Below are 137,469 nucleotides of genomic sequence, written 5' to 3' on the forward strand. Positions count from 1 at the left end.
CCTGTAGCTCTGCTTGGGGTTGTTGCGCCCCAGGTGCAGGACCCGGCACTTGGCCTTGTTGAACTTCATACAGTTGACCTCAGCCCATCGCTCCAGCCTATCCAGATCCTCCTGCAGAGCCTTCCTGCCCTCGAGCAGATCGACACACGCACTTAGCTTGGTGTCATCTGCAAACTTACTGAGGGTGCACTGGACGCCCTCATCCAGATCATCGATAAAGATATTAAAGAGGACCGGCCCCAGTACCGAGCCCTGGGGGACACCACTTGTGACCAGCCTCCAACCAGATTTGACTCCATTCACCACAACTCTCTGGGCCCGGCTATCCAGCCAGTTTCTAACCCAGCGAAGCGTACGCCAGTCCAAGCTCCGAGCAGCCAGTTTCTTGAGGAGAATGTTGTGGGGAACGGTGTCAAAAGCCTTACTGAGGTCAAGGTAAACCACATCCACAGCCCTTCCCTCATCCACCAAGCGCGTCACTTTGTCATAGAAGGAGATCAGGTTCGTCAAGCAGGACCTGCCTTTCATAAACCCATGCTGACTGGGCCTGATCGCCTGCTTGCCCTGCAAGTGCCGCGTGATGACCCTCAAGATAATCTGCTCCATGAGCTTTCCTGGCACTGAGGTCAAACTGACAGGCCTATAGTTCCCCGGGTCTGCCCTCCGGCCCTTCTTATAGATGGGCGTCACATTGGCTAGCCGCCAGTCAACTGGGACCTCCCCCGATAGCCAGGACTGCCGATAAATGATGGAAAGCGGCTCGGCCAGCTCCTCCGCCAGTTCTTTCAGTACCCTCGGGTGCATCCCATCCGGCCCCATCGACTTGCGCACATCCAAGCTCCTTAGCAGGTCGCCAACCATTTCCTCATGAATAGCAAAGGCCACATCCTGCTCCCCATCCCCTTCCGCCAGCTCAGGGCACTGGGTATCCAGAGAACAACCGGTATTGCCGCTAAAGACTGAGGCAAAGGCGGCATTAAGCACCTCAGCCTTTTCTTCATCCTTAGTAACTAGGTTTCCCCTCGCATCCAGTAAAGGATGGAGATTCTCCTTAGTCCTCCGTTTCGCATTGATATATTTGTAAAAGGATTTTTTGTTGTCTTTAACGGCAGTAGCCAGGTTGAGCTCCAGATGAGCTTTGGCCTTTCTAATTTTCTCCCTGCACAGCCTCGCTACATCCTTGTAGTCCTCCTCAGCGGCCCGCCCTTTTTTCCAAAGATTATAAACCCTCTTTTTTCTGCTAAGCACAAGCCGCAACTCTCTGTTGAGCCAGGCCGGTCTTCTTCCACGCCGGCTCGTCTTTGGGCACGTGGGGACAGACCGCTCCTGTGCCGTTAAGATTTCCTTCTTGAGGAGCGTCCAGCCTTCCTGGACTCCTCTGCCCTTCAGAACCGCCTCCCAAGGGACTCGGCCAACCAGCGTCCTGAGCAGCTCAAAGTCAGCCCTCCGGAAGTCCAATACAGCAGTTTTACTGGTCCCCTTCCTGGCCTCGCCAAGAATAGAGAACTTTACCATTTCATGGTCACTCTGTCCAAGACAGTTTCCGACCACCACATCTCCCACCAGTCCTTCTCTGTTTGTGAAGAGAAGGTCTAGCGGGGCACCACCCCTGGTGGGTTCACTGACCAGCTGCGTCAGGAAGCTATCTCCCATGCTCTCCAGAAACCTCCTAGACTGCTTTCTCCGTGCCGTGTTGTGTTTCCAGGATATATCCGGGAAGTTGAAGTCCCCCACGAGGACAAGCGCCGACGATTTTGCAACTTCTGTCAGTTGCCTATAAAACTCCTCATCCGTCTCCTCATCCTGGTTCGGCGGTCTATAACAGACCCCGACCAGGACGCTAGCCTTGCCGGCCTTCCCACGGATCCTAACCCACAGGGATTCAACCTTATCATTCCCAGCCTGGAGTTCCACAACATCAAAAGATTCTCTAATGTAGAGAGCCACGCCACCACCCCCTCTGTGCTGCCTGTCCCTCCTGAAGAGCCGATAGCCAGGCATTGCAGCACTCCAGTCATGGGAGCGGTCCCACCACGTCTCTGTGATGGCAACCAAGTCGTAGCCTTCCTGCTGCACGATGGCTTCCAGCTCCTCCTGTTTGTTACCCATGCTGCGTGCATTAGTGTAGATGCACTTCAGCTGGGCCATCGCCTTCTTCCCCAGCCTAGCCATTGTTTCCCCCGGCACGGCTCCAACAAGCCTTGTTTGAGCCCCGTCCCCCTTCTCGCCTAGTTTAAAGCTCTCTCTATGAGCCCCGCCAGCTCCTGGCCTAGGATCCGTTTTCCCCTTGGAGATAGGGACCCATCTGAGGCCATCAGGCCGGGTGCCGAGTAAAGCTCCCCATGGTGAAAAAACCCAAAATTTCTGTGCCGGCACCAGTCTCTGAGCCACCTATTAACCACGTGAGCTTTCCATGTCCTCTCCGTGCCTCTCCCTCCCCCCGTAGGGATAGACGAAAACACCACCTGCACTCCCGCTCCCTCCACCAATCGTCCCAGCCCCCTATAGTCCTGTTTGATAGCCTTGAGGCTTCTCTTTTCAAGATCATCACTGCCAGCCTGGACTATCAAAAGCGGGTAATAGTCAGAGGGGCGAACCAGGTTTGGAAGCTTCCTGGTAACGTCTCTGACCCTGGCCCCAGGGAGGCAGCAGACTTCCCTATGCGTGGGGTCAGGCCGACAAATAGGGCCCTCCGTTCCCCTGAGTAGGGAGTCGCCCACAACAATCACCCTTCTTTCTTTCTTGGTGGAGGCAGTCCTGAGGCATGGAGTCAACTTCCTCACCTCAGGCATCCTCCTGGGCAGGCTTCCTACCTCGTCCTCACCCACCGGTAAGTGGAGTCTTACCGGTGTCTGGAGTCACAGCTGATACGTTTGGCTTTAGGTTGAGGTTGAAGAATTTGGGGGGTGGAGGGGTTATGGATTGCCCATAGCTAAGTGTGGGAGTTTGGGTGCTTTCTCCTGTAAGCATTTAAGGAAGTCTAGAGCCCGCAACTAAAGAATTGGGAAATACCTGAGGCTGGAAGGGACCTCCAGAGGTCTTCCAGCTCAGAGGTGGAGCAGGTGTGGTCGAATGTTCTGTGTGCAGACTGCAGCACATCCAGCAAAGGCCACGAAGCAGCTTTAGGGTGTTGAGGTATGGGATGCATGAGGAGAGGCTAAAAGAACTGGATTGCTCAGCCCAGAGAAAAGAAGGTGAAGGGGTGATCAAATAGGATTTTTCACAAGTTGATGGTTACAGAAAAGATGGATTCAGGTGCACAGTGAAAGGATGAAAATAGTAAGTGCAAGTTGCAGAAAGGGAAATTGTGCCTGGCTAGAACAAGAAAATACAATCTTACAGCTGGGGTAGATAAGCACTGGAAAATGGACCCAGAGGAGCTGTGAAACCTTCATCTTTGGGGACATGGAAAATTGAGCCAGAATATGAGGGTACAGGGACAGGAAATTGGGGGCTGGGGATATGAGTTCATGGAGAGGGAACATGCACTAGGGGAAACAAGGTTGGAGAGGGGAGCGCTGAAAGATGGGAGGGTGTCAGGACAGCAGACATGGAGATTTGGGGATCCAAGGACAGAAGAGGTGGGGATGGAGCAGCATGGGGTGGGGACATGGTCATGGCCATGGTAGGCTGTGCTACTCTCGGTGCACGTGGGGGCCCCAGGGGTCGTGTCCCTGTTGGTGTCCCTGTGTGCCCCCTGGTGTGGGCTGGAGAACCCTGGCTCTTCTATGGGGGGGTTGGCAGGGCTGGGCAGCAGCTTGGGAGAACAGTGGGGGTGTCTCCCTGCCATACAGCTGGGGGTGCAGGGGGGGTGGTTGCTCTGACACAAGGACTTTTTTGGGGTGAGGGGTGCTGGTGGGGGCTGTGGAGGGGGCTCCAGAAGCATGAGCAAGGTTTGGGGGGGAATCTGATGGGCCAGAGGCTGGCACTGCCTGCTGGGGATAAGCCCAGGGTTTACGGCCCTGCCTGCACCCTCCTGCCTGAGAAGGGGGGGGTGGAAATCCCAGCGGTGTCCTCCTGCCCTGCTGTCCTCAGGGAACCCCAGTGTCTGACCGCCCCATCCCGGGGACAGGGGCCACGGCCCTCCCTCTGCCTGGGCCCATCCCAGCTCCGTTGCTGGGGCCACGTGTCTAGGCTGGGCTATAATTACCCGGACGCATTCCTGGGGGGTCACAGGAGCGTCCTGGAGCTGCGGCAGGCGGTAAGGGGGGACGGGCGCGCCGTTGCCGCACACCGCGCAGCATGGCAGCGCAGGATGCAGCACACGGCACGTGCCACGCGGCAGGCAGCGCTGCAAAGGACACTTGACACCCTGCGACAACGCGATCGATGCGCGGGGTGCCACGGGGCGACGGGGCATGCAGTGTGATGTGCCATGCCAGGGTCAGCACGATGCAGCACGGCAAACGGTGTGAGAGGACGCACGATGCATGGCGTCACGCACGGTTTATGGGGCAATGCGTGCCCGCATGCGGTGGGCACAAAAGGCGTGGGCATCGTGTCTTCAAGGAGAGGCAGGCCAGGGGTCAGCAGCTTTGGTGGTGGTGGAGCTCCGGTAGTTTTGAATGTGGGGCAACGGCTGGGCCAGAACTTCATGGCTTCTACTATGGGGCAGAAACTTTGATGGGGGACACTCAGCTATAGGGCTGTGGCTTTCAGTTGGCTTTGGTGACGGGTCAGTAGCTTCATCTCATGCTATAGAGCAGAGGGTTGAGTGATGAGGCAGATAGGGGGCATCACATTCATCTATGGGGCTGCAGTTTCGGCAAGGGGCATCAAATTCAGCTATGGGGCAGTAGCAGAGCCTGGTGGTGGTCTCTAGAGCCTTTGGCAATGGACCCAGTGGCTTTCACTATGGGGCAGCGCCAGCAGCAGCACCCCATATCCCCATCCAAGACTCCTGCTATTGGCCAGAGGCTCTGGTTGTGGGAATGGCACCCTGACCCCTGCTCCCTATGTTCCCACAGGCAAGATGTGGGTTGCAGAGGGGCCAGCCCCATCCCAGTGGCAACTGCGGGATGGGACCCACGCCGGACAGTTCCTGGCTGTCGCCAATGACCTCCGCACCGCAGGACAGCTGGTGGACGTGGCTGTGGGTCCAGAGGGCGATGTGGCCCATGCCGTGGTCCTAGCATCCATCAGCTCCTTCTTCCTACGCTTTCTGGAGGGCAGGACCAGAGAGCTGAGCCAGGGACCCCCTTCCCACGTCACCCTTCCACCCGGTGTCACACTATGGGGCTGGCGAGCCATGCTGGCCTTTGCCTATGAGGGAACCATGCCCCGTGGCAGAGAGAGGGAGGTGGAGGAGGCTGCAAGGGCTCTGGGGGCCCCCCGGGTGGTGGCTGCCTGTGCCTCCCGGCTGGAGAATGACCGCCAGGAGGGGGGTCCTGAGGCCCTGGAGGAGCAGTGGGAGACTCTCAGAGCCATGGAGAAGCTCCATGCCTGCGGCTTGGGTTGTGACCTCCAGCTGCAGGCTGGGGATGAGGTTATCCCAGGTGAGCCGGGGGGGGTGGGGCTTGCAGGGGTTGCAGGGGAAGGGAGGGAATTGAGGAGGCGGCAGGGCACACTGGGACCCCTAGGTCCCCGGGAAGGGAGGGTGGGTGCACAGGGTCAGTGCCAGGGTCTCCAGTGCCTGTCTTGAAGTGGGGGGGGGAGCATGAGGTGCCCCATGGCTGGTCCTGTCGGGTTGGCAGGAGGACCATCAGGGGATGCCCGAGCTTCTGGGGGGCTGCAAGGTGCAAAGGGCAGTACCCAGACACTGGGTCCCCTTCCTGCCCCCATCGTTTTCCCTCCTTTCACCTAGTTCAGCGCCTGGCCCTGAGCTGCTCCTGTGACTTCTTCCGGGCCCTCTTCACTTGCCCCATGCGGGAGGCAACCCATGACCCTGCTGCCCCACTGGCCACGGGACTGTCCCCAGAGGAGCTGCGCCTCCTCCTCTCCTTCGCCTACACAGGAGCTGTGGCCGGACCATGGCCTGTAGTCTTGGAGGCAGCCGAGACCTCCCTGCGCTACCAGGCCTGGGGGCTCCTCACCCTCTGCCTGGATGTTTTCACCCATGGCCTGACCCCAGAAACTGGTCTGGACGTGCTGGCCTTTGCTGTGGCCTATGGGCTGGCCCAGGTGAGCCGCATAGCAGAGGACTACATCTTGGCCACCTTTCCCACTGTGGTGGCCACACCAGCCTTCCTGGATCTTCCTGCACACCTCCTGATCCGCCTCCTCCGCTCTGATGGTCTCAATGTCCTCCATGAACTGGAGGCTTTGGAAGCAGCATCCCGATGGCTCGTGGCCAATGGAGATGGCCAAGAGGATCTAGCCAAGGAAGTCTTGTCATGTGTTCGCTTTGCCCTCATGTCTGGTCAGGAGCTGAAGAAGGTCCAGTCAGTGGCTGCAGGGGCAGCTGACCCAGGGCTCCTCCGCCAGCTCATGATAGCAAGTTTGGACCCCGTGGCCCAGCTGCCGTGCCGGGTGCGTTCCTTGCAAGAGGTGCTGGTGGTCTGTGGTGGAGACAAACTGACAACCAACATGGCTGCCCGGAAGCCCAGCAGGCAGCTCTGGTTTGCCCACCGCTACCTCAGTGCTGTGGGGCTGGTGAAGCGTGTGGAGTGGAGGGCGCTGGGGCACTTTCCTGACGGTCCACGCTTCCGCCATGCTGTAGCTGTGGTAGGCAACATCCTCTACGTCCTGGGTGGAAAGCGCTACTATGGGGTCCATGACACCCTGGCCAGTGTTTACAGGTGAGGGCTACAGAGGACCAAGAGGTAGCCTGTGGGATTGGAACTACTGGGGGAGCAAGAGCTACCACATGGACCCAAGGCTCTGTGGTATTTTGGTTGTCTGTTGGACTGGGAGCTTCCTGTCCCTGCGGAGCTATCCCACCTGGGGATGTTACAGGATTTGTAGGGAACAGGGCAGGGAGGCCCCCACCCAGAGATGTAGCCTTACAGCCTTATGGGATCAGTATTGCTGGAGGGGGGAGGATGTTTCCATGCAACGGTCTCCAGGGCATTATGGGGTTGGTTGCCTGTGGGTGGTTTGCTGCCCTCAGCAGTGCCAACACCACCTCATGCCGCTGTGGGTAATGGCTAGTCTCTTGCCCCCATGTCCTCTCAACACCAGGTATCGGCCCATGGACGACTCCTGGGAGTGCCTGGCAAGCATGACCTGCGGGCGGAGCTACTTCGCTGCTGTGGCACTTGGGGGCTTCATCTATGCCCTGGGGGGCAGCTCAGGTGACCTCTACTGCACAGACACCGTGGAGTGCTATGACCTGTCCGCTGACACCTGGAGGTGAGACCGCTCCTCCCAGACACCTGCTTTCCTCTGCCCTCGTAGCCCCTTGCATTAGCCAGTGGTGCCCAGTGAGTGGTCTTTGGGTCACTGATGCTCCCATGGAGAAGTCACTGGCCTGCAGCTGGCATTTGTGGAAGTGTCCCTTGGGACACTGGGTGCTGGCCAGTGATGCCTATTGGTAGTGAATGGGTTGGCCAGTAGTGTTCACTGAGGTTCTGCTGGCCATCTGCCAATGACGGGAATCATTTAAATGCCTTCCAGCTATGTTCCTTGGGTGCTCCACCAGGTGTTGACCAACACTGCCTACTGGGGGAGTCCCTTGTGGGTCGACTAAGGGTGTCGTTTGTTGAACAGCGATGCCCCTTGTGCATCCATTACATGCAGCTAATGCTGCCTGCTGGGGCTTGGCCAGCAGTGCCTGCTGAGTGATCAAAGGATCCATGGCCAGCACTGCTCAGCAGGGACCTGCTGGCCAGGCAGCCACCGAGGGGCAGCCCTGCTTTACCTGCCCTTCACTATTCCCTCTCTCCTTGCCCAGGACGTGCCAGCCCCTGCCGACGGCTCTGTGTGGGCATGCGGCATGTGCCCTGGATGGTGCCCTCTACGTTTCAGGGGGCTGTGATGAGGCGTACCAGTGCCAGACGGCCCTTCTGCGCTACGTCCCGGGTGCACCTGCCATGTTCCTGGCCCCCATGAATGGCCAGCGAGCTGGCCACGTCATGGAGGAGGCAGGCGGGCAGCTCTATGTGGCGGGGGGACTTTGCCAGCGGGATGGGCAGAGTGGCTACAAGGACCAGCTGGCCTTTGAGGTCTACAGCCCCAAGCTAAATATCTGGGTCCTGCTCAGCCCCCTGCCCCAAGCCCATGTAGTGGGGGGTGCGGCTGTGCTGGGAGGGGAGCTGCTCGTACTAGGTGGGTACAGTCATGAAACCTACCGGGATACTCATTTGATCCATGCCTACCAGCCAGGCACTCGGCGCTGGATCACCCGGGGCACCTTGCCCCATGCCTATACTGACCTCCAGGTGTGTGTCCTCACTGTGCCCTCAGCCTTACGTGGCCCCAGCTGCCTTGAGGTTTCCTCTAGATCATCTGACACCCACCGTAACACTTAGTGGACCTTAAAAGCTCTGTACCCCATATTGGTCTCCCAACGGGCATCTCTACAGGGCATAATTGACCCCATATCCCTCCTCAGCCCCCATGGTACTTTGCCCTAGATTGTGGGGACCCCGTGGGACACAAAGACCCCCCGCACTGCAAAATTGTTCCTCCAGGAATGCTCAGGAGGTTGCTCCACCACCTCAATTCCCCCCACATGCTTGGATTGAATAAACATGGTTCCTGAACAGCTCGTCTGGGTCTTTTTTGTTCTGCTGGGGAACCCAGGCATCCAGAGGCTTCTCACAAGGAACAGGAGGACAGCAGGTGACTAGAGGGCTGAGTGTCCTGGATGGGTGATGGTGGGGACCAGGCTTGCCTGTATTCTGGGGTCTGCTGGGGAGTGGTTATGGAGGGCACTGGGGCTCTGAATGTTCATTGGGCATAAAGCAGGGGTCTTGGGATTTACAGGCATCTTGGAGTTCATGTGGGATTCTGAGGGAATAAGGGAGTCCTGGGGTGCCAGGGTTTTGGGGTAGATCGTAGAATCATAGAATGATTAAGGTTGGAAAAAGCCTCCGAGGTCATCTGGTCCAACTATCCCCCTATCACCAATATCACCCACTAAACCATGTCCCCAAGCACCATGTCCAACCTCTCCTTAAACACCGCCAGGGATGGTGACTCCACCTACACAGGGCTGTTGGAGGGTTTGAGGTTCCTGGGAGGTCTTGGCTTCCTGGAGTTACCTGGAGGGTTACCTGGAGGTGGGGGACATCCTAGGGAAGTCTTGCAGGGAGAGGCTGAGGTAGTGGGGTTTCTGGGATTAATTGGGGTACTGGTGACAGCCTGAGGAAGGGAATTGAGGGTCCTGGGTGAAGAAGGCAGGGGGAAAGGGATTACAAAAAACAAAAAACAACAAAAAAAAAAACAAGCGACTGAGTATATTGGGAGCTCATGTGAAAGGAAATATTCCAGCTTCAGGAACAAAGATAACTGTAATCCTTATAAGCCTCACCAATTCATGACACAAGCGATCTTGATATTTCACTGAGTGTTATTCCTGGCTGGGAATGGCAGACTGGGAAACCAAACTCCTGCCTGGAGGAAACGTACTGCTCTTTACCCCACTGGCTGCCTGCTGGCACCTTGGCTTGGTGCCTTGTTAGAACAGCAGACTATGAGAGAAATGTGTGTCTCTAGGACTTCAGCTGGCACAAGTGCTGTGGCAGAGACAAAGATATGCTTCCCCGTTTTGTCCAACCGCTACAGACAGACCAGTGAGTTAGTTATGGGTCACAGGAAAAAATGGTGGAGGAAATGTTTTGGAAGGGCAGGACCTTTCCACTTTCCAGCACATGGGGAAAAACTTACACCTGCTGCTCTCATCACCAATGATCACAAGGTATTCATAGCACATAAAAAAAAAAAAAGGGGGGGGGCAATGGGGAGGAGGGAGAAGGAGTTTTGAAAGATCATATTCATTACTATGCCAAGAAGATATTCTTAGCATAGTAATAAACCTGCAGTTCCTGGGGACAATACCCAGAAGTGGTGATCAAAGATGTATAATATTTTGAGTGGACAGAACAATACAGCACACGTACACTTCTGATTGAATACACTTTCATCAAATAGTCTTTTAGGATCAAGCAGTGGTCACAATGAGTTCATGACATACTGGGATTGGCCATTTTTTCAGCAATTCCAGTGTTTCAGCAATTGTACAATAATTGTCCAGGTGACAACTACACTCCACCCCTTGATGGACATGGATGTGATCACCTGCATGCCAGTCTGGTACTCATATCTGCAGCTCGTCATAGTAGACGTAATTTTGATGCACAGCATGCTTGCAGTGCTTACTAACGGCACAGTAGCCAGGAATCAGAGCTAGCTACTTGCCTTGCAGTCTGAACGATGTGTTGATTCTGATGTAAAACTTGTATTCCTACAACATATTGCTGTTTTTCAGTTCCATCAATGACTGCATGTCATTTAAAGCCCATGCTATCCAATTTCCAATGTGCCCTATCCCCTGCCACATGTTGACGTTATTCAGCATGTCTTGTGGCAACCAAGATGAGAGAATTATCTTTTGGTATTGCTATTTTCACCTGTTCTACAGGTAATACTTTGCATATGGAACTCGTAGTCTGATCAATTGATTCATTTACCAGCTGAAATGTATTGAACAGTACTCACATCTAGATTTAATGGTTTTACTTCTTATCTTTAACATTTTTGTAAGCTTCAGTGTATGATATTCCACCCTTTGTCTACAGAGCAAAATCTTAAATTTCTTGTGAGGGCAGGGGCCAGCTCTGCAGATGCCCATCTCCTTGATCACCTGCAGCAATAGACCTGGCACTTAAGAGCCCACGCTGAGGCGATACCTGCAGGTGTCCTGCACATGCCCCTGGAGCACTGTTCCCTGACAGGACCTTATATCCTACACGCATCTACATGAAATTACACAATACTTAGTATTAAAAAAGTATATGCATTATAATCTGATATGTTTGCTTGTGTAACAGCCCTTGTGTCCAAGAGAACACTATTCTGAGATATTTTTTTTAAATGTACAACAGGCTTACAATTAGAGGAATTTAGACTGTTCTGAACCTAGATGATCTCTTAAACCTTCTGTAGTTGTTTACCTTTTTCCCCGTTTGTCAACTGTTTTACTAATTCCCATGTTACTCTTGCTGGCTGTGGCACATTAACCTTGTCTGGCTGTCAGACACCCACCCAGCTGCTCTCCCACTTCCCCTCCTCAACAGGGCAGGGGGAAAAAATAAGATGAAAACATCTGTGGGTTGATACAAAGATAGGGAGATCACTCACCAACTACCCTCATGAGTAAAACAGACTCAACTTGGGGAAAATTGATTTATTTGCAATTAAAATAGTGTTGGGTGGTGAGAAACAAGGACCAAAACTAGACCGTCTTCTGACGCGCCTTCTCTCCCGACACCTCCACCTTGAGCAGTGCAGGGCGATGGGTTGTGGGGGATGCGGCCAGTCTGTAACAGCTCCTCTCTGCCGCTCCTCAATAACAAAGCTCAGCAAGTCACCCCTAAACATAGAAATTGCAGCTGTCTTCACCACGAGGCCGTGACCCTCAGTGCTTTGTCAGCAAAGCTTTCAGCAGCTGACAAGGGACCACAGTGCTTGTGAAGATGGAAATTGCTCCCTCCTGCTTGACCTTTCTCTAAGTGCTTGGGTAGGCAGCAAGGAGAAGAAGGAATCCTCCTGTCATTCATATCAATCTATATATTTTTATAAACATATTTTTATTATTGCAGAGAACTGGTATTACCTGCGTGACCTGTTGCAGACTCCTGGTATAAAAGAGTAGGCCCAAATACAGCAGAAGCAAGACCGAACTTTGGAAAGAAACATGGAATGATGGAATTGCTGTAGAAGCAGAGAACATCACCTGTAAGTAGAACCACTGGTGAATTTGCCAGCAGTGGTGTCTCAGGGTGTTTTCAAATGCTACAACCAACTGAAAGTTGCAAACACAACCTAGCAATATTAAGATTTTCTTAAACATTTTATTTTTTTTTCTAATTGAAAAGTGCATAGTTATTCGCTTTCCTTGAGCACACAAACACTTTTCTCTGTAGTAAATACATACAGAAGTTCAGCCTCTATGCCTGATAGTTTCCCCTTATGTATGCTTGCTAGCACATTTCAAAGTTGCATATGACCACTGCTTCAGAGCTGGGAGCAGCCAGGAGTATTTCCCTGCCCTTGCCAAAGCATGCTGGAATGGTCCATCAGTCCTGCATGGACTTCTGCTTTGGGGGCAAAAACAAGTACAGAGTAGGTAAATGGACAATGAAGTGGATTGAAATGTCTTCTCAGTGGTGCCTGGACAGGATCAGATCACATGTAACTTCATCTGAACTCAAGAAAAAAACTGTTTTACTGTGAGGGCAGTCAAACACTGAAACAGGTTGTGGAGTCTCCATCTATGGAGATATTATAACCCAACTAGACACGGTCCTGGGCAACCTGCTCTGGCTGTCCTGTTTGACTAGATGATCTCCAGAACTCCTCTCCAACCTAAGCCATTCTGTGATTGCTGCTCCTCAGAAAACTCAGACAATTTTGAAGTCCTGTGGTTTTTACTCTGCTAGAAGTAGTAAGAAAGTGAAAAAGAAAATTTCCTTGGAATGTTGTCCTGCTGTTTGTGTAAGATGTGCAAGATTCATATCAATGAATGTTCTTTTCTGAGCCCTTTTTCTTATCATTGCAGAGGACAAGTAGCAGCTAATACTAATACAGCTTATCAAAAACAAGATGCAAACACCAAAGAAGGCAGAGCTAGTTCAGGTAGAGAAATAAGAATGGGCGAGAATGACATAGAGACTGAGAACATCGGCAGCTACAGTCTACTACAGGTGAATTTACTCATAGAGTTGCCCATGTTATCTGACACTGTCAATAGAAATAGTTCACCCCAGCCTTGATGTAGCTGCAAATCACACCCTGGTGATGACTGTTTTTCTGGATGTGTGCTTTCGATTGGATTCATCAGAAAATAGAATCAGTTGATAATATCTGAATCTGGTTGGTCCAAACACATGAGTACTCGGTACCAACAGGGATTTTGCATTGCAGCTTCCTCTTCTGAATATATGGCAACTGAATGCACGGACTCTTATTGTGATCAAGTAAGAAAGAGTCTTTACCTGGCTATGCTCCTTTTATACACTTTCCTTCCAGAGGCTTTCCCCGCAATTTAAACAATTGGCCTTTTGTGCCACCCCCACCGTGATATACGAGGTTAAAGCGTCAGCCAACAGCGACATCTTATGGCTTTCTGTTCCTCCATCCTGTCAGGCTTTGATCATATCGGTTATAGTAGGGTTAGCAGTTTTAATAGATCGCAAAATTTTCCTACAGTCTGCATTAGCGTTTTCAATTGCCAGTTGTCACAACAGACTCTCCCATGTGGCAGGATTCTCCACCTGACATTCTAAAACATTGTGCAACCGAGCCAGAAACTTTATATAGGGGCTCGGTGGCTCCCTGCTTTATAGTTGCAAATGAAGCATCTGAATGGACAGGATGGACACTTGGTCTCCAGTCAGGACCACCAGCTCATGACTTCAGGCAGCACTGGACACCACTAAGAGGTCTCCTCACTCCAGACATCAACAGCGTCCTGGTTAGAGTCATCATGCATGAAAGGAAAAGTGACTTTTATTTCCCTGATGCAGTTCTCAAGGCCTTTTGGGTCATGCATGGGTGACACCAAAGATGAGGACTGGTGTCTATAGGGCCACATCACATTTATTCTGCATCTATACAGTCTCTTCTTGTATAGAGATTGCTCTTGTCCATTTACTTTGAGGATACAGGAAAGAATGGGTTAACATTGAAGCATCACTTAAACAAAGTTTAAGACTATCGGAGGTCCAGTGAAATGAAACTAGCACCCATTTGAAAGTTAGGCAAAGAGAATATTTATTCTGTGATTAGCAACCTGACACTGAGTTGAAAGCATAGCACATCTTTATGTGCACCATTCAGACAGAAGCGATTAGGACACAGTGTACAAAGCAAGCTCTTCTCAAAAGAAGAAAAAAAAAAGCTCAAAAAGCTCTTCTCACCTCAAAATCAGGCAGTGTCAGCCCCACACTCTGCTCTAGGATGACTTCTACCCCTGCCAAGTACCAAAGTAATTATTGCAGATTCAGCAACCACAATGAGTGTGAGTGGTGCTAGGGGGAGGAATGGGATGACTTCCCCTTCTGTAGCAAGCAGATCTTCCCCTCATGCAACAAGGGTATATGAGGCAGAGCCATGACCCTCCATGCCTCACTCTGAACATACAGGAGTATTTACAAGGTGTTGCCAGCATACTTCACTCTGACAGTGCCGATGGCCTTGACACCCCTATCCAGGCTGTAAGCAGAAGGGGCCCTCAGGGAGCCAAGGTTTGTGGCTGTCAGCTTCCTGGAGAAAGACTTGAATGAAGCATTCGGGGGACGGTGGCAGACCCACAGCTCCTTTGTTGTGCAGAAGGAGGACTTTGCAGGAGGACTGCGCTGTATTCCCAGGTCTTTAATTGTGCAGTAGGTGTGGGATGTAGTGACTTCAGGGCACAGCTCTATTTCCTTGATGGTGCAGAATGTGGAGTGTTGGAGGGGGCTTTGGAAGCTGCTGAGATGCCTCACAGGACTTTCTGTTGACTCCCTCCACCTCAACAGTGGGTACTGCACCTCTTGGGTCTGCAGTGATTTGCGTGAGGAAGGCCATCCCACCAGACACATCCACAGCAGCCAGCAAGCTAAAGCCAGCATGGACAGGAGCAGAAGAACCAAGGAGGCCAGGTAGAGCACCCAGTGCAACAGGCAGCAGTGGCTCAGCATCCACTGCACCCACTGCGGACCCTCCCCACCTGCCCGCAAGAGCAGCATGGGCACAGTCTGTGCTGTGGTGGAGCAAGGACAGAGAGGGTGAGGTGGGGGCAGAGGGGATGGCTGGAGGAAGTGTGTGGTGTTCAGGGGAGCCAGCAACTTTGGGGCATGAGGAGAAAGCGTGGTGGTGGAGACCACCGGTGTGGTTGACATCAGAGGAGATGAAGATTTGATGACCGAAGAGGCCCCTGACGTGTTAGTGGAAGGCAATGCTGTGGGACTGCTGGTGGAAAACATGCCAGTGGACATTGGGAGAGTGCTGGTGGCTGTGCTGGTGGTAAGGCTGGTTTGGGGATGGTTGCTGGTGCTGGGGAGTCTGGTGCTCACAGCAGTTGTCAGTGAGGTGGTGGAGATGAAGGTGGTGGGGGGAGCAGAAGTTAGAAGAGGGGTAGTGCTGGGGGGCTGTAGAGTGGATGTGATGGTGGAACTGACTGGTGCAGGAGCGGCGGTGCTGGGAGTGCTGGTGCTTGCAGGAACCGCATGGGAAGTGCTTGGGGCAAGGCTGGAGCTAGAAGGGGAGCTGATGGGAGAACTTGTAGTAGTGAGAGGAGGCTGGGTAAGAGCGTGTGGGGTAGTAGTGTGCTCTTTGGGGACAGCTGGATGTGTCGTGGGGGAAGGGGACATGGTAGTTTCTTGGGGTGTTCCTTCCTCATCGTAGTCATACGCATCCCCATCTGTGTCTCCCACATTGCCACAGTCAGACTTGAAGCGGATGACAGGCTGATGCTGATGCTCGGGGGGGCTGTGGCACAGCACCTTCTCCGGGGCCACCTCCACCTTCGTCTTCTCCAGGCCCCGCTCTGGCTGGTAGACGCTCCCCTCATTGCTCAGGATCCACTTCCGCAGGTAGAACAGGTTGCAGTCACAGTGCCAGGGATTCTCGGTGAGAAAGACATAGGCGAAGAGGTGCCCCTCAACGAAGAAGTCGGTGGGCAGGGTGCGGAGGAGGTTCCCTGAGAGCCAGAGGGTCTCCAGTGCTTCCAAGTCCTGCAGCAGCTCCCTGGGGAGCTCCTCCAAAAGGTTGTCTGAGAGGTCCAATTCCTTGAGCGCCCGCAGCCCTGCAAAGGTGTCCTGGGGAAGTGTCTGCAGCCGGTTCCCTCGCAGGTCCAGGTCCTGCAGCAGCGGCACGGCACGGAAAGCCTCCGGGGCCAGATTCTGCAGGGTGTTGTGAGCCAGGGTCAGGCGGGTGAGCGCAGGCAGGCCCTGCAGGTTGGGCAGGGCCACCAGCGCATTGCGGGACAGCAGCAGCTCCCTGAGGGATGGCAGCGGGGACTCGGTGTGCATGGCCACCATCCCGTTTTCAGACAGGTCGAGGTCCTGCAGTGCGGCCAGGGGCAAGAAGGCGGCAGTGGAGACAGATGTCAGGCGGTTGGCGTTGAGCAGCAGGATGCCCGTGTCCTCGGGCAGGCCAGAGGGCACTGCGCTGAGAGCCTGTCCCGTGCAGTTCACCTCCAGGATGTCCTTCACCTTGTTCATCTCCGATGGGCAGGGCAGCTGCAGGTCAGTGGCACCGGCCAGGGGCAGCAGGGCCGGGAGGATCAACGTGAGCAGTGCAGGGAACCGCATGGCCTGCAGGGGAGAGCCCCAAGGCATGGAGACACACGGGTACAGCCCCAGCTTTGCTCCCCACCATTGGCAGCAGTGCCACCAGCCCACATGAAGCCATCTGGAAGCCCCCTGAGCCTGCCCAGGAGCCCCCTGAGCCCCACAGCTCCACCCTGGCATGTGGGGAGAAGGAGCAGACCCAAAGGAGGGTGCAGAGCTCTTGCATGTGCTGTGGCTGCACCCACTCCTCCAGCTGCCCTGGAGAGGCATGTGCCCTCCCCCCCCCACCTCCCATCTCATGGCTTTGTGCCAAGGGGACAGAGGGGTCCTGCAGCCTTGGCCAGTGTCCACCCCATCCTCCTGTCCTCACCCTCCCCTGAGGAAAGCCGGCTCTTGCCCAGTGAAGCCCTCTGCAAGACTTGTGCTCCTGGGGCAGAAGCACAAATCACCAGAAGAGCTTCCTCTACACAGGTATAACTGTCCCAAGCACCCCTGAGGGCCACCGCTCCCCTGGCACTCACCGTGAACCCCTCAATGTCTGCTCTCCTGCTGCTTTGCCTCCCTCCTGCCCCAGCACTGGGAGCTGCCCTGGCAGCAACACTCCCAGCAGGGCTGGCCAGGCCCTCTATCAGCACCCCCAGCTGCTGGGAAGGGAGCTGTGGTTTCCGGAGAAGCCAAACTCATCTGCTGTCCTTCAGTATAGCCCCTGCTTTAATTGCACTGCCACACCATGGCTCTTTGCAAACGCCTCCATCTCATGTTTCCATAAGAAATTGTGGATCATACTGGCTACATAATTCCTTGCTTAAGGTCCCTTGACCTGGGGACTGCAGCCTGGTTGGCGTACCAGAGAGGAGCAGCTTTTGCACATCACCTCAGCTGGTTAGTGGTGGTGTCCAGGAGGGCTCCTTTCTTTCTGGCTTCCCAGAAGAGAGAGGGATGGCTCTTCTAGAGAGCTGTAAGGCAGCTTTAACGTTAGTGGGAGAAGCCACAGCACAGTGCAGGCAAGGAGATTAGGAACAGAGGAAGGAACTGTGTTTTGCAATTCTTCCTGCTCTCCATTCCCGCGGCCAAGCCATCTCCACTTCCCCGGCCCATAGGTCACCACCAAGCATTTTGGGCACCAGGGCTGGGGGTCACCCAAAATCTACAACTGCAGGTGCTTCAGAGGAGGGGAGATACTGATTTTGTACTGTTTCTACATTCTGTGGAACATGGCGGGTTAATGCCAGTCAGCAGATGAAGACCCAGCAGCCGCTTGCCCACTGCCCCCCCAAAGCAGGATGAGGGAGAGAACTGGAAGAGCAAAAGGGAGAAAAAAATACCTCATGTGTTGAGATAATGAGAGTTTAATAACAGAAGGGAAGGGAGAAAAAAAACAAGCAATGCAAAGGCAATCACTCACTGCTTCCCACCAGCAGACCAATGCTCAGTCAGACCCTGACCCACAGTACCTAGGGAAGATACCCCAAAGTTTATTGCTGAGCATGCTGTTGTAGAACGATAGAATAGAAACACAGAATGATTTGGGTTAGAAGGGACCTTTAAAGATCATTCTGTTTAATCCCCTGCCATGCGCAGGGACACCTTCCACTAAATCAGGTTGCTCAGCACAGGCTCATGTCTCAAGCCTGTCTAGGTCCCTCTGGATGGCATCCTATCCTTCCACCGTGTCGACCACACAACACAGCTTGGTGTTGTCTGCACACATGCTGAGGATGCACTCAATCCCACTGTCCATGTCGCTGACAAAGATGTTAAATAGTGCTGGTCCCAGTACAGACCCCTAAGGGACACCACTCATCCCTGCTCTCCACCTGGACCTGGAGCCACTAACTGCAACTCTTTGAGTGCAGCCATCCAGACAATTCCTTACCCACCGAGTGGTCCCTCCGTGTTCTAGTTAGATTCCGGGGGCTGAAGCTGATTAGTTCAGCCCAGCAAGGATCAGACAACAGTATATATATATAAAGCAAGGGAGCTATTCAGGCATATCAAATACACTCGCACATACACACACACACCTGAGCAGCGATAGAAAAACAAAGAATTTATTAACGAGTTAGCTTGTTAACATACCGATCCCAGGGTGATGGCAAGGGTACCGACGAGCGTGATGCTTTTCCCAGTCATTGATGTCCGTTACCGAGATCCAATAGGTCGTAGATACTTAGCCAGGTTGCGGTTGGCACCCCATCGGTATGGTAGTTATCAACATCTTGTGTTGTGTCCCCGCAGAGGCAACGTTGACCTCAGTTGATGTTCCTGCCTCTCCGATGCAAAGCAACTTGCTCTGTTTATATGTTTTGCCCCTGCATGCTCTAAAACCCTATAGGTTGCTAGTTGATAGGCTGCTGCGATCACGCACAGCTGCATGGCCAGCGCGTGCTGTGCAGATGGCAGCATTGTCTCGTACCGGATGACTTGTGGCCTGGTGCCATATTGCTGAGCTAGCAATATGTGCTCTCACAAGGTCAGTGTTCCGCCTTGCTAGTTTCACAACAATGCCTGTTTCACATTGGACCTACCTAAAGGTTTTTAGTCCTAACACTCTCTGTCAGATCCATGTCTCTCCAATTTAGAGACAAGGATATCATGGGGGACAGTGTCAAATGCTTTGCACAGTCCAGGTAGATGATGTCTGCTGCTCTTCCCCCATCCACCAAGGCTGCAACCCCGTTGTAGAAGGCCACCAGATTTGTCAGGCACAAACTGCCCTTAGTGAGGCCATGTTGGCTGTCACCAATCACTTCCTTATTTTCCATGTCCCTTAGCAGAGTTTCCAGGAGGATCTGCCCCATGATCTTGCCAGGCACAGAGGTGAGACTGACTGGCCTGTAGTTCCCCAGTCTTGGGGTGTGGGACATCCCTTTGGTCAGTTGGGGTCAGCTGTCCCTGCTGCATCACCTTGTAGACTCTCACCCACTCTCAGCTTAAGTAGCACTTTATTTTGTCTGAAAAGAAGTCAGCTTCTTAAACCTAAAATTGTTTCTAAGGAAAACTTCCTAATGTCTACTTAATTTACAGTCCAAATGTTTTGATACTTACAGCTGTCTTACTCCAAATACTCTTACAGACAAAATGATTATAATAAACCTGCTGGGATTATAAGCAGGGTTTTAAACTAGATGCAGCTGGGGAAGGGGATGTACATGTGAGTGATGGAAATGAACCTAGGAACACTGTCCCTTTAGGAAATACTTGTGAACTATCCCAAAGCAATTCGGAAGGGTTCCTCTGAAAAGGTGATGACACCAACAGCCCAGCTGAAGTGCCTCTACATCAATGCACGCAGCATGGGAAACAAGCAGAAGGAGTTGGAAACCATGGTGCAATTGAAGAGACTTGGGGAGAATGGTCAAGGGTTTGAGAGCACAAGTCGTGTTCTCCTCTATCCCTCCAGTTATAGGAAATAATGAGGGACTGGACATGATGAGCCAGAAGATTAATAATTGGCTCTGAGCCTGGTGTCACCGGCAGGTGACCAGCAGAAAAGGGTTTTAGGATGGGAGTTGGCAGGGTTCATTAATAGAGCTTTACACTAGGTATGAAGGGGGGTGGGGGTAGAACTGGGGTCACTAGAAAGGAGCCTGAATGTAACATGCCAGTTCTTGTGGGTGAGGAATGTGCTAGCAAGACCTTGCAGTCCTGTGTTTTGGTGAAGGATGAGGATGACATAGCAATTTGCAGGAAGGACACAAGGTTTGGTGAGAGGTTGGTAACTATGAAAAGCACCTGAGTATGGTCAAGAGGGTATTAGGTCTTCTCCGTCCCAAAAGGCGGACCAGCTGAGGTGCATTTACACTAATGCACGCAGTATGGGTAACAAACAGGAGGAGCTGGAGGCCACCATGCTAGTAGGAAACTATGATATAGTTGCCATCACGGAAACCTGGTGGGATGATACCCATGACTGGAGTGTGGCTGTTGATGGTTACAAACTGTTCAGAAGGGATAGGCAAGGAAGGAGGGGAGGTGGAGTTGCCTTCTATGTTAGGAAGTGGATAGATGAGCTAGTCGCCTGGACTTGTGTTGTGGCCAGGGGACTGCATAAGCACAGCCTGGACAAGTTCTACTGGTGTGCTTTCATAGCCTTCTGCAGGGTGAGGTGACTTGTGTCTCAGAAGTGTCTGCCTAAAGGATGTGGATGCAATAGCTGCAGGCACAGACATCTAGTGCTGACTCACACATAGACAAATCCCACTAAAATAACTTTATTCTGTACTTTTTACAAACAGTCCCCGCTGAGGGAGTGTCTCTTTTCACTGGAAGTGTTGCTCAACAGGTAGAGAAAGAGGATGAAAGGCCAGAGTTACAAGCTGCAATCAGGGAAAGTCATCTTGTATAAAGGATTCTGTCTTCCCCATGAGGGAGGTGCAGCCCTGGGTCCACAGAGGTAACACAATCTCCACCCTTGGAGATACTAAATTCATCTGAACAAAGCCCAAAGCTACCTAAAGTAGCTTTGAAGTTAGCTCTGCTGTGAGCAGGAGATTGCAGTGGAAACCTCTACAAGTTCCTTCCAACCTCCATCTTGCTATGAGTCTATGAACTATGGCAGTGCCATATGAAGTCTTCTCTTTCTCCCTTCCCTTCATCAGGGACACATTTTGAGCCACGTACCAGGACCCAGCCAGACCCATGGGTGGACTTTGAACCCATCGAATGATACCAGTGGAAATGTGAAGATAGGATTCTTCTCATCAACACTGAAAAATGCCACCCGGCCCATTTCATAATCCAGAGAGACCCGGACCCGTGTGGGAGCCTGGCTTTCATGAAGAAGAGTGTGCTCAGGGAACGTGAAAGCTTCGAACTGCCCTGCCCAGTTCCCCACTGCCCAGATGCCCTCCTCTGGGCTGAACTGAATCTCGCCCTTCCTCTTCACATCTTCTCGAGAGACCCCTACGGCCCATCCTCCTCCATCCTCCACCTCCACCTCCCAGTAGTACCTCCCTGAGGTGTAGCCCTTGCAGCCCAGCACGCAGCGCCACGGGTCAAATCTCTGAGGGAGGCTGGGGATGTTCTGCAGCTTGTCTGCTCGCTTCACGCTTTTGCAGTCATCAGAGAGGACAAGGTCGCAGTGGGCTGTGTCTGAATCCAGAACCACCATCACTGTGGGACAGAGGGAGTCAACACGTCAGGGCAGAGCTCGCCCTGGGAGAGGCCTTTGCTGAGGCTGCCTCAGGAAGAAGAAAAAGGGTGCAGGCGATAGTTGGCTGGCTGTGGTATGGGAAGATGCACAAGCGATGGCATTAGTATGAGGAGCAGAAAATGAACCAGAGAGATGACCCTGAGCACACAGGGAAGAGGACCATCAGCACACCTCCAGGCTGAAGAAGTCCTTGCGTCTTTAAAGCATGGCCAGCGCTGCTCACTAAGGACCAGGACCCTTCAGATTTGTCTGAGAGTGGGACATGCACCAAGTGAATGAGGGGACTGAGTGCTGCACTGCAAAGTAAGCATCCCTGGTGCCACCAGCATCACTGCAGGAGGGGAGCCATCAGGAAGAGAAAGAAAAGCAGGGAAGATGATTCAGCCCCCTGGAAGACAGAACCTCAATTACCATTTTCAATAGGCACTGAGTATCTTCTCCATTCTTAAAACAAAAACAAAAGACAAAAACAAAAACAAACAAAAGAAAAATACAAATGAGAAGTAATCTGAACACACTCGTGGTACTGCAATAGCTCAACATAATGATATGCCGGTGTAATTGCACATTTCCTGAATTGTAGCTGTATTTGTAAAAGTCATCTCATAGTGTGTAATTTCAAAACTTCAATGTCTAGTTACGTGGAAGTGCTTCATCCATTTTCATAAATATAATCCCTTTGCCTGGCCTCACACACATACTTATGCTCTGTTCGTACTTTGTAAAATGAAAGCAATTTTTTCTTGGTATAGAAAAGTAACTTAAAAACACATACAGTGCAAAGGAAAATAATGTTTCTGAAATGAGTTCAGCATTTGCCACCTCTTCCTTTCCCAAAAGAAAAAAACAAAACCAGGCCATAAATGCAACACCCAAATGAGAAAATGACCCAAGAAAAGTCTCTTACTAAGGAAGGAGAATGATACTCACCAAGCTCCTCAGCTTGTCTCCCTGCAAAACAAAATAAATCAGCACAAATGGGTTGTGGGATGTCAGTTTGGATATCACCTCTTCTGCAACCACCTGCCTGTGCAGGAGGCTGTACTTCTGGTGACCCCAGCAATGCAAAGCCCTCGGCGGGTGACGGTGCAGGTCCTGCTTCAGCCCAGGGCAGGGAGAGGTCCCTCTCTGGCCAGGGGATGCACCCCACAGCGCTGCCATCAGCTCACGGTGTGTGCAGGGAGCCCCTGGCATGCTCACCCTGCCACTGTTGTCAGCCACACCCCAACCCCAGATACCATTTTCAATCATCTTTCATTTTTGGGGTCTTAAATTCCCTCACTCTCTCTTTTCCCCACATTCTCAGTTGCTCTTAGGTTCACTTCACATCTTAAAAATATACAGTCAGTAAAAAGTCCTTTTTAAGGAACGGAAAAAGAGTCACCGATTTCAGCAGCACGGTTCCCTAAACAGCAAACAGAAGCACATCCCAGTTACTCTTTCCAATCACTTCCCTGGGATCCCAGCTAAGGGGCTGCATAGGTGAAGGGAGCTGTGCTAAAGAGGCAGATGCATGGATTTGTTCTCTCCTTGCAAGGACTCCTAATTCCCCAGTGAGCTGAACTGTATTTCTTTTCCCTATCAAACTGCAATGGCACCACTTTAGCAATGAGCAAGAGCTCAGTTTTAATAGCCAAAGGACTATTTATTGGTAATGAGCTGAAAACAAACAAACAAATATATATTTATATTCCCTCTTCAAATGTTTTCTTATTTTTTAATTCCTTGGTAATCAAACCATCCTCCTCTTGATAACAAAATTCTCAAGGGCTTATGTTTCCATAGTCTTCCCTTAAAAAGCACAAACTTTTCAGTGCTACTTCACTGATTAAGTTAAAATGAGAGTGTTAAAAAGCACTGACAGTCGCTGAGGAAGAAAATTCCTACAATTGAATAGAACGAATATTCATATTATTGGGTGGTTGGGGGAGTAAAGTCTTTGCCTAAAAGGAACATTTGGACATAACGACAGGGTGAATAACAAGTTTTTGCAGAGGATTTCACCAGGGAAGACAGGGAGTGAGACTTACGCAGTGCTGCTGCTTGCATTGCTGAAAAGCAAAACCAGAAAAGTGCATTACCACCAAAGTCAATTCCTTTTTCACTGATACACCTGTTGGGGCAGGGAGGGGCCTAAAATTGTTTCATGGTGGAAAAGCTGCAGCCCAAGAGCTCCTCCAAGTCCCTAGGGCAGAGGCCATTGCTGCATTGCTAGACACCAGCAGGTTTGCACGTGCACGGGCAGGGGAGGAGCAGGGGTGAAATTTCACTCATTGCTGTGATGCTGTGTTATCATTCTGTTCCCACGTGTTTTTTTGTTTTTTGTTTCTTTTTTTGTTTTGTTTTTTGTTTTAGTGCTGAGACAAAGCTGTGCTCCTACAACATGAAATGCATGATCCCCGAGAGCTTCCACTAGCATTGGGAAGAACCTGGAGAGCCCTTTGCGAAGCAAAGATCACTGTTGATACAATATCTGTTCATGCTCTTTTTGGTTCCGCCATGATTTTTCTTAAAATTACAACACCATTTCACAGCTTTGTAGTTTCATCATTCCAGAAATTAGTTTCATAATTTTCTATAGCTGCTAGGCAACCCATTTGCCTCCACCACTACTACCCCTAAAATATGTCCCATCAAGTCTTCAATTGAAGGGAATTCTCCCATTTTCCAATTTCTGGAAAACGGAAAGTGAAGCTTACCTATTTTTTTCTCATGCCGTCCTATGGAAGAGAGAAAGAAAGAAATGTCAATCATTTAAAAAATCACCACTTCCAATGAGCTCTGATTAACTACAGCTGCATTACAACCACACACAAGGCAGCAAGGCAGCGGTGTCTAAAAGTGCTGCAGTGCCTTTGGTGACCCACAGGCTCCCTGCCCCTTCTGCAAGACATCAGGACTTCCACGTCCTTTATCCCTCTGTATGATTTATGTGCTGGGGCACAGCCCAGAGGGGTCACTGAGCTCCAGGCTCAGGACCATCCTCATAGCCCAAACCTACCCATGAGCCAGGACCAGAGGGGCTGAATAAGACGGGTTACAGAACTCCCAGCCCCAAACACTGTATCAAGACTATACCTTTCATTCTAAATAGATAAACGGCGATGATGAAGAGAGTGAACACAGCAACCAGGACCACACCCAGGCCAATTTTCCAAGGATGGGCATTTTGGAAAAAGGGATCTGAAAAATAAAAGCCTCAAAGGGCTTAGGTTACTCTGCAAGCAGCAAGAGAAAGCAGATTATTTCCATTTCATACAAGCCTATTCCAAGCAGCTCTGAATCTTATCTATACATATATTTAATCGGTCAATATAGGAGCAGAAAAAGCCTGGGCTAACATAGGTGTTAACAGAAACACTCCAGCAGAGAGCACTGCCATCAGGGGAAGGGTATTGGCCTGCCAGGGAAATAAATTCTCCAAAATTGTTCATCCCCAATATAAGAATGAACCAAAATACAGCTGAAAGCCACATGATCTTGTGAAAATCTTACCAAATCAGCAGACCAGGATTTTACAGCAGGTGAGATGAAGGTTTCACAAATGCTGCCCAAAGCTACAGGGGGAAGGAAGCTGTTTGCACTGGCAGTATGCAAAATGCACTCGATGCGCCTCACACCCGGTGTGCAAGTAATCCTCAAATTTTCTGCCTACTGCACCTCCAGGAGCACCGCTCCCCTGGAAACATCACCAGGATGACGCTCCTGTCCTCTGCTTACCTGATATGTACAAAGAGGACTCCTTCTCCTGGCTCTGCAGGGCAGGTCTGACCACACAAGCCAGCTCCTGGCTTGCACTCCTGGTGAGGATGAGGATGCTCTCTGTTGCAAAGAGGCCGTTCTCGTCCTCGGTAATGATTTCTGAGAGGGAGGGCAGGTGCTGCCCGCGGGGGTCCTGCCACAGCACCTGGGGCTGTGGGAACCAGCCGGCCGAGCGGCACGCCACACGGATGCCCCCGTCCTGGTAGCGCTCCAGCACGATGCGTGGAGCAGAGCCACTGGCTGCAGGAAAAAAGAGAACCCGGGTTATTGTGCAGATGGAGCTGTTCCACGGGATGCCAGGTCTGGGGGAAATAATGGGGTCTGCTTGATCCTCTACTGGCAAGAAGGGATGAGCCTCAACACAGGCAAATGCATATTTTATTTAGGGCCATAGCAGCAGTTTAACCAGTATCACCAGCTGTCAGAGAGATGCACAGAGACCCCTCTTGCAGTCTTTTTCATATTACCCAAAACTCTGCCCTGGAAGCTGCCACTTCAACAAAACAACCCTTAGGCCTGAATACTAAAATATAAAAGCATTAAACAAGGCATTCCTACCTTATTACCTGCTGACTTTTTTTTTCTACATCCACTTATATTAAGAAAATAAGATCAAGAACACTTGGGACATATCTCATGAGCTCTTTACAGCTGCTCAGTGGACAGTTTTACATCTCTGAGACAACTTGGTTAGCATTATCAACTGTAGCACTTGATGAAGCCCTAAAGCAAGCACCTGCAGTCGCTGCTGGGTTGAAGGACAGGTAAGAAGAGCACTGGCTGCAAGGAAGCAAATCAGAGGTACCGAGAAGAGCCCCGCAGTGCAGACAGGGACACAGACTACAGACCTGTCACCTTCAGCTCCACCACAGCCTCGTCGTACGCTGAACCACTGTGGACAAAGCAGGTGTAAAGCCCTTTGTCAGACAGCTGGACACGGAAAATTCTCAAGTCCACGCTGCCATTGGTGAGGCCGTCTTTCAGCAGTTCTGTGCGGCCTTGGTACTGAACCATCTGGTCCCCGTACTGGTCCCGGCCCCCCTTGTAGCGATGCACGAAGGGCGTGAATTGCTCCCGAAACCAGGTCACCTCCATGTCCTGCACGTTCTGCTCCGGGGAGACGTGGCAGGGCAGCACCACGTCCTGGCCAACAGCCGTGGCCACAGGGTTAGGGGGTCCCTTGACGCTGAACGGGGCTGGGAGAAAAAGAAGAAATGACCATGAGTCTGCTGTAGTGACAGCCTTGAAAACCAGCGGAGCTGCTCTGTGGCAGGGTAACCACAGCAGGTGAAGCAGGGCACTGGGCAGGAGGGCTGGGAGCATGACCTGGCCACCACCCCCTGCTCTGCTCTGCCCAAGGTCTTCAAACTCCTGAAAGGATGAGTTGTTCTCAAGGGGACAAGATGCTGCTTGGGGGGGGGGAGACAGCAGTTTTGTCCTCTCTCTGTGCTTCCATGCGGCCTTTGCTTTTTTTTTTTTTTTTTCCCTCTTCCTTTTCCCTTTAATTAAATTATCCTTACCTCAATCCCTGAGGTGTTTTTTTTGTTTGTTTGGTTTTTTTTTTTTCTTTCCAGCATACTTTCTTCTCCTTTTTTTTTTAAGGAGGGGGAGTGAGAGAGTGGTTGTGGTGGAGTTCAGCTGCCCAGCAAGGTAAAGCCACCACAGCAGGAGAAAGGAGGGAGTGGCTGGAAGGTGGGTGATTGGAGAAAGCAGACAACTTGTGCACGTACAAAACTCAAATAGTTTTTAAATGATTTTTTGTTCGTGTTCTTTTTCCCTTTATTGAATTGGTTCTGAAAAGGGTTCTGCACAACCTGACCCTGCTCTGTGCTAAACCATTCACAGGGAGTGGCTCAGGAAAATATTCAGGCTGGACGCGAGTACCGCAAGGATCAGCAGGAGCCAGGGGAATCCATACCTGATTGAAGCTCACAAACATGGAAAACCAAACTGTAAGGGATAAAAGCCAGCAGAGAGCACTGGAGGTGGCAGCCGAAGACCATCCTCTGCTGGAGCTCAGCCTTGGGGATGGAGAAGGAGAAGTTAAGGGAGAAAGGCAGAACAAAAGGGTTACAAGAAAAGGTTTGAAAGGCAGAATATTATAGGGAATAATTTACTTTTAAAGGGGTTTATTGCTGATTTCAGCACCTTTTTTATAATATCCAGGGAAAAATCTAAGATTAAAATGCCCAAGGTTGAAGTCAATTTTACATCATCAGTCTGACTTTGCCACTTTTTCATTGCATTAAAGGAGATGTTGTAACTTTTCCTATTTTCCCCATGTGGGAAATTTCTACAACTTTTCATACCACTTGGGTACTTTGTGCACAAAGCAGCATGCACCAAGCGGCTATTTGAATATGGAGTTCTTTTTCTTTTTTCTTTTTTTTAATCCAGCCCTGAATAAGAGCTGGGAACATGCAGGATGGCAAGGAGAAACCCAGACTGAGTGCCCATGGGGCTGGAGCCACGCTTCTCCCCCAGCCCAAACTGGGGATGCGATGGGCAGGAGGTCTCAGACCAGAGGGGAACATGACAACAGCAGCCCGAAAAACCCGCCCTGGCCCCGAGCTTACCTTTCCCTCGGTCCCGGCTTTGCTGGCAAGGGATGAAGCAGACGGGTGGTCTCGTCAGGGAGCAGGAAGGAATTTTTCTGTGCAATCACAATGAGATGTCACTACCGGCCTGCTGCCCATTTCCTCTTGCGCCACCTCTGCTGGAAAATGAAAGTAACCGAGAGATGTGGTCATTTTTTGTCAATGCTTTTGCTCCGGAAACACTCCCTTCCAGACGTGCTCTTCGGCTGCATCCCCATGCCCCAGCTCGGCTTGGCTGGGTCCAGCCCCAGCATCCCAGAGGCAAGAGCATCCGCGCAGGTGGGGCTGCTCCGGGACCTGCCAGGGGTGACAAGGGACGGGGGAAGCAAAACACACAGAGGCACAAGCCATACTCACAAACTGTAATGGAAATGATAACATAAAATAAATCCATTCATGCTGATCGGCAGAATGAGAACAGCTATTCCCAGGACTTTGTTGAAACAGGATGGCAAAGAAAAGGGGGAGGCAATAAACAAAGCATTCAGAGACATAGCCTGGCAGATGCGATAGCAGCAATAATTAAAGCAGCTTTGTAATTCACAATAACTGTGGGGCTAGCAAGAAATTGCAGGCACCGCTTCTAAGAAGGGCCAGCCTGGCCTTTGCAACTCATAAAGACGCAAACGTGGGAGGTTGCAGACCCTGGGGGGGTTCAGAGGAAGCATGTGAAGGGTGGAGGACTTTTTCTTTTTTTTTATCCAGCCCTGAATAAGAGCTGGGAGCATGCAGGATGGCAAGGAGAAACCCGGACTGAGTGCCCGTGGGGCTGGGGCCACGTTTTTCACATTGTTTCTAGGCATGTGAAAAGCTGCCTGGAGAAAGGGGAGGTGGGATGCAAAGCCCAGCACCCATTGTCCCCCACTCCCCTATTTAACAGTAGAGCAATTGAGGCAATGCATGCCCTGAAAACATCTCCCCCCATAACCCAAATCTGGGCAAGCCCGTAAGGAGCCAGACCTCTTCCCTCACCAAGCATGCAGCCTGAGCCAGCCATTGATCTGTAGATGGTGTCCCCAGGACACCCCCAGCACACCAGAGATGAGCGCAGGGCACTGGGCTCAGGAGGGCTCAGAGCAGCCTCTGCCAGCAGCACAGGGGACTCTTATCACCAACCCGCAGCTGGCCAAAGGGAGGGGAGATATGGCAATTCCTGTGATGTGGTAACTGCGTCTCCACAAACAGGACAGGGGCTCTGCAGGAGCACCGGGAGGGAACTCCTGAAGGCAGAAGAGCAAAACGAGTGTTAGATGAGGTCACATAACCACTGGCAGCTCCAGCTGCAGGCTGCAGGGAGCAGACTGTGCCAGATGCCCAGCGGTGCTCTCCCGGCCATCCAGCTCCTCCGGGGTTCGACCCGCTCACTCGAACGAGGTGGAAACACTGCAAGTCCAGTCCAGCCAAGATCTGCTGAGGTCAAGGGAGTGGAGAGCAGACTGAAGATGTTCAGACCCATCTGAAACCTACCTTCCCACAGGTGAGTGCCAGCTGTGACTTCTTCATCACTCCCTCTGCATCTGGGAAAGAGGGACGGACCCCTTTATCATCTTCACGTGGTCTCTGTGTCTTGCAATTTCCCCTTTTGGCAGGGAATACATCTCTCTTTCTGCTACTTTTCTGCAGGAATGCTGGTGTCCAGTATGGAGATAGAAGAGATGGAGACCCTGGCCAATGAGGTGGAGGAGAGGGGTGGAAGAGGTGAGTTTTTAGAGGGTAACTGCCGTGTTTGGGAGAAAATTGTACCCTGCTTCTTCTGTGGAGGAGCCAGTTAGGGTTGAAGCACTTGGGGCTTGTCCCAGCCAGGGCTTGTCATGGGGTTGAGACGTGGTGGCTGCACCGTCCCCAGCTGGATTCCTCTAGCTTATCTGTAGACCCACCACCACCACCAGAGACACCTGAGCTGCCATCCTTGGCTCTCTTCATTGCCCACAGAGACAAAGGGGAATGTGAGGTCAGGGACGATTGGTTCTTGGGGTCAATATCTGTCACAGTGTGTGCTGGTTTGTGCCCCCACATGCCCGTTTCTCTCTTGCATCACCACAGAAACCTGCGCGCAGGCCCAGGTGTCTGCACAGCAGATGTGCACCCCAACACTCAGGTGCATTGTCCTTCAGGAAACCGGGGTCCCCTTGGCCAGGGACCATACAGAAAGTCCAGGAGAGGGCAGGATCAGGGCAGAACTGAGTCTGGGGCAGTCCAGCACAAGGAGAGGGTTCCCACCCCATGCTGGATATCTTCAGGCAGGGGGAAGATATCTTTCCAGTTCTTTCCCCATCCCTCCTCTTGCCGTGGTGGGCACAGCCCTGATGCACCCCCGGGGGCTGCCCGTCCTGAGCGGCTTCTCCTCTTGTCCCCAGCGGATGTGACCCTGGACCCAAACACTGCCAACCCCTTCCTCATCCTGGCTGATGATGGGCGAGACGTGAGGCGCGGGGACATGTGGACGTTGCTGCCCGACAACCCCGAGCGGTTTGACACGGAGCCGTGCGTGCTGGGGGGCCGGGGTTTCACTGCAGGGCAGCACTGCTGGGAGGTGGAGGTGGCCGAGGGGGGCGACTGGTGGGCTGCGGGGGTTGCCCGGGAGTCTGTCAGGAGGAAGGGGGTCCTCAGTTTTACCCCCGAGGAGGGGATCTGGGCCGTGGGGCAGTGGTTTGGACAGTACCACGCTTTTACTGACCCTGACTGGACACCCCTGCACCTTGCCCAGGTGCCCAGGGCCATCCAGGTCTCTTTGGACTTGGTGGGCAGGCAGGTGGCGTTTGCTGATGCTGAAAACGAAGCCCCGATCTTTGCTTTCTGCCTGGCTTCATGTCCTGAGGAGAGGCTACACCCCTGGCTCTGGGTGGGAATGGACTCATGCCTCAGGCTGTGCCCCTGACGTGGAGGATGACCAGAACTTGAAAGATGAATGCCATGGCCTTGGATCACAGTGCCGGGAGCTGGGAGCGTCATGTGTCCTTGCTGTTTTTTCCTCACACGGTCCCTCTGGCCACTGAATGGGAGAACTGGAAGGTCTTGGAGATGGACACCACCAAAGAAGCTCCTTTGTCCTGCTTGACCCCACAGGGGGGACTGCAGCGACAATGGGGGCACGGGGATTTGAGGCACAGAGGAGCTTGGTGCAAGGTGGCCCCAGGGCCAAGATGTGGTGTTGAGTGCCGGGACACTGCAGAGCAGGTCCATGCAAGGCCATGAGAAATGCATCAGGTCCAAACGCCTTAAAAGTTGCCAAGTACCGTGTCTGGCTTTCTTTAATTAAGCTTAATGATTAAGTCAAAAAATACAAACATATTTGGGTGCTGGGCCTCATGATAACACTTATCTTCTCCATACATCCAGAACTTCTCCCTGCCTTATTTCCAGCTCTCACTGGCATCTGCGTTAGGCATATGTGTTTTCTTTCACATTTCTTACAGCAGAAGACTAGGAAGAGCTGTAGGGACAAGTGAAGGGAAGTGAGCAAGAAACCGATCGAGGCGTCTGCATCCCATGGGCCAGATAATTCCCACAGATCTGCCAGGCTTGGATCTTCTTCCTCCCCCCCCCTCAGTCTCCTTTTCCTCATCTCCTGTAGAATCTTTCAGGTGGTCAAAAACACACACGCCACTTGTGGACAAAATAGAAAGAATAAGGGAAAGGGAAGGCAGTTTGAAGTGGAAGCATTTTATCTTCCATTCTGCTCCCCTAAAATTTATCTACAAAAACATTTAGCAGCTAACGGAGCCTCCGGCCTCCTTGGGACTTTAGCTGCAGTATGGTTCTTTGCAGAAGTTTTGCCACAAAAATAACCTGTTTTCAAGGATGTGAAACTGTAGGGCTAGACTGAGAAAAAAAAAATCCAAATTCTGTAACAGTAGGGTCAATATTTTTCATCTGAGAAAGATCAGAAAAAGATTTTCTGGGTGCAGAAAAATTTCAGCCTCTCCCAGGAATAACTCAGGAGCAATCTGTTCAGGGAAATCCTACTGCTAGAAACTGATCTATTACACAGTTTCGTTAACAGAAGCAGTCAAGGCTGAGATGTAACAGGAAATTAAACTTTCTTCCTTGTTTGCCAAGAATCTGCTGCTGGGAGCCAAGAAAACACATGAATGTTGGGAAAGGATTGTTAAAGATGCACACACGTCCTCTCCAGCGGCAGCAGCTGCAGCGAGCCCACCTGGGCTTTCCAGAACTTTTATTTTCCTGGAGAATGCAGGAAAATCAGAAAGTTGTTTCCTCTAATCTTTGAAAACTGCTTTGCATTTCCACCCCACCTAAGTTTGCCATGAAATTGTTAATGTTCAGAATCACACCCCTCCCTCCCCCCTTTGCTAGGAGCTGTTTTATTTCTTTTATTTCTATGTCCATACAATATGACTATTAAATATTAGCCAAGAAAATCTGTGGAGGTTGTCTGACAAGTGCTGACTTAAAGCAGTCAGTACCAGCACTCAGCTGAATCCCACCTGAGGGCTGCAAAGGTGATGGGACATGGGACTAATTTTGTAAGACTAATTAGCTGCAGGTGTACAGCAACCAACACTGTGATGTGGGGTTCAGTCTGTGATTACATCTCATCCAAAAGGATTGTGTCTGGGAGAGAATTACTGATAACTGTCTTGATGATGCATGGCACTAGGGTGGGATTCATGAGCCACAGACCTGTAGGAAAGGGCAGGCGACTCTTCCACAGGATGGGAAATCAAATCCTGGCAAGCTGAAACAGAGACTCCCAACTTTGAAACATCCAGCTGTGACTTTAGTTGAATGTACCTTCTGCCTTCAATCTCTTTTGAGAGTGTGGAAATTGTTTGAGCCTTGGTCTACCAGCCTGTTGTGCAGACAGCAGCTACATAAGCTTATGTTACCACTGGTAAAGCTGGAAAAGGGGACCTCTGGGCACAGATGCTAAAGCAGACAAGTCTCTCCCCATCACCTGCAGGGTCTGGAGGAGCTTGAGTCCTGCTCTGCTCCATGGGCAGTGTTTGAGCTGCCCTCTCCTGCCCTGTGGGACACTGCAGCCTGCGTGTGCATGTACTTGGTAGGGAAGGGTGGGAGGGGATGAAGGTAGGGATGAGGGAAGGAATAGCAGAGCCCAGAGTGATGTCAATCCATTCCAGCATCTTCTCCCTTTTCGAGATCTTTTTGGGGCATGGTGTTCAAAGGACATGCTTGTCCCCACAATCAGGGACCTTGTTTTGTCCTCTCTTGCTATCTCCTCCTCTTAGGAGAAGAGGAGGCTGCGGTGGCAGCAAGGCATGGGCAGCAGTGTTGGTCTCCCTAAGCTACTCCAGTAGCTGGGAAGACTCACAGCATGGGGTCAGACAGAGTTATCCTGCCTCAGAGCGAGGGGATGGGCTCACCGACCTCTGGCACTGCACAGGGAGAGGTGACACCCCATTGCACCCAGGCATCTTTGGAACAGAAGTCCAGCAAAGCAACCATCCAAGGAGCCGACCCCAAAAGCAGGGGCAACTCATGCTCCTGGCAGGGCACAGAAGAGGAGCCAATCCTGGGAGGAAAGGACAGGGTCTCCCTGCAGCCTCCCAGCACATCCTCAGCTCCTGGTGCCAAAGATGATGATGTGCCCACGTGGGAAGGGGAGCTCACCTCTGCCAGAGACCATGGCTCTGCGTTTCCACAAGCACATCACGGGGAAAGTGAGAGCCCGCAGCTAGAGCGGGAAGGCAGCCCGGTGTGAGCGTGGGGAGAGCTGGGAGCAAACCCCACAGCAGCAGTGCTGCCAAATCCAGGTCACTGTGGGCATCTGCAAGCCAGCAGGGTGTCCGACCGCAGGGCAGGTAGAAGGGGGGACTTCACCAGCAAAGCCTCCAGAGCAAGCCATGACTTTCACAAGCGCTTTTTTCACAAACTGCATTAAAAGTCCATGGCTGTTTTTGTTTGTAGCATTGCTCCCTTTTGCCTTTCTTTGAATCTTGTCCCTCCTGCAGGCTCCAGCACCCAACCTCCCTTTCGCATGTCAGCTTTTTGAACAGGAACTGATGGAGCTAAAGCATTTAAAGCCCTTTGAATCTGTCAGCAAGGTTTTCTGGGATGTGATTTAGCTGCGTGTTTGTTTGATCAGCATTTGAACTTCGATTATTTATTGGTTATTTGTATAACTTTGTTTTATTTGTGATTAGTTATATTTTTAGCTTCTACCATGCAACATCATAAATCCCAGCACTGCTATAAAACCGCAATTCTCTAAACAGCAATTCCTCTAGTTTCTTCTTATACTTCAGCAAATTCCTGGTAGTACTTCCGTGGTTGGAGAAGATCTAAACCTCTAAATTTTCTTTCCAAAAGCCCCATCACAACCAGGGAAACAAATCAAGTAGTCAAACACACTGAAGAATTAACCGGTACATTAATATGTTGAAAAGCAGTGATTATAATTCAACTGATGAAATTATTTTGAAATGTAAATCCTCTAGCACCTCCCAAAAAAATGAATGTTGACTTGTGGTTTCCTGAGCTAACTCAAGAATCAAATCAGGCCCACCACAGGAACCACGCATGGAGGCTGGCTGGGCTTCAGAGCTAAAGAGCAAGCATCTCCCCATGGCTAGGTGGGCTGCTGAGCAAGTTTTTATCCTCCTTACCCACCTACCTATCTCCTCAAGCAAAAATATACTATCAATAGCTACTCCAATGCCACTGCTATGCCCCTCATCCCCCCTCGAGGCCTCCATAAATAAAATCTCCCCAGAAATTGCCATTCTTCACCAAGAGCCCTTCTCCACTGGAGAAGCCCACAGACCTCTGCTCCAGAGAGGCAATTCCTGCTCTCCACGGGCAGGCAGATGAGTTCAACTGCCTTTGAGGATCACGGTAGGAGGTTTGCTAGTGGGCAGGAGTCCCAAGGGCTAGCAAGATGGGGGTGCAGGAGGCCAGCGTGGCCACAGTACAGCCTCCTCAGAGGACCGCACTTCCTCAGCATCACAGTTTGAGCTGGGACCCCTTCCCCACCCAGAGCCAGGGGTAGATTCGCTTTCCTGAAAACGTGGCTTGCAGGAAAGTGAAAATTGCAGCCTCGTTGTCTGCATTGACAAATGTCACCCGCCCCTCTGCATGGTTCACACAGACCCGCACCCTGCGGGGGACCATGCTGGGGAGGAAAGGGGTGGGAGTGGGGGAAGTGAGAGCCTGGAACTTCTCCTTGTACCGCCCCACTGCCCAGATCCCCCCCACGGGGTTCATGTCAATCGGTCCCTTCCTCCTCACAGACTCCAGGGCCACCCCCACAGCCCAGCAGGACCCACAGCCCACCTCCACCTCCCAGCACGGTCGCCCTGAGTCAAATCCCTCGCAGCCCAGCACGCATGGCCATGGGTCAAACCGCTCCGGGTTGTCAGGCCCGTGTTGCTGTGTGGCTCCCTGCATCACTCTCTTCCGATCTTCTGATAAGATGAGCCTTGACTGAGCAGTGTCTGGATCCAGAGTCACGTTCACTGCAGAACAGAGGTCAGGTCAAAGAACTGGGGGTAGAGACCAGTCCTGGGAGGAGTTTCACCATGCTGGGGACAAGTTTGGTCCTGGCTTGGGAGGAAAACAGGCAATACCTTTCTTCCAGAACATGCTGATCTCAAAGTGGGGAGCAGCTCTGCACCCCAAGCCAAGCTACACAAAGATTCACTGCTCCCCTGCTTTGCAACCAGAATTAATGTAAGGAGGCTCCCCAGCACAACTCACCTTTTGTGTACAGTCCCTGTGACTCTTCCACTTCCTCCCCCAGAGCAGACGTAGAAGCATCTGAAAGGGAGATGGAGCCCAGAGGTCAACTCTGACATCTGGGTAATAATGCCAGTACTGGGAGGTGCTCTGGGGAGACCAGCTCCAGGGAGCAAGCAAGCAGAGATGCTACACCCCTCTTCCCCAGCATGTGCACTACTGCTCACCTGCTTCTCCAGTTGGACTAGGAAAGGAGGACCTAAAGCAGCAGAACCAAAAAAGTTTGGGGCTACCTAGTACGAAGTGGACACTGACATACTGCAGTACATCCAGAGGGTCACCAGGATGGTTTGGGCTGGACAATACGATGTATGGGGAACCACTGAGAACTGGGTTTGTTCAGCCTTAAGAAAAGTAAAGGCAAGATCTTTTTGATGTTTATAGCTATTTAATGGGACAGCAGGAGCAGGCTCTTCTTGGTGCTGCACAGTGATAAGGACAGGAGGCAGCAAACACAACTTGGAACATGAAATTCTTGCTAGATGCACTAAAAAAAAAATGTCACTGATAGTGGCCATACACTGGAACAGGGGTACAGAGGAGTTGTGGGATCTTCAGCTTTGGAGATATTCAAAACTCCACTGGAGAAGACACAGATCAGTCCCACCTAGTTGTACCTGCTTTGATCAGGGTGTCAGACTAGATGACCTCCATGGTCCTCTAAGAGATGTTCTTTGCAGCCTAAATTACTCTGTGCAATGCCAGAGTCTGCCTGACAGTCTTCCCAATCTCCCAGTCTTTGGGGAAGAGCCTCCCCACTAGGAGAGCATGAGCTGAGACTCACTTGAGCATACTGGGACATCTGGGACTTGTTCACATTCTTGACCCACTTCCAACCATGCAGGTCTGGCATACAGGTCTGGAGCAGGAGGCATAGCAGCATCCAAGCTAGATCTCCCTTCTGCATGGCATTGCCTACCCCCTCTTTCCACCCCGGGACACTTCTCTGATCTTCCCTGGGGTCCCTTCCTTGTACCTTGGAGTTTTCTTGCCGTCTCTTCTAGCTCAGGAGGTTTTTCTGAGCAGATACCAGGTGTCTTTTCCAGATCGTGGCTCATCCACTCCTTTTGCTGGAATTTTCCCTTCTCACACCTGGAGATGTACAAGCCACAGCATTTATCTTCCTCCTTCAACTCAATCTCCTGTTAGCGCCAGTTGCTAGAGACCTTTTTCTAGCTGAACGGCTCTGATGCTGGATCCGTTACCTCCAGAAAGTTCATTCCAATTCAGCTCTACACAATACAGCGAGAAAAGAGACAGCAGGTCTCATTGGCTAGGCCACTGCTCTCTCCTGATGCTCTAATTGCTGATTCAATTCCTATTATGAGTGATGGTGCTGGTGTCCTCAGTCATCCTGCCCCTTCAGAGCAAAGCTGCATTTGCTCTGGTCCCTGTGCCTTAGTGTCGCTAAACATTGGTCATGGAGAAGACAGCCAGGCTTGCAACCAGAGACGTTAGAAATGAAATGTCCTCTGCAAGTGCTTCCTCAAGAATTGACCTTGTTGGCAGAGCCATACCACTTCATCAACTTCTGGAAAACTGAAATATGAACATTTATGGGGCACCCCTGGCATGTGAGGAATCCAGCTTTGTTCTGGGGCAGGAATCTTTGCACCCCCAAAGTCATATGGTAATATACATGAGAAAAAGGTACGTACCTGCTCGGAATGTTGCCAGTATCCTAGATGGGAGAAAGACAGAAGCAGCTTAATGCTATTTATCCTGTACACAATCCTCACATTCCTGTCACACCAGCATCTACATAAAATTAGCCTGCTGTGTGTTTCCAGCCTGCTGGTACCTCAGATGCCGTTTGTTAAGACAGTGCTGGTGTTTCAGTAGACCTCACCTGTGGGAACTCGCATCCTGAGAGCTGAGACTCCTCCTTCTCCCTGATCAGGCCATCCAGATGAAAAATCCTCTTGGACAATTTATCAGCATTTTCCTTCACTCTTGTTTCAATCTGCCTCTCCAGCTCTCCCAACCGAGCCATCAGCTGGCACTCTTGTTCCACCAGGTATTGCTGCAGCTGCTTGAATTCAGATGCAATCTTCTGCCTCTCTGCTTTTACTTTGTCCTTTATAAGCAGAAACAGTCCTCTTAAAGTAGGGTGGGACCACAAAGAGTAATTAAAAGGTGGGACGGGCAGTAGTTAAAAGTATCTTTTACTTTCCTGATGTGCATATTGTGCACCAACAGCTGGACACAGTGATTCCATCTCCAAGGGCCAAGAATCAATTTTTCCCCACCCTTCCCAAATAAACTTCCCTCAGGTAGCCCCGTGCACCTACCAGATAGCCCTGGCAGATCCATCGCTCTTTCTCTTGCTGTTCCTCCAGCTTTCCTCTCTCTCTCCTGAGACTCTCTAGCTCGGACTGGTTTTGCTCCTGGAGGGAGAGAAATCCTTTAGGTGCTCCCCATCACACACACGTATGCCTTGCATCCAGAAAACAGCTTATTCCCTGGGGTGAACATAAGCAGCCTCTGGCATTGAGTCAGCCTCATTTCCTGCTTGAACAACCAAGAGCATGGCTCTCAAAGCAAAACAGGGCAGCAAAAGGCAATGTCATATCCCTGCCATCCCACAAGGCAACTCCCCCGGAGTTTAGGGTTTGACATGCATGTTGGGGGCAGGCTAAGTGCAGGCATGGTGCTGTCAAGTACCATTTTGCAAGTGTATGGAACTGGGGACTGTAAGGGTATGTGGTAGGAGAGCACCTGCTCCGTTATGGGTATCTGGTCAAGGACCTTTTCAATGCAAAAAGGGGACAATAAGAAAAGCAGGAAGCCATAAGCAAGAACACCTAGAGACACAAACCAGACAGACAAACCTAAGAGACAAAGACTGGGAACAAACCTTGTCAGTCATAAACTATGGGCTGCCCAGAAAGGGCAGGTAAACCGCAAATTAGCAGCTAATGAGGGTGCTGCCCTGAGGGCACAGGGTGCTCACAGGTGTGGGAATGTGCAAACCGATGAGGGAAACTGCAGGGAGAAGGTGAGGAGCAGGCAGAAAAGGATATAAAAGGGGCCAGCTGCACGTACCACAGGGCTGGTTGGTGCACCAGCCTGAGTGAGCCCTGCATGTGATCACTGCAGTCCATCCTGTCTTCTAATTAAATCCTTTAATTTATTAAATCTGCATAACCACACTGTCTGTCCTGGGTGCATGAGTGCTAAGGACCAAGTGCCAGTTATTGGGGCAACTGGCATGGGTGGGTTTGGTGCCAGCTGCTGCAGTTAGATGGGGTGTAGGTGCCCCAGGGCTGTGGTGGCAGCTGCTGGAGTGTGTGTGTGTTGGGGGGGGATCTCAACCACCAGCACTGGTGTGGGAACAGCGTGTGTCCCCAAAACCAGCTCACAGGGGAATCAGCGTGAGTCCCCAGGCTGGGCGCCAGCTGCTGGGCAGGCAGGGTGCTGGGCCAGTGCTGTGCAGGCGGTGGTGGCCACATCCCTTAGCAAGGACCATAAGGAAGGGAGAGGCTGTGCACGGGATTCCTGCCTCTTACCGTGGGAACGGGGGGAAGGACACGCTGGCTGCTACACATTTTGCTCCTCCTTTAAAGAAAATAAGCAACTTCTGTGCAGTCCAAGTCTCCCACTAGAGGAAGTCTGGACTCACAGTGATGCTGTGCTTCTGCACAAATCCTGGATGTCGAAGGAACACTACAGAGGAAAGAGATATCTAAACTTAAATAATCATATAGATTTAGTAATTGCAGCAACAGCTCTGTGGGAGGAAGACAGCCAAATGCAAAGCACAGAGCGATAAAAAATTCCCTTGGAGTGAGAAGCCATAAATCAATCGAATATTAAAGGCTTGTTAAAACCACTGTTACCATCCTGGGCTGGGAGACAGGCCGAGGGGCACCCGAGAGCCCACTGGGGCAGCAAATCGTAACATCATATATGCCAACCGTATACCAGAGTCCTGAGGACAGACTTCCATTATGAAAACTTGCTAAGTGTTTAGAGAAGGTCGAAAGAAGTGAAAAGAGAAGGTGCAGTCACAGGGTGAACTCCTTGCAGGGAGCGTGGCCTTTTGCCAACAGACTGCAAAGCTTGGAGGCACGCAGATGTACAATCATAATTTGCAAGCGATGTGTGAGAAAGCTCTGAGCAGAACGAACCCCGGAATGGCCGAGGTTGGAGGGGAGGACCTCTGGAGATTACCCGGTCCAACCCTTGTGCCGAGCAGGACCAGCGAGCGCAGGAGGGCGTCCAGGCGGGTTTTGGGTATCTCCTGAGGAGGCTCCACAGCCTCCCTGGGCAAGAACCACGAAGCACACGGACCGACCCCCGGCCGCACGGGCTCTGACAGAGCCCGGGCCCCAAAGCGGTTACCAGAGGGCTCGAGGCGCTCTTCACGAAGGCGGAAGGCGGCCAGGCAGCAGCCCCCGGAGGCCGCCCCGGCCCCCCCCCCTCACCTGGCGGGGCGCCGCGGGCCGGCCGAGCCGCCTCAGCCCGGCCGCGATGTTGCCCAGCTGCCGGTTGGGCCGCAGGCTCCGGCCGGGCAGAGCCCGCCGGCACTGGGGGCAGGAGGGGGCCTCGGCGGCCCGCGCCCAGCACAGGTCGATGCAGGCCCGGCAGAAGTTGTGCCCGCAGTCCAACATCACCGGGCTGCGAAACAGATCCAAGCAGATGGCGCAGGTCGCCTCCTCCTGGAGCTCCGCCGCCGCCTCGCTGCCGGCAGCCATGGCCGCGGGGCCGGGGGGCGGCTCCCGGCCGCGGCTCTGGGGCTCTTTCGCTTTCGGAACCGGGACGGGAGCCCGGGGCGGCGGCGGCGCCTCACGGCTGCGAGATCCCGACAGCTGTGGGACCCCCCCCCGTGCCTTCGGGACCACCCCCGTCGCTTCGGGACCACCCCCGTGCCTTTGGGACCCCCCCCGTGCCTTTGGGACCCCTCCGTGCCTTCGGGACCCCCCCCGTGACTTCGGGACCCTCCTGTCGCTTTGGGACCCCTCTCGTGGCTTCGGGACCCGGGGCAGCAGTGGGCAGGTGCAGGGCCCCCCGGGCTGCAGGGTCCCCCCCCCCCGGAGCTGCAGGTGCCCCCGTGGCCGTGGGACTCCTCGGGGCGCTCTGGGGCACCACCGGCACCAGCCCAGGCTGTTGGACCCCACGTAGCTGCAAAGCCAGGAGGGGGAACGCAGCCCCCAGCTCTCCTTCCAGCCTGCCCTAATTTAAACTGAAGATTAAAGCAAAGTGTTTTGATCTAGTTCACTGTAACCCAGAAGAAGCCCAGCTGTCCTGAGCAAGATTTTCCTCCGTCGGTCACCCAGGTAACACTTTTCAACACCCTTTTCTACAGACTATCTCCCGTTTTTTGTGTTCCTTCTACACCTGAGTTACCCTCAGCATTTTCTTCCCTCCTGCCCTTTTCCTCCTTTGTAGGTCATACGTTTGCAGAGATGCATTTTCTTTCGTTTTTCCATTACTTTGTTATGTGCGTCACGATGCTCCTCATTCACAAGCCAGCGGCAGGTAGGACTCTCTGCCCATTTCGGATCAGCTTTGTGCTTCCCCCACTGGGTCCTGCTTCCCATCCGATGCGGTGGCTCAGGGTCCTAGGGAGAGATTGCTCTCAGCCCAGATTAACTCCAGGACTAAATCTTTGGCTCACTTTTTGATGTGCTTCCCCATTTATTTTGAGCTCATGCAGGTGGCTGGATATATTCAAGTATCAGAAATGCCAAGAGTATTTGCATGAGTCTGCATGCATGTCAGGGATGTTTTGTAAGGGATTAAAGTTATTAAAACTGGTTTCCTTGCCTCTTCAATCAGCTCCTTCTTCCACCAACCAGATGCTTGGACCACTTGTCTATATGCAGTGGTCAGGCCAGGTGGGAGAGTGAGTTACTGAGCCAAAAGCCTTTCACTGAAACAGCTTTTCACCTCCCCAGTAAAACCGGGGCAGGCATACAAGCAAAACTGTCCCAGTGTCCTCCAAATATCTTCCATGCGAGGGGTCAATCTCTTTGTTTTAATCCACAAGAATGTGGAGGTCAGGACAGTGTTGTGTTCCTGGACGGTCACAAAAGAGCAAAACCCTGCTGAGATGCTGGGTGAGGTGGCACAGGTTTCCTCAGTGGGGGACTTAACCACAGGCCCCTCCTGAATCCATGAATCTCAGGTGGTCAGTGAATCCATAGTGGCTAACATAGAGGTCCAGCCCTGCATTCTGTAACATCTCCCCCCGTACCTCCTCTTAGCTCATGGTTTGCATCTGCATAAAGAAAGCCGCATGCACATTGCATGCACCTGCACCCAGCCTCTTTGGAGGTTTGCTTCTAATTAAACTTTTCTCTCCCCCTCCGCCCCGGTGCCGTTCCCCAGATGGGTTTGCAGTGCCAGCATCCAGTCACCCTGTCCTTGCTGCTGTGGGGGGGGCTGCTGTGCTGCCCTGCTGCCTTGACCTGGGAGCAAGCACTCGGCCCTCAGAGGTGAGCTGGCTCAGGATGCCGCACTCGTCACTTGTGCATCACTACTGCGAGCAGAAGGGCCAGGACCGGGAGCAGACTCCAGAGTACCAAGGCAGGACAGAACTGCTGATGCACCGCATCCGCCAGGGCTGCATGGATTTGAGACTTTCTGCTGTCCAACCCTCTGATGAGGGGCAGTACGCCTGCTTGGTTCGTAGTGGCATCAGCTACAAAGAAGCTCGGCTGGAACTGAAGGTGACAGGTTCGTCAGGCACATGCGCTTTTGAAATCTAAAGGCTATCTGTAGGTTAATACTGGCTTGGAATGAGATGGAAAAGCTTATTCTTCTAGTCTGCCCTGCACAAAATAGTTGCAACTCCCCATTGACGGTTTTTGGAATCTAAAAGTAGATCTTAGATTTTGAAAACATGCATAGCTTAACCCAATTTTTCTTTTAATGTCATCCTAGCCATGGGGTCTGCTCCTCATATCTCCATGGAGAATATCCAAGGAGGCATCAGAATTGTGTGTCGATCATCTGGTTGGTACCCATTGCCCCAGGTCCTGTGGAGAGATTCCAGCCATCAGCACATACCTTCAGAGACTGAAAACCGATCCCGGGACGCAAGGGGCCTTTTTGAAGCACAGAGTACCCTCCTTGTCATGGGAAGTACTTCAAAGGACTTGTCCTGTGTGGTGAGGAATACGTACCTCAACGAAGAAAAGGAAACTGCTTTTCAAATGTCAGGTTAGTTGCCCCAGTGCAGGCATGGTGAGACTGGAGGAAAGCTGGGTTTCTGAACGGGTTGATGCCCTGGATCCTCTTGTCTGGGATTTCATGTTTTGGAAGGCGAGAAAGAGGTTTAATTGGTTCCTTTTTGCTCTGCAAAGAAAAAATATCAGCTCTTTGGCATCTGAATAATTCCAGCATTTTGGTGAGAAATATAACAATTTAAATTTAAATTCAGCTCTCTTCTGGTGCAAGAGGTGTCTTTGCATTGTGGGGCCATTGCAAGTTAAAAAGTGGAACAGTTTTTGTACGTTTACCTTGGTGTACCATAAACAGGATCTCCTGTTTGCTTTGATATGTACTATGATCTGCTAGTGATAGGCTTGCAGCCATCCCTCTTACTGTTTCCGGAAAAAAAATGTAAACTTGGGATTTTTTTTTGTTCCTAGACTTTTTACAAGGAGCCTATCCAGGCGTGGTTGTTCCAGGTGTGATCCTGACAGTGTTTGGTGTCATTGGCTTCATTGCTTATCTGTTGAAGATCGAAGGTAAAAGTTTCCCCAAGTTGCAAGAGAGGAGAATTTGGGTTATTGCAAAGAAACTGCCCTTTAGCAAACACATCCAGGTAGGGTGAGCAGGATCATGGGATGCTCCTTGTCAAGTGGAGGAAAATGCTGAATGGAGGAGACAGGAAGTGAGCTTTCTTTTCTTGGATGCATGAAACTCGTGGAGTGGAAAGAGTGAAAGGGAAAAACAGGGACGAGAACAAGGAAAACAAGAGATGTACAGCTAAATTTTATCTGATACTCCTCTGCTAGTCTCTGCAGTATCTCCCTCCATTTCACAGAATCACAGAATCATTCATGTTGGAAAAGACCTCCAAGATCCTCTAGTCCAACCTTTAACCTAGTATTAAAGTCCACCGCTAAACCATGCTACTAAGTTCCACATCTACACATTTCTTGAAAACTTCAGGGATGGTGACTCAGCCACTTCCCTGGGCAGCCTGTTCCAGTGCTACACAACCTTTTTGGTAAAGAAATGTCTCCTAATATACAACCTAAACCTCCCCTGGCACAACTTGAAGCCGTTTCTCTTCACCTTATCACTTGGTGCTTGGGAGAAGAGCCTGACCCCCACCTTGCTATAGCCTCTTTTAAGGCAATTGTAGAGCGTCTCACCAGGTTTACACGCGCTCTGGAGGAAATACTACTAATTTAGTGACTCAGAGAAGAGATGAATGCAGAAGCTAGGCTCTCCTCTCTTCTCGTGCATATATTTTACTGCCCTGAATTTAGTGGAGTTTGATCACAGATGCCCATTGTAAGAAACAGGAACTATAAATAGCTCTGTGTGTTTGTTTTTGCTGCAGTGTAACTTGTTTTTCTGGAGATACAAAGTCTGGTCAGGGTAATTCAGGAGGCAAGGAGGAAATGCATATGAATAGAGAGGTAAATTCAGTGTGTAGCCCAAGACAATCTGAATCCACCTGTTGCCTTATAGTTGCCCACTGATTTGGTGACATAGCTATAAACTAGTCCAGAGGAAACCGAGTTGTGTTTGTGTCACTTCTCATTTGAATCTTTTTTTAATTTTTAGGGTGGAGGAGATTTGCAGACAAACTAGGAAAAGGTAATTTAAGAGCATCTTCAAGAGCAGCCCCTGTTACATTGGTTCAAAAATCACAATCCCAATTTCCCTGCCCAACTCTTCTCATCTTTTGCTTTACTCCTCCCCACCAGCTGCAGAGGGAAGACTCATGGCTCAAAGAATAGGATGGCTGAACTCTATCTAATTTCCAAGTGCCCATGAGAAGGGAATCAAAAAAAAAGTCAAGAGAATAAGAGTCTGGGAGACAGTGGGATGAAAACATAGCCTTGAGAGTTCTGCACAGGCAAAGAGAGATGGTTGGGAGCCAGAATAGAAAATGGTGGATGCAGATACAAGCAGTTTTACCTACTGCAAGGTATCACAGAGGGGAAAAAGGGGAAGAAAGTAGACCCAAAGTGAGAATGGGTAGACAGGTGTGATTGTACTTTGGTTTATGTAAAAGAGCCAGGGGTGGTTTGGTTATGGGGTTCTAAGATCCATTTGCAGCGCTAAAATGCAGCGTTGAGCCAAGCCCTCAAAGTCCATCCTCGAGTTCCTCTTTTTCTAGCAGAGATGATTATACATTGATTATGGGATGGCCCTTCTTCCCCCAAGTAATCTGCCCAACCAGAAGCCCAACCGGGGAGGGAGGCTTTTGTTTGTCTCTCGTCTCAGTGGGTCAACATTTCCTTGTCCCCTCTTCTTCTTGCTGTGCACTTTTCCTTTATCTTCCTCCCTTTGTCTTTTCTTGCTTGTTCTTGCTTCTAGCTTGTCATTCAGGAGGTGCTCCATGTTTCACACCTGTTTCTCACCCAGCTGAATGACTGTCACAGCGATACTCATGTTGCTCACAGTCTTCTCTTTGCTCTTCTATCTCACAGAGAAACAGAAACTTGACCACAGAGTTGAGCAATCTTCACCTTCTGAATAAAGGGTATCTCCTGCACCTCTCTCAGCTTTAATTGCATTCCTTCTTTCCACTTTTCACCATTTACCCTCTTTCAGCATCCACTGGGTCAAGTGTACAACCTCCTGGTCTCCTTTCTGTTCTTCTATCATGACCAGCAATGCTGTTTATGTTGTCAAACTTTAGTTTTCTGGGAAAACGTGAGGTGGAGGAGAAATGACCTCTCTGAAACCCAGTCCCCTGAGTGCTGTTCAGTACAGACAGTGCAGTGACAGAAAGAGAATGACCTCACTGGCATTTTGCTATGGGTCAGAGTCTTCTTTCTGGACTGGGTGCATCCTAGCAGCAGGGTCCATTCCCTTGTGGGGTTCATCCCCACCACTGCCACCACCCCCAACCCAATCTCCACCCTAAACCACTGATCAGGTCTCTCTCTCTCCTAGCAAACATGACTCTGGATCCAGACACAGCTCACCCCTGGCTGCTCCTCTCAAAGGATGGTAAAGGCGTGAGATGGGGAGCAGAGTGGCAAAAGCGGCCTGAAGTTCCTGAGAGGTTTGATACATGGTGTTGTGTGCTGGGCTACGAGGGCTTCACTTCTGGGCAGCACACCTGGGAGGTCACCGTGGACAGTGCAAAGAGCTGGGGCGTGGGACTTGCCAGGGCCTCTCTGCAGAGGAAGGGACGGATCCCACTCAGCCCCCAGGAGGGGCTCTGGGCTGTGGTGAAGCTGGACAAAGTTTTTCGGGCTCTGACGTCCCCTGAATGCACCCCACTGCCACTGACCTGCATCCCAAGAAGGATGCACATTTCTCTGGATTATGAAAAGGGTCAAGTAGCCTTTTCAAATGCTGATACGGATGTCCCCATCTTCACTTTCCTGCCAGCCTTGTTCAAGGGAGAGAGAATCCACCTTTGGCTCTGGGTATGGGATAAAAAATCCTGGCTTAGGTTGTCTCCCTGAAGCACGGCCCTTAGAGAACCTGTATTAGTTTAGCCTTGCCTCTACATTTCTGAAGACTTCCTACTGAATTAATTTGTGAACTGGAGGGTCAATGTTTTAGGATGGCTTTGTCAAACAGCAGGCTAACAGGCGAGCAGGGGTTGAAAGGTGACGGGCAACTTAGAGAAAGGGTTTCCCTCTTGGGAGGGCAGTAGTCCATGCTGAGCCTTGCTTGCAGTTCTATGCGTTGTGTGACAGCTGGGTGGTCCCAAAGCAATTCCTACTGGCTGGAGCTTGCTTTTTGGAGGTGCACAGACTATGTGTTTCTGTGAATGGAAAGAGACGATGGGAAAGCTTGAGCTTCATTCACAGCTGTCCACCTACATGACATTTTAGGCCAGGCTCTTGTCTTTTGGCACAGAACAGCAAGATTACGATTTATGGTCTGTCCCTTCCAAGGCTCAGATGGCTCTCAGGTGTTCCTTTCCATACTTCCAGCTAGGTGTATGGTGCAATGCAAGAGTGACATCTTGACTCCTGAGTGAAGAGTGCTGAACTAAAACTCCAGGCAGCCCCAGAGAGACCAGAACTCGGAGTTCCATGACCACCACTCAGCAACTTTGCCTTGGTTTTGCAGCTTGTTGGAAATATCCTGTGCCAGAATAACCAGCAACCTCAGGACGTGGTGGCTCCACACATCCCTTTTTTCCAGCAGTTTAGCTGTTGTCTGAGGTCAACCCACCACAGTCCTTTTTGGCACCACTCAACATGGAGCTTGAAGAAGTCTTATGAGAAGCAAAGTTGGGTTTTTGCAATAGAAGGTGTTTTTGCAGTGGAAAATTCCACTAACCTTGCATACTCAAAAATGATTGTGCGGCATAGCAGTGGGGAGTATGTTAAGCAGATAAGGGGAAGGTCCCACTGTCCCAAAATAAGGAGGATAGCTAAGGAAAACAGGATGAGCAGTACAAAGTCAGTAAATACAAAAATCATGGACCCTCTAGTCACAAGAGAAGAAGGAAAAAAAAAAGGAAAAGGAGAAATTAACAGTTGGTCAAATCAAATTGTACATATACAGTATAGAAGTGTGTCAAGTAGGTTGTGAACGTGTGGTACTCAGCCAATGAGGAAACAGAGGAGAAATCAGGTGTCGGGGAATAGGGAATATAAGGTTATGATAAAATTTTACTGTGTGGTCCTGCTTGCAGGACTCCTGCCATTGCAATCGTGAATAAAATGGCTTCACAGAAGATCCTGTCTGAAGAAAATTATTGAGATTTTTCTCACATTATTTTGCCTCTAGGGTTCAAGAGGAGGCTCGCAGGGCACCCTAAAGTGCCCTTTAAGGCGTCTAGGGCATCGTAAAGGACACTGGGAGTCATTCCAAAGGAGCTAGAGGGCACTGGGTGGCCCTGGTAGACCTGCGGAGGATCTAGAGTGCAGGAGAAGACTACAGGTTGCGTAAAGGCTCCCCAAGGGAGTTCAGGTGTACCCAAAGCCCTCCATTGGGAGCACTTTTTGATGGGAGAAATTGGAGACATACGTGGTTTTTTGGTCATAACTAGGGTTAGGGTTAAGGTTACTGTTAGGGTTGTTGGGAAAGAGAAAGCGCAGAGTCCTGCTGTGTGTGGGGTTGCGTAAAGGCTCCCAAAGGGAGTTCAGGTCTACCCAAAGGCTTCCAGTGGGAGCACTTTTTGATGGGAGAACTTGGCAACGTACGTGTTTTTTTGGGTCATAATTAGGGTTAGGGTTACAGATCAGTTTGTTTGGAAAGACAGAAAGCGCAGAGTCCTGTTGCGTGTTGGGTTTCGTACAGCAGCGCATACACTTCACTGGGGCAGCACCAGCAGCAGAGGTCAGAGCCTCCCTGGGGCTGCATTGCAGGGTCACCAGGAGCAATCTGTGCAGCCCCGTGCCCATCCTGGTGAGGCCGTAAGGAGCCTCTTGTCCCAAAACTCACCTTACTTGGCTCACACTAGGCAAGTTTCTGTGCACAGACAAGAAAAAAGCCCTGGGATTTGTCCAGCTTCGGCTTCAACACAAAACCTTCTGCAAGTTCTCCTGGAGGCAGTTAAGGAAAGCTGCCCTGGGAAGGCAGCATACATGGCTCATTATCACAGAGATAGCCTGGGCCCTCCCGTCTCCTCCAGTAACAACACAACAGCCCAAAGTTTGTCTCACTTTTATTTACATAATTGCACAGCCCGTTTCCCCATGACACTGGAATGTGGCGGGTCAGAGACACTGATTTCCCACATTCACAAGCTGAACATCTCCTCTGGGAAGAAGGAGAAGAACTCAAAGAGTCACTATTGGGTTTTGCAGGGGCACATGCAACAACTCCAATTATTGGCAACTACAATAAAGACAATGAAGCAGAGAGGGAAGCCATGGCCGTGCAGCAGCACAGGGCCAGGGCCCATCTGCCCCAGCCAGGGACTTCTGGCTTTCACAGTTGCGTATTTGGATCAACAGTGGGTTTCCTAGCTGAAACACTGGCTCCTTGAAGTCCTTACCATGGGAACGTGGTGTGGGAGTGCACATCCTTACATACCTGCCAGAACTAGATGCGTTGGAAGACAAAGCTCCTGGGAGGCAGCCAGGGCTGGGAAGGTTAAACCAAATCCCCAAATTTTTGTTGCAGCGGGAATGTCTTGGTGACACAGGTTTTGTTAGGACAGGCTGAGTGCAGGGGTACCTAGGACAAGGCAGAGTGGTGCTGCGGTGCCCACTGCCAAGGGACGGGAGGCAGCACCCGCATTGGATCTGCAGCTCCCTTCCCGCAGTGCAGCCAGCAGAGCCGGGGGCAGAGGGCCCACTGCAGGGCCTTGGTGCACAGACAAACCTTCACGCAGGGGGAGCAGGAGGCAGGAGCTGGGAGCAGCAGGAACAGTTCCTCTGCACAAGCTGATTTGAAGTGAGCACTCGTAGGATGCTGAGGCTTTGCAGGGACTGCCGCTGCAGCTGGACTGAAGAGGCCTCCTCATTGCAAGCCTCCAAGAGCACTAGGGGCCAAGTCCCCCCCTTCATGACAGCTGAAAGGCAGGGAAGGTGCCCGGGGTAAGTAGCAGAAGGGAACAGGCCAGACAGGGCCTAGCAGAGAGAGGGGAGCAGAGACACACAGCCCGGCTGTGCCACAACATTCACCCCGTGATCCAACGAGACCCTCGTGCTCAGAGCAGAGACCTGCCCAGAGCAGTACGCTGGGGCACACAGCTGCACAGGTGTTGCTGCAGGATGTGCTGGGATATCACTGAGCCACATGAACAACCATGGGACAGGAGATAAATGGAGGAAAGCAAACATAAAGCCAGCCCTGGGGCTGGAGCGATCCTATTCGGAGAGAGAGGATACTGGCCACTGCTGCTCATGTCCACCAGGGACTTCCAGCCTAGGGTCAGGCAGAAAAAAAAAAAAGAAAAAAGAAAAAAAAGAAAACCAACAACAACCAGGGAACAGGAGCACGCAAGAAAAAATATCCAGCTTTGCAGCTAGAAGGAAGCAGGAATAGCACGTGGTGCTGCAAATTCAAGAAATTACAGGCCTCAGTCTTGCAGGGCATCAACTGATCCACTTGGGATCAGCAAAGGAACTGAGGGACATGCTCTGTGACCACCCCCTGCAACGACACCCTTGGAGACTGCCTCCTCCCTGCTTTCTACCCTCACTGCTGCAGGACCAGGAGCCGTCTCATGCTTGAGCAGCTGCACACACCTCCGGAGCACTCAGCAGAGCAGTGCCAATGCTGGCATCCTTACGGTCCGTTCTGCAAGCAGGGCTCGGGAGAGCACAGCACCAAACACAGGCAATGCCTGGCACAGCAGCGAGGAGCTGGAGAGGCAACGACTAACACCAAGCTCAGGAAGAGGGAGAGACTCTCTGCTATGTGCTAGAGACCCGCAGCAGATTGGCCACTCCGGGGTAGAGGGGTTTGGTAGCTGGGCATGCTGGAAATGCAGGAGGATGAAGGAGGAGGAGGAAAGCCAGCCCTGCAAGGAAAGGGACCCGGAGCCTGTACTCCTCTGGGAACCAGTGAACTTGGGGTGTTTTGCTAGAGGACACATAATGGGCAGGCAGCGATTTCAGGGATGAACCAAATGACAGCAGCTCCTCTGCTGCCAAGGAATGTGCAAATAAAACGCACAGAGACAGCCGAGATGTCCTGCCGAGAGCTGCAGAGCATGGCCTGTCCCTGGAAGGTATGTGTATAACTGACACTACAAGAGGTCCAGCCTCAAGATTGTGTAAGGACATCAGCAAAAACAGAGACTCCTATTCTCAGCTTTTGGGGTTGGGAAAGAGCCTTTCTGAACCTTTTAAAAGCAAAAGGCAATGGTGGGTTTAGCTAGTACGAGCCATCGCTTCCCACCCTCAGATCCTCCATCTATCTACCTTTGTCAGACAAGCCAAGAGCTGAGCGCATCTGAGTCCTGGGGATGAGCCAGGATCTGCAGGGAAAGCATTTTGTGAGATCACGTCTGCACAGGAAAAGATTTTCCGATTTTGAAACTTATTTTGAAATTCTCAAAATTACAGTACTTTACAATACAAAATGTCTCCATTCAGTATTATGTCATTTTACTCCTTCTGGGATTATAATAATTATTAAAAACACGTAACTTTCTAGAAAGCACAGAAACACCACGAAAGAGACCAAAGAGTAACGGGAAAGGCTGCTGCAATATTATCAAAACCAATTTAGTGCAAAGGAGAAGGGACTTTCAAGAACGGTCAATGAAAAGTGTTCTTTATACGCTCATTTAGAGAAAAGGCATAGATTTAACCTCTGAATGAGATCAGGCTGCCAGCTTCTATACTGAAGCTTAGAACATCAACACAAAAGGACTGAAACACAATATTCATGGCCATTAAAAAATAATATTATATATAGATATATATATATATATATGTGAGAGATTTTCCACGTATGGTATTTAGTTATAGGAAAGTGTCCCTGCAGACAGGCATATTCCGCCACCTGGCTCTTTTGGGCCGTTTCACATGACAGACCTTTATTATCTGTGTTTGCCATAGTATAAAGTACATGCTGACTGCGAAGTCCCTTCGGGTGGGATGATTGCTCTCTAGTGCTTCCATGGCTGCTGCGCTCCCTGCACGCGTGGGGAGACCCGGCCCTGTCTGCTTCTGCTGGCCCCGGAGGGCCGCCCTCACCTTGGCCGCGGGCGCAGCCACGCGGCGCGGCGCGAGGCGGCCGCGGCACAGCTCAGACGGTGGTTTCATCCGCGGTCTTCTTCAGGAGCTTGGCGGAGAGCAGGGAGTGGGGCACGGGGTGAGGGCTCCGCGAGGCCGGAATCATCAGGCGGACTTTCTGGTTGGTCCTTCGCCACTCCGAGTACAGCTGGCAGTGGTAGCGGAACGAGACCTGGCGGGCAACAAGGCGGCAGTCCGGTTACAGGCGGAGGGCCGGGGAGACACAGAGAGCATCCGCCCTGCGCAGGCTCTGCTCTCATCTTGTTCCACCAGCACCCCCCTGCCGAGCGATGCAGCACTGACCCCAAAACGGTTTGGGGTACTCCATCTCCCAAGCCTCTAATGAGGAATAAATTAATTCGTGCTAACAGCAGGATAAGCATAAGCATGGCATGGCCAAAGGGGCTTTCTGGGCAGCACCAGGATGGGACTGGAGGTGCCTGCACCAGCCTGGCCCAGGGGCAGGAGCTGGCCCTGCAGTTTCAGAGCAGCCCTGCAAGGGGGAGCTTTGAGCTGCACTTTCCCCACGGGCGGCGCTTCTTGCTGTGCCCTTTTGCAATCACAAACCCCACTACACACTTTCTCACAGCTCCTGCCAATTCCTTAGCTTTGAAATTAAACGTTTCTAGATTTTTTTTTTTGAGGAAGGAATAAAAACAGCATATATTTCCTTGCTATTTTCCTAGAAATTGTGGTAAAGAAAATTAAATACTGAATCCAGTCAGCCACTCATCAGAGCTTTCTCATTTTGTAAAAGAAATATCGTCTCATTTAACTGACAAGTAGGAAGAACCAGGAACCAGGTCAGGCAAGGGAACATCAGTACTCCCACTGCTTTTGTATAAGACTGAGACATCTGCTATAAGAGGCAGAGCTGCGCCACAGCATTGGGGTAATCCAGCCTACTGATCTGTGCTCCCCTTCTTCCTGCAGCAGAGGTACAACTGTGGGAATAAGGTTGTTTGCATATAAACAAGAAGCAAATGGATCTTGCAGTCTTCAGAGAGCATGCAAATGAGGAGCTAAGTAATGTAAACCTCACGGAAAGATCCTGCTCCACAGGAAGGAGCTGCAAGCTCGGCCGTGGCATCTCTTGCAATCCTCACGCTGATTACAGCACATCACCACCGACCGTGTAACAGCCCTCTGTGTCACACAGCCCACAGTGGCACAGGGGAACTGCAGCTGAATACAGTGAAGCTGAATAAAGGGGCTCCACTTAACATCCCTCCCTGTTTAAGGAAGTGGGAAGCACAGCAGAAGTAGAGCAATTTGAGTCATGACGCATTATATCACAGAAAACACTTTTCCGTTTCCTCCAGATTTGGGGCAGCACCAGACTAGTCCTGGGACAGAGAAGACGGAAGCACTTCCTCTTAAGGTCTCCAATTTTAGTTTGGCTTTCTACAGAAGTGAACCTTACGCAGCCATGTGTCAGAGCCTTTCTTTCACAGCTCACTGCGCATTGCCATCTCTGTGTGTTTCGACAGCAGCATGTGTCCCACCAAAGGGAAGGCTGAAGCCCCAGCTCACCCTTCCTTGGCACCAGGATCTGCATGGGATTAGTTGCAAGGAATGTCCTAACCCCAGAGAAAGCTCTCTTTCTGAGAGATCAGAGCATCAGATGGCAGGCAGGCAGGCTGTGGCATTTTTACTGACTGCAGAACTGCCATCTTTTAGGGTCCCACCGCTTCTCTCCCAGTGACTGCACCCCTTCCCTTCCCAAAATGGTGCAAGTGGCCAGAGAAGGGTACTGACAGGACTCGAGCACATGCAGGGCTGAGAGGAGGAGAGCTGAAATGAGATTCAAACCCAGAAACCCACCTGATAACAGAATGTGAAAGAACTGAACTGGAAACAGAGGGAGGAGCCCAGCTCCTCCGGGGTCTCAGCTGGGACCGCTCACGGGTACGTGCTGCACCACGAATTTGTGTTTGCTTTCCTGCTATTCTGGCCCTGCTCCAAGCTGCAAGCTCCTGGCTGCCTAGCTCAGCATGTCCAGAAGAAAGTACAGAGAGGCATCTGTGGGAAGCCCTTTCCCAGCATGGAGCAGTTAAACATCCAGACAGCATCGAGTGCAGGTTCCCACTGGTCCCCAGCGCCTCCAGCCCCAGCAGTGCAGCTGTAAAGCAGCGGTGGTGGGCCAGGGCAGGCTGGCCTCGGCTCAGGGTTCGATTCTGAAAACCTGGTATGAGAATTCAGAGGTCTCCCTGGGCTGGAGCATTCCTTGCACACACCCTTCCATGCTAACAATGCTTTAAAAATATTTTTGCAGGGATTTGTTCAGTTGTGGGCCACAGAGACCCCCAGCAGCCAGTCTGCAGGCAGCTCCTTCAGGCACAAAGCTGCACGGCACAAAGCGTGGAGGGATGTGATGGCAGATTCTTAAGGGATCAAACATTTTCCAGATTTTACTTTTCTCTAAACCACATGGATGCCAAGATTGTGTTTCTGCTCTTTCTTGAAAATAGGAACAGGCACAGCAGCCCCAGCACCAGGTCTCCCCACCCAGCCTCAGCCACGCTTGGGCCCGCCTGTGCCTGGGTACACTACACCCTGGGGAACGTGACTGCTATGTCAATCTGGAAAGGAGATCACCAAGAAGTGGTTTCTCATTCCCAGACAGACCCAGCAGCTCATTTTTAAGTGACAACTTTGACAGCTTCCATTTAAAGACAATTAAATAGACGTTCAAGAGAAAGAGCCCAAGGTTTTCTCACGAGGGGAGTCGCGTTGGCCAGCTGCACCACAGCAGCATGAGCCAAGACTTCAGCCTCCCTTTTGAACAGGAACAAGGCCCCAGGGAGCAGCGAGCAGAGCCCTCTTCCACACTTACCAGCGTCCAAAGGACGTAGATTGTAAAAAGTGCTATAGTTAGTGCTATGAGTCCAATGGCCTCCAGTCGGCTGTTGAACTGCAAATGATCCTGGGCTCCACGAAGACACAGCCAGCCGGAGATTGCTGCCAGAGGAGTAATGAACAGGAAACACACCATGTCACAGAAAAGGGTCCTCTTCTCATTGCGGGGACCAGGATCCTTCAGCCACTGCACGAAGGAAGGTGAAAAATGCATTAGCAGCACACAGGGCACACAGCGGGCTAGCGAAACAGGACTGCTGCACCAGGAAGCTCTCACATGCTCTCTGCAGCCCACACGTACCCGCTGCATCCACTTAACTCACATAAACCATCATAAAAATAGGGCTAGAGCACATCAAGTACATTTTTAATAACCATCAAGGGAAAGGCAAGAGACAACTGAAGAATACGTGGGAGGGAGAATGGCAGAAAACACAGGAGCAGCCCGGGCTCTGCACTGGAAGAGAAGCAGCAGGTAGCAGACAGAGGGAGGTTGGCTCGGTAAAGTCTGGCTTAGTAAAGGTGTGACAGGTCTTGAATTGAGCTTCAGCAAGAACACACCCAGGTCTCTGCAACTGGATGAGGAATTGCCAGAGAGCTGATGGGTCAGGGAGGGCAGGGACAGGGGACATTACAGAGGGAGTGTGCTACAGGCCATCTGTAGAGACAGGTGAGAGAGCAGACTTCCCCTTTTCAGGGACCTGCTTGGTAGAGTACCATGGAACAAAGCCCTGGAGGGAAGAGGGGCCCAAGAAAGCTGGTTAATATTCAAGGATCACCTCCTTCAAACTTGGGAGCGATGCATCCCAACAAAGAAGAAGTTGGGTAAAAACACCAGGAGGCCTGCATGGATGACCAAGGAGCTCCTGGCCAAACTCAAACAGAAATAGGAGACCTACAGAGAGCGGAAGCAGGGACAGAGAGCCTGGGAGGGATACAGAGACACTGTCCAATGCAGCCAGGGATCAGGTTAGGAAAGCCAAAGCCCTTTTACAATTAAATTTGGCCAGGGACATCAAGGGTAACAAGAAAGGATTCTATAGGCACATAGGTGATAAAAGGAAGACTGGGAAAATTGTGGGCCCTATCCAGAAGGAAGTGGGAGACCTGGTCACCCGGAATACGGAGAAGGCCGAGGTACTCAATGACTTTTTTGCCTCATTCTTCACCGACAAGATCTGCAGCCACACGGCCCGGGCCCCAGAAGACAAAGACAGGGACTGGGAGAATGGTGAAACACACAGTGTAGGAGATAGGTGTGAGGCCATCTGAGGAACCTGAAGGTGCAAAACTCCATAGGACCTGATGAGATACATCTGCAGGTCCGGAGGGAAGTGGCAGATGTAGTTGCTAAGCCAGGATCCATCGTATTTGAGAAGCTGTGGCAGTCCAGTGAAGTTCCCACCGACTGGAAGAGGGGAAATAAAACCCCCATTTTTAAAAAGGGGAAAAAGGAAGACCTGGGGAACTACAGTCTCACCTCTGTGCCTGGCAAGATCATGGGGCAGATCCTCCTGGAAACTCTGCTAAGGGACATGGAAAATAAGGAAGTGATTGGTGACAGCCAACATGGCCTCACTAAGGGCAGATCATGCCTGACAAATCTGGTGGCCTTCTACAAGGGGGTTACAGCATTGGTGGATGGGGGAAGAGCAGCAGACATCATCTACCTGGGCTTGTGCAAAGCATTTGACACTGTCCCCCATGATATCCTTGTCTCATAAATTGGAGAGACATGGATCTGACAGAGGGCCCACTCGGTGGGTGAGGAATTAGCTGGATGGTCGCACTCTAAAAGTTGCAGTCAATGGCTCAATGTCCAGGTGGAAGTCAGTAAGGTGTGGTGCCCCTCAGGGGTCAGTACTGGGACTGGTGCTGTTCAACATCTTTGTTGGTGACACATACAGTGAGATCAAGTGCACCCTCAGCAACTTTGCTAATGACACCAAGCCGTGTGGTGCAGCTGACACACTGGAGGGAAGGGATGCCATCCCGAGGGACCTGGGCAGGCTCGAGAGGTGGGCCCCTGAGAGCCTCATGAGGTTCAGCAAGGCCAAGTGCAAGGTTCTGCGTGTGGGTCAGGGGCAATCCCAAGCACAGACACAGGCTGGGCGGAGAATGGATTGAGAGCAGCCCTGAGGAGAAGGACGTGGGGGTGTTGGTGGACGAGAAGCTCGACATGAGCCAGCAATGTGTGCTTGCAGCACAGAAAGCCAACTGTATCCTGGGCTGCATCAAAAGCAGCGTGGCCAGCAGGGCAAGGGAGGGGATTGTCCCCCTCTGCTCTGCTCTTGTGAGACCCCACCTGGAGCCCTGCGCTCAGCTCTGGGGCCTCCAGCACAAGAAGGACAGGGACATATTAGAACGAGTCCAGACGAGGGTCACCAAGATGATCAAGGGGCTGGAGCAGCTCTGCTATGAGGACAGGCTGAGGGAGTTGGGGTTGTTCAGCCTGGAAAAGAGAAGGCTCCAGGGAGACCTTAGAGCGGCCTGCCAGTACCTAAAGGGGCTGCAGGAAAGCTGGGGAGGGACTCTTTGTCAGGGGGTGTAGCGATAGGATAAGGGGTAATGGCTTTAAACTAAGATAGGGTAGGTTCAGATTAGATATTAGGAAGGAATTCTTTACTCTGAGGGCGGTGAGGCACTGGCACAGGCTGCCCAGAGAAGCTGTGGATGCCCCATCCCTGGAGGTGTTCAAGGCCAGGCTGGATGGGGCTTTGAGCAACATGGGCTGGTGGGAGGCGTCCCTGCCCATGGCAGGGGGGTTGGAACAAAGTGATCTTCAAGGTCTCTTCCAACCCAAACCATTCTGTGAACTGGTGCAGGGGCTATGGAAAACCAGAGCTTCAGGGTCTGTGCTCTCAGGGGCACAGTGCTGTCCCTGGGGCCTGAGCAAGCTGCAGCAATGCTGCTCATGGGGAGCCTAGAGCCCACCCGATGCCATCAGTGGGGAACACAAACACCCACGCACCTGGTATGTCCACTGAGACGATGACAGAAGGGAAAAAACATCTCTCTTCAGCAAATAAGAAACCAGGAGTTGAGAAAAGAAAAAAAAAAAAAGGCAAAACGGAAGTGAATAGCTACCAGAAAGCTTTGCACCTGAGCAGGCAAAGTGGGACAGCAACCAAGGAACTGCAGAGTCAGGCTGGCCTTTGAAAAAGAAGGTAATGTAAACTCATTTTCTTTTATGGAATGATCTGTGCCCAAACCCGTGTCTTCAAGTGTAAAAAATTCCAATTCCCAGAGAAAGGCTTCAATTATTTCTAAAGAAAAATCAGCATGACTGTCAGGTCAGGAGGGAGGCAGAACTTGGTGTGCAGGGGGGAAGGTCCCCCATCGCTCTCTCCCAGGTCTCAGGATCACTTTTACAGCTGCTGAAAACTCCACCTTCACAACTGCAAAACCCCCCAAACCCTTCCATTCCCGGTGGTCATCCACTGGCCACCACACGACGGGCAGGCAGAAGAGACCTGCCAGGACTACGACAGAGCCAATTCTGCTGTGTTCCCTCCCGGTTGCAGGCTTGCTGTCTTGCCTCCCACGCATTAAGTGATCCATCATGGGGACTGCACCTTGCTCTCGGTTATAAAGATGCTTTGCAAGTTTTGCAAGTGCTTCTTTCTTGCAGCACTCGAAAATTAGCAGGTAGCAGAAAGAGCACAGCTCTGATGCAGGCAGGTTTCCCTCTGCAGACAACCTCTAAACTGTCACTACTTTTAAGAGCCCTGACTTGCTTCCAAGTGTGGATTCTTTTTAGACAGTTGACTTTTACAACAGCAATTGTTCTAGTTTTCCTGGGATTATGTTATTTTCAGCCTTTCCTTTCCTTTTTTTAGAACAAGTGACTGCCGTTTCTACCAATACCCAGAGTTGTTGCAGTGCATTTTACCATGGGTTTGGTATAGCTGGGCTGCTGGATCCTTCCCTGTTTCCTGCACCAGAACTACTTGGCTTGTTTAGGATTTTTTGCTCAAAAACAAAACAAAACAGAACTGGAGAACATGACCAAAAAGGCAGTCAGAGCAGGGAAAGGAATATCCCCAAGAGATCCAGGGACAGGCAAGCAACACTGACCCGCAAGGGGAGCACGGAGGGATGCCCACAGGTTGGTGCAGAGTTAATCAAGGAGAAAATCTAGCATGAGGGATGTGCAGTAAGATGTGGCAGAGCAGCAAGGGCAGGCTGAGAAGAACTGCAGACGCCTCTCATTGAGACGGGAAAGAGAAGGGAGAGATGGCAGATCCGGGCAAGAAGCAGCACCACAGCTGCAGCGCTCAGGGCTGTGGTAGCAGCATGCTCTGCAGAGGGACACCAAGCTGGATGAGGCCAGAGGAGAGGACGACGTGTAGGAGTCTGGCTAGGAATTTCAGCTGGCAGGACTGACGGAAGCATGGTGCTATTTCAGAGATGTGACCCGAAGCATCTGAGAGACCAAACAGAGCAAAAATGAGGGGAGCTACAGTGTGAACTGAAGAGCACAGACAAGGCAAGGACCAAGCAATGCTGCAATAGGAAAGGTCAAGTGAATAGCATTTTTAAAGCCATTCTGAGCAGGACTGGATGGCCTGACAGCCAGAAGGAAATTCAAGAGCAGCCACAACTGTGGTTTGGACAGGAGGAGCTGGAAGAAGGGAGGCAGCCCTGCGAGTCACCCTCTGCGTGTCTCTGCAGAGGAGATTAGCGGTGATGAGCTGTGAGGGGAAGATAAGGACCACACACACGGTCCTGAGCAGCCCTCGGAGGAAGCGAGGGTGGATGGCAGCTCAGCTGCACGGCAAAGCTGCTCCTACACACAGTGCACGGGCAGCCCCAACGCCCGAGCCCCCAGCCTTGCACCCACCCGTCCTGGCTACGCGGCACTAGGGTGAATGCTGAATTATCCAGACCTGGACTGAGCGCCCTCTAGCAGCAGTCCCAGAGCATCCTGTCCCTGTAAACAAGGACATCTCGGGTCACTTTTGACCCCTGTACAATGAGAATAACAATAGGGCAAATCGGTATTTTATTGAATCTTATTCTATTTATATTCTTTGTAACCTTTGAAGCTCCCCCTTTCTCCCCAAGACAGGAGCCAAACATGTAAAGGCAGGAAGCAAATCAATTTCCTTTTGAAGTAGTTGATTTACTCAGCCAATATGCACTGACACAATAAAAAAAGAATACAATAAGCCACCCTAAGGGCGCAGGGTTTCTGGCATAGCAGCAGTTTAATGCACATGGGACTTAAAATAAACCTTGTAAACAATCCAAAAAGTGGTCAGATTAAACAATTTTTGTAGGGAAAACTGTCAAGTGAACATGGGAAAGCAACAAAAGCACAACTTGATCTTCTTCCAGGCCAAGTCCAAAACCAATTGCTTCCGTGCTGCAAACAAGTGTGAGCCTGAAGGCAGAGAGCCTGATCTGGCCGCTCTGCCCGCTTCGGCTATGCCCTGGCTCCCAGAACACCCTGCTGGGAACAACCACTCTGCTTGCACGACAAGAGGTCCTTCCTGCTGCAAACATACTTTTGTCCTCCAGCACAATCCTGGGGCTTTCTCAGCCCTTCTTCCTACTGGGGTCAGCAGGGCTGTGGAGTGGAGCATGTTTCTTGGACTCACAGCAGGGCTGTGCAATGATGAGTCTCTGATTTTTGGGTGCTCCAGTGCCCACGAAACTAGGCTAAGCACCAGGTGATGGAAGGCAGGAGGAGGAGGGCACATAGAAAAAGGCACCAGCATATCACCAGCTCCTCTGGAAGCCAACGGCAGAGCTCGCGGTGTATCAGAGCAGTCTTCCAGACAGTCCATCCCAGCACAGAGAGCTGGGCGACATCCTGCCACCTGGGAGCAGGGGCATGGACTGACTAGGGAGTGTCCCAGCAGCGCTCAGCACCATGCAGTCTTGCCGGTGGGGTTATAAATGGGTGCTTTAGAATCAGCTGTTATTGATTTTCACAGCTTCCTTATCTTGTGCTGCAAAATGTGCACGGCTGAGAGCTGCGAGCCCATTTCGTGACACACGTTACCTGCAGCGTTCACACAGCGGCTGACAGCAGCCCCGTGCCAAGCAGGACCAGCGGGTGCTCGGGTCTCTCCCTGCCCTGCAGCTGGGCTACCTGCTCTGGTGAGCACCGGTCACAACCACAGCAACCTGCTGACTGTTCCAGCCATCGCTGCCACCACAAACAGGAAACATTTGGCCGCAGGGAGCCACCTGTGTACAAAACATCCTGTGTCCTTCCCGTCCACCAAATCGTTAACCTGTGGCTGCTCGGGTGCCTGTTCCTTTCATTGCTGACCTGTTGCATGCCTACGTAAGGCAGGAAAGAAAAGGGTGACCTGGATTCACAGAAGCAGGACCAGCGCTGTCCTGCCCTGAGAATCGCGCTGATTCAAACACCACAGCTCCAGCAGAGGGACTGTCCCATCCCTTCCCTGCGGGTCCGTGGTGTAACAACTGAAACCTCCTCACAGGCCGCCAAGCCACCTGCGCAGCCCAGCAGGACAGTCCTGCTCCTGTTCCCAAGGCGAGGAACCTTTTCCCATGGAGTACCCAAAGGTCAGGGAGCTGAGGCCAGAAATGCCCCCGGCCCTGTACACAGGGCAGTCAAGTGCCACGGAACAGTTGACCCTCCTCATCCTCCTTTCCCTACCGCACAGCCAGCTACTGTTGATGCTCCGCAAACCTCCAAAAGCTGAATCTCTCCTCAGAGGGGCCTGAGAGCCCCTTCTCCACACCCTCAGCCCAGCTCCAGCCGCAGGGAAGCACGGGGCACGGAGAACAGGAGTGGCACGCACCCCGCTGCAGGAGCGCATGGGACAGGAACCGACTCCAGCCCCCAGCGCTCCTCGAGAAAAGGGCCACACAACCATTTTGCAGAGCTGCAGGTCACCGGGACTCCTCCTTACGTACCAGTGTGTGCTTCTGTGGTTTACCACCATGGGAAATGCCACGCCACGAAATGCACGGATATGGGATCACGGCACCGCCAGCAGCTGCACCCCAGAGGAGCCCCACTCCTAGAGATCCTCAGAGCACAAACAGGGCTGGACAACGCAGTGCAGCCAGAGATGTAAGAAAGATGCTGGTGCCGGTAACTGCCAAGAGAGCAGGGATGAAAATTCCTAGTTTTGGCCTCAGAGAGGCCACTGTGGGTCTGCAGAGCAATGCCAGGGAGTGCACTGAGAAACACCAAGAGGATCGAGGGTGGGAGCTGGGAAAGAACATCTCCAGACAGCACATGCAAGCAAAGAGATGAAGGAAAACATGAGAGAGGAACAAGACTCAGCTGAAGCCAAGTGATTGTTGTTGTTGTTGTTGTTTTGTTTTTTTTTACTAGGTGCTGGGGTCTAACATAAGCTTGCACTGGGAAAGGAGAGAGACCACAGCAACAAGTTGGGGAAGGGGACAGGGGAACATGGAGGAGATGGAGAACAGTGCAGTGAGTTCAGCAGAAGAGTTCAAGGAAAGCAAAGAAAAAAGCCTGTCTGTGAGGAAGATAAGGCTGGAGGAAGGGTGGGGAGAGCCTACGTCACATCTCACTTCTCTGAACTGGAGGGGGGGCAGTGACCGCTGCGCTGGGCACTGCGCCCTAAAGCAAAATTTCTTTTCCTAGTTATACAAGCAGGGCTAATAGGGACATCACTACTGCTCCCTGCAAACCTCATCTTGCTTGTAACGGAGATATCGCATCAGCACCCCTCACAGCTACAGGAGACTTGTGAGAAGGAGCAGGAAGACTGCATGTGGCAGACCCATGGAGGTGTCCTGGGCTACAGTACGACCCTAACAGCCCAACAAACATCTCTGAGAACATGTAACAAGCTTTGCTGCAGACAACGGTTGTGTAAGGAAAGTAAACTTCCAAACAAGACGAAACAAAATTCACTGACCTATATAAAACATCCAGCTTAAGCAAGCCAAAAGCATTAGCAATCAGTGAAAAACAAACATCTTTAATCAAAATTGCATAATAGAACACAAACAGTAGGAACAACAACAACAAAAAAACAACTTGTCAGTCTCCCGTAGTGGATAATACACTTGGAAGGAACTGCTCTGCAGAAGCATAGGGACAGACAGATATTACCAAAGCTGGCGTTTTGAAATAAAGCACATTAACACACATATTGCAGGAAAACACCAGCTCTGAAGACACGGATGCAGAATTCTCTTGAGGCTCCATCATGAGACCTGCCTGCATGGACAGAAATACAGGGAGTGGTTAAGCTGCTCAGTGGTGACAATATGAAACAGTCCTTGGCTGATTCACCAGAGAGGTGTTTTTTGTAATTAGCGAGCTGTCTCATATAAGTTTTGCTTTAGCAATGGTATTAAAGGCTTAGAGAGGCATTATGAAGAAGTCATGCATAACACTCATTAGCTTTTGCTACCAGGATACGTTGGCTTTCAACATCCTGGTAATTTTAGCAAAGCCAGAGCTTTGGCCTCAGCACCAAAAACACACATCCACTCACAACCGAGCCCTGTCATCCTGTTCCTCTCCCTGGGACTTAAATGATGTGTGGACAGAAATGCATCCTTCCTCTTTAACATGGGCTGACGTGTCGCTGGGATTAAACGGCTGCTGCTCTGACACCTCTCCGAGCTGCCAGCCCTGGACATTTCCGTGCAGAGACCTCGCCGTGCACACGGGTTGTCCAGCAGAAGGGATGAGGCTGAGGAGGCAGCACGGGGAGATGAGAGATGGGACCCAACCCGCAGCACGAGTGGGCAGCAACAATTGCTCTGGCACAGCCTGCAATGGGGCAGAGCAGCCCGTAACAGGCTGGGGATTGGAGGTGGCGTTTCCCTTGAACCCACTTAGAAACAGTCAGAGAGGACAAAATTAACAACAGATAAAAGTTACAACACTTTAAGGGTGGTTAATGAACAAGTGAGAGAGGGTCAGTGCCACAGCAAAATACACATGACAAAGAACCCACGGAAAGGAAATACTTTTGCTGATAATCTAAGAAAACAAAGAGGGAACAGTCAGAAAACAAAACCAGGCCAGAAGGGCTCAGGAACAGGGACCGACCCACGCTCCCACCTCACCTGCCTGGCAGCAGCCAGAGAAGACCAGGAGACATGCAGAAGGGCAGCGCTTGCTTGTGGCCACAGAAACAAAGCCACAGCATCACCTTTGATAATGCTTTCTAGAAATGCATGACGCATCAGATCCAGTACCAAATATCCCAATCCACGCAGTTCTGCCCAAAATCCTAGAGGACAAACAATCTTCAGCAGAGAGAGCACCTTGCAAGACAGAACTGGTTTGTGATGGACTGAACCGCAAACCAAAGAAAGGAGTTTATGTGAAAAGGAGAATGCTACGAGGTGGGATATATACACTTGTACAACTAGCTGCCTAAAACAGCGCTTATCTTGGCTCTGTCTAGAGCCAGAAAAAGGCAGGCACCTCCAGACAAGGTGACCCACCCGTACCTAGGTTTCTAAGGAGGCAGGAATGAACTGGTCACCAGAGGCATTTCCTTCTCTCCAGAGACCGTAGGATTCTAAAGAATAAAATGTGGATGAGGCGAATTTAAGGCAGACAAAGCTAGGGCAAATAAACCCAACCTTGCCTGGAGAATTGTGTGACCGTCCATGGCCTGGGAGAAAGCTGTTTAGAATGAAGCAGTGCTACATTTCCAAAGGGCTGTGCTCCTCCTTCCAAAATGCTCTGGCCAACAGAGATATGGATATCTTCAGAAGATGACTCCTGAACACAGGACTCCTAACTACACATTTTCTGCGTCTAACCTCTGAAAAAAAGCAGAAACGACCTGTTCCAGGAAAGCTGCATGCACTGCAACTTGCAGTTTGAATGCTTCACCAGAACCCCTCCCTGCTGAAGCCTTCCAAGAAACACAGCAACCTACTCCGGACTTTATGACCATGTCAGCCATGCTCGCTAGTCTCACAGGTTTAGGTCACTTCCCTGTAGACATACAGATGCACATGAAATTAACATTAATGTAGGGATGTTAAGTACTGGAAAGCCGTCTCTCTCCAAGGCTCTGCAGTCTCATTGCCTGCTGGGGACATGCTCCTCATACGACAACCCTGGTCTGCAACCCTCTTGTGCCAGGGAGCATTTCAAAGAGCCAAGCAGAAGCTGCTCCATCCTCGTGCAGCACAGGCACCAGCTGGCAGCACCCCGCACTGCTGGCTGCAGACCCTTCCTACGCACCCAGGGCTGCTGTTCGACTCCCCATCTTCACCCACAGCACTTCATACATGCCCCCAGAAAAGCATTCAGCCCGTTAGTCTCACAGCATAACAGTCAACAAAAGTCGTCTGTGTTTTTTCAGCTTTCAACTAGCTTCTTAGTTAAAAAATAACTGAATTAGGCTGAACTGCAGGAGGTATCCTCCCCGCACCCACGGGCCAGCCCATGGCTGCCAGAGCTGGCTCAGGGCTCTGACAAGTCCCCCACTCCTGGAAGAGAGATCAGGCATGCTGGCAGCAAACACTGTTACTGTTTTAAAATTGAACAGACCACAACATAAATAAATGGCTAGTTAAAGAAAATAAAAATCCAATTCTATTAAAAAATTATCTTTAATCCATGCTGAGCAAGGTTGCCGTCTTTCCTCTCAAAAGGAGGCTGCAAAATTAAATTACTGTTTGTGAAGTGCTCAGATTATCACAGCAACAAGTGCCCCAAAGAAGCCCACGGGGAAATAAATAATTGTCTTGAGAGCAGGGATGGAAGAGCACACGGCCACACAACACAGCAGGATAAACAAACTTGGCTAGTGTGCACCTTCTGCCCGTGTGCTGATCCTGGAAAACGCAGCCTGTGACCACACAGGGACTACACTGTAATGCAGGCTTACGAGAGGACTGAATTAAAAGCTGAGGCAATTTTGATTGCGGCTTTTCCTAACTTCCAAGAACTTCCTGCAGCTTCTGCAGAAGCATTTCAACTCAGCCATGCAGCCTCCCCACAGCTTTTGCTAAAACGCTTCCTCCAGTCCCCAGTCAGCAGCTTCGGCCTCCCTCCTGAGAGCTCTTCAGACCGGCTCTTCTCCCGGCCCTGGTCCGCATCCCACTTATCCTCTGCTCAGCAATTCCTAGTTTGACTTCCCAGCTCTTTAGCAGCTGAAGGAGAGGTTTCACTTGCTCGGCCATCCGGGACCGTCCCTTTCCCCGCATCACCAGCTCCTCGCCCGAGCACGCAGCCACTTTCCCAGCAGCCAGGGCCCAGCTCAGGCCCGAGGCGGCCCCGCGAGCTGCCCACGGCCGGTGCCAGAGCCCTGAGAGCCACGGCGGGGGCTTGGCGAGCGGCAGGGACGGGGCAGGCTCCAGGGGAAGCTTTGCTCCGTGGCTGCAGGCTCAGAGCTCTCCGACCGTCCCAGGGCTGAGGCTCTCACGGCGTGACAGAGGTGCTCCTTAGCACGTGCCAGCCATTTTTACTCGGGAAACAGCAGGTTCTCAGCACAGCTGCTAACCAGCACGCTCACACGCCAGCATCACTTCCCCGAAAGTTTCAAAACGCTCCCTACCCCCCACACCGTCAGCCGGGAGGGGAGAATTGCTCAGATAAGGCGACTGAGGGAAGCGTGTCATTTTTGAATGACTAAGCGGCCTCTTTCCCTGGCCCTCTTCTGAGAAATAGACGAACAATTTGGGGCTGAAACTTCCCAAAAATATTTGGTGAAGAGTTTCAGTCCAATCTGCCATGGGGATGAGGTCACACCAGGCTGCAGACAGAGGGTATTAGTGGGAAGTGCTGGCAAACTGGCAGAGCAGTTATGGGCTGTTTCAGAAGGGCTCTGCGCGAAGAGGAAAAAGAAAAAAGAAAAAAAAAAAAGCAGAAACTGAACTGCAGGGCAATTTCCCTAGGCTCCAGGGGCAGGGATCAGTGCATTTGCGTTGTACAGCGTGGTGCAAGCCGTACAGCCAACATACGTGGTCTTGCCAGCCAGGTGAACAATTTTGGGAAATTCTGGAGCAGGCTGCCACCTCCAGATTAATTAAGGCGGGCTACAGCTGCTCCTTGAGTCAGAGAAAAAGCTCGGTGCCAACAAACCACAGGCAAGGGACTTGCTCGGGGGCCGTACGATGACAAGCTGCAGTTAGGCTCTGCTCCGGGGTAGGGATCGCCCTCAGCCAGGTAACGGGCGACTTCTCAGCCAGCCTCCGAGCCGCTACGGGCACCCAAGACAACCTGCTCCCAGCAGAGCAGGGCACATCATCCCCTCCTCCTCTGCCCTCCCAGACTCTCCCCAGGTACGAGAAGTAACAAATAATCGGCTTCTCAAACCCTTTGGCAGCTATCGATCGGTCAGTAGTGGCTGGAGGCTCTGTTCCTGCCTGTAACCAGCGGCATTTCTCTTGCATTTGAGGATCGTGAAATGCTGCCTCACCGTGCACTCAGCGCTCACTGCCCCATGCTCCTCGCACAGAGTGCTTGCCGGTCACAGTTTGCTGGCAAGCTCCAGCTTGGAGGGACTCAGCACAGGTTTCAAGAGGAATTAAAACCTCCTTCACCCAGCTTGGGGCCCGGTGGACCCGCGGGCGCTGCTGGCACCGTCGCAGCTCACTCCTCTGCCTGCCGGGGGCACAAGGGTCAGTGGCAGAGGAGAAACTCCTCCAGCACATGCCTGTCTTTCGCCTTTTATTCACGTGTGCAGTTTTCTAAGCCTGTACTAGTTACGAGGTGCTACAGCATCTGTGAACTACGTCTAAATGCACTGCCACATGTTTGTTTCTGGGCCTGAATACTTTAGTAGCTCTTAAGCTAAAACATCTGAAACCCGCACTCAAAATTTTGGCCCGTGTAAGCCCTAACCAGCCCACTGTTACTGGGCTTGCCTGCAGCACGTCCTCAAGGCCGAGATATGGCCCTTCCCAAGTGTTTTGGCCCTTCCCAAGTGCTTTAAAGCATTGGCTTTCAACCTCTGAAACAGTCATTTCAAAGGTTTTGGTCAAAGAGCCGTTTTATGTGTTTCAGCAGCTGGGAGCAAAGTGATAAGTCTCAGACAGCACTAACCACTGATGTAATGCTCTTTCACAAATTGCTTCTCTAAAGACATGATTCAGTTTAGCACCACAGTCTAAAGCCACCTCCTGTATGGGGCTGCCCTGTCAGTGACAGTCAGCGGGACACTAAGCAGTCATCATTAAAACTGAGCGTCAGTTTTGCAAAATGAAGACTGAACGGTTCTCCAGCCAGGGGGCCCTTTTGCCCTGCCAGCTCTCCAGGCACCCAGAGGAGATAAAAACGTGGGAAGCAGAGCACGGCTGCAGACAGGAGTGGGCAGCGTCGCTTCCAGAGCGAGGTGGGATGGGAACGAAGTAACCTCTGGAATTAATGGGAATGGGAACAGATACAGGAAAAGCAATTTACCATCGCAACTGTGACTCAGTTTTAATCTGGATGATGGAGCAGGGGGAAAGACAGAGTGGGCTACGAGCAGTCACAGAAACCAGAATTAACCTCACACACACTTCTGGTGGCAGGCACCGACAAATCTCCGGTAGCTGGCAGGTAACGAGCCTGTCGTTGGGACTCCGCTCACAGACCTCCTCCTGGAGCCTCACTGACGACAGAGTAGCAGCACGGCTTCGCCACGGTTTGAAATAATAAACAGGAAAAGCAACTTTTGAAAGGAAACCCAGAGCTATGTCCAAACCCCACCAGAGAGGCACCTGCAGGGGCAGGGTGCAGACAGCAAAGGGGAGCATCCGTAGTGGCAGCTCCAGGTGACATTTTCCCATTTTCCTCGTTGCTGATGGCTGCAGTACTTGGGGGGCTTCTAACTGCAAATCCTCTCCCTCGGGCCAACACCTCCCTGCAGTGCACGTGGCCTCTAGTGAGCACCCACGCCCAGCCCAGCAGCATGCAGACACAGGCAGTGAACAGGACCCAAACAGTGAGGCACAAAGGACCTTGCTTTGCTCTCCCAGGCTGCACCTCAGTCATGCCTGTGTCACCTTCCACCTGGTCCTGCAGCACCCTTAGAAACACCAGCCATATCTACATCAACTGCTCAGCTGCCAGCACCACTCGAGCTTATTTAGACAGAATAAACTGCCTTCTGAAACAAACCCCAGTACAGCCTCTGGTACTGTAAGGCACTCATTTACTTATTCCTCTTTGGGGACCTGCACCTGAATTCTGAGGACAGAGGACGGCCTGGCCCAGCTGCCCTTGTTCCTCACGTGTAAGGGGCCTCATTGCAGGCAGCTACTATAATCCCTGGGGGAGAAAGGAAGACTTAAAGGCGAGCACACCAGACCACCTAAATGGAGGGAAGGAAGAAAGCACTGTGATTAAAAAAAAAAAAAAAAAAACACAAAAAAACAAGAAAACACACACAAAAACACCACAAAGCACATATAAACACAACAAAACACTAACTGCAGCCTGGACTGTGCCATCCATCTCCATGAGGCTGATGGACCCATCAGAAGCCTGGTCCCCCCTAGGGCAATGCAGAGAGGAGTGTAAGGGCTGGCTGGGCCACGTCCTGCCTCCTCCGGCTTTGGGGAGCACGGGACAGCGACAGAGCTACTCAGGACACCTCAGCTCAGCAGGAAGGAGCCAGACAAATGCTTTCAAGCACACATCAGTATTACTCAAGGAGTGTGTGTCCCTTATGAACAATGCCAGCAATCGCCACATCTCACTTTTCAGAGCAGACCATGACAAGGAAGTCACATGCAAGAGAGCTGCACTCATGTAACACTGAGATAAGATTAAAGCCAACAGGAAAAAAGACTCATATTTCTGAAAGCTTCATATTTCAGAGGGTTGAGTGGTGACCTCTGCGTTTGGATGCTCAGGCATCAAAGTATCTCTACCAGTGCAGTGCTTTCTGCAGCTCAACAGCCCGCTGTCGGTAGGTAGCACATGGGGGGCTTCACAGATAAGGGCTGCCCCAAACATTGCTGCTGCATTTTCACAGCTATGTCACTTGTCTGATAAAAGACTTGATCCCTCTGCACAAATAGTTCTTTGTGACTAGTAAAGTACTGCAAGGAGGAGGAGACAGAACCACAGGGGCAGTAGGGCAAATCAGTCATTTTTCATCAAATGGTAAGGAAATAAAGTGAAGCAGGAAGAAAGCAGTACCTCTGTCAAAGGTCTCGGTCTTCTCTCTACAACAAATTCTGTGTGGCAGAGCTCACAGTAACTTGTGTTGGAGGAGGATAACCATTTTTCCAGGCAGCTCTTGTGCACGGTGCCCAGTGTTCCTGTGCAGTCACATGGGGAAAGCAGTCCCTCCCCATTTCCACCTTCGTGACAGATTCGACAGATGGGACCGTCACTAAAGAGGCAGACAAACAGAATGAAATCACGGTCAGAGCAGACACAACGACACGGCCACATCCGGAGATCAGGGTGAGACCCCACCGGGCCCCAGAAGGGCGCACACGCAGCACCCCTGGGTGGCAACACGCACGGCCCAGGCTGCAGCTCCACTCGCGCTGGGCAGCGGCTGACACCGACCCCAAGACCGGTCCCGAAGTGCTGACACAAGTCCAGAGGCCCAAAGCAAAGCCTGACGACCCCCAGTCAGAGAGTGCATTGCATGCCCCCAACCACCTGGACCCCCTCCAGAGGTTTGCAGTCACATTCGTGTTTATCAGACCACCTGCCCGCTCTCAAGCGGAGCCTCTGCCCTCCGTCCTGGGTTTGGCAGTACCTGAGAACAAGGGATATCTAACATCAAAACCGTGCTGATCTTGAAAGCTCATCTCTCTAAGGACGTTTAATGGCAAGAAGTCACCCAGACCAAGCACAGAAACCTTCTGCTTGTCCCAGCGCAGTACCCACTGAGCATCCTGGCTGGTTGCTGCCACGCAGAACCCGTCGCAGCCTTTGGGACTCCCGGCGGCTGCAGAAACACCTCAGTGCTTCAACAGCCACCACTTCCCACCCCTCTTGGCTAGAGGCCTCAACCCACAGACCCAAATCCCTTGATGGTGCTCACGATCTGCTCTCTTGGGATCTCACAGAGTCAGAAATGCTTTACAAGCTAGGTTGTGTACTACTCTCTAGTTCCCGTCCTGTAAAAAACAAGGTTTTCCACGCCCCTCAGATTTACAGACCTGTGCCATATCCTGCCCAGTCATGTCTTTCATGAGCAGAGGAGTCCTAGCCTATTCAATCACACCTCAGAAACACCTCCACCTCTCGGATTGCCTTCGCTACCCTTCCCTGTACCTTTTGCATTTCTAAAACATCCTTTTAAAGCTGCAGGGACCAGAGCTGTACGGTTTTCAGGATACGTGCACACCAGGGATTTTTGCAGCGACTACGTTCTGTCCTTTGTTGATTCCTAAATCCTCGCAGTTTATTTGTTTTTTGGTCTCTGCTGGAGCTTGCACATCGCTGCCATGTGCCTAAGATCTCCTTCCTCTGAACCCATGAGCACACACGCAAATCCAGGATGGTTGTCCTTCAGCTGCCTCATTTCACACTGAACTGCACCTATTGATCTAGCCTGCAGTCACTTCCAGTAAGGTTTGGTTGCCTTAAGCTAGGCAGCTAGAGCCATTTTAGGTGCAAGGACATCCTGGCTGGCCTCCAAAAGCACAGGTTTCCTGGAAGCCCTGTGCCACATCTGCCAGCCCCATGATGAAGTCTTGGACTCCCTGGAAAACCTGCAATGGCTCTAGACTTCAAAGTCCACTAGTCTCCACAATTCCATACATCTCCTCAGCATTCAGGAATAAAACGCTGGACAACAGATGCCCAATCCAGCTCTACCCTTCCTGAACCATGAGAGCTAGTCATTCACTGGTGTCTCACTTTCCTGCCTTCCAACCATCTCTCACACAACAACCTCTCTCCTATATCCACAGCCACACAGGTTTGGGAGCGGGAGGCAGGGTGAGAAAGGAACATCTTTTGTTGGAAGGCCCTGTTAAACACCCTCTGGAAATGCAGGTGAGCTATATCAGCTCCCACCTTTGCCCACGCGCTGCTGACAGTACAAAGCCACACTAATCTCACCTTCCAGCACACACCTGTCTCCTACGCTGACTTGTGGGGGACTGCAACAGAGCAGAGTCAGGACAAGCAATTTGCAGTCTTCAAAAGCAGCAGCACCGTTTTCATCAGTCTGCGCAACCAGAGGCAAGAACAAAGCCCCGTGGAACAGACCTGGGAACACAGCGCACAGGGAAGGAGCACACTGGGGAAGAACATCGGTGGGACACGAAGGGCTGAGAAGGGCCAGCAAGGAAGTGCACTTCAGCTCAGCAAAGCAGAAGCAAGACTCCTCTCCTGGACGTGCACCATAGGGTACACCCTCCGTACTCACACCCCTCTGCGAGCCAGCAAGATCATTCCTCTGGTGACACAGCTCTGAGCCCTCCTCCTCATGCACATCCACACACACACTCACACAAAACCCCTTCCCCTCAGAGGGAAGGCAATTGTCCACATCCCACAGCCAGCCAGCTACCAGATGCTTCCACAGCTAACGTGCATCTGAGCAGAGCAGGGGAGCCGAGCCCTCGATGCGGTGCATGGGCCAGGGGCCCAGCAAGCACCAGGGAGGCTGGAGGCCTGGCACCCTCGCAGGCAGGGCAGCCAGGGGCTTCCCTTCACTCTTTGCCAGCTCGCCACATGCAAGAAGACCCAAGCCTTGCGCACAAGCACTTCTTTCTCAGACTTTCTCCACCTCACGTCACCCTCACCTGTGATGCTTTATCACGTTTAGGGCTCCGAAGTAACGTACACTCCTGTGCCACCCCCTTCTCTCTGCCAAACACCACCGACCTTAGTCTCCTAATTGTTACATGCCTTTTATTTAGGGGACTTCTTCAGCAGGAACAATCCCCACCACAGGGGTCTGGAGAGGTGGTGGAAACTCCATCCCCAGAGGCACTGGGAACTGCGCTGGACAAGGCTCTGAGCAGCCTGCCCCCACTTTGAAGTCGGCCTTGCTCTGAGAGGAGGCTGGCCCAGACAACCTCCAAAGGGCCCTTCCAACCGGGTTTATTTGGAGATTCTCCGACCACTATTGCCGTAAAGCTCAGTGCTGTACCAGAGCAACAAAGCCGCGGTGCACCCGCACAGCCTTAGTGACAGACCAAAAAAACCCCCGGGCCTCGAGTGCTCTCACGCATCTGTTATTTCCTAAGAAAAGCATCTGTAAGACATTTTATCCGTTCTCTTCCTGTTTGAGAAGTTTCATATTTCCAGAGCATTAATATAACCTTGGCTACCAATAAACAATCCAGACGGAAAAAATTTGCTGACAGTGCGAGGAAAAAAAATTCTTATCAGGCTCCATTTTCCTTCCTCCCTATCTGGAGGGGGAAGGGGCCTGGTCCCACTTCTGCACAATTCACCCTCACAGGTGGCTTCCCAGCAGCCTGGAGAGACCTTGTCACCAATTCTGCCTTTCTGTGCAGCCACGCTGCCCCCAGCATCGTTTCACTTGCAAGATTTTGATGTCTGCCGCTGTGGAGGTTTTATATTCTCCGAGCACAGTGCCTTCTACCTTCCTGTTTGGATTGCGACTTCTCTTTCACCTCACGTCCTTCCAATAACCATCAGGGCAAAGGCTTGCGCTCGGGCGTTTCAGGCAGGTTCGGTCTCATGTGCTCTCACCTCAGACATGTCGCAGACAAGCCAAGTCCTGTGGCTCCTTCGGGCTCGGCTAAGTACTTGTGACAGGGAAGAGATTGGAAACAACCAATGCCAAACTGCATGGACTGCTGGGCCATGTGGACGCCTGCACGACGAATCTTGTTTGCTTTTTTTAAACCTGTAATCTCAGGCAGCTTCCCCACCCGATTTCCCCACCTCTACAGGTTTTAAGGGCATGCACAACTGCCCACCCAGCCTGTCTGTTGTCAGAGAGCAACGCGACCTCCCCTTGCATTTCTAATGCCCTGCCTCAGGTTTGCTAGATAGAGCAACTGCTTTCGCCTCAGCTCACATTCAGCCTTCCCACCTCCCTCTCCCACGTTTGCAGTCACCACTTTCACACCTCATCATCGTTTGGCTGACTCCATTGAAAAAAAATAACAGCTGTTCGGATAGGATTTAAACACGAAATGTGACCAATATTACTAGCTGGACTTAATAATGCTGCCAAATGTCCTCCGTTCCGGAACTGCTCAAAATACATGATGAGAAGTCACGGCAAGAAGAATCAGAGCAACTGAAGGTGCCACACAGCCCCTCTAGCAATAGCTGGGTGCTGCAGTTCCTGCAACACAAACACCCTCCTCTCCCCAGGGCTGCAAAACCAACCCCGTGCCTTTATTCTAAGCCCACGTTGGGAAAGGGGCTTTGCTCCATTTTCAGCTCTCAAATCGTCTCCATGAATAGCAGGCTGCCCTCGCTAGCACGGTGTCCCACCTTCACTGCTGCTCAGTAAGGACGTGGCAGAGGCAGGTGGCAAAAGGCAGCCGGTGTCATCTCACACCAGAGTGAGGGTTTTGGCAAACATGTGGGTCCCAACCCCCAACACTTCCGACCTGTGTGGGTCCCACACAGAGAGCAGGGGCCTGGGAAGCGTCCAGCTAATGGGGAGTCACACTCAGTACCGCTGGTGAAGCCCTTCACAAAGAACTTTGCAAGACTTTGTTGCCCCCCTCCACCCTTAGAGCCGTGAAAAACAGGGAACACAAAACACAGATGCGATCAGCACGAGCCCCGTCTACCGAAACAGCCTTACCTCTGCGCGCCCAGCGCCTTGATCACGGTGGAGAGGAGGCGGCCATCCTTGGCGGTGACCTGCGTGACGTACTGTGGGCGCCCGATGTCGGAGTCCTCCACTGACTTGGAGAGGGCGGCGCTACCCGGGCAGTCGCAGAGGGAGCCGGGGAGGTGGCAGCAGTCGCCCGTCGTCATCGCAGCTCCGGGCCCCTCTGCCCTGGGGACCTGCGGGAACAGCAGCGTCGTGAGCGCCCGGCACCCCAGTGCCCGCTGCAGGCCCCCCACCCCAGCCCTCCGCCATCACGGGCACCGCTGGGCCCCATCAACTGCAGGCTTCGCTCAGCTTCCGTCCCCTCTGATGCGTCGTGCGAGGCCGCGTGGACATTAAATTGAGGCTCCAAGTGTCCTGCTTAGCCCCAGAATTGCAAATCCGCCCTTCCCAGTGAGAATTGCGGGCGCACAGCCTTGAACCTGATGAGGCCTTTCAGATGGAACTGGCCGATGTAGGGAAGGCACCTGAAGCCCCACGGGGTCGGGTTGGGTTGACCATAGCCAGACCAAAAATGGAGGCCCAGGCCCCGTGAAGCTGTCCTGTTTCGCTGACCCGCGGCACCGAACAGCCCCGCGCGGCTCAGCTCCGCGAGGCCCTTCTCTCCAGCTGCGCCCAGGTGCTTTCTGAGCTCATTGAAGCCACTGAATCCAAGAAACTTCTCCCCGCCCCGTCTCTGCTTTTCCATTTTTTATTCCCTTACAGAAACACAGGCGCCTCCATTTCCACATCCCGTGCGGCGCGTCCCCGCAGTGAACGTGCAGGCGTGAACCACCCAAAAGCACTGCAAATCTTCGCCGAGGGCAGCAGGGCGCAGCTTTGCTCCTTTCCCTCTCAAAGCTTCAGGCCAAGCGTGACTTTTCTAACAGCCTTTACGACAGCCTGTGCAAACAGCAAGGCACCCAGCCACGCTTCTGGCACCTCAGGGACTTACCCAGCAGAGAGCACGAGGAACAAGCAGCAAATGCAAGAATCGAGGAGGAGGTGCAGAGAAAGAGCCCAAGGTGACAAAACAGGAGCTGGCTCCGATAAGCACAGAGCCCCACGCACCCAGGAGAGCTTTCTGCCTTCGAGGGAGGGCAGCAGCTTGCTCAGGCTGCCAGGAACAGCCGTGTTCCTCCCCGGCAGGGTTATCTCAATCCCGAAGACAGATGTGCTTTGCAGCTTCAGAAAAAGAGATGACATTTTCCACCATCTCCCTTAGCCTGGTCCCGAAGAGGTGGTTGTACAGAAATAAAAAGCTGGGGTTACAGTTAGTCACAGGCTGGACGTTAGCCAACAACATCATACTGCTGGAAAAGACCAAAATCCTTGTGTCTGTAAACAGGACTGCCTTACGTAAGGCATGCACAGTAATCCCTGTGCACCAGTACCACAAGGATCACTGCTGAGGAGTGTCTCATTCTGGTGGCTGGCTTTCAAGAGAGAAACAAACCCACAAACAAAGCTCAAATGAAAGCAACGAATAAAGGAAAAAAGGTCTCAAAAAACAACTTACCCAAGAAGAAATATTAAAAGAATTGGGTTCATTTAATTTAGGGAAGATGGGGGGCTGTGAGAGGGAATCTTCAGTGTCTGTCTTGCGCAGGTGGAAGCACACAAACAAACCTTCGCCATCTCATCCGAGGAAATGCCTTTTTGTTTCAAGATCTCTGTGCACAACAGGAGTCAAATGTTCTCACGAAACTGCAGTTTTGTCAGGTTCAGCTAAGCCTAAATCAAACTAAAATAGCTAAAGAAAATAAGGGCTTGTTCCTGGTTGGAGGCTTGGCCAGACTACAGAGGAAGAAAACAAAAAGCCAGTATGAGAACGTGATCGTTGGAGCCCTGAAAACACGGATTTGGGTAAGCACCGGTGTTTTTTTCACCTCTTGTAAATTAAGCAATTCTTTCACAACCAAAAGCTTCACCTGTCCAAATGGCTCCCATCAAGGTGGACATGCTCAAGAGGGGAAGAGCACTTCTCTGGTGTCTCATCACCCAACGCTTCAGCAGCATCCACCCAAGTTACAGAACATTTTTCAGATTTGTAATAGAAAAGCTTCTAATTTATTACAGCTGTTTTCAATAACCATCTGCAAACCCTTCCCCTGCACTGGGACAGGAATAGGCTTGAGCTCATGGGCAGGTCAATCCCCACTGAAACGACCAGCGATCTTTCCATCAGCTTTGAAATGAACTGAACGGATTCAGCATTGCCTCAGCTCAGCACCTCTGTCCTTCTGCGCAGGGAACACGCAGAGCTAGGGCCACTTTTCTTATTGTTTTCCTTTTTAAAAAAAAAAGGGCAGAAATAAAAAGCTACTCCAACTCTAAAGAGCAAAAAGTAAGATGATAAATGCTATTGGAATGATTTAAGTCAGCTGTTTTGCAAGTTAAGGAGTTCTTTCAGTTTTAAAAGCCTCTGACTGAACCAGACATGAGAAGATATATGCTTTTAATAAAAAGGTCGGTTCCATTTGTTCAGCCAAAACCTTGTTTATTTTTAAGTCCAGAGGAAAAAGGCCCATTTTGTGTATTGGAATAAAACTGCTCTCACTCCCTGTGTCCTGGGATTATTTATACTGAGGCTCTTTGTGCTCCACTTCTGACAGCTACAGGCAGCACCGCGTCCTTGCCCTGGCAGCCCTGCTCAGGGTGAAGGGGAATCGCCACCCTGCAGTCTATCAGGAAACGCGTGGTTTTCGATTACAAGTTATTTGGCATTTCCTTGTCGGGATCCATCCCAGGGTGGAGCCTGCACTCACCGCTTTAATATGTAACTGACTCATGTCATTCAGCAAACACAAAGGAAAAGCAGCAAGATTTTCATGGATACAGTTAGCGGGGAAGTAACTGAAATCCAAAGATAACATCTGCGGTGCACTCCATTTCCAATTTCATACCCAGCTGAACATGAACCACGGTGTACAGCCAAGCCAGTCCCTTTCCTGGCTCCCTGAAGGCTTCAGCTCATCAACACGAAGCCTTCTCTCACAACTGTCAACAGCTCACCGAATCCAAACCCAACCTTCGAGCAGAAACCCCAAAAACACAGTAGGGATGAAGTACCAAACAGCTGGTTTGAACCACACACTGCTTTTTCTGGGCAGCTGTGATTTCTGAGCCTACTCCTTGGAGATGTATTTCTTATTCGCATTATTAAAAATAAAAAAAAAACAATGAAGGTCTCTGAGACACTAAGTTTATTACCAATGTCTCCTCTGCTGCTCGGTTAGACGAGCAAATAAATCACAGGTCTCTTCTCTGCAACATTTTGTAGCCTAAGCTTCTAAGCAGATCCAGGATACAAATGGTCGAGTTTGCAGAGCTGATTCAAGTTGAAGGAAAACAAACCCTGTTTGTGGAAAGTTGGCTCAGAAAAGCGACTTGTGCACCGGGGCTCCAAAACTCAAACACGTGCAGCGAGATGGGCCGCTCCCTCGAAGAGCAGTTCGCACCCTGCTGCAACACAGGGACCGTGGTGCTCGTGCAGGATCCTGCCTGCTGCACAGCTCATGCAAAACCTGCCCGTGAAACGTCCTCCTCAGCAGCCTTCCAGCATTGCAGTGAGAAACGCAATCCGGTTTGTATCATCCGGAGGGCAACAGGAGTTTCTCAACTCCCCAAAACGATCGAGCAGCTCAAGACTGCAGAGATCAGGCTGGACCGCTGCTCTCCATCCAGAAGTCATGCCCAGCAGGAAAAGCAAAAGACAAGGAGCTAAAGGGTCTGTTCTGCATATTTCGAGTCTGCAGCTTGATAAGACAGCTATTTCTCCCAGACAGGGGAACCACAGCAGGCCAGATAAATATATGGAACAAAGCCACACAGCGAAAAGCCAGAATCAAGATCAAAAAGACAGCAGGAACGACTAAGGAAGAAAGAAAGATGATAACAGTAGTGGGCAATTGTTAGGTTCAGGTTGTGGCTCCTCTGGGCTGCTCGTGGCTTGTCTACATGATGAATATCTCAACCGGTGTAAAGCCTTGGAGCAGTTTTGAAGCTCTGATGGGATCCAGAGCAAACTGGAACTAGAACCAGCTCCACCTTCTTCGGGTGCTGCTCACACGCACCAGCTTTTGTAGTGATCTTACAAGCTGATCGCTTCCCTGGAACGTCTCCACCAAGAAGAAAGCCCACCTCCTGGCAATGCTGCCAGCAGCCAAGGTTGCTCCTCTCCCCGGGCAGTCCCTTTCCCTGATGACACTACCCAAGATCTGGCACCACACTACAGCAACGTCAGGAGATAACCAAGTTGGAGGCAACATAACCCACTCATCTGTACACAAGTAATGTTTGTTGGTTTTTGCCTTTTTTTTTTTTTTTTTTAAATTTAGCTAGTAACCCATTAGATTCTTTGTGTGCAGATGGACAAAGATCCAACCACTGCTCATGCAAGCTTACATTTAACCCCCAGGAGCAAGGCTTCCCAGCTTGCCTTTCCAAACCAGTTTTTATCTAACCTGGGATTGCAGACACTTGGTTTTCTAATCATACGATCTTACAAATGTCATTAATGAAGTGAGAGGTTTTCACTTGCTGCAGGGTGTTTTCAAACACCAATGCTTTCCTTTTCACCACAAAAACTGGATTTCCCAAATCCTGGGGCCCTACGACTGCCTAAACTCAAACTTCTTGTGGGAGTCAGTACAAAGGATTGCTTCCTTTGCCACCTCGAGGCACTGCCACCAAGTACATGCATGGACGGATGGGATGAGTGGTCTGAAGTACTCCCAGCTGCTTTTAAACAGCTGCAGAACTGGTTTAATCTACAGAAGCAAACAAGCAGAAATCCAAATAAAACCAACAATCAGCCCCAAGCTGCTGCAGGGCTTTGTTTTTTATTTTTGCTTGTTTAAACATACTCTCTGCTGAGGGCTGAAGACAGCAGCATTGCTTTGTTCTTTAAAAAAGTACAAGTCCTGGTTCATCATCCATCTGACTCCCAAGAGTTACCCTGAAGGTCTGCTGAATAATGCTTTAAAGTACCCGAAAAGCAAGATCTGCCCACGCTTGATCCATCAGCTGAAGATAGCTCTAAAGCTTCACAAGATGTGCCCTCAGACACAGAGGAGGGAGCTCTGCAGTTTCAGCGCTACTCTTGCACAGCCCAGGACTTGGGAAGAAATCTCAGGAGCCAGAATCTCTGAAGGCAACAGCCGGACGAGTGAGGGTGCGAGGAGCGCCCTCCTCTAGTGCGAGAAGTGGCACTCACGACATTTCATGCCATAAACCCCAACACAAAATAAAACCTGACGCCGCACAATACCTCCCAGAGTACCGTAGAATTTTGTAACGCAGCACACAGGAAAGCATTTCGCTCCCCAGGCAGCTTCTCAATTTCCTGCCTTGCCTGCAACATTTCGCTGAGAGTCACAGTTAAAGGAGGTGCTGTAAGACCTTCAGCATTAACTTTCTCTTCAGACGATGCCAGCGGAGCAGTGCTGTGAATCAGTCCGTCACGGGCCAAACCTGATCCTAGGCTCAAAAAAAAATAAACAAAAATATCAAGGGACAAAGTCCTGGGAACTTGTGAACCCTCTAATAAAGCTTCACACTGGGCACAACTTCCTCCTGCACTTTTAACAGCAAAACACCCAGGCTGAGATGCTGTGCGGTGCCCGTTCATACAGCTCTCCAGGTTTCACCATGTCACACCCAGGAGGACGTTGGAAGCTTCTGGGAAGCAGCTGTTTGGGACTTGTGTTTCTGTCATATTTGCATTTTATCTACCTCCGAAAGGGACTTGACTCAGCTGCCTCGCAACATTTACAATAACTCAGCTCACCAGAAATGAAATAGAAACACAAGCCTTCACTCACCAGGCTCTTGCCGCGCACCAATGATCAAAACTTGCCATCTCTGGGCCAACTCCTATTCGGATATATTCTAGAAGCTCTCCGCAGTCTTGACCATTTATACTGTGGTTTGATGGTGAACGAGTTTGTTTTCCAAACACAGATAACAACACAGCCTACCAAAGAATGTGATTCTATTTGATTTTTTTCCACAGAGAAAAACGATGTCACGAGCTGGAAGGAAGGGATGCCATTGGCACACTGGAGGGAAGGGATGCCATCCCGAGGGACCTGGGCAGGCTCGAGAGGTGGGCCCCTGAGAGCCTCATGAGGTTCAGCAAGGCCAAGTGCAAGGTTCTGCGTGTGGGTCAGGGGCAATCCCAAGCACAGACCCAGGCTGGGCGGAGAATGGATTGAGAGCAGCCCTGAGGAGAAGGACGTGGGGGTGTTGGTGGACGAGAAGCTCGACATGAGCCAGCAATGTGTGCTTGCAGCACAGAAAGCCAACCGTATCCTGGGCTGCATCAAAAGCAGCGTGGCCAGCAGGGCAAGGGAGGGGATTGTCCCCCTCTGCTCTGCTCTTGTGAGACCCCACCTGGAGCCCTGCGCTCAGCTCTGGGGCCCCCAACACAAGAAGGACAGGGACATATTAGAACGAGTCCAGACGAGGGTCACCAAGATGATCAAGGGGCTGGAGCAGCTCTGCTATGAGGACAGGCTGAGGGAGTTGGGGTTGTTCAGCCTGGAGAAGAGAAGGCTCCGGGGAGACCTTAGAGCGGCCTGCCAGTACCTAAAGGGGCTGCAGGAAAGCTGGGGAGGGACTCTTTGTCAGGGGCTGTAGCGATAGGATAAGGGGTAATGGCTTTAAACTAAGATAGGGTAGGTTCAGATTAGATATTAGGAAGGAATTCTTTACTCTGAGGGCGGTGAGGCACTGGCACAGGCTGCCCAGAGAAGCTGTGGATGCCACATCCCTGGAGGTGTTCAAGGCCAGGCTGGATGGGGCTTTGAGCAACATGGGCTGGTGGGAGGCGTCCCTGCCCATGGCAGGGGGGGTAGAACTAGATGGTCTTTAAGGCCCCTTCCAACCCAAACCATTCTGTGATTCTGTGAGCTGATTTCTATTCCCTTCTGGTAAGAAAAAAAAGATTACCTGCACATTAGTACCAAGCGTAGCAAACACGGGCAGGTTAGTGACCGGCAGTGATGAAACCCACACTGCGAGTATCCTGTGGTACTCCCTGGGCTCCCCCTGAGGTGGACCCTCATTTTCATGCAAGTCTGTAGGGTCTCCTGTAACACGGCAGGGCTCCTGCTAGCCCAGAGATTGGGGTATGCATCGTGTCTTTCACCTTCTGATTCATTAACCAAACTATTTCAGCAGAGCGTTGCCTAATATACGTTATATTAGGCAATAATGTATGTTACTCAGTATTCAAAACAAAGCAAAAGATTCAAGCTTAGACGCTGGAAAATAATCAGTATAAAAATGAGAAGCCTAAAGGATGACTTTTTTTCGTGCTACAAGCTGTACTTTGGAAAGATCAGGCCATGCCTAACAGCTGGAGTGCCAAAACGAACAAAGTTATCTCCGATCTTCTGAGACTTGTTATCTGCCCCAAGACCGTATGAAAGGAAAGTTTACTGCTCTTTAATTACCAACATCTGGAAAAATGAATTGCAACACTCAGAGAAAATTCGTTGCAGAGGGTATCTCCAACCAAAAATCATCCATTTTAATAGCAAGTTTCATAAGGAAACAATCGAAAACAAGCTGGGACATGAGAAACACCTGCTCCTCCTCTGAGTATTCAAAGGCCATCAGTTTTTAAGAGGTGAACAGCAGCATGATTCACTACATAATGCAACTGTACAGACTCTATTCCCACCTCCCCCTGCATCTTATTATTCCCTTTCTGTAGGGAAAGACAGATGCTTTAGAATGGCTTGAAAGTTTTATTTAAATCACAAACCAGGATGAAAAACACATGGGTTATCATGCCCACAAAGCAATGCTTGCAGAAGCGTTACTTTTCAGTGGGGAAAACAAACCCCGGCTACCTGCCAGCACATCCCTGCTCCTGCCGAGCAGTGCTGCCTGTGAAGGCACCGGAGCTAGGTGGCCTCTCATTTCCCTTTGCACCTCGGACTTCTACCAAAATAACAGCAGTAACAATGCACGAATGCTCCTGCTTCCTATCCCGAGAGCTTCAGAGAGCTCCCCGTTAAAGAGAGGCAGCATCTGCAGCAATGCCAAAGCTCAATGGCTCCCCTGTCCCGGGCAGTCACCTCCCAGGCAGTTTCAATTTTACTCAGAACAAATGGATTTTCCAGCTCTGGGCAATATACCAGAAAAAAAAAAAGAAAAAAGAAAAAAAAACGCTTTACTGTAGCAGTAACGCATGCACCAGACCAACACGGAAGCGCCCACACAATGTTGGGTCGGTCAATCATTACTCAGAAGGATGCAAAACATTATTTTGGGACTGGGAATCCTGTGCCAGAACTTGCGTTCGCCTCAGCATCCTCCTTCTTGGTTTATAAAGCACCATTTACACTGTTTTACAATTAATAATGCTTTGCCTGGAGACAAACTGGAGCTGGCAGAAGCCGCCTGCCAGCACGCAGCAGCCCTGCTCAGGAGAGATCGCGCCAACTGCTCACACCAGCATGCAGCCACCGCTCGAAACCAGGCAGCACGCTGATCTGCGAGCAGATATCTGATCCGGAATTTAACTTGCCTATTTATATTTTTCGACCTTGCTATTTCACTGTGCAAATCTCTTTAGCACGCTCAGTCTTCAAAGAGCTTTCCAGCAAAGACAGCACCCAGCCCTCCACACCTGAAGAGCCCCAGAGCAGGCACCAGCTGTGAGCATCCTCTGTCCCCACGGCCACCCAAGGAGGAGTAGCTGCTCTGTGCTGACTTCACCAGCGTCTCCCTTTCGCCTGCTCCTTCCTGCTACACCTTCCCTCCTCAATTCTGAAGGGAAACTTCACTGTTGATATCAGTGCTGCAAAACCCCAGTCTCTCTCTCCCCCACTTAAGTCTGCAATATTTTGCTTAGGTTGCATTTCTGGTTCTTCTGGAGACACAGGCCTTGACCGATTTGTCTGCAGGGAAGTACAAAAAAATTTGGAGGAAATAAAAGTTGAGAACAGTCCAGAACTTCAGTTTACCTTGCAAACTGCTGACAGCACCTTCCCCTCCCACCCCTCTCAAAGCTTTTGGTTGAAACAGGGCTAAAGACACCAAAGCTTCAAACAAAACCATAGGTGTTAAAGCGAGACTGCAAGAGCTTGTTTCATTCCCCTCCTTGAGGGGAAGTGCTTTAGAAAGCAGGTTTCTTTTGTTTGTACTTGACACTTCGACCAAGGCAGCATTGCTCCTTGCTCCTCTGAAAAAACACCCTCTTTTGGGGAACAGCAGGAAAATGTTTCCTTCAGTCTATCACTGACTTCACGACAGCTGATTAACACTGCAAGAGCCTTTCCAGTGCCCGTCCTTGAGGTTAACCACACTTAATCACCCCATGTTTGATAAGAAACTGGGAAGTTGAGAAATTGAAAATTGAAGTTGAGAGTTGAAAATCTGGAAGGAAAGACGTAGAGATGCCTATTCTGACTGCAGGTGGGGACAAATCACAGGTCGCTGCTCACCCCAGAGAGGCCCAGGCCAGCGCTGCGCTCGTACGGCCAAGAGGCAGGGCAGGCTCTGGGGGCAGCGCAGTCGACCGCGGGCTGCTTGCTTACAAGAGGACACGAATGGCTCAGTGCCTGCCCCGAGATCCTTCATCAGTCCTTGCCTTCGGGATTTTGCCACCGGCGCGCAGAGCTCTCGTAACACGTACCAGTTACTTGAGCGGAGCTGGCCCACCACGGAGAGCGGCCGAGGGGCTCTTGTTGGCATTTGTAGCGCTGCCGTGCCAGAGACAAGCCGCTCTAACGATGGCAAGCACAGCACGAGCATGATGCAGCCAGCGGGACCACGTCCTCCCCAGGGAGCGGTGCTGCCGCTGTCACGGCCAGCACAGAGCAGGGAGAGATGGAGCCGGGGCTTGGGCCAGCGGAGAGCGCGCTGCTGGCCCAGCACGGGGCAACCCCGCGGGTCGGCACCAAGGAAAGCCGCCTGACACAAACCACACAGGAGCTGCCTGCCCAGCCCTCGCATCAATCCTGTGCCACGCTCAGCTCTGCCTGTGACCCCCTTGATTTCTCACCTGGCTCCTCTCTCACCTCCCAGGGACCGCGTGGCTCTTCCTTACTAACCTGGAAGCAGTGAGCGTGTTTTCGGGGGGACAAACGCAGGTACATGGAGATCCCTTCTTGCTCGTGGGGAGAGTCTGAGCTAAGAGCACCCGAGCACAAGTTACCTAGAGCAAATAAAACTGGGGGGTGGAAAAAACACACCAGTTACAAACTCGACTCCAAGAGGAAAATGAGCGAACAGTTTATAAAACGGAAACTCTGAAATCTCCAAATATTCAAAACTGAGTCAAAGTCAAGTAGGGGAAAAACAAACTCATCCTGTAGTTTATAGTTCAGGATGCCTGATTCCTCCCTTCATCTTCTAAGGAAAGGTTCTGCGTTTTTTAGAGCAAGAAGCTAAGATATTTTAAACAATAGAGAAAAAAGCCCCTAAATTTACATTATACTTTGTATCTCAGCTTGCAGAACTACTACAGGCAGTCACACAGTGAGGACTTGCAGCAGTCCCTCAGGGCTAACAGGCTCTCAGAGCCCATATCCAGCCTCTACTTCCCCAGTTCCCAGATCGTGCTGGAAGCATTTGGGGTTGATTTTGGCCATGCTGTCTGAAGGAATCTCTGCAACTTCCTCCCGGGGAAACATCGTGTCCTCCACTTGCTTGATCCAGGCCAGCATCAATAACCTAGAATGAGAAAGCCCCTCTTCTAGCATCCATTAAGGCAAGAACTCTGTCAGAAGCTGTTTACGATTAGTACATTTATAACACTGCTCCTCTGCTCGGTCTCCTTGGTGTCCAGCATGGGGTGACCTCAGTCTGCAGCCTCAGTGCAATTCCACAGAAAAAAAAAAAAGAAAAAAAAAAAAACCGCGAACACAGCCAAGCACAACAGAAACAAGAAACCATCGGTTCTATTGCTTTTTTTCTGTTTCCACTTATTTCTTCAATAACGCCAGTGGTGTTGATTAGAGAGCCCCACAGACAACCCAGATTTCACAGCTGGTACTCAACATCCACGGTACACACGCGAAGCACAGGCTTCCTGTGCCACCCGGCCCACTGGAAGGCTGGCCTGTAACGCTCCAGCCCACGCCTGGGGGAAGTTGGACCTGACATCCTCAGTTTGGGTTATTTAATTCACTGCTGCGGTGCATGTGACAAAGGGATTTTCCAGTCCCAGCTCCTCTCCTTCCAATCCTCTCTTTCTGAAGGGCTCCTCACCATCAGGGTTTCAAGTGCACCTGGGAAACCAGGGCTTTTCTAGTCCTCCACTCTCCCCCGCAGCTGTCTCCGTAATCCTTTGGAGATGCAAAAAATGTATTCAGACACTTAAGCTTTGGAAAAACAAGGCTAACATCCAGCTGTTAGATGGATTACTCCATGCATGTGCAAGCTTGACAGCCACGCAGGGTTGTACGTCCCTGTGAGCAGGGTGAAGGGGACTGGCCACGGCCATCGGAGCTGACCTACCACAGCGGCATCACAAGGACTCTTGGCAAGAGCCTGGAAAAGGTCTGGAAGACGGAGAAAGTGCTGGAAACCACATCCAAAGGGAAAGGTACACAGAAACGCTTGGTGGAAGAAGATAGGAGCAGAAGAATTAGAGCCCTAAAGAAAATAAGGGCTGGCCAGCACCGCTGACCCGCGACACCCCACCCGCCTCCTCGCACAGCCTCAGCCCCACGCGGCCTCCTCCGAGGCGGCAAGGTGCGAAACAGCCCGAGCTCTCCTCAGGGGCGGCAGCACCGTCCAGCCCAGGGCCGTCACCCCGCGTTTAGGGGCGCGACGTTTCCACGGGTTGCCCAGATAAAAGCAGCCTCAGCCAAAGACGGCCGCGTGGCTTTTTTGGTTTTTTCGCGCGGGTCTCCCCAGCGGACAGAGAACGCGCTCGGCTGACGGGAGCAAAGGTTTTGAGGCCGCTGAGAGCACCTCCAATGTCACGGCCATCTTCCTCCGCGCGAGCCACCGGCTCGCCCCTCGGACGCATCCCATGAACCAGCAGTTTTGGCCTCCGTCGCCAGCGGTTGAGACGCCACGGAGGGAAAAAAAAAAAAAAAAAAAAAAAAAAAAAGAAACGGTTGAAAGGAGACGGCGAAACTTCGGGGCTCCAGCTCCGGGGGAGTCGGCGACAAACTCCAGCCTCACGCTGCCGGGGGAGAAGCCCGGGCCCTGCGGCACGGCCGCAGCGAGCCCCGCAGCTCCGCCGGGCCTCCGAGCTCGGCCCGCGGGGAGGCCTCTGCCGGGAGCTCCCCGGGGCCGCGCAGGCCCCGCCGGGCTCGGGAGCTCAAAGCGGTTCCGGAACGAGAACCGGGGGAGGAGGAAACCCGGCCCCAGGGCCCCATTTCGAGCCCCCCCCCCCCCGCCTCCGCGACAGCCCCTCGCGAGCCCGGGACCGGCCCCCGACGGCGCCCGGCGCAGCCCCGCGGGTGCGGGACCCCCCGGGCCGTGCTCGCCCGGAGCCTCCGCCCCCCCGGTGCGGGGCTCAGCGCCGGGCCCGGAGCCAGCCCCGAACCCGGTGCGGCCTCCTCGGCCCGGGAGCGGCCCGCAGCCACCGGCGAGGCCGCCCCGAGGCCGCCCGCAGCCCCCGGCCGCCCCCCACCCCCCGCCCCGTACCTGCGGTCCCGGCGCCCGCGGCCCCTCAGCGCGGCGCGCGCCGCCCCATCGCCGGCTCCTGCGGCCGCCGGGCCCCGCCCACCCGGGCCCCGCCCTCACGGCAGGCGGCGGCACCGCCCTCCCCCCCCCCTCCCCCCCCCGGCCGCCAATCCCCGCGCCGCGCCGCGCCGACGCCGGCTCCCCCGCCCGCACCAATGGGCCGCGCGGAGCGGGGGCCGGCGGCGCGACGCGACCACGCTGGCAACAGGCGGCGGCCAATAGCGGCGCGGCTCAGGGGGGACGGGGCCACGCCCCCGCCGGCCGAGGGCGCGCGTGGCACCGCCCCGCGGGTTAACCCCGCCCAAGGCGCCTCGCCACGCCCTCAGGGGGCGGGGCCGTTGGGCGAGGCCACGCCCCCCCCGCGCTCGGGCTCCGAGCGAGCCCCGGGCAGGCGGCGCCCGGCCCCGGCCCCCCGCGGCCCCGGCCCCGACCCCCCCCCGAGGCCGCAGCGCTGGAGCCAGGCGAGGCGGCTTCTCGCTCCCTTCTCGCTCCGTTGTTTTCCCAGCGGGGAAGCCCGGCCGAAGGGTGGCGCCTCTGGGAGAGCTCCTGGGAGGGCCCGGCCGCCCTTCGGCGGCTCAGCCTTCCCCAGGAGCGCTCCCCCCCCCCGAGGTCCCAGGGCCACCACCAGGGTTCGGTGCCCCAACGGCTCCGGGGGGCGGCGTGCTGCTGGCAGGGGGACACAGCAGCGCGGCCGAGCTGAGGAGCACCTGCCTCCCTTGTGCAGGGGAAGGTGGCTTTGCCAGGTCCGCGCTCCTTTTCCCGTTGGCACTGACAGCCCCGTGCCCGGTCCAGGCGGCCCCACCCCAATCCCCCGGAAGCCCGGGGAGCAGCGAAGGAGCTGGGAGCCAGCCCCTGCCCCAGGAGTGACCGCAGCTGACGGAACCCCAGAAGCAGCTGGGGGCGGAAGAGACCTCCAAGATCACCCAGTCCAACCTCTGGCCTAACCCTAACGCCCCTCCACTAAACCATATCGCTAAGCTCTACATCTAAACGTCTTTTAAAGACCTCCAGGGATGGCGACCCAACCACTTCCCTGGGCAGCCCATCCCAACGCCTAACAACCCTTTCGGTAAAGAAGTTTTTCCTAATATCCAAACCTAAACCTCCCCGGCACAACTTTAGCCCGTTCCCCCTCATCCTGTCACCAGGCACGTGGGAGAATAGAGCAACCCCCACCTCGCTTCCAGTGCTCGCAAAGGCGATGGGCGTGCGCGTGTGTACACATACCCACGCACACGTGCATCCCACACCTTGGATACACCAGTCCCCGACACGACAAACCACCAGTCCCTGACACAACAAACAGTCCTGCAGCAGGAGGCAGCAGTTGGAGACAGCCCTCACCTCCCGGCATGTGCGGCACGGGTCCAAGATCCACACCTCCACAGCCCCTCCTGCAATCCGAGGGCTTTGGTCAATGCACAAAGTTGTGCAGGGTCTCTTCGGTACCCACACAATTTAACAGAACTTAACAACTTTTTGTTGGGGCTCTGAGACAGTTTAGAACCTCCCATAAAGTCAAAGACCAAAGGAAATTTCTTTGAAGAGGCCCGGAAGCAGCCAACCTGCTTCCCAACCTCTTACATCAGTCAGAGCAACTCTATAAACTCCATGTCAAGAACAGGATTTGCAAAGTAAACACATGAACAAGTCACCCTGGACTAGAAATCTTCTCAACTGCACGATTATTCGCACTATTCAACTCATTTATTAGAAGTTTTGTTCAACAATTGAGGAGCCCAGCTCCTCCCACGGCCACCTGCTCTTAAAGGAAAGATTTTCAGTATCTCAGCATTCCCTCTCCCTGATGCTGCGCTCACCCTTCTAAATACGGACTGCATGGTCTAGGACCACCAAAAAAAAGTTTCCAGCTCCCACTTGCTGCAGTTTATCCCAAGAGGATGTTACTAAGTGCTCGAAAGTGCTTCCTGTACTGGGACACCCTTAGGACAGATTCCTGTGATGTCGAAAGAGGAATTCATACCATCATTCAACGGGATTAGGCTGCAAGCATGCAGCCCTTCGTCTTGAGTGTATCCTCTAAACAAAGCTGAGAAGTGGAAATGGTAGGCACCGCCTTCGCTTGAACTACAGCCCTCTAGGTGCATACACTACACAATTGAAGGCATTGGTCTGGAAACCTTATAAAAGAAAAGCCATCAGAGTTAACCGCCCTTAATTTTATTACATAACCAGACAGAACAGTTGAGACTGGAATGTCAGATTTCCCCTTCAAGCACAATTTACAGTTTCATATTTGCTTTGTATCAGAAAATACTCCAACTCACTAACACGCAGGTAGGATTCATCAAGTGAGGCACATTCTCCAAATCTGGAAGAATACAGAGCAAAAATTCACTGCAAATTGCTTCACTAGCCTTCAGAGAGCAGCAGATCGCCTCCAACCCTTCCTTTAGATCATTTCACCCAGTATTGCCTCATCGTAACATTCAGTGGTTACTGGAGGGATGCAAGTGTAAGAGCTAGTGAATGATGAAAAGCCATCATCATAGAGAATTTTCACAAGCTAGCAAGAGACTGACTACATGAAGTTGTGATAACATTCTTCCCATTCAGCAAAACAAAATATTATAGTAGTTAACCCTGCTGATGACAGGTCTGTTACATCAGGTGAAGTACAATCATTTGAGAATTACAGTTCGCAATTCAGTAAAACAGAATAAGAGGGAAACAACAGGTTAGTAGTTAAGTGAAATATTAATATTACGCTTTTTAGTAAAGGTCAAGAAGATTATGCACAAGGTCAATAGTGAAAGATCAGGAAAAGAAAGTTCAAGATGCTATGGTTCTGCGGAAGTTTTACAAAATGTATAAAGTATTGTGTTTCTCTAACAACAACCAAACCCTTACAAGTGCAGGTATATACATGACATGAAAATATTGCTTCACTCACTCAAAACAGGGTAGGGGAGATCTAGAGAAAAAGCAGCATGCAAAAAAAATCTGGAACTAGAGAAGATCCTGCTTTCAGACACTGATCTACAGTACAAAATAAGCCTACTTGTACAGGTTGCAAACATTTTTTTTCAAAGGAATATGCTGGCACTTACTGTACAATAATGTTAACTGATTAACATAAGCCATGAATAAATATTAAACCACTTCATAAAGCCTGCATAAGCAGCACAGACATTCATGGTGGCAGAAAAAGCAATGCAGACATACTTCATTGTTCCCAAATAAAACAAGGATAAGAGAAAGATTTCCCAAGCAGGAAACGGTAAACTACACAGCCAGACTAACTGTATTAGGGGTAATTACATATTAAGTAATGTTATTTTCAACACCTTTCTTATGTGTGTGCAGCCACTAAAACCTCACTGTGAGACCTTATCAGGACAGAAAACAGAGCGTTTGGTAGGATAGCTATTTTCTTTTAATTTCTCCCCTATGTTTACAGAAACGTGAGAGAAAAATCTGACTATGGGAGGAAAAAAAACTTGTAACCTAAACGTAGTTATTTCTTCAACTGTTATAGTCAAGTCCCCATGGCTTCTCTCCCAGAAAGAAAACCCAGAACCATTTGAGGAGAGCGTTTCATGGGATAATATCCAGCAGCAGATGTTCCAACACAAACATGTCTATCAGCTCAGTGCCAACATTTCAAGCCCAAAAGTCATCACATTCAAGGGGATTTCAGAGGCAAGGGAATGTTAGCCCTACAATTAAAGCTCTAAGATGAAAGGAGGAGCTTGGGACGGGGTAAAGGAGGGAAGAGGGAGTCACTGAATCACAGGAGATAAAGAAGTGCACACAAGTTTCTAAATGAAGCACAGACGAAGTGAGGGGCACAAGAGTCATCTACAGGAGGTCACAGGTTCTGACAGCACTGGAGTTTGTTGGATTTCTGTCCATCGGTGGTTGGTGGGACACTGATATCGACTACGTTGTTGCCAGGAGACTCATCATGTGCAGACCGATCTGCAATCTGCTTCTGCGAAACAATGCGGTAGATTTCTGAAATGAGAACAGACTTGTTAGAGCCTAGGAAGAGACTCTCTTCAACAGAGCACGTGCACGTCTCACAGCAAGCTGTCAATGAAGATGGTTGAACCCAGGAACGAGAAGATTTTAACTTGGGAGCTGTGAAAAAGAATCAGGTCTGACCAGCTGTGCCGTGTAACATCTGGCTGGCTTTCCACCTCGGTAATGGATACTCCAGCTCTGTCTGGAATAATTATCAACACAAGATTCCTCACTGTCTTCCACGACAGCTACTTCCTATGTTCTTTTCAATGATTCCATGAACATGGATATTATTAAAATGCTTGTTAAATGAGAAAGGAGCAGGAATGCTCCTTTCTAAAACTGGGGATCTTTTTTTTTTTTTTTTTGATAAAAATTGGCAATGTTATCTAAAACATTATTCAACAGGATGCTTGCAAAACATCACCATGCAGCAGCAATGACAGTATCTATTTCACCCTTTAGCTTCTGGCAAGCTGTCCCCACCAAATGACAGAAACGCCTGCTCCTCTCTGTAGCAATTCATTTTTCCCACCCATGGCAGTAACAAAGACACAAGGTTCCATAAGGCCCCTTACTGATCTGAAAATGCCTTTCCTGAAAGAATTGATTTCTTTGACGCAAATTATGCCTGAAAGCACAGAGATTCACGAAGCCATCACTACTGAAGAGAGACTGCCAGGTTAGCTTTCCGAAACAAACCATTTCAACTGCAGAGTCAGTAAAAATAATTCGAGTTGAAATATTTTTAAATCATTTATTTCGCTGGCTAAGTCCTCGTTCCAACTTCCCTCCATTGTAACACAGGAAAAGGGCAAGCACCTCCCTGGAAGTCTGCGGTAAATATTATGGTCACATTCATAGAGCCACAGCCTCAAAACAGCAACAGCCAAGTCTTTATCAAAGATTAAAAATCATGGGGGATTGTGGAGCTTTGTTTGGGTGTTTTTTATTTGTTTGCATTTTAAAGAATCTGCACGTATTTACCCTGTTTAGAATGGAATCTTTTAACCCAAGACTGATCCCATTGCCACTGGCTACCTCCAGCCCCTTTTTGCTGTCAGGGAAAAGGAGAGACTATGACATCCACTCTCTTTTGTGCTCAGTGGTGTATTTTAATAATAGCTGTTCAGAGTTATTACCAAAACCTCCTTCAAACTGGTGGCCAGTAAGGAAACTCCTGTCCTGCTGCTCCTTTCCCTCCTTCAAGTTCACCATGGTCTCACCCAGCTCACTGCTCTGCACAGCACATTTTCTTTCGTTACTTTTCCTCCCTTGGAGGGATGATTCCCCCGCCAGTAGGAACAGGCTTTTTAGGACTACTCAGCCACACTAGCTACGTCCCCACTGTGCCTCAGCTGGCCAATTTCAGCACCCTTGGGAGCCCGGGATGCTGCCAAGAGGCCGTGTCTTGAGTTCAGTTTGCCCAGGCCTGACCTCAGCTCAAGTTCTGGCTCCTGAAGCATCTTATCTGTTACAGAAGACAGCACTGGACAGCTCTCTCCTAGAAGAACCTTTGGCCATCTTCTCTACCCAGGGGCAGTCTTGGGACAACACTGCAAGAAAAGCACAGGATGGATGGTGACGGCTGAACCGTGCTCAGAGCACCGACCCCACCGATACCATCTCAGAGCAGCAGGCAGGCTGCCTCGGGTCCAGCCAAGCGTCACAGATAAGCAATGCGGCTGCTCTCAAGGCTGCCCTGCTCAAGAGCTCAGGCCCTAGGTGGTCTTCCCTTCTCTACAGCTTTGTCTCAACAGCAATATCCTCCAGTTACTTCACCAGCAGCTCTGATAACACCTAAATCTTGCTGGGCAGCAGAATGTAACCAATTTTAAGTCTGCTATGCCTTTTTTTTTTTTTTTTAAACTTCTAGAAGCAGCTTAGCCATCCTTTTTTCTCCTGCCTGCCTCTTCTTGGTCATCTTCCACTCACTGCAACATGCTTTTGGTATCGACAGAGCTGGCCAGCACCAGACCTACGGATCCCCTTCTCCCTGCTTACCCCTGCACCTCTGCAAAACAAGCCTGAGAGACAATTCAGGTTTCACCTACAGAATTCAGGGTTGAAACTCAGCTGTCTTCCTGGTAATAGGTCCTCACTTGTCTATAATTAAGGACCAGTAATAAAAAGCCCATTCTTTGGTCAGTGTCCAACAATCAACATATGCCAGATACTTCCTGATGGCAGCACCAGAACAAAGGCTCCTTCTCACGTACCTGAAACCAGTATCTCATCACAATAAAGCTCAGAAAATGTTCACCTTGAGATGCGGTAGGATGTGTAAATGAGGCACAACCTCACCAAACGGCATACAGGGGTGAGAACACAGAAATAGTTTATCCTCCCAGAACTCAGCCATGGTAAGCAAAAGCCAGGAACTGGACCTCGCCAAGTGTCCGTGCCATGGACCTTAAAAGAGCTTTTGAAGAGAGAGTACAAACAAGCTGACAAATTGTATGGAATTTTCTCCCCTCTAAGAAAAGATCCAGGCTGCATGAGGCAGACGGAGGTAGAACAGTAATCCAATGCCTCTTTGACAGCTCTCTTCCTACTTAAGTCAAACTGAAATTTAAAGATTCTTTGCTAATTACCCATTACTTCCAATTCTGCTTTTAGGAGTGGAAGGCTATGCTTTCAAACATCAACAGGTAACTTCCCTGTCACGTCAAATAGCATTTTGAGACCGGACTAACAGAAAGTGGAGCTATAGAGTAAATTCCTCCTTATCCGTTAAAAAAAAAGGTGCCAGACTATCCCTGAGCACAGAATTCCTCATAATATGACTACTGCAGAACACAGTGGAAGGCAGAGTCTCTGACAGCAGAGATGCTCGAGTTTATTGGGGTTTGTTAGCTCCAGCTCAGCAGTCCTCCTGCAGGCCCATGCTGGCTTCCTTCAAACATGCTCGGATGTGCCTGCACCATGGTTCCCAGGACTCTGCTTCCAAGGATTAGCTCGGGCACCGAGCTACCCATATGCAAAGAGTCGCTTCAGAGCGGTGCCAAAATAATACGTCCCCTGGAAGACAGAGCGCTCGAGCACACGGTGCTGACACGCTCCAGCGCCTCATGCAAACTAACGGCTAACTGAAGCGAGAGCAGGATCAGGCCAGACCCATTGCAGAAGGTACCCACCCAACTACACCCCAAGAAGTCACCCCAAGTAAGCACTGCTTATCTCAGCGCAGTTATCTTAAGCATCTCTCTTGCTCTGTGTGCTTTCCACTTTCACAGCCTGCAGCCTACACACCTCCCAGCATACATCCTTCTTCCTTCTGCTACCCGTTGACCACACAATTCATACTTCTGGGCCCACCTCGCTGGCAAGAAAACAGCAAGTTCCCCACGTGTTGTATTTAGCATAGAACTGAGCTGCGCTCTTCCAGAGGCCAAGTAAGTGCTCAGCTTAAGTTTGCAAAACACCAGCTGGAAACCCCTGTGAGCTAATCAGCGGAAGTGCTTTCATCATGCCTTTCATCATTCCTTCCCCCCCCGCCCCCCCTTTTTTTTTTCTGCCTAGTACAGCACGGAGGACTTGGTGTATCTACAGTAATAGATCTTTACTGGTGACTCCTAGGTCTCATGCAATAGGGCACTCCCTTATTCCAGGAGCAAGAAAATACATGCAGGCAACAAGTCCCACCTAAAGGAATGGAAACGCTTTTGTCCTCTTTCAGACTGGGGCTTGGCAAGTAGAATACTACTACTACCTGCAGTACCTCTGATACTACGCACAGTGGATCCACTGCATAAGCCATGTGGTATTCCCACAGCAAATCCTGAAATTGCAACCGGACACCATGCACTCATCTACACCAGTAACATGCTGAGGAACATTCCCGGGCAGAGGAAATCAGGATCCTTGGCCTCATTTTGGCCTGTGACCGCTATCACATTCGCAGACAATTCCTGGGACTGTTAGGGGACATTCCCAGAAGGCAGCCTGCGTACCACTACGCTGTTGGTGCATAGCCGCATGCAACCCTTGCCATCAGCTAAGAACAAAAGTTCAGTAGTCAGGACAAAAATACCAGTCCACTGCAGTGCGGAAGAACACTCCGGAACATTTAACTTCCTAGCATGGCTGTGGCTTTACCGCCTAGGTTTTGTGCTGGCACAGAACTACTCTTGTCCTTACAACAAACCAACTGCGATGACAACATCAGGAGCCTAGAACATCTCCAGATTCTTTGGCAGAAAGGCACGTGGGGTTTGAGAGCAAGAACACAAGGTAAGATCAGGTGGTTTGCAAACAAATCGTCATTCCCAACATTCCTAACATTCATTTCCAAAACAGTCTTGATAACTGCAAACAGTGCCCGTGAAAAAGGTTTGCTACCTCAGCAGGTCCTCTCAATCCAAACCATACCTGTAAGGATGTTCTTGAAGGCTTCTTCTACATTTGTTGAATCCAGAGCAGAAGTTTCAATAAAAGACAAGTTATTTTTTTCTGTAATAAACAACAAGTGGTTCAGTTAAGAACTTTAAAAGCGCTTTATTTCACTTTTATTTGGGGTTTTCACCTTTATTTTTTTTAAGCCAAGTCAGCCAAGACCTAGGTCCCCCTCCCTCCCCCCCCCAGTTACAATGGGAACAATTAGGTGCACCACTTAACCAGCTCCAAGCCTTTCAGCAGCAGCACCTCTGACCACTGCCTCTCCATAGCACGAGAATATTTTCCTCACTGCACTCCTTGTTTAGTCAAGCAGTACGTTTTCTCCAGCCTCGCACAACATTATTCCCATCTGGCTACAGATCACTCCTAGAAGTACCTTCAGCAAGAGCACAGGCTAACACACGTTAGCTGAAAGGGGAGTCAAAATATTCCTCTGCGTCCCAAACCAGATAAATAGATCTACGCTTTCTTAAACAGACCCTGCCTCCAAACTACACTAAGCCTCTTGGTGATACAATCTATTTTTTTCTTGCCTTCTAAAATGCAAAAGATGTATCTACACATAGTTAACAATTGTGGTTAGCAAGCAAACATCCAGCCTGGAGTGGCACAGTACTGCCCAGACACAGGCATACAGGCAGAGCAACTGCAACACCTGTACCATCATTAGATATTTAAAACAGCCTTAGTAGGAAGTTAGGGGCAAAAAGTAAATTGCTGAACCAAATAATCACAGCAATGCTCTATTCAGAGCGTCTACCAATTTGTTATGACTCTGATACAGGCTCGTTCGTTCATTTGAAAATTTAAAGCAGCTTCACTAAACACAGGGTACTCGCTTACTAGCACATTTCAGAAAAATGCTTATACTCCTGGGAGGAATTTGAAAGCTGTATATTTAAATTCCAGCTCAAACTTGACAGCCACACAACAGTAAATTGAATGTCCATTGGCCTATACAGGCAAAAAAAATATTTGACCAATCCTCTGTAAGGTAAGGAAGAGAGAGAGAAGTAATGCAGAGGGAGCAGCTCACATCACCGACTAGACTTTTCCCAACAATTGGTAATCTCCAAGTCTGATTATCATTGCGTTTCAATGAAACTAGATGACACTACTACACACGTTAGTGCTCTGGAGCAGAAACTACACCATCTAAGAGAAGGTTCAGAATTTGTTTGCAGTTCTCCATAGAACCAGGCCTCTAGGAAGGCGGGAAAGACATTTTGTATTGTGATATTTTATATTTATATTGTGATATTTTCTCCTCTAAACATTGCTTACTGTTTCTAGCCTTGCCAGAGGACATGTTTATGCTTCAGATATCAGGCAGCTCAAGGACAGCGCTTCACAAACATGTACTACCAACAGATTTTAAAGAAATCCACCATACGCTATTTAATAAGCCAAGATATTTTCATTTACAAAATCTTAAATACCTTTTTTTTAGGCCAAAATAAAACTTAAGGTAAAAGTTCAGTCCTGGACAACAATAGCGTGATTCCAGTGTGCACCAACACACAAGTTCAGAAAGCACCAGCCCAGAACACAGTTTACAAACCTGCAAAAGCCCGGGCCTCATCGGTGGGCACAGCTCTCAGATGGCGGAGGTCGCTCTTATTACCCACCAGCATGATGACAATATTGTTGTCTGCGTGATCTCTGAGCTCCTTTAGCCAGCGCTCCACGTTCTCATAGGTGAGATGTTTGGCAATGTCATAGACGAGAAGGGCCCCAACGGCACCACGGTAATACCTGGAACCACAAAAGGCACATGTCTTTAGAGAAATCCGGCCGCGTTGCACCAACCCTGATATCTGGTTCTTCTGTACTGTTCACTACTAAAAAAGTTAAAAACATTCCCTCCCATTTAGAAAGTTGTGCTGATGCAAATACTGTTTTATGTTTTTTCCTTTAAAAACCATCTCCTAAAAACAAGTTCCAAATGCTGTTTTTAATGGCATTTCTAGAAAATTTAAATGCATTTAACGAAATGAAGAAGAGACTGCAGAAGCTACGATGCTTTTAGTCTACCAAAATAGTGCTAGAAAACTCTCAGTGCATTTCAAAATCAGCACTACGAGAAGGTCTTTGTGAAGTTATAGTTTATCTTTCAACTAGGAAAGATAATCCTTAGTAAAACGTATTTGTTGCCGATCTTCCAAATATCTCCTGCCCCTCTACAAAATTGAGAGGGAGACCCGAGGCTATACTAACACATCCACAAGCCTGTAACCTAAAAACAGTTTGCTCCCTCAGGGCAAACTGAGGCAGGTCTTAGCCCATTTCAACTCAAGCCAAGAGCTCAAGACAGCATCATCAATCTAGATCGGATTCCTGTGATGTCCGTACCCATTGTCCACACAATCCCACCAGTACTCCTCTGCTCTGCCAGCACCTGTCCAGCATATCCCTGAACCCATTCAGAGCACCAAGTCAGCAGAAAACACTCACTTTTTACTGCTGGTTGGCCTTCTGCTGGCTTAGCAAGCTGAACTGGCCTAGCACTGCGTCAGGCAAGAGCCTGTGCCAGCAGAAGGAGAGGCAGCATCGCAGGACTTAGTTTCTGCTAAACTTTTCCAGCAGCGAGAACACAAAAACACTGCAGAAAAAAACACACTAGCAATTATAAAAAAAATGCAAGTTGAACTCACCACTTATCTCCTCCTGCGTTAATTTGCATTTGCATTCCTTCTCTACAGATTATTCCCTTTGGTCTGTGCTCTTCTATTTTTCTCCTGTCTATTTTGCCTTACCCCATTCACCTCAGCAAGAGCAACTCCCCTCACCTTAAGTTTAATATAAGTGGCTCGATCTGTGCGTGATTCAGGAAGAAGTTTGAACCTTTAAACAGTGACATACATCCGTAACGCTAACATTTCAACCCCATGATCGGAGTATGTTCTGGATAAGCAGGCCTGCCAATAGTTTTCTTCCTCTAAAAGACACTTTTGCCTACTATCTGCACAGAAACAAATTCAATCAGAGGTTACATATTAAGGCACTGTCTGGACTAACAAAGCGCACTGAAAGCTTCTCAGCAACACTGTTTTAAATAGGGACGTGCCCGTTGCTGCAGTCAGCATTACCACAGGTGACTTGCTATTTACTGGGTGTTCAGCATGCACTCTTGGACCTAATTTTCAGGGCTGTGACTAATTCCAGCTCACTGAGATTTCGAGGGAGTCTGTGGCTGCAGACTGTCCTAAAAATGCCTTCCATTGCAAGATTGAGGGGGCAAAGACGACCAGAAGGCACTCGCATTACAGTAAGTTACCGCACCTAGACCCAAACTTCATGCAAAACGGTACCCAGCTTCGATCAGAAATGACACTCCACATGACAAAGACAGCACATTGAGGGCAGGTAAAAAGAAAAACCCAACCACAAGACTCAAACAGAATTTCCCAGACTTAAGCTGTCATTTATCTACAAAAAAACCACTAGAATCTAAAACCGACTTTCATTATATTAATCACATGTCATTAATTGCTAGCTTATGACTTGGATCTACAACGAGGTCTGATTCTCTCAGGTCCCAAGCGTGTTTTATTCATTCTCCACCTGGAGGTTTATCTGTACTATCTCTGCCAGAATTCTGCTGTTGGCCTGAGGAAAGCCACAGTACTCACGCTGAAGTAATGGCGCGGTATCGTTCCTGTCCTGCAGTGTCCCAGATCTGTGCTTTTATCGTCTTCCCATCCACCTGGATGCTCCTGGTGGCAAATTCCACCCCAATGGTGCTCTTGCTTTCCAGATTGAACTCATTGCGCGTGAAGCGTGACAGAAGATTACTCTTCCCAACTCCGGAGTCTCCAATCAACACAACTGAAAGAAAAGACATTATTTTCAAAATTAATTCTTCACACCAGCATTTTCACAGAGCAATAGTGGCTCTGGCTACTGGCTGCTATGCTGCCTCGCAGGCAAGCCGCAGAGGAGATGTACAGCCAGATAAACGGAGAAAGTTATGTTGACAACACCTCAGATTTCACTACTCACAACTTGCTTCCCCAGCCCCAAAACAGCCCCAAACCTTTTTGTTGCTCGCAGCTGCTCAGTTCCTCAGAGATGGAAATGAGAAATAGCAAGAGCAATAGGCGTCAACAGCTCAACGGTGCCTGGGAGGAACCACGCCACCACCAGTAATTAGGGGCAACGAGATGTCCCCATCACAGCCAGCCTTTTGCAGAGGAAGGCTGCAACCCCCCTTCTGAGAAACACTTGTCAAGAGCACAGCGCCCGGCTACCTGCCTGCCAAGAGCCTCTGCACTGTATAGGCTACTCTGTTTTCACTACAAAAACACTAAGTAAATAATTACTTGCAGTCCCTACTGGGGTCACGTGTGTTTTATTTTAATCATTTAATCCATCAATATGCTCCCCACAAAAAGGGGATAGCGGAAGACATCTGATACTACAAACAAGACACAAAACAAAACTTCATCGAGCAGGACGAGTTCTGGATGGCACGAGAAGTAAAAGATGAGCTAAAAATCTCTGCCTCCGCACAAGGTGTTGCCATGTTAACAGGAAAATATTAGTGCAGAGAGATTTTTAGCACATGAAAGGCAGCTTTACTGAAAAGAATTATGAAAGCAAAAGGTACGTCTCACAGGAGAAGTTCCCCCTGCTTTGGGGCTGAAGCTCCCTGCTGACGCCGCCGTACCCCTTCCCCACCTCTGTTCCAGCAGGCTGCTTCCTCACCGGGCTCCCGCGGGGATCTCCTCCTCAACAGCCCCAACATCCGTCACAGCAGGGGCTTCTCCGTGCTGCTAAAGCAACTACACACACCTTCTTAAATCCCTGCGTTCATTAGTGCTTGCTCTGGTCAGCAAAGGGAAATAAGACTAAAACCAATTAAGCCATCCTCCCTTAGTCCCGGCAAGCCCCCCCCAACGTATGGCTTTGGGCATTCAAGCTAACAGCTCGAGCAGACGAAAGGCACTCTCAGTCAGACTTCTTTAACCTTGGGAACGTTTCCTCCTTCTGTTTAAACTGCAGATTTGTTGTTCTTTCCCATTTTTATTTTTTTTTCCCTACAGAAAAGCAGGCACGGGCAGAAGACCCTCCTGCGCCATCCACCGCAAACCACAGAATACTTCTCATTACAACTCTGGCTGCAAACTGATCTCATCTCAGTGTTATTTCAGATTTGTTTTTTGTTTTCAAATGCTCAGGCCGTTGTTTCAGGCTACAAATTTGGCAGCACACCCTCCAGCTCCCATACCCCCCCCCAACACAACAGCGCACTCCCTAACTTTTGCTGTAGCCCCCCCCTCGCTGTGCTGCACCAGCTCCTGGGCTGCACCAGGAGACCGCTGAAACGCTCCGGATTCAGCCACCGGCCTTTCATCCAGCTGACAGCACCGACAGACGGACAATTGTACCAGCACAGCTGAAAATCCAAACACAAGCAAGGCAGGAACGGGCAGCCAGCAGATCGGGTGGTGGCAAGGAGCCACGGCTCCCCACCTGGGATGGCTCGAACCGGCTCCATGCAGCTCTGGCTTCACTCGCAAGCAGCCTCCGGCATTTATTTTTTTTTTTTTTAAATATATATATCTATTCTCATGCCTGAAAAAAATAAACAAATAAATCTCAAAGAGTTCTAACTCCTACGGCCGTGAGGTTATTTTCCAGACAAATGGTTTTCACCCCTACCCAAACTAATTCCACGGGGCACTGTGGGAACGGGCCGCGGGTCACCCATTTTGTACGGCGACCGCTGGCTTGGGGCGGGCTGCACCCTACAGCAGGGCCCTGGCCACAAGCAGACGAGTGAGAGCGAGAGTCTCAATCACACAAGCTAGACCAGCTTGGCAAAAACTTGAAGCTTTCAATCGCTTCCAAAGGGAGTTACCTACTGATGAAACTGCAGCTCAGGAAGGCACAGCCAGCTCTCCAGGTTACGTCCATCTTCCATCCTCCAGCGTTTTAAAATCACCAGTTTCATGCCTAAACCCTGCAAACGGCTCTTGGGTCATTAACTCCATTTGCTGCAGGAAGAAAATTCAGGGCGTCTCGTGCCGCTTTAGCTGGTTACCTGCCCCTGCTGCAATCTGGCTACCTTCAGAGCACCAGATTCCCTTCACCAGGCTGTTCCACACTCCAGCAGAGCTCGGCAGAGCAGCTTTGAGATGTTACCGAATGCAGAGGTAACAAAGGAAGGCAATCAGGTGCAAACTCAGCGACAAAAGCCATGTTCTCTCTGCCTTACAGTCTGCAAGTGCTGCTTGCTAATTCTTGATCTCGACCATTAATCAAGCATTTTCTCTTTCAGCTGAAGGACACGAAGAAGCCCACATCTCTATTTTCTATGGGAATTGAGCAGGAAGACACCTTTAAACTTCTGGACAAAAGCAATTGGAACTTGGGGAAGTTCCTCTACTTGGAAACAGCTCACGAGACAGAACTGCCTGTTCAAATGCACAAGTCTGAGCAGAGTTAAAGTCCCAAATCAAACGCAAGAGTACGAACACTCGCTACACCTATCAGACCGTATGAAATCACTCTCCTTAAACAGCCTTTGGGCCACACTGGTAAGGGAAAGGTACGCTGATTTTGACGTGGACACGATCTGAAACAGTAAGTCCTCATCAGACGGGTAAAAGCAAGCCATTCGCAGCGCCCAGGTTACGTCCCGAACTGCAGTGCGCCTCCTTCGGCCTTTCCTGATTGTATTTCTCCTCCCCTGCCCTGTGCCAGTTTGCTGCTTACCCTTCACCACATCACCCATCCATCAACTGCAAAGCATTAGAGGTCTCTCTTAACACCTCCGTGTCAGCAACACGGGAGCCGTGCCTTGTTCGGCCTTCGGAAAGGGAGACCTACGCCGGCCCGAGCAGAGCACAGCGCCTCTGCGCGGATCACCCCGTCACACCTCGGGATCCTGGTACGAAGCAAACGAAAGTCAGAATTACAAACCTGGTGCAAGCCTCCAATGGTAAGGGAAATGAAAAGGTCAGGTTTATTACAGAATCATAAATAGAAGAGTTGATTCAGCTGGCAAAGGGAGCACATTGCTTTGCACAATGCAGAGGATTAAGACTCGAGCAGAGCCCACATAAGCAGAGTTCATTATAAATATGAAGGACGTAGGATTGTCAGATATTGACGAATAATATGACACACATTTGATTTTCATAGGCAAAGCCCTTGTTAGACTTATGCTCTGATCAGAGCGGCGTAATCTTCCACAAAGGTGAAAGCAAGCTTTTCCCTATGGGTGCTTTTTTCCTTCCTTTTTCACGAGCCAGCATATCTGCGCAATCTCAAATTTAATTTTTTAAGAAACACCGATAGCATCTATCTTCTTGAGAGGACAACTAACGCAGAGATCACGCTTTAATAGGTCCGAGGCTTCCCATATTTTGGCAAATATTAACATGTCAAATTCTACTCCAGCCCCAAACCACTCGCAACTCAACACGGGGAGATCACGCTTTTTAGCCACCCCAGCTACAAAACTAATCGCGAACGGAGCCCTAAACCGCGGGCTTTGCTTGGGTTACCTCACCAACACTCACCCACAATAAGACCCTCACGGCCTCGCCGTTCCGCACAGCGCTGCGCCCAGAATCCAGCTTGTTCTCCCAAAGGTTTTGTTCACAAACAGCATTTTGTTTTGATCAATAAAATAAGCAGTTCTGACTGTAGGGGTGCATGCAGAAGGAAGGGAAATTGCGAATAAAGATAAAGGGGAGCTACTTTAGCAGAGCAGCTTTGACTATAACCGCATTCGCATCCCCAGAGTACCACCAAACCTTAAATTAGTTTTGACCTCTGCGTGCTAGACCTGATAAGCCAATAACATGTGTCTTTCCTACAGCCCTCTTGAAGCGGCCGGTCCTAAAGCACAAAGCGGCTGACGACACGAGTCGTCATTCTTTTCCATGAGGGAACCCTAAAAGCAGGGAGCCAGCTGCGCGGGGGAATTATTGCTACAAACTCCTTCGCTGTTTTCATCCCTGAACAACTGTTTCACACGCAGTATTTCTTACAAAGGATGCTAACAACAAGTGGGACTCCTTGCCTTTTAAACTCTTCATAAAGCTGCTTAATATATTCTGCCATGTAGCCTAGAAGTCAAGCTCCTGTACAAGCAGTTCCAGACCTTCCACTACATAAAAAGCTAAAAACTGGATTCAACAGCAGCCATCCCTAAGTAATATTACAACGTAAGGATGATAATTTCTTAAGCGAGTGCAACTGCGAAGACTAAAGTCAGACTTCCTTTGGGAACAGGAGGCTGAAGAAATGGTCAAAAATCAAAGTCAACCTCAGAGGTAAGAGAGTGAAAAGAATCCTTCCCAGCCACCAACCCCCTCCTCCACCGCTACTCCCATCTCTGACCGCTACGTGCCTGACAGAGAAGAGTTCAAACACCATCTGTGGAGCTAAGAAGGGGCTAGACCAGAAGTCAATCAACCCCCTGGACATTGATTTTTTCATTATGTCAATTCCCCTTGATATCTAATTCCATTACGGGAGGGGCAGGGAGGGAAAAGAAGGGGAGTTGGTCCTCTTCATTTTCTTATTGCAGTGGAGATCGCATCCCACTTGATCTTGTTTATATTCACCATTTCTTGTCCGGTCCTAAAAAGCCCAGAAGGAAGGAAGGAAGGAAAGACAACTAGATAGGGAAGGGTTTTTTTTTTGTTTGTTTGTTTGGTTTTTTAACCACTAACACAACTACCCCTACCCAAGACACACAGAAAAGCACAATCCTCTCCCCCACGTTTCATTAAATTAAGTGCTACAAAGTATGCCAAGTTAATTTGCTGTATCAACACAACAGCGTGGTCCCTGCCCAAATAGCTTTAGGTTGTGTCACTCCCGATAAAATTAAAATCACATTTCAAAGCAGCAGAAGTATTCCTCAGGAAGAATACAGTTCTGCCTACCTAATTGACTAGTCACAGAAAGAAAAAAGAAACTAAATTTTTAGGCTTTCAAGTTCCCAGCTATTAAACCACTTGGGAAATAAGACGATGGAATGACTTCAGAAAGAAACTAGTTTCAGACCCAGACAGTTTAGCATATTTTCTGAGGCTAGACCTCTGCTTTATATTTTCCTCTAACTCTACCTATAAGGGCTCTTCCCTCCCGCTGGCCTGAAGCCTGTCAAACAAAGGCACCAAAGAGGCAAAGGCGCCCAGAAAACGTTTCCAACGTGTGAGGAACCGCTCTTTCCTTTCATCAACCAGCGAATGGAGAATTGCTGTTGCCCTTGCCAGGGGTCACGTACACACGGCAAGCGCCAGCGTCCAGCTCCTGGGGAATTTTTCGGCGAGCGCCCACGGAGAAACCCCCAGCTCCAGAACCGCCTGCACAGCCGGCGACGGCAACCTCAGCTCGTCTTGGAGGGGGACAGCTCTGCGGATCAACCTACGGACGTCAGCCACGGGAGACCAAGCGCACAACAGGTCGGGGAGCACGAGGACGCCCATTTCGCCCAGCCGCTCTGCTCCTGCCCGGCCGGCGCAGCGCTGGGATGCTCCAGGGGTAAGGTCAGCACCTCAGCACCTTGCCACACGCACAGCACCGGCCCGAAGCGCCCGTGGAGCCAACACCTGAGGCGGCCCAACACGGGGAGCGCTCGGGGCAGCCGGGGGCTGCCCACACACGACGCCGGACCCCCGGGAATTCCGCAGGCAAACCGGCTCCGAGGGCTGGGAGCCAGCCCGGGGCCGGCCGAATCGCGCCCGCCGAGGCCCCCGGGCGCAGTTGCCCGTTAGCGACCGGTGCCCGAGTTCCCCATTTCGGCCCGAGCTCCCCCAGCACCGGGGCACAGTTTGGGGAGGGGAGGGGGGGGGGGGGGGGGGGTAGGGGGCAGCCCCGCTCCAGCGGCAGCCCCAGGGCCGGAGCCCCGACCCCGCGGGCCTCCCCCGGGCCGCGCTCAGCGCCTGGGCCCGGGGACCTCGAGGTGGGCCCGGGCCCGGCGGCGGGCGCTGCCCGCGGCCCGGCCCCGCTCACAAAGGCGGCGGGCGGCGGCGGCGCCGGGCCGCGGGCAGGGCTCGGAGCGGGGCCGGGCCGGGGCTGGCGGCGCTGCGGGCCCGCTGAGGCGCGGGGCGGGGCGGTACCTTTGAAGAGGTAGTCGTACTCGTCGTCGCGGGTGCCCATGGCGATGGCGGCGCCGACCCCTCTGGCTGCCAGGCACCGACCGCGGCCCAGCCGGGTGGGGGGCGGTGGGGGGGGGGGGGGGGGAGCCCGCTCCCGCCTATCAGCGGCCGCCAGAGCCCGCAGGAGGCGGGCGCCGCGCCGGCCCCATCGGCTCCGCCCAATAGGCGACGGGCGCGCCGCTGACTGGCGGGCAGAGCCGTCCAATGGGGCGAGGGCAGCTGGGGGAGGGGAGGCGCTTGGCTGGCTGAGCCGGGACCCTGCGAAGAGAGGAGGGGGCAAGGAGGGGCCGGGGAGGCGAGGGGGCGGGGGCGGGGGCGGGCGGGCGGGCGGGGGGATGGGGGCGGGGCCTGGCGCGGGGGGCGGGGTCTGTCCGGGGATGGGGCGGGGCTCGGTGGGGGCGGGGCGGAGTCTGACGGGGGCGGGGCTTAAAGGGGCGGGGCAGCGCAGCGCCGAGCGCAGTCCGCACGGCGGCGGCCCGGGGAGGGGAGGGGAGGGGAGGCCCGGGGCGGGGGGGGGGAGAGAGGAGGCCCGGAGGCCCCGGTGGCACCGGCGGCACCGGCCCCGTCGGCAGGGGGCTGTCCGTGCCCGCGGCCATCCCCCGCCTGGGGCCCCCCTCACCTCTCCCAGCGCCTCAGCACCGAAAGAACGTTTTGCCGCCCGGGGAGCGGCGGTGCCGCTGTGGCAAAACCGATTCATCCCCAACACCCCGAGGGGAGAGCTGCGGCCAGCAGGGCCCAGGCCTCGGGGGCAGCCCCAAATCTCTGCCCCGAAACCCCCGGGACGCCCCCCCGGGATTTCTTCTTACCTCGCCTTAACGCGGGCGCCCACCGAACGCCCGCCCGCCCGCCCGAGCGTCGCGCCCGCTGCCTCGACGCTTTTGGCTCGTGGCTGAGACACCCAAACCCAAACCCTCGCGGGGAAGGTGACAGCCCCGTCCCTCCTCCCCCTGCCACGTGCCAGAAAATTCGCTCTGCTCATTAAAGCATTCCTCGGCTTCCCTGTGCCGCGCTCACCAGGGCTCGCCTGCCCTACTTTCCCCGGAGGAGCTGCCCGAAGGATTAACGGGTCTCCGGCACCACATGGGAGCAAGGCTGAGAGAGAGGGAAAAGGCTTCTCTGGACGCGTTTTTGTCAGCCCTGGGAGATGCTCGGTGCGTGACGGGGGGACGTGGGGCTGCCTGTTCATCCCCCCCAGGCCGCGTGGCTCTCGGGTAGCCCTGACTTCTCCCAGACCTCAGAGCCCCACAGGCCCGCAGGAGCAAGGCTGCCGGGGGGTCCTGGTGCCCCGACGTAAGCGCTAATAACGTGGGGGAGCGTGTGAACAGGCAGCACCCGCACTAAGAGCTTCTCAGCGGCGGCATCCGGGCTCCTGCTCAGCGAAAATTATTCTTTTTATGAACGATAGTCCGAAAATGAGGTGAGAAGCAGAGCATGTCGCAAACACACATTGCGGTCCCAGTGCTGCGCTGGGAAATTGTGTGGGCATCTCCATTGCATAAAAGGCAACGGGAGCAGCTGGGGAGGAAAGCCATAAACGCATGGATGTGGGGCTCTGGGGAAGATGCTATCTTCTGACTCGGCACAGGTTCAGGCAAATTGCTCCTCTCTGACAGACAGGGATTTCTGAGGAAGCAGGGGGGAAGTCTCTTTTCGCCTTTTCTTTGCAATCTCAGTGCTCACAAAACATACAGTGTGAGGGCATCAGGCTTTTAATCTGTGCAGAAGGGAGTTTTAACAACCAGCACTGCAGGAACGCATTATCACCTTCTCCCGTTTATGATATTCATATTCCCGCAGGACTGCAGCGAATGACCCTGTTGTGCAATGACTCGAGCACTCCCAGGATATCGAGCATCCAACCACCAAATAGCTAAATACCATCGGGAGAAGTGGGGCTGTGATATGTCAGCTGCAGAAGCCCCTGGGGAAGGGAATTACCCTGGGATTCCCTAAGGCAAATGTCTCCCACACCTCCCTTACCCCTGGTAAGCAGAAGTAAAACATCTCATTTTCATTATCACAAGCAGCTTAATTAGTTCTGAATTAAACTAATTTAAATTTAAACTAAAAATGTTTTAATTTTTAAATTTAAACTAAATTAGAACTGAATATTGGGGGGGATTTAGCAGGAAAAAGCAAAGCTATTTCCTACTGGTTGGGATCAAAATCCCTTTCTTCTCCCCCTGCCTGGGAAATGCTGTCTTAAGTTTTGAAGAGCAATACGCGACAACCACTGGAGTGTCCTAGGACATGCACGTGCAGAGCTTTAATGCTGGCTGCAGGCAGTGAGATGGTGTCTGGGCTGGGGGAGGCTCACTGCCCTGAGGTCCAGGGCGATGCCGAGCTATGTGTGAGCCCCAAGCCCCCGTTGTTAGCCCTCGGGAGTCCTCCAGGCTCATGGTGGGTTTTGCACTGGGGAATTGGTATTGTGTCACCAAAACCAGCCACGTGCCCCAGCTGCTGCTGGAGCAACGTGTCTGCAGACACTTTCTGAAAATCCCACATCTCCTAGAATTGGTCGTAGGCCGCTGAGCCTCTGGCCGCAGATGTCCGACAAACCCCAAGCATTTTTACTACAATATACCGGCGTGCAAACCCTTGAGAGCAGACAGGCCAATGGCATCGGCATCTTGGTTTTTCCGTGGGTGACGGAGAGCCTGTCTGGGAGTGCCTGGGCTGTGCCAGGAGGGGAGATCCACAAAGAACTCGGGCCATGTTATTCATCAGCTGTTTCTTGGACTTGCCCCAGATTTTGGCCTCGAGTACCGTTTGGCCAGTTTGCCTTTTTCATTTTGTTGCGCTGCTCGGTGAGAACGCACCCCACAGCCCCCTCGGTCGGTGAGGGCTCAGCGTGCTGCCCCCATCTGCCCTCCTCCCAGTTCTCGCTGCCTCTTGACGGAAAGAGGCGCTGGCCGTGTGTCACCTCCGTGTCACCGGTGGGCACGAAGCATCCCCCGGGCACCGCCGAGACGGGCAGAAGGCTGCGGGGCGAGGATGGGGCAAGGCTGCCCTTGCCGATGCAGGCTGGGTAACAACAAAATAAATAAACCAAGTGGCAGCCTGTATTTCCAGCTGCAGGGCGAGGCTTTGCTCAGAGGACTCGGGGAGGACGGCAGATGGAGGGGGTTTTTTTGGCACCTGGTGCCAGGAGGTGCTGCGGGCGCTGCAGCCTTGCCCCGGCCCAGCCGGGGTGCGCAGCGCCCGGTGCCGTTTCTGTCGCTGGCACTGGAGGGAGCCGCCACACGCCGCATTTTAGGCATTTGGTCAAAATGAAGGCGCTGGAGGATCCGAGGGAGGTTTCGAAGGAAAACAGAGGCCCAGGACGCGTTTTGTGTGCGCAGAGACCGATCGCAGAAGCTGCTGCAGCTGGCGCCCAGGGTGCGGTGCTGGGGGGACATGGGGTCGGGGGGCGCGGGGCAGCGGGTGTGTGCCGGGTGTGGGCAGGATTTGGGGTTTTCGGCCATCCCCCAGCTGGGGTACCCCCACGTTGTCCTGCAGCTTCTTCTTGTCAGGGCTGAAGATCAAATAAATGCACTTCTGGGGGGCAACCCCGTGTCCTGCCAAAAAACGGCAGTGGCTGGGCGTGGTGTAGCTGCCCCGCTGGTTTATATTTTATGCACAAAGCCCACCTTAGGCTAATCACTTCAGCACCCAGGCTAAAACATGGCCCTCCGGTGTCTGCTGCTGTACCCAGGGACTAAACAAGCTTTGGATTAAGCAAATGGAACATTAAAAATGTATTTCTGAAGGCGAGAGGGAGCGGATAGATAGCAGAGGGCAGCGTAATGGGCTCTTTGTGCAATTGTGCTTGGGGCTATCATTGACCCCAGGATTTTCCCCAGGGAAGGGGGGTGGACGCAGGAGCTGGGGAAGGCGTATAGGTGCCTCAGGTATTTGTGCAGCTGCTCCATGGGACTTCCCAAGCCCTGTTTGTTCTTGTCTTTCCCTTCTGGAGTGAGCAATTCTTTTTTTATTTTTTTTTCCTCTTTTTTTTTTTTTTTATTCTTTCGTGCTTTATAGTAGAATACCTATAATCAGCTAAAGATGTGTTGCTGTTCTCTCTAGCTCTGACATCACTCTGGATGGGCCATGTGTCTGGGACCACATGCCCCGCTACTTTACCGGAGGAGCAGAGCATCAAGGCTTCTGCTGGATTCCCAGATTCCTTTACACATGATAACTGCCCCAAACCTGCGATAAATACTTATGGAGATTACTATGCACACATGTTATGAACAGGTAAGAAGTTATTTATTGGGGCTTCTCCTGGTCAGATCTGACTTTAATCCGTGCAGGTAACTCAGACCTCAGCCTTGGCTCTTGTTCAAGGTGCTGGCGAGTGCTCGCACAGCGCAGAGTTTTCCTGCTGACTACAAGGAATCTCCCCAGTGCGAAGCTCTGCCTTCAGGGAGTAAGAGCCTGCTCGTTGTCACTGCTGTCCCAGGGCTTGATTTCCAGTGAAAAAATGTAGAAATCCATAAGCTTCAAGCAGACTGAAAACTATGGCTGGGGCTACAGCAGACACTGCTGCCTCAGAGGTCCACAAGCCTATTGCAAATTGTTCAAGTCAAGAAGGAAATGTTGTGTTGACATCAAGCACCCATAAAAGCAAAGTTTATGAATGCAACGTGCTCACACAGCTCCCACGCAACTTTACTGGTAAACCATCAGGCAAATAATCCAGCCAGGACAGTTACAGGCTTGTTTTTATTAAAAGACATCTTCAGAAAAGATATTTTAGTACAAAAAAAAAAGTTTAAAATACACAAACTACAGTTGTTGTTTTCCAGCGCCAACATTTATAAATTACACCACATTGTTTTTAACACTGCATTTAAATACAGAAACAAAATTAAAACAGGAAATTCATCAAAAAGATCCAACATCCTACAAATGACTATGTACAATATTTAGCAGCTAGGAGCTCTAGCACAGTAGTCAATATGACTTCAATAGGGCAGGATGCTTGGGAAGTCCCAAGACGGCAGCGTGGCCCGTAACAGTTTTTGGGGACCTGTTTCGCCCCTCTCTCCTGACACCCATCCCAAAGGCAAGAGCTCCTTTCCTGGAGCTGTGAGTGTTTTCTGCAGCTCCCAGCAAATGCCAGCACAGCCAGAAATCGCGGTGACTTCAAAGCTTTGGGGCCAGGGGAGGCGAGGGAGCCCAAAGTCCCCTTCTCCAAAAGGAGCCCTGCATCCTCCCAGTGACACCCGTATTCCCAGCGGGTTGAAGTCACGGGAGCAGGGCTGCATGGCAGAAGCAAGATCAAGCTGTCAGAGGCTCCTGCCCCACGGGGCCAGGGGGGAAATAGGGGGAAACTCACAGGGGGTGCGTACAACTGGTTTGGGAACAACGGTGAGAGGTGGGATGTGGCAAGGCTCAGTACCCAACGGCTTGGGGCAGGGTAGCAAAACCCTTCCTGTGGCTCCCTTTTACCCCAGCTCATCAAAACCAGCATGGAAGTGTTGAGGCAGGACAGAAAGCACCAGATGACTTGAACCCACTGCAGCAGCACGAGGCAGACTGGAAGACCCCCGGGCATGCTCTGGAGGTTGACCTCCCTGCCGGCAGCTCTCCTCCTGCTTTGGGAGCTCCCATCCAGGGGCTTCGGCGACACGGAGCTGTTCTACTTGCAGTGAGGAGCTGCGCCGTGCCACAGCCCCTGCCCGCTAAAGGGCTGCTAGCGAAGAGAAACGGTCCTTGGGGGCTTCCTGGGGAGGGTGGGTGGATTTTCTGTAAACACCAAGTGATGGAGCTCACATCTGTGCTCCATGGAGAAGATCAAGTCTGAAATGCCAGCTTCAGGGCTCTGCTTCCAGTGCTGTGGGTTGGATTTTCATGCTGGTGGACTTCAGAGGGTAGTACCTGCCTTTCCATGTCTTCCAGAAGATGCCCTGCTTGCGCTCGTGCCTCTGGCGAGGGATGGAGCGGAAATACTTCCCGTTGAGGTTGGCATGGCCACAGGTGCTGAACCACCAGCCACCTACCAGGGCAATTCAGAGGAGGGTTAAATCCATAGCACTTCCAGCCAGAACACAAACCCAGCTTCGAGACAGCTGCTGCCCCTGTTTTCCCCATACTCCAGGGCTTTGGGAACTTACAAGACCTTGTACACATTTGAGGAGTCCCATGCACTGGAAATACTTGCACGGACCCGGTAGGAGTTCAGGACAAGTCTGCATATCCCTGCTGCTCTTTCTTGCATGCAATAAAACTTCACCAAACCCTGCGGCAGCCCCATCTCAGGCCTGGGTCTGGCCCCTGCTTTACTCGAGGGTGGCAGCCAGCAAAGCCCTTACAAAGGCAGCTGCTTGGGGCAAGACCTGAACCATGGCTTCATCTCCCCTCCCCGTTCCTCAAACAGCTCTTCCCATGGATCCCTCATCCCCCAGGTCTCAGGTGCAGGGAACAAAGCAGCTCAGCACCAGAGGGAGCATCCAGCCCCAGCCCATTCCTGGCCACCACCAGGGGTGGAAGGGAAAGCACACGTCCCTGGGAAGGAAGAGCCCATACTGACCTGAGAGGTGCTTGGCACAGTTTGTGTCAGCTTTGAGGTCGTGGTCACGATCCCGAGTGGAGAAGGGTAGCTGCCTGAAGTCCCCAATGGCGTTTTCCAGTTCTCCAGACAGAGGTCCCAGCAGGTTGAGAGTGTAGGCTGTGCTCTCTCCACCAAGGCTGAACTCAAACTGAACTGCCTGGGAATTTCCCTCCCAGTCCTCCAGCTCGATCAGGAGGTTGTACCTTCCCTCCTGGACAAGGTGATGGATCTTCTCCAGACCCAGCCAGAAGTCACCTGAAAGAAGAAACTTTACCTTGGTCACAGGAACAGGACAGGCTGCTGAGACAAACAGGGCCCCAGACAGGACAAGCCAGGACACTGCAGTATCTGAGTCGCTGTGTGCCACGTTGTGGGACAAGTCAGAAAGACCAGACACAACAGCGGTGTCCCCCTTCTCCTCACCCCAACACTGTGCTCCAGCATGTGGAGATCTCTAGGGGCCAGCAAGGGGGAATAACTCATCCTTGGTTAAGCTGTCACCTATCCTGTGATAAGAAGATTGATGCCATCATCCACCTACCACGAAGGTCTCCAAAGCCATTCTTGTAGGCATCCCAAAGCTGGTCAAAGTCTACAGAGCCATCTGTACGCCTCTGGATCACTGTCCAGCCACCTTCTGCGGGGATTAAAGACAGTCATTTCAGGGCTACCGTCGGCAAGGCCGCCGTGCAGAGTGCTGCGAGGCGCACGGCATCTCCAGCACGTTACCTGCAGTCATGTCGCAGTAGACTTTGAAGGGCTGAGACCCCGAGGGCTGCACCTGGAAGATGCCGCTGCTTTGCTGCCCGGCCAGGAAGAGCTGCTGGCAGTCCTCTGGGAGCTCTGCAGGAAGAAGGAGAAGGTGTCAGAGAAGATGTCCCCGTGTCCCGTGTCCCATGTCCCCTGGCTGCTGCCACCACAACCCCGGCAGGCGCAGCCCTCGCCAGGAGCCCGCCAGCTGCACGCACCTACGGCTGCGGTGTTGGACATGTGCTGGAGCTGACGGCCCCTGGGTCCCCAGCATTTCAACGCCAGTGACCCAATATCTTCCCATTTATCCTAACGCAGCTATTTGGGCTCCTGTCCAAGGCAGAAGCTGGGCATCGGGCCAGGCGGCAGCAGCCCAGGGCTGGGGAGCACGGCTCCCCGGTGAGGGCAGAGACCGAGGCACTTCCAGCTCCCTCCAGGGTTTGGGATGGGGCAACGACAAGGCAACCACCTGGGAGGGGAAAGCTTCCCCATCTCAGCCCCGTACTGGAGCCCTCCAAGGGCTATGGGGTGGAAAGAAAGTCCAGAAGGCACCCAGCACACATCCAAGCCAAGCCTGATGCTGGTGCTGGCAGGCAGGGAGCCAGCCCGGGGCGTCCCCAGTGCCCTGAGACTCACTGACTGGGGTGGGTGGGCGTGGGGAGCCCCGGCTGATCGCGCACAGGGTGAGGCCACCCCCAGCACGCGGCTCCCACCTCTCCTTCCACCCCTTGGGGACTTTGCCCCTGGCTGCCAGCAACGCACCGTTTCAACAGTGCTGATAAAAGTCCAGCCAGGAACCGCCACCCGCAGCACCCAGCAAGGAAAAAAACCTGTTACAAAACCCGAGTCGAAAGGCTGCTGGAGGATGTGTAGAGGCTTCAGCCATGGGGTGCCGGCACGCTCAAGGGGCTCTTTGTGTGCCGGGACAGGTGCCCCCGGCCCCCCGGCCCTGTCACCCCCAGACAAAGGCGCTCTGTTCCCCTGCTGTGGGGGCAGCTCCCGGGTGAATGTGGGGTGGATTCGGGTGGCTCGCAGCTGCTGCCAGCGTGACCCCAACGCAGGCGGCTGGGGAGACCCAAACACCGGCATCCCCCTCCCCGGGTAGTGCCGGCCATCCCTGCAGCCCTTCTTGGGATCCCCCCCCCCCCCCAGCAGCAGCCCCCGGGGGTCCGGGCGGGGAGAGCAGCCTCCCCTCCCAGCCACAGCCCTTCGTCTGGGGCCAAAGGGTGGAAGTGGGGCCTTTGGGCTGCTGAGGGGGAGGGCGGCCCCGCAGGACATCGCACAGGCCCCATGCCCGGCCCCATCCCCACTGGGGCAACGGAGCCAGAACTGGAGGAAAGGTCAGCGGGGAGGGGGGGCGGGGGACGGCAATGTGACACCCACCGCCACCTTTCACCCACTTCCAGCCCCTTATTCCCCCCTCGCCCCCCCCCCCCCCCGCCATGAACTTTCCCCGCCTTGGCGGCCCCCCTCCCGCGCCCAGTGCTGCCCTTAGCATCCCTCGCTCCTGGCTGATGCCAAGGCAGGACCAGGTGCCACCAAGGCCACCGGCGCAAGCACAGGACAAGACCCCAGCCCGCGCACACGCGGACAGAGGGCGAGCTTTTTGCACAAAGGATCAAAGCACAAAGCACTGGGCGTGCTGGGGACACCAAGCACATCGCCAACGTGCACGCTTCCTAGGCAAAAGCAGCCAGGGAAGGCAAAGGGGGCTTAAAGGGAAGGAACCTCCCAGGGTGGTCCCTGGCCCCACAGTGAGCCCAGCTCACACAGAGGCAGCAGGGATGTCCCGGAGGCTCCCAGCAGCAGCAAGCCCACAGCAAGCCCTCGGTGCTCTCCTCGCCTCCTCTCCCACATTATCGCCAGCCCTGGCAGGATGGTGCCCAGGCGGATGCTCAGCTCCGCCACGTGGCTCCCGCGTGCTGAAGTCAGCCCTGTCCCAGCTGGTTTTTTCACTGGGCTCTGACCAAGCTCATTGCACTCTTATCTCTTCTGTTTTCCTGGGGCAATGGGGACTTTCAAGCAGCTGAATGAGATGCAGCTGCTTGAACAGCCTCAGCTCAATCTTTGTTTGAGGAACATGCTCGTTAGTTCCAGCTTGTGTCGCACATCCGTATGGCACCAGCAGAACAACAAGACCTCCTGGCTGCACTGGATGTTTTCCTTTCCCTCCCCCTTTATTTAGCCAAACAAGACTTCAAATCAACAAGGCTCACTGGAGCAGCCCCAGGCATGGCACCACATTTACCCAGCAGGATCTCCAGGCACGGTGGAGGTCACCAACCTCCGACAAACATGATCCTGGCGGAGGGCAGGGCGTGCCTGGCTGCGCTCGCGCCCCACCGGGGCTGTTTGCATCGCCTGCCCCTCACCCTCCCCAGCCCGATTATTTTGGAGTCCCAGCACCACGGGGAGAGCAGGGCTTTACCTTTCGCCTACTCGGCCAGCTGCCAGGGAGCGCAGGCTCTGCCTAAAGACGTGATCCTCTTTCTGCAAGTGATTAAACCTTTCACTCTCGAGGCTGCTCCAAGCCTTCAACTTTCACATGCTTGGCACGCCGCCATCCCTGGCCTGAAAACTTGTGTTCACTGGATGCAAATAAAAGGGTCTTTCTGAAAAGGCTGCTGGTGGAGTTCATTGCTGCTCCCCTGGGCTGTGCCAGCATCGTGGGTCTGCCTGACAATAGGCAGGGAGCAGCCACGGGCACAAGGCTGAGCCGTGACTGCCTGCTCTGAGAGCTGCCAGCAAGCCTCCCAGGCAGGGGGCACAGGGCCAGCTTTGCCAGATACTGTCTGCTTTAAGATTTGCCAGAAAACTCACTCAACTTGGTAATGAAAGGAAGCCAATTTGTTTTCTGTCAGTGATATCAACAACAGGGATTAGGCAAGAGAAGGGGGGAGCTCGCGGCTCAGTCAGCCCATCGGTATGGCTGGGATGCCCAGCACGCTGAGGGCGCGCAGGGTCCATGGCGTGCAGATGGGATCCAGGAAACATGCTGTGCTGAGCTCTCACACACCCCCTTGCTGCATCCCCACAGGTGGTGGGGTCCTCGCTGCGCCCCGAGGCGTTTCACAAGGGCTGCAGCACCCAGCACCCACCAGCCGGCGCAGCCTACATTCGACACCAGGAAATAGCACAGACCTCGCCCACCTCCTTGCACCCCACTTTCGGCATAGCCTGGAGGTGAGAGAGAAGAGCAGGAGATGCTGCTGGAGACAAGTCACAAAGCAAAAAGCTGGGAGGAAACTGGAAAAAAGAGGTTTGGAGACAGTCCTCCAGCTTGATAGCACCGCTCTGAGCAGGGGAGACCTTGCAGAGCCCCGCCGCGGGCTGGCTGGCCCCGCCGAGCCAGGTGCCAGGAGTTTGGAGCACCGTGTCCCATCTCTCCTTATCTGCACGGATTCTTTGTTCAGCTCACCCAGTGTTCAAGCACAGCGGTGACAGCTCTGGGCTCCACATACAAACTCCCATGTGCTTTCCCATAGCTGTCCCTGCGTTAAGCCCTAAGCAGGATTTCCCCGTGGATCCTCGCCCTGCTCAGTTTCTATTTGGCTCAGACTGGACATCCCCAGACAGCTGCACAGACGCTTCCCTGGCCAGCGGAGCCAGCGCTGTGATTTAGCTGACATGACACGAGAGCAGCTGCTCCCGGCCAGTGAACCCTGCGGGATCGCAGGTTTCTATCTGGAAGGGAGGTTGCAAGGCACAGCGTGGTGGGGACAGCCACCGAGACCCCCGCTCCGGGCTGCTCCGCTGCCCTGCAGGAGCTCCTCCATCCCTACCAAGCCAGGGGATGCTCCAGGCAGAAACAGGGGCTTTGGACACGACATCTGCTCGCCCGCTCTAGCACACGTTTCCCAGGGCTGCGACTCTCCAGTGCAGCTCCCAGACATTTGCTGCAGCTCAGCACCGTCCTCTAAGGATAGTACAAGCTGAGGAACTCGTCTTTCATTTTTGGGACCCAAATACAAGCGGAGGGAGATGGTTGTACAAGGATGTAGCTGTCTTCTCATGGTCCAGGACACCCTAACACTCCCTTCCACCCAAGAGGCAGATTCTGCTTGGCAAAAGTGAGAGCAGGTGAACAAGAGCCAACTCCAGGAAGCAGAGAAAAATACCTGCTAGCAGTTTCTTTGCTTCCCACTGCATTCTTAACATCAGGCAGAAAAATTCCTCCTAAACCCTTAAATTCCTGCTGGACTAATACTGATCCCGAAGGCTGGGTCCTGCCCATGCTCCAGATCTTATCCAGCCTGGCCAAGCTCCCAAGCCCCAGTTTTGCGAGCAAATCTCACATCCTGAGTCAGGACAACTGAACCTTTTGTTTCCGAATGACTGCAACTGCTGCTGGTTCGCCCCAGCAAGAATCAGGGCGGCACGTGCGGATACTTACTCTGCGTCAGCACAGACTCCACGCTCGCGTTCTGGCTTTGGTTGGTGTGGCTGAGGCTTTTCTTCAGGTTTATCTTCCACTTCGGAGACTGCGTTTTGTTGTCCTTCAGGTGTAAGGGGATCAGTAGGTTGACCTGCAAAGAACAGAAAATGCAAGTCAGGACAGTTTTATCTCAGCTCATTTTCAACACTGCTGCCCAGCAGAGCTGATGGGTCACAGCATCGGCTGCCCCCCCATGACCAGGGTGATGCTACTGGGGTCAGACCAGAGCTGGGGGCTGAACTTGCCCAGAAAGCTCAAGGAGCAGGAGGCATCCAAGGCTGGCACAGCCAGGAATTATTGTGTAGTTTTTTTTTTTTTCCACACCCATGCTAATGATTTTATTCTACAGCTAAACTAAACAGAACGGCACAGAGCTGCTCGTTTCCCACACAGCAATACCTCACATTTCACTATGCAGACACGCTGGAAGCTCCCAGCTCTGCTTTTTTGCTGCCCGTACACCAACACCACAGCACAGGGACTTGAAGCCAGAGGACAGCAACACTGCTGCTCCTGCCACCAGCGTGCCATGCCAGCTGGGCTGCAAGGGATGGCTTCAGGACCCAGCTGCGGTCCCCAGCCGCACGGCTGCTGCGTGCAGAGCTGGACGGGTGCTCACCTTGCTCTGCAGGCTTTTAATCTGCAGATTCTGCTTGTCCAGCTTGTACTGCTGCTGCTTGATCTTCTGCAAGAGCTCCTCGATTCGGGAGTTCTGGGCATCCATCAGGGTCTGCGGGGGGAAGAGCTAGGTGAACCCCGCAGCAGAACATACGGCACGGAGCCGGGCAGGATGGTGCTCCCGGTGACCTGGGGCAAGGTCCCCACTAGCAGCTCCGGTGTCCCCAGGCCGGTCGGGTCCCCCCCAAACCGCAGTCACAGTGCTCCGGGTGGCTCGGGTCCCTCCGTGCTGATCCCCGTGTCCTGGGAGGGTTGGTCCCCACGAGTGCCCCCACGTCGGTCCCCCCCAGCTATCCCCGGTGCACCGAGAGGGTCGGGTCCCCCGGTGCTCTCCCGGTGGCCAACCCCCACGAGTGGCTCCCGCGAGGGCGGGGACCCCCCGCTTCTGCCAGCCGGTCCCGGTGCCCCCGGGTCGGGTTGGGTCCCCCTGGGTTCCCCCGGGGCCGCTCCCCCTGCTCGCTCCCGGTGTCCCCGCTCGGGTCGGTCCCGATGGGGTCTGGTGCTCCCGGTCGGGTCGGGTTCCCCCGGCTCCCGCGGGGCCGCTCCCCCTCCCCGGTCTCTCCCGGTGCCCCAGGTCGGGTCGGGTCCCCCCGACTGCCCCCGGCCCCGCGCTCACCTGCAGCGCTCCCAGGTCCTTGGCGCTCTGGTTCTCGGCCGGCCGCGCCTGCAGCGCCTGCCGGACGCGGCTCTCCAGCTGCTCCAGCCGGCCCTGGATCTCGGCTTTGTCGGCCGCCACCTCCTCCAGGCGCTGCCGCAGCGCCTCGGAGAGGTTGAAGAGCTGCCGCCCGCGGCCCTCCAGCTCCCGCACGCTGGCCCGCAGCAGCTCGCCCTGCTCCTGCGTCTCCCGGGCTTGGCGCAGCAGCCGCCCCATGGAGCTGTTGTGGGCGCTCAGGCGGCTGCCGAGCTCCCGCATCTGCCCCTTGGTCCTGTCCACATGCTCCTTCAGGCCGTGGCCGAGCTGCAGCAGCCCGTGGGCGATCACGTTCACCTCGTCCCAGGAGGCGAACTGCGCCCGCCGCTCCTTGCCGCCCGCCGCCGCCCGCCGCTCGCTCCCGGCTCGTCCCGGTGCCGGTACCGGTGCCGGTGCCGGTCCAGGTGCCGGTGCCGGTGCCACCGCCATGCCCGCCGCCGCCGCGGCGCACAGCACCAGCGCTGCCCCCGTGAGCTGCATGGCCGGTCCCGGTGCGCGCCCCGCCGCCGCGCCGCCGCTTTTATCGGCGCTCGGGCGGAGACCGGCCGCATCACGGCGGGGAGTGCCCGCCGCCGGCCCGCCCCGCGCCGCCCGGCCCCGCCGCTTTGTTCGCTTTCCCCCCGCAGCCGGCCCGGCTTCCGCACCGCCGGGCCCAGCCCCAGCCCTCCCCGCAGCCCCGGCCCCGGGAAGAGCCGTTCTTTCCCTGCCAAGCCCTGTGCCTGCCTGGTGTTACACCCTGCCATGTCCCCCACCCATCCCCATCCCCATCCCCATCCCCATCCCCATCCCCATCTCGTTCCCCGTCTCGTTCCCATCCCCATCCCTACCCCCATTCCCATCCCATCCGTGCTGATGGCCCTACCCCACATCCTAACCTGGGCACCCTCATTTGCCACCCTGTTGCCTCACCCCCCTCAGAGCAAACCCCATGGATCTCCCGGCCATGGGTGCTGCCTCACCGGGTGCCTGCACCCGCAGCCTCTCCCCAGCAGCCCTTGGCACGGAGATCCCTGTGGATGGCGAGCTGGGCCCTGCTGGGAGCAGCTGGCCTTGGGGTGGATGTGTGCTGCAGGCACCGGGCTCCCAGGCCATGCCCTAATGGGTGCTGGGGCCCTGCAGTGGGTGCAGGGCTCTGCTGGGTGCCCCAGACCGTGGCACTGATGCAAACTGCAGGCACAGGGTTTGTGGGTGATGCTCCTCTGTGCACCTGGGGGGAGCAGGGCATTCATTCATCTCAACACTCCCTATCTCTAAGAGAGCCAAGGATGAATTCCTCCCCCAGCTAAAGGCTCATTCATCCCCTTGTGAAAAATGTGCATCTTATTTCATTTCTGGAGTCTTTGACTCCAGTTACCAGGTCTTCCCTCTTGCTCTGCCTTTTTCCACTAGCTTAGAGCGATTTTCTGTCTCTGTTTTTTTTTTCTCCCCACGAAGGAATTCACACTCTGCAATCGAGCCGCTCTCGGCTCTGCTCAGATGAGAGCAGATGGAGCCCTTCTGCTCCCTCCCTGCCGGGTGCTTCCTCCTGCCGCCCCAGTGCTCAGCACGGTAAAGCACATCCTGGAGCCGGAGCTGCCTTCCCAGCCATGCCATCCTTAAGGGGTGAGCCCCCCCCTTCCCACCGCTTGCTGAGCCCATGGGGGACAAAGGCTGCAGCGGGGGCTTGTACTGAGCTCCCCCCGCTCAGCCCTGACAGCTGGGTAAACCCACAGCAGCTCTGCCTCCATCCCACCACCGCTCCCGGCCCTGCAGCTCGGGGTAGGGCCCATCCGTCCCTTTTTCCTCTTGCCCAAAAGCGCTCGGCAGTGGCGTTCCCCATCCCAAGAGTCCCTGTATAATTGCGAGTTTGCAGAGCTGATTTCCAAGCCCAGCCTCTCCCAGCTTCAGCCTGGCAGGAGCTATGATGTACACTTCCCACTTATTTTCCTATGCCCAAGTAAGCGACTGATATTTGGGTTTCCCGTGCTTTTTCCTTTGTGAGGGCAAACTCCCTGTTCCTGGGGGCGAAGCACCTCTTGGGTGTAGGTGAGTTTATGCACAGGGGTGTGGGAGGGTCCTGCAGGAGCCAGCTGACGGCTCCTTGCTCTTCTGGCCCTGTGCCTCTCCCTGCCACGCTCACAAGCATTTCACAAGCATTTCCTGGGCTGCTTCTCACAGGAAGGGTGAGCAAGAGGCCTCCCAGCCAGCACCTGCAGCTGACAGCGCAGGGAGGAGTTACCGAGGTAGGGGCTGGGAAGGAGGAATTTGGGAAATTTTGGCAGGCAGAGTAGCCTGGGAGCCCCCAGCCGCACTGCTGGCATTGCTTCTGCATTTATTACAAAGCCAGAAAGAATTTTCCGAATGAGGAAAATAGAAAAAGAATGGGAAAAAGACCGGATAGGAAAAACCTAAGGGGAAAAAGAAACAAACAAACAAAAAAATGCCGCTTGCGGTCATTGCCTTTTGCAAACCTCTGAGGTTTGTGGGGTCCCTCTGCACACACCCTGCAGTGCCACTGCGGTCACTTGGGGGGGAGCTGGGGACACACTGGGGGGGTGGTGATGGAGAATTGCCCCCCAGCAGGGTGAGAGCATCACCTGGGGTCACTGCTCGGTGCCTCAGGGCACCAGGCTGGCCCCTGCCCCCTGGCTTGTGGCAGATATGGCACTTCTGCCCCCCTCTAGGGGACACTCACTGTGTGCCGCGGTGCTGGAGGGGCAGCCACAGCCCTGCCAAATGCACCCAGACAGGATCACCCCCCCCCCAAACAAACCATGAAATTTCTGCTTTTCACCTTGTGCCTGCCATCCTTTGGCACCCCAGCAGCAGAAGAGCTGTCAGGAGCCACGCTGCAGAGCAGAGGTCAGAGTGCCCACATGCTCGGCAGCACCTCGAGAGCCCTCCAGGTCGGGAAACACAAACACCCGTGTCACTGGGACAAACAGGGGAGCTCGATTTCAAGTGTTGACTATTACTCCAGGTTAGTGACGTCAGGCTAAATGAATCCTGTGAGTAACTCAGCTCCCTGCCCTGCCGTTACCCAACATAAGAGTTTGTCCCACATGGCAGCCTGGGAGATGACGGGGTTATGCAGGGTCCTGAAGCAAACGTGTTCCCACTGGTTATTTTCTGCATTTACAATGTTTGTGCTGAGGCGGGAGTGAGGTAATGCAAGAAGCTGAGGCCCCTTTAGAAGCCACATGATTTATGCATTTTACTTTGGATACATTTTCCTACCGGGACATCTCCAGTTTGCCCTGAGAAATATGAATTTTTAACATGCAAAAATGAAAAGTCCCCCCCAAGGACCTGAGCTACCTGTGTATGACTGCAGGGTAATGGGAAGGTGCTCCCTGCAGTCAGATGAGTTTAAATAGAGCTTAAAATGGACTGTCCAGCGGCTTGTGGATCTCAGCGCATTTCTCTGTGCTGATGGAGCTCTGCTTTGCCCTACACAGGAAGAGGCTGCAGCAGTGATCCCTGTGGGGCTCCAACCATCCAGCTCGCTCCAGGCTGGTTTGGGGCTGGAGAGAGCTCAGGTTTGGTCCCAGGGATGGTGCTGGCACATCCCCCTTCCCTAGGCCAGGGGATGGAGGACCAGCACAGCCCATGCTCAGGAAGGACCCCACAAGGATCAGCACCAGCACAGCAGACCCTGCAAGGGGACTGCAGCAGCCCAGGGAGCAGCAGGGCACCGTGGTCCTTGGGGTATCCCCCAGGTCTCTGCATGCTCCATAGGGGTCAGCCCCTGTCCCCAGCAGGGTCTCAACAAGTTCATTTTTGTGGAGGTCTCTCTGAAGTAACAGGGGATTCCCCACCCTCCCTTTTCTATCTTTATCCCCATCCCCTTTCCATCCTCATTGCAACCACCATCACCAGCCCCAGCTTCATCCCCCTCCCCATCCATCCCCATCTCCATCCCTATCCCCATCCATATCCCCATCACCTCCCCATCTCCATCCTCACCCCCATCCCCATCCTCATCTCCTTCCTCGCCCCCATCCCCATCGCCCCCCTGTGTGGGTTCTGGGGGCAGAGGACCACCCCTCCTGCACCAGGAGCTCACATCAGGGCAGGACCAGGGCTGCGCCCAAACCTCTGATGCTGCGTGACCTCCCCTAACCCTCCCCTTTCCCCCATCACTTTCCTCTGCGGTCCTTCATCCCCCAGATTTCTTCTTTCAATGAGTGGTTTGCACTTTATTTCTCGCACCCTCTCTTCCCCGCAGTGCCCCCAGCCCAAGCAGCCCGGAGAGGCAGTGCCCGGCGTGCACCACGCTGGGTGGCAGCACACCAGCCCCGCGCACGCCACCCTGCCAGGCGGGCGGGCTGCGATGAGCGTCTTTGTTCTCTGCCATTCTCCATCCCGCCCCTTCCCACGCTGACCCCCGGGTCACTGTGCGAAAGTTCAGCTCCGTCTGAACTCAGATTGCATTCCTGCAGCTGCTCAGCCCTGCGCTCACGTCACCGGGAGGGATGGGAGGGATGCTTGTTGATGGGAAGGTTGCTCACAGCGTTGCTTTATTGTTAGAAAGAGCAGACGTAAGGGAGACTCCAATGAAAGGGGAATGGGGCATGTGTGAATTATGCCGTCACCATCGCAGGGATAAATTTAGATTTTCCAGAGGAACAATTGCCGTGTTCCAGTGGAGGTCAGGAGGCATCCAGCAGGGATTTCCCACCGACCCCAGCTGAGTGCAGCCAGCACATCTCACCCAGACAGGCGCTGGCAGCCGTCCCAGCCAGAGCCGGGCTCCCGACCCGCCTTGGTCTCTGCTCCGACCAGGTCACAGCAGCAATTTTTGTGTTGCACATCCACAGACACAGCCCTGCTAGTGAAACGGTTCTGCCAGCTAAAGAAGCCGCGTGCTGGGGCACTTATTCGCACTCTTCCCAAGCGTGGCTTTGCTGGACGTAGACCTGGGCTGCAGTGGGGCTGAGTGGTTCCCAGCCTCGGTGCAAGGCAGCAAGGGACTGGGCGGCTCCTGCAGCCTGCCCAGAGCCACAGCACCTCCAGCCGGGCTGGACTGGACCCAGCACCCTGAGCTGGCAGCGAGGGCTCAGAGCCACCGACCGCTTTGCATCGCTCAACCACAACGTTTGCTCGGCAGCTGGGTTTGCTGCGCCCCCAGCCCCACCGCCCCACCGGCAGTGAGAATGGTGCAGAAGGCTCCCAGCAAGGCAAAGCACTGCAACGGGGATGTCCCGGGCTGCTGAGCACCAACCTGGTCCAGCCCCAGCGCCAGGGACACCTCCATCACGGAGTTTGCAAAGGTTTCTGCTTTTGATGGAATTTCCTCTTGAGCGGAGACAAATTTCCAAGCAGAGTGAGTCAGAAACATGGAAAATGGTTGCAGTGAGATCCAGATGCACCGTGAGAGTGGCCATGTGCCTGGGCTCCGTTCCCATCCTCGCTCCCTGGCCAGCACAGAGCCCCCATGGGCAAACTGTCGGCAGCCCCGGTGCACCCAAGCCCCTGTGGGATGGAGGCCAGCACCCAGCTGCGGTGTCACCTGTGGGGTCGCAGCTTGGCCGGGTTGCCCCCCTTACACCCTGGACGTTTTTTCCCAGCCAGGGGAGGCTCTGAGCACCCTCAGCCAGGAGCAGGGGAGCCAATTTCCACTGTCACACACAAAAAAAGCCAACATAAAAGGCCCACAACTCTCATCCCAGCCAGCCCCTTGTTTTCCTGGCGGGCTGGATGGGAGTTATGCAAGTTCTCGCTACCCTTTATTCTTCCTGCTGTGCCCCAGGCTCCTTGGGGAGCACTGGGTCACTGTGTGGAAGGTCACCCTTGCCATCAGGCAGGAAACTGGAGCACTTTGGTTAATGTGGGAGGCTCGGCAGCCAGAGAAATTGGACCCTTATTTTTACAGTCATCACTGAATCTAAACAACATGTGTTTTGGATTACTGGCTTTCGCTGGTTGGGCTCGTGGCTCGTCCACGCAGGGAGCTGCGGGTTCCCAGGGAGGACGATGCCTATCGGAGCACCCTGGGTGCTCCCAGCCCTATGCCAGAGGATCCTGTGCACTGCCCAGCCCCGGGCTTCGACGCCCTTTGGATGGAAACAGTGGACAACAGGGTCAGTGCATGTGTGCACCTTGGTGCCTTTGCCACCAGGCCACTTGGTGCCGTGAAAGACTCCCCATTAATCAGTATAGTTGGGTATTAAAAAAAAAAAAAAAGAAACTCATTTTGGGGTGTCTAACTGATCCCAGGAGGCTGCGCTGCTCGGACAAGGCTGCTCCGGGAAGCAGCAGCCTGGAGGGGTTTGGGCTCAGCCCGAGCACTGTGCACCATGGGCTCTGTGACCTTCCCATGGCCAGGCTTGGGGGAGAGAATCGCTGGGTGTCGGTGGTGGGTCCTGCCCTGTTGGACATCTCCATTAACCCTCTGGGTGATGGGGAAGGGCGCACCCTCGGTAACTCCGCAGGTGGCACAAAGCTGGGCGCAGTGGCCCACTCTCCAGAGGGGGCTGGACAGTCTGGAGAGCTGGGCTGCGAAAAATCTCGTGTTGTTCGCCAAGGAGAAGTGCAACCCCGGGCACCGGGACACTCTGGGGGCGTCCAGCTTGGCAGAAAGAACCTAGGAGTTCTGGTGGACACCAGGTTGAACAAGAATCAGCAATGTGCCCCTGCTGCTAAGAAGGCTAATGGTGATCTTGGCTGCGCTAGGCAAAGTGTTGTCCACAGGTGAAGGGAGGAGACCCAGCCCCTCCATCCAACATCAGCGAAGCTGTGCCTGGAGTGCTGGGGCCAGTGCTGGGCCCCCCAGTACAAGAGATACATGGATGTGCTGGGAAAAGTCCAACGGGGGGCCACCAAGATACTGAAGGGCCTGGAGCCCCTCTGCTGTGGGAGAGGCTGCCCAGAGAGGCTGTGGGGTCTCCTCCTTGGGAATCATCAGAAGCCGCCTGGACGTGGTCCTGGGCACCCTGCTGCGGGTGGTCCTGCTGGAGCAGGGGTCGGACCAGCTGAGCTCCAGGTCTCCCTCCCAACCCCAACCATTCTGTGATGCTGAGGGAGCTGGGAGGAAACAGAGAAGCAGTGATGTGGCTCTTCTTTGGCCTCCCTTTGATTAGCAGCTTTTGGCCAGCAACGGAGTGGCTTTGGAAGAGCCTGAAGTGGACTGCAAGGCACAGGGGTGACAGGGCATTTGTCCAGGTGTTTTCTGCACACCTTTCATTTCATTTGCCTATTCTGGAAGGAGATACCCAAAAGGGAGGAGAGCGCAGCTGTGGCAAGCATCAATGACACCCCCAGGGTGCAAGGAGGGTCCCCCCGTCACCCCCTCCTCTGCCACAGGGACACAGGCGGACCTGGCACCGCTCAGCACCCACCCGCCAGCACCTGCCGGTGGCCGTGACCCCTCCGCCCTGCTGGCACAGCCCTCATCAGCTGGATCTGCTGTCGCAGCACAAACGGCTTTTTTTGGCCGTGTGATAAACCCCAGGGTCACTTCTGCTGCCCAGGAAGGCTTTTAGGACACGTAGGACGGGTGTCCACATGGGTCCCGGGCACCTCCACGCCTGGCCAACACCTCGTAGGGTGCCTGGAGGGTGAATGCTGCTCGGCCTCCAGAGCATGGGGCACCCACAGATCACAGCGGGGACCCTGCACCTCTGCCTGCCCCTGCACCCCCACGGGGCCATGGCTGCTTGTCCTGCAGGGAGGGAGCTGCTGGCTCGGGACACCCGTGGGAGGGGGCTGCAGAGACCCAGACATGGGAACTCCAGGCGGAGGGAGTGTTCCTCATCCAGCCAGCAAAGAGGAAAAACGCACAGCCTTCTTGGCTCGGTGCTGGAAGTCCCAGCTGGGACCCAAACTTCTCCCAGCACCTTCCTGCCCAGGTCGTGACTCAGAGCCGTGACGGCCGGGCTCCCCACCCGGCTCCAGTGGGCAAAGAATGGGAACAGTCCCGGCCGAGTCTCAAGGGACCAGGTGAGGTGGCGGTGATGCTTCTCAGCATACCCCAAATGTGCACTTGGGTACACACGTCCGGGAAAACCTGCGTCGTGCTGCAGCTGGGAACAGGAATATTTCCTGCAGGTGGTCACATTGAGAAGGTGGTGGGAAGGGAAGGGAAGGGAAGGCAAGGCAAGGCAAGGCAAGGCAAGGCAAGGCAAGGCAAGGCAGATTTTCTTGTCATGGGTGTTTTCCAGGAGGGTCTACAAGTGTATTTTAATATTTATCTAAGCTATTTCTCAATTTTCGCACCTCAGAAGATATGCAGGCATTAAATGATGTAAAAAAAAAAATTGATTAATGCAGTGAAAACTTGAAAATAAGTGGGTGAAGATGCCCCAAAGCACAAAGGGTTTGAGCAGTCCCCTTCCCAGCAGCTGTGCTGGTGCAATGGCTCTGGGGCTGGCACCTGCGGGTTGCCCAGGCAGTAGCCTCCGTCCGCCCAGCTCCCACAGGGACCCCACAGGCACTCGGCACAGGCAGGAACCAGCACCCACAGACGCACGGACCTGTCCATCTGTCCTGCACTTTGCCAGTATCACAGCAACCTTTGCCTCGTGTCCTCTTGCACAGCCAAGAGGAGGGGGTAGCAGGAGTGAAGTCACGCTGCTCGGGCATGGCTGGGACAGAGCAGCCCTTGTTTAGTTTTCATTTCTTAGAAAAACAGATGCTGGGGGGGGGTTTCACCCTGCATGGACGGAAGTCTCAGTCCTCAGGACTTGGCTCAGCAGAGGGAAACAAACCTGAAGTGGGTCCAAGGCTGCATCCAAGCTTTGAGCTCAGATGCTCTCCGGCCACCACCACAGCTGAGCACGTGCCCTGGGAGCAGCATGGGTCTGGCATTTGTCAATCTCCCTGCAACAAGGAAAGCCGTGGAGGCAAAATGCAGATGCCAAGAACCTGCCTACATGGGTCAGGGTGCCTGGGAATTGCTTCCTTACTGCAAAATGAAGGGGAAAAAAAAACCTCCTGAGCGTGATCCAGGAAAATCTTCCCCCAAAAAGTGGTCCAGGAGGGGAGGTTTCCCATCAAACGAAGCAGCTCAGGGTGTCAGAGTCATCATGGCTGGCGGTGACACCGTCAGGGTGGGCAGCCCAGGCACTGCCCCATTTCAGTGCTGTTTGTGAAGTGTCGATTAAATATTGCAGCTTGGGGATTTGCTCCCGCTAAGTGGATGATGGTTCTGAAATCACCACATCGATATCCTTGGCCAGGCAACATCTTGCTTTGGAAGAAACCCCACAATGTGCATCTATCACACACCAAGTCCTCTCAGAGCCCTGTGGCAGGGACAGGATTTGTATTAGAGAGAGAGAGAGAGAGAGAGAGAGAGCAGAAGAGCAGAAGAAATCTGCTGCTATAAGCCTGTCCCCACAGCCTGGGGTGGGCTTCACACCCAGCGTGTGAGCCAAGCGCTAACACCCTGAGGGTCATGCTGCTTTCTGGGGCCACGGCAGGTTTGGGGGTGCGACGCAAGCAGAGGCCAGTGCTGCTATCAGCAAGGGAAGTGGTGCAAAAAGTAAAGAGAAAGAGGCTTAAAATAATGCAAAGGGGTGAAATCAGGTGGTGGGAGCGCTGGGTGCCCTGCGTGGCTGGGTGCTCCAGTGTTCATCAGTGGTGTCCTGGGGATGGCCGGAGCTGGGAGGTGAAGCTGGGTGCAGAGGAGGGGCGAGGGCAGAGCTGGGGATGCCCAGGGCAGGTCGGCAGCCTCCCAGTGCCTTCATGTGGGTTTAATATTCGGGAGGATTTTCTTTAATGTGCAGGAATTAACGGCAGGCGGCACAGATGGTCACAGCAGGGAAAACCGTGTCATCAGACCTTGCAGGGGAGCTCTGCTGTCATCGGGATTTTCTCTGGAGCAACTGGAGAAAGTCCACGGACGGTTTCTGGTAAATGTTCTTCCTCCAGCGTGTGGCTCCCTGGGGACATGCCGTCACCAGCCTTGGCTGGGGCTCTGCAGGAAAGCTGCGTTCCAGGTGGCTTTTCAGGGATGCAGGAGCACCAGGAGAGCGTTTGCAGCAGGAAGCTGTTTGCTCAGCCGAGGAGCCCGCTGGCAGCTGCATGCGTGCCACCCAGGCGAGAGCTGCTCCCAGCCTGGATTTACCGCCAGGAATGTGGTTTCGCAGGACGGTTTTCCTGTAACTCGGGCGTGACTCAGGCACCCTTGCGAGAAGGGAGTGGGCTCGGCATGGTGCCGGGTGGCTCAGGGCTGTGCCGTGCTGCAGGGCCGGGGCAGAGCTGGGGTGAAACAGCAGCCAGGACAGGGGCAAGGCTCCTGGTTGTGTCCCGTGAGGTCCCAGCCACATCTGCCTCCTTGCGATGTGCGGGGATGCGGGGCCAGGCTGGGGCTCACCGGCTCAGGGAGCACAAGGTGTTTGGGGTCTGCAGATCCCCGCACTGCTGCCAGCACCTCCCGGCTCCAAAGGGGGCTGGCATCACCTTCCCACTATGTGTGTCCCCCTCCCCAGCACTGCGCCATGCCCAGCGGACACCCCTGCACTGAACAGGTCCCAGCAGCAGGTCCAGACCCGGGAGGTCCTTCCCAGGAGGATCTTCAGGTGCTGGCTGTGACTCAGTGCCACCGCGGTGCCGTTTTCTGGGCGCTGCTGAGATGCTCACGGCTGCTCTGTGCAGGCGGGGACACTGGGCTGTGACCGTTCCCACAGCCTTGGGGTGCTGGTGAAAGCCAGCCACACAGCCAGCACCTCGCAAGGAGCCCGGTTCCCCTTTTGCACACTCCCTGAGTGAACAAATGCATCCTGCAAATATTCAAACATCCTCTTAGAGCTCGTTGGGTTGCTCTGGGGGGACGTCGGTGCTGGAGGCTGGCCGAGGGGTACTTGGGTATGGAAGAGGCAGGTCCCTGCTGATGACACATGGTGCGTGGGGATGGGGCCGTCGGGCTCTCATGGGGCTGCCCTGGCCTCACTGCTCTGGGAAAAGCAGGTCGGATGAGCCCTTCCTCCCAGCTCCTGCCCGGGATGGCTGCTTAGGCTCATTTTCTCTTTCCTGAATCTCTCCAACACACTGACGTGAGGGTTGGAGCCTCATCCTTAGCATGCCATGCCTGCCTCTGCAGTTCCTTTACCCTTGGACTTTAGCAAAATAGACAAAAATAGCTGTCAAAAAAGGAAGGGGTGACCTTTGTCATTTGAATAAACGTTTGCTTTGTCAGCGCAAGCGTGGCGCATTCGGGGGATTTTGTGGAAGGTGCCGGGGCGCTGAGCCAGGACCAGGCAATTTGCACTCTCTCTGACAGCAGCCGCAAGCTGCCCTGGGAATGCAGGTTCCTAATCCCTGCTCAGCAGGGCAGGGAGATGCTGGGCAGAGGAGATGCCTCCCAGGGCATGTAAGCAGAGAATCTGGGCTTCCCTGCATGTCTCCATGCCAGAAACACTCCCCTGATGCCCAGCCATGGGATGGGAAGGGGGAGGCAGGAATGGACCCAGGAACGCCAGGAGGTATTTGGGATTTAATGGCAATTTCTAACACCACGTGGGTCATTTGAATGCGCTAAAGCAACAGCTGAAAAATTGCAAGTCGCTGGCTTCAGGGGCTCCATCAAGATGCCGAATTGCATCAGCTGGAGGCATGGAGAGGGGGTCCCAGGGCCGCTGAGAGCCATGGGGAGCAGGGGCCGAACCAGGAACCCACACAACCATAGTGGGGACAGGCAGACAACTGCAGAGCACTGGTCCTGTCTGCTGCCAGAACTGACAAGTCCAAGCCTCATGGGGCTGCTGACCGCCGGTGTACCGTCCAGCCGGAGCATTGCCCGTGGGTAACCCAGCCCTGCACCTGCCACCCGACCTTTCTGCCGGGCTGGGCTCGCCAAGCCCAGCAGAGTGAAATTAGAAGCAATTAAAAATTAATCTTGGCACGGGCTCAGATCAAACTTTCTACCCATTTTTAGCTGCAAGTTGCTTTGGAGATGGCATGCACCCGCGTTCAACTGGTGATGCAACGCAGCAGGGCGTGAATGGACACGAGGGCATCCAGTGGCTGGAGCTGGAGTGGGACGAGCCGGGGTCAGAAACTCTGCACGCCTGCTGCAGAGTGGTGGGCAGGTCCTGCCATACTTCACGTCTCACTTGCAAATATACAGCTTTGTTTTCTGCTTCTCAATTAATCCTTGCTCAATTCATCCATTCAATTAATTCATTTCCTCTTCCAGAGGAAAAAGGAGCTTTGGGAGGCGAGGAGTGAATGAGTGCCGCTTGCAAGTGCTGCTGCATTTTCCAGCCAAGGCCTCTGAGACCCTTGGGGAGGGTCTCTCAGAGCTCCGACTCCAGCCCGTGGCAGGGCTGGTGGCCGTGCCCTGGCTTACGCATCCCCAGGGAGCTGCCGTGACACCGTGCTGGGGAGGCAGGAGGGCTGGGGGCCAGGCAGCGGGATGGCTTCGCTGGCTGGGCTTTCACCCCAGCAGCACCCGCGGGGCTTTGCAGGGCTTTTTTGGCCGCCCCGAGACGCTGACTCACGGGCGGTGGGGTGAGGACACAGCTTGGTGCGAAGCAAACAGGCCCAAGGCCGGGAGCAAGGACGGCGGGCAGCAATGCTGAGCCACGGCCCAGCCAGAGCTCTCCAGCAGGAAATCCGGCAGCAGAGGCAACACCCATGGGTGCTGGCTGGCTGCGGCCATGGAGGGATCGTCACCACCTTTGCTGTGATGCATCCCAGGGGCAGGGATGCATGCCTGGGGATGCTGCAGCCATGGCATCTTCCCCTATTTTTTTCACCCCTTTCCCCCCCACTGCCACCACTGGGCTGTCCCCACACAGCTCAGGGGGGCCATGAGGGCCCTGCTGGCTGCTCGCCCACCAGTGCCAGGGCTCCCAGGGGCCCTGAGCCTTCTACCCACAGCCGTGGGAGGTGTGAGAGCAAGAGGTGCAAGGAGAGACGGCCAGCAGCATCTCCCACCACCCACGGCCAAGGGAAAGGGTGTGTGGCTAATTGCAAGAGTGAAATATTTCAGCAAAAATATTTCCTTCCCACCAAAATAGCTCTTTCTTCTTTTTTTTTTTTTTTTTTTCCTTCTCCCCAGTGTGGTTATGTTTTTCTGGTTTCAACAAGCAAACTGGAAACCAAAAGCCTTGCTGCCCACACTGGGACCACTGCGGCTCGCCTGCCCCGCACGTGCCTCGGCTCCCTCGGCGCCGGCAGCCTCGCTGCACCCAAACCGCAGCCCCAGCAGCTTTTGGTGATGCTTCATGGTGCAGGTGAGACCAGCCCACCCGAGCCCACAGCTCCCACAGCCGAAGAGCACAAACAAGTTACTCAAGCATGTTGGAAAGCTGCAACCACCACCACCCCTCCTGCCCAGGGGTGTTTTTCTTCATTCGAATCCCATGGTTAGAAGGGCACGGTCCGTGCTGGGATTTTGTAAGCATCTGGGGCTGGGGATGGGGCTGACCACAGCCCATGACACGATCACCAGCTGGGACTCCCTCTTCAAATGGTGCAAAACCGCAGGAGGCTGGAGCAGGGCTGGTGGGTTCAGTCCCACCTTGCAGTGTCATGAGTGCAAGGGGCATAAAGCACCACTGCCGCCTCCTGCCACTGCGTTAAGCGCTGCCACCTCCTGCCACTGTCCCCAGCCATTTCACCACAGCCATGAACCCGACTGTGAGAAGGAAACCTCCCTGTGAAGGCATGCATAGCTCTGGGGACCCAGCACGCTGGTCCGGTGCTGGGGCAGGAGCCAGCGAGCCCCTGGGCCATCTGTCACCAAAAAAAATTCCCCAAACACCCACTGCCAGCAGAGCTTTGACCAGGAAAAGCGGAGAATTTCAAGCTGTGCAAATGGTTTCGCTGTCCTCTCTGCTTTCACGCGGAAGGGGCTCGGGAAGGGCAGATCCCACGGCAGTGGGGGGTTTGGGACAGGCTGTCTGGCTGCGACCCAGCCTGTCACCTTCGGGGGCTGGCGCTGGAGGTGCTCGGTGCACTTGGAGGGCGTCTGCGCCGCGAGTCCTGGGGCCGTGCGCCTGCGCTGGGCTGAGCCGCGGTGCCCTTGGGTATCAGACACGGCTCCGTGCTCCAGACGGCGGCCAGGGAGGCAAATGCCAGCCCTCGTTGGCGTTCCTGTGACAGCGAGCCGCGGAGCTGACCAAACGAATCAGGCAGAGCTGCGCAATTAACACGGTTATTATTAGTGGTGTCAGGACAGGTTTGCAGCCAGGCAGGTTCGGGGTTTGTGTGCCCGAGTGTGAGAGCAGCAGTGGGAGCACGGCCCCACACGCCGCAGTGCCGGGATGCTCTCAGGAGTCCTGGCACCGTGGGGAACGGGGACATCCCTGGGGACCAAGGGAGCCCAGCGGACGGGATGGCGCCGGTACTGGCGTGGGAGCCCTTGTGTGGAGGGAGCAGCGATGTGCCACCGCAGGGCCAATTCATGCCCCGCCCAGAAGCCACCCCTGGCTCACACCCAGGCACATCCCAAGGAAACCAGTGCTCCCAGTAATCCAGCCAAGACTCCCAGTGACACCAGCACCGGGGAGAAAGGCGCTGCTGCGTGGGGCAGCCCGTGTCAGCCTCCCTGCCATCCGGGCCTGATCCTCTGCCTCCTCCCAGGCTGCCAAATTGCTCTGGCCTCTGCCCTGCCACCTCCTTGCCGTATGTAGGGCATCCCCAGGGAGCCCGCAGCAGCTTGCACATTGCCAGGGCTCCCGCCGCTTCTGCTCCCCATTGAGTGCTTGGAGAGGCACCGAGTTCATCCTTTCAGAGAGGAGATAAGGTGGATTAAGGCTTGCTGAACGCATGCCAAAAGAATTGCCATTAGGCCCCCAGAGAGCTTAATCTCCACCAGACTAAAAGCAGGCTGGCTGTGCGGGGGCTAGCCCTGTCTGCAGGGGGATCAGCACCCAGGGTGGGATTTCAGGGGCTTTGGAAACCTTTGGAGGCTGCTGGTGTGCCCTGACACGCACGTGCTGTCCACAGCATCCAAGGCTGGGTGCTGAGCACGGCTCCAGCCCACGCTGCCCCCAGCACCCACGGGTGACGCAGCCAGGCATGATGCACAGACCCATGGTGGGCGCTGGGGTTTTGAAAGCCTTGGTTCTCCCTTTCGACGAGCTCATGTCTGATTTCCCCCATCCCGGCAGCGTTATCTTCTTGCAGATTAGCTTCCCCAAGCTGCCCTTGTGTGCGTGCTTCTCTTCTGACTCACGTTTGTTATTTCCTGCCCGTATCTCTGATTTCCTTTGCTGTCCTCACACCACCTCTCCCTCAGGGTCCAGCACCTCTCGGGGTGTCCCTGACCCTCTGGGACGAGCTTGCTCCCAGCCTCCAGGCTGATTTCAGGGGAACGTGATGTCCTCTCACGCTAGGGTGGCCCATGTTGCTGATGGAGACCCCCAAAGTCACCCCAGCCCCTGCTCCCAGGGATCCATCCTCGTGCAGGAGGTGGTGGTGAGGCTGGCCTGGGGTCAGGAGCTCTGTAAAAAGGCAGGGTTTTAGTAAAAAAATTGCATTCGAGGCAAATCCTGCTGGTGAGCAGCTGGGTGTGTGCCCAGGTGCTGGTCACCACAGGTTTTCATCGCAGCCTCCACTTCTCAGGAAGGAGAGAGGAAGCGGTCCCCATCGCCCCCGTCCCACTGGACGTGTCTGTCTGTCTGTCCATCCAGCTGCCCGTCCCACTGAGGGGCTTTTGGGGCTCACTTTGCTGCCAGTGATTTAAAGCCCAGATTGGGGCAGCCCAGGGGTGGCGGCTCATCACCCCACTGCACTGGGAAGTGCTGAAACCCCCGACGCAATCTCCTGCAGGGCTTTGTGGCTGGGGGGGGGGCCTCCTGCATCCTGTCTCCCAGCCTCATGGATGGAGGCAGGGCACCGCTCTCCTGTCCCCATCGGGATGATGCAACCGGGGCTCGGCCGGCGGTGACACGTTGTTCCAGCAAAGCAAACACAGCTCCCAGCCTCGTGGTTCGTTGCGACAGCCTGGGCAGCAGCACGCTGCTGGCGTGGTGGCAGGGACACCCCATGCCCATGCCTGGCACTGGGGGCTCTGCTGGGACACCCCCCCCCCCAGGGGCTGCTCTCAGGCAGGGATGGAACCGAGCGCTGCCCACGTGGCCGTGGAAGTGGAAGGGACGTGTGTCCCACACGGGGCACAAGGAGCCGAGGGCACCAGTGGCACAGGGGCTGGCAGGCGGAGAGCCGCTGCCACCAAGCAGAGTGCAGCAGGAGCCCGGCCGGGTCCCTCGCTGGGGTCGGGGCAGTGAGCGGCGATGCGCAGATCTGGGTGAGAGGGAAGCCGTGCTGGTGAAGCTGAGCCTTCTCCTCGTTCCCTTGATGTAATATTTGCAGGAGCAGCATGTTCCAGCAGAGCCATAAACAAGGGGAAGGAATAAACTTGCCTTTATCTGCCCGCGGGGCCTTGGGGCTGTCTAAATTAGGAAAGGAACTAAAGAAAACAAAGGGGTTGTTTTTGAGCTGAGCTGAAAGCAGAGCAGGAGCCAGGAGGGGGAGGCTCAGCCCGGGCCCAGCAGGTGGGAACTGGGAACCTCACCTGGCCCCGCTGCCGGCCCCAGGGCCAGCCTCTGCCTGGGGCACCCACCCAGGCACCGTCACTGGGGGCGGTGACGAGGGCAGCATCAGCGTCACCTCCTGCCAGGCAGGGTAGCAAAGGGTGCAGTGGGCTGTGCACCATCACCCGGCTGTGCACTGACACCAACCCGTGCACCAACACCAACCTGTGCACCAACACCCAGCTGTGCACCAACCTGTGCACCGACACCAACCTGTGCACCAACACCCTGCTGTGCACTAACGCCCAGCTGTGCACCGACACCCATCTGTACCCCACAACTCCACACCCTGCCTTTTGGGGCATCCTACCCAGGTTGAGTCTCCTCTGCGAGACCTTCTCAGCCTCTCTCTGTCCCCGTCCTCCAGCAAGGGCTGGATCCACCTTGGCTCCAGGAGCGACCTCTCCCGCTGAGCTCTGCCTGCCCAGGCTGGGCTGGGGGCTCCTTTGCTTTCAAGCATCACTGGATGAAGGTTGTTCCTCTCCCCACCACCCACAGCCCCAGCTACCCGTGTTTCCCAACAGGACTTTAAAGCCTTGCCTTGCAACATCATTGTTTTGAACAGAAGGCATCATGTGCCAGCCAGGCCCATGGTGCCTGCATGCTGTTGCTTCAGGAGTCATGCTCCTATCACAGCCCTGTCCCGTCGCTGCTCTGGCCCTAGCACAGCTCAGCATTGACCTCCACGTGGGCACAAGCTGGTCCCTTCCCCTCTGAACCTTGGCCCAGCAGCTCCTGGACACAGACTCAGTGTCAGCTAACCCAAAATGAACTCTTCTGGGTCATCTTCCCTGCAAGAAGATGTAGGTGTTACAGAAAGCGAGGTTTTTCACCCGGGGATTGTTAAGAAAAGAAGTTTTCATGCAGATGTACCCACCCCCCAGCAGGCCATCACCCTTCTCACCCTTTCTGCCCCAAATCCGGGAAGTTTTATGGTGCCAATGCCACTCGTCACCCACCCATCGCCACCCAACACCAACCCATTGCCACCAATCCCCACCCATCACATACCCGTTGCGAACTCATCCCCACCAGCTGGCACCCATCCCCACCCATCCCCACCCATCCTTGCTGGGGATCAGGCCCAGCACCCTGTGATGATGCCGAGCCTTGGATAGATCCTGCCCAGCGGTGGTAGGGACCTTGCCTGTCAGTGCGGGTGAAGCACTGGGGACAGGGTGCTGCGGGGAGCCCTGCCAGCACCCGGGGTGTTCAGTGCTCTCAGACCACTGCCCTCATTAGGGAAGTCATACATTATTAACCACAGCTGCGATAGGAAAGGCTGTGTGCACAGACCCTCTGTTCATCTCCAAGCTCTCACATTCATATTTCATGAACGCATCCCTCAGAAGCGCAGTTTTACAGCAAAAATGAGAAATAATTCACACTCTGTGCACAGAGCCCCCAGGGACGGTGCATGGCCCCGAGCACCCCTCTCCATCCCAGCGGGGGTGGTCAGCAGCCAGACCCCTCAGCCACGGTCTGAATGCCCCTGCCCAGGTGCCGGATCCTGCCCGCCTCAGGGCTTGTCCTGCATTTGGAGCAGGCATGAAAGCAGCTTGTTGGCACAAGCCGGCAGTGTCGAGGCAGGTGCTGGGGGCCCGGCACGTTGGAGGTGCCCCCATGGGGTCTGCCCACGGCAGAGATCCCGTGCACCCTGTCCGAGCGCACCCACATCGTGCCTCGTTAAAACCCCGAACCCAAACCCACAACCTCCCGCCGCCAGGCGAGGTGGCACAAGGTCTCGGAGGGGTGCTGGGTGGGTTTGTTGGTGCACAGGGTCTCGGAGGGGTGCGGGTTGTCTTGGTGCCCCACGCAGCCGCAGCATTTCCAACTTCAGCACCCAAACACCGGCCGTCACCCGCAGGCGGTTGTCAGCTTGGGTTTGGCTCTCGCATTGCCTGCTTTGAGGAGACTGTCTGCTTGTTTGTTCTTGCCTCAGCCCTTTCATTAACCTGAATTAAAACGTCAGGCGAACTGACAGTGCCTGGCTCCCTCGCGGCAAGGATGTTGGTGATGATTACCAGCCACAAACGGAGGCAGCACCGACCCCCTGCTCTGCCAAGGGCCAGGGATGCTCCGACAGAGACCCACGGCCCCATGCGGGCCGGGACAGCAGCTTGCGCTGTGGCTTTTTCCCTGTGATCCTTGTCGGCGAGTCTCGGTGTAAAGGAACAATCAAATTCAATATTTGCAGTCCACAGACACACATGTAACTGGATATATTTGGTCATATCTGCACAGGGAGAAAAAAAAAATCAATTTACTTCTGCAGCTCTTTTCCAATGCTCACGTTATCAAACGCAGTTTCAGTGCTGCATGTTCTCACTCGTTCAGCAAATAATCAATGTAACTGCCATATGCTCTGCTCATCGAGAAAGGAACTGCCCCTTAAAGGTGTGAAAGTAAGTCATGTGTAAAATTAGCTTAGCCCTTTGCTAAGTCAGATGGGAATTACTTTCAAAGCAAAACAACCCACACAGATTCCCAAAGGGTGGCTGCTCGGCTGCTTCCCAAACCATGCTCTTGCGTCACAGAAGAAGGAAATATTTTCCCAAATATCTGGGAGTAGGATGCTGAGGAGTCACTGACGGCCGGCTCAGAGAGGGAAGAGCAGTCAGTGGGGTGAGATCCTGTGTCCCCAGGCTTTACAACAGCCAGCTCAGAAGAGAAATGTCCCAGCGTGGAGAGGAAATTAGGCTGTCTCTGCCCAGCTCACGGGCTGCCAGTCCCGCACGCTTGCAGCTTGTGTTTCTTTCTGGTTTTAAGAAAAAATGAACTTCTGGGGTGGGATTTTCCACCACTCCAGGGATTTGGACATCAAT

At 53.0% G+C, this 137,469-nt stretch overlaps 8 protein-coding genes across 16 annotated transcripts; 2 read left to right on the forward strand and 6 right to left on the reverse strand.

Annotated features, from left to right (window-relative positions):
* Nucleotides 1–3,610: 3,610 nt before the first annotated feature.
* KLHL33 (kelch like family member 33) lies at nt 3,611–8,408 on the forward strand. The gene is given in 7 exon segments (XM_035568148.2): nt 3,611–3,625; nt 4,823–4,876; nt 4,879–4,944; nt 4,946–5,495; nt 5,804–6,737; nt 7,120–7,290; nt 7,832–8,408. Coding segments are annotated over 7 exon segments (2,367 nt in total).
* Nucleotides 8,409–11,273: 2,865 nt separating this feature from the next.
* GP1BA (glycoprotein Ib platelet subunit alpha) lies at nt 11,274–19,461 on the reverse strand. Of its 3 annotated transcripts, XR_007709160.1 has the most exons (4): nt 18,456–18,648; nt 14,022–16,400; nt 11,717–11,836; nt 11,275–11,473 (listed from the first exon to the last, which is right to left on the reverse strand). XR_007709160.1 is itself a non-coding variant. In XM_035568192.2 (2 exons), the coding sequence occupies exons 1-2, from the start codon at nt 18,507–18,509 to the stop codon at nt 14,253–14,255; spliced, it is 2,202 nt and encodes a 733-aa protein (XP_035424085.1). In that variant the 5' UTR covers nt 18,510–19,461; the 3' UTR covers nt 13,851–14,252. The 3 variants fall into 3 exon arrangements, 1 of the variants encoding a protein (XP_035424085.1); XR_007709161.1 differs by lacking the exons at nt 11,717–11,836; nt 18,456–18,648 and adding an exon at nt 16,898–16,942 and having other exon boundaries at nt 11,274–11,473; XM_035568192.2 differs by lacking the exons at nt 11,275–11,473; nt 11,717–11,836 and having other exon boundaries at nt 13,851–16,400; nt 18,456–19,461.
* A 1,113-nt stretch (nt 19,462–20,574) lies between these two features.
* Nucleotides 20,575–28,002, reverse strand: LOC118259011 (butyrophilin subfamily 1 member A1-like). 4 transcript variants are annotated; one of them, XM_035568179.2, is made up of 10 exons: nt 27,870–28,000; nt 27,212–27,314; nt 26,142–26,489; nt 25,252–25,533; nt 24,610–24,714; nt 24,231–24,251; nt 23,562–23,582; nt 22,462–22,482; nt 21,943–21,975; nt 20,575–21,491 (listed from the first exon to the last, which is right to left on the reverse strand). In XM_035568179.2, exons 2-10 carry the CDS (start codon nt 27,294–27,296, stop codon nt 20,974–20,976), a joined length of 1,434 nt encoding a protein of 477 aa, XP_035424072.1. In that variant the 5' UTR covers nt 27,297–27,314; nt 27,870–28,000; the 3' UTR covers nt 20,575–20,973. The 4 variants fall into 4 exon arrangements, with proteins under 4 accessions (XP_035424072.1, XP_035424073.1, XP_035424074.1 ...); XM_035568180.2 differs by lacking the exon at nt 23,562–23,582 and having other exon boundaries at nt 27,870–28,001; XM_035568181.2 differs by lacking the exon at nt 21,943–21,975 and having other exon boundaries at nt 27,870–28,001.
* Nucleotides 28,003–28,065: 63 nt separating this feature from the next.
* LOC118259012 (butyrophilin subfamily 1 member A1-like) lies at nt 28,066–47,437 on the forward strand. 3 transcript variants are annotated; one of them, XM_035568183.2, is made up of 11 exons: nt 28,066–28,169; nt 29,076–29,367; nt 29,514–29,603; nt 30,248–30,374; nt 40,823–40,885; nt 40,998–41,087; nt 41,940–42,287; nt 42,495–42,773; nt 43,205–43,303; nt 44,355–44,387; nt 45,696–47,437. In XM_035568183.2, the coding sequence occupies exons 6-11, from the start codon at nt 41,015–41,017 to the stop codon at nt 46,214–46,216; spliced, it is 1,353 nt and encodes a 450-aa protein (XP_035424076.1). In that variant the 5' UTR covers nt 28,066–28,169; nt 29,076–29,367; nt 29,514–29,603; nt 30,248–30,374; nt 40,823–40,885; nt 40,998–41,014; the 3' UTR covers nt 46,217–47,437. The 3 variants fall into 3 exon arrangements, with proteins under 3 accessions (XP_035424076.1, XP_050571635.1, XP_035424077.1); XM_050715678.1 differs by lacking the exon at nt 28,066–28,169 and having other exon boundaries at nt 28,185–29,367; nt 45,696–45,807; nt 46,694–47,437; XM_035568184.2 differs by lacking the exon at nt 28,066–28,169 and having other exon boundaries at nt 28,185–29,367; nt 29,514–29,566.
* LOC118259013 (zinc finger protein RFP-like) lies at nt 33,972–40,434 on the reverse strand. The gene is made up of 7 exons (XM_035568189.2): nt 40,034–40,434; nt 37,898–37,993; nt 37,456–37,683; nt 37,265–37,287; nt 36,583–36,698; nt 35,568–35,627; nt 33,972–35,326 (listed from the first exon to the last, which is right to left on the reverse strand). The coding sequence occupies exons 1-7, from the start codon at nt 40,301–40,303 to the stop codon at nt 34,815–34,817; spliced, it is 1,305 nt and encodes a 434-aa protein (XP_035424082.1). The 5' UTR covers nt 40,304–40,434; the 3' UTR covers nt 33,972–34,814.
* A 924-nt stretch (nt 47,438–48,361) lies between the features above and the next one.
* MARCHF2 (membrane associated ring-CH-type finger 2) lies at nt 48,362–86,651 on the reverse strand. 2 transcript variants are annotated; one of them, XM_035568191.2, is made up of 5 exons: nt 86,539–86,651; nt 73,909–74,114; nt 69,339–69,534; nt 54,243–54,452; nt 48,362–51,578 (listed from the first exon to the last, which is right to left on the reverse strand). In XM_035568191.2, exons 2-5 carry the CDS (start codon nt 74,082–74,084, stop codon nt 51,420–51,422), a joined length of 741 nt encoding a protein of 246 aa, XP_035424084.1. In that variant the 5' UTR covers nt 74,085–74,114; nt 86,539–86,651; the 3' UTR covers nt 48,362–51,419. The 2 variants fall into 2 exon arrangements, with proteins under 2 accessions (XP_035424084.1, XP_035424083.1); XM_035568190.2 differs by lacking the exon at nt 86,539–86,651 and adding an exon at nt 83,988–84,101.
* Nucleotides 86,652–88,742: 2,091 nt separating this feature from the next.
* On the reverse strand, nt 88,743–105,259 carry RAB11B (RAB11B, member RAS oncogene family). Its single transcript, XM_035568119.2, has 5 exons — nt 105,048–105,259; nt 98,595–98,790; nt 96,524–96,717; nt 94,936–95,016; nt 88,743–90,555 (listed from the first exon to the last, which is right to left on the reverse strand). The coding sequence occupies exons 1-5, from the start codon at nt 105,085–105,087 to the stop codon at nt 90,410–90,412; spliced, it is 657 nt and encodes a 218-aa protein (XP_035424012.1). The 5' UTR covers nt 105,088–105,259; the 3' UTR covers nt 88,743–90,409.
* A 4,515-nt stretch (nt 105,260–109,774) lies between these two features.
* Nucleotides 109,775–118,667, reverse strand: ANGPTL4 (angiopoietin like 4). Its single transcript, XM_035568118.2, has 7 exons — nt 118,104–118,667; nt 117,429–117,539; nt 116,768–116,900; nt 112,354–112,467; nt 112,166–112,261; nt 111,604–111,879; nt 109,775–111,069 (listed from the first exon to the last, which is right to left on the reverse strand). Exons 1-7 carry the CDS (start codon nt 118,656–118,658, stop codon nt 110,888–110,890), a joined length of 1,467 nt encoding a protein of 488 aa, XP_035424011.1. The 5' UTR covers nt 118,659–118,667; the 3' UTR covers nt 109,775–110,887.
* Nucleotides 118,668–137,469: the final 18,802 nt, after the last annotated feature.

The sequence above is a fragment of the Cygnus atratus genome, chromosome 26 (assembly GCF_013377495.2).
Source record: "Cygnus atratus isolate AKBS03 ecotype Queensland, Australia chromosome 26, CAtr_DNAZoo_HiC_assembly, whole genome shotgun sequence".
Taxonomy (NCBI): Eukaryota; Metazoa; Chordata; class Aves; order Anseriformes; family Anatidae; genus Cygnus; species Cygnus atratus.

Excerpts from the sequence above, each read along its gene's own strand:
- GP1BA (XM_035568192.2), bottom strand. The coding sequence starts at position 18,509 with ATGACTGGGAAAAGCATCACGCTCGTCGGTACCCTTGCCATCACCCTG. Across the intron at positions 16,401-18,455 it reads TTGCCATCACCCTGGGATCG|GCCATGCGGTTCCCTGCACT; the intron begins GTATGTTAACAA and ends TCTCCCCTGCAG.
- LOC118259013 (XM_035568189.2), bottom strand. The coding sequence starts at position 40,303 with ATGGCTGCCGGCAGCGAGGCGGCGGCGGAGCTCCAGGAGGAGGCGACC. Across the intron at positions 37,684-37,897 it reads GGATCTGCCAGGGCTATCTG|GACAAAGTAAAAGCAGAGAG; the intron begins GTAGGTGCACGG and ends CTGCTTATAAAG. Across the intron at positions 35,628-36,582 it reads GACGGCAAGAAAACTCCAAG|ATGCTTCTACGTCTGCTCTG; the intron begins GTACAAGGAAGG and ends TCTCCCTTTCAG.
- RAB11B (XM_035568119.2), bottom strand. The coding sequence starts at position 105,087 with ATGGGCACCCGCGACGACGAGTACGACTACCTCTTCAAAG. Across the intron at positions 96,718-98,594 it reads TACCGCGCCATTACTTCAGC|GTATTACCGTGGTGCCGTTG; the intron begins GTGAGTACTGTG and ends TTGTGGTTCCAG. Across the intron at positions 95,017-96,523 it reads TGAGGCCCGGGCTTTTGCAG|AAAAAAATAACTTGTCTTTT; the intron begins GTTTGTAAACTG and ends TGTTTATTACAG.
- ANGPTL4 (XM_035568118.2), bottom strand. The coding sequence starts at position 118,658 with ATGCAGCTCACGGGGGCAGCGCTGGTGCTGTGCGCCGCGGCGGCGGCG. Across the intron at positions 116,901-117,428 it reads TTAAAAGCCTGCAGAGCAAG|GTCAACCTACTGATCCCCTT; the intron begins GTGAGCACCCGT and ends TGTTCTTTGCAG. Across the intron at positions 112,262-112,353 it reads CTACTGCGACATGACTGCAG|AAGGTGGCTGGACAGTGATC; the intron begins GTAACGTGCTGG and ends TAATCCCCGCAG.
- LOC118259011 (XM_035568179.2), bottom strand. The coding sequence starts at position 27,296 with ATGGTCTTCGGCTGCCACCTCCAGTGCTCTCTGCTGGCTTTTATCCCT. Across the intron at positions 25,534-26,141 it reads GGTGGAGCTGAAGGTGACAG|CCAGTGGCTCTGCTCCACGC; the intron begins GTCTGTAGTCTG and ends TTTTTCCTGCAG. Across the intron at positions 24,715-25,251 it reads GTCCTCTTTGTACATATCAG|ATCCCTTTTTCCAAAATGCC; the intron begins GTAAGCAGAGGA and ends TTTATTTTTCAG.
- LOC118259012 (XM_035568183.2), top strand. The coding sequence starts at position 41,015 with ATGCATTTTCTTTCGTTTTTCCATTACTTTGTTATGTGCGTCACGATG. Across the intron at positions 41,088-41,939 it reads CATTCACAAGCCAGCGGCAG|ATGGGTTTGCAGTGCCAGCA; the intron begins GTAGGACTCTCT and ends GCCGTTCCCCAG. Across the intron at positions 42,288-42,494 it reads GCTGGAACTGAAGGTGACAG|CCATGGGGTCTGCTCCTCAT; the intron begins GTTCGTCAGGCA and ends ATGTCATCCTAG.
- MARCHF2 (XM_035568190.2), bottom strand. The coding sequence starts at position 84,032 with ATGTACCTGCGTTTGTCCCCCCGAAAACACGCTCACTGCTTCCAG. Across the intron at positions 69,535-73,908 it reads AAGGCGCTGGGCGCGCAGAG|TGACGGTCCCATCTGTCGAA; the intron begins GTAAGGCTGTTT and ends CTGCCTCTTTAG. Across the intron at positions 54,453-69,338 it reads GACCGAGACCTTTGACAGAG|TGGCTGAAGGATCCTGGTCC; the intron begins GTACTGCTTTCT and ends TCCTTCGTGCAG.